Source organism: Amblyraja radiata, unplaced genomic scaffold (genome assembly GCF_010909765.2).
Source record: "Amblyraja radiata isolate CabotCenter1 unplaced genomic scaffold, sAmbRad1.1.pri S43, whole genome shotgun sequence".
In the NCBI taxonomy this organism is placed as follows: Eukaryota; Metazoa; Chordata; class Chondrichthyes; order Rajiformes; family Rajidae; genus Amblyraja; species Amblyraja radiata.
The window spans coordinates 634,157-764,462 of NW_022630150.1; the positions used below are offsets into that span (position 1 = coordinate 634,157).

General features: G+C 47.9%; 2 protein-coding genes across 2 annotated transcripts; both read left to right on the forward strand.

The window, feature by feature from the left end:
• Positions 1-6,685: 6,685 nt before the first annotated feature.
• LOC116969430 lies at positions 6,686-82,023 on the forward strand. Its single transcript, XM_033016315.1, has 29 exons — positions 6,686-6,786; positions 13,761-13,820; positions 16,321-16,432; positions 18,708-18,835; positions 23,841-23,900; positions 24,768-24,879; positions 25,682-25,809; positions 27,049-27,163; positions 30,236-30,354; positions 31,839-32,451; positions 43,404-43,507; positions 45,680-45,806; positions 47,722-47,845; positions 49,817-49,944; positions 51,854-51,934; positions 53,600-53,662; positions 55,374-55,439; positions 56,923-56,991; positions 59,555-59,626; positions 61,061-61,144; positions 63,680-63,778; positions 65,710-65,790; positions 66,903-67,029; positions 71,940-72,064; positions 74,460-74,583; positions 75,684-75,799; positions 76,694-76,814; positions 78,974-79,278; positions 81,310-82,023. Exons 4-29 carry the CDS (start codon positions 18,821-18,823, stop codon positions 81,330-81,332), a joined length of 3,201 nt encoding a protein of 1,066 aa, XP_032872206.1. The 5' UTR covers positions 6,686-6,786; positions 13,761-13,820; positions 16,321-16,432; positions 18,708-18,820; the 3' UTR covers positions 81,333-82,023.
• Positions 82,024-91,320: 9,297 nt separating this feature from the next.
• Positions 91,321-119,856, forward strand: slc12a9 (solute carrier family 12 member 9; the record flags this gene model as incomplete). Its single annotated transcript, XM_033016316.1, has 9 exons — positions 91,321-91,546; positions 106,021-106,155; positions 108,115-108,258; positions 109,759-110,058; positions 111,778-111,885; positions 112,852-112,963; positions 114,522-114,679; positions 118,013-118,095; positions 119,683-119,856. Coding segments are annotated over exons 1-9 (1,428 nt in total), but the record flags the coding sequence as incomplete, so codon positions are not given.
• Positions 119,857-130,306: the final 10,450 nt, after the last annotated feature.

Here is a 130,306-nt window from a genome sequence, read left to right on the forward strand (position 1 = left end):
GCAGAGTGTCTGTGAGCACCACAGAACAAGGGACCCAGCGGGATGATTTTCCTGATGCACACCAGGTAATGTAATGTAAACACGATGATCTTGACTAATGTGGGTTCAAACCCTGCCAGTTTGGGTTATTTGAAGGATGGCACCTTCCACAGTGCTGCCCTCTTGTGACACGCAGTATATAACGTGGTTGGTACTGGAAGAGAGAAGGTGGGAGACAGTGAGAAAGGGAGGGAAGCATGGAATGCCAACGTCCCCGGGTGTTGTACCTCTTGTGAACAGGTTCACCCACTTAGAAGCTGTCGGGACATTTTCTGTCTTCTGTGTAAACCAGCATCTGCAGTTCTTTCCTACCCATTCCTTCTCTGCAAAGATGCTGCATGTCCCACAGTTACTCCAGCATTTTGTGCCTATCGTCTCTAAATGCTGCCCAAAGATACTAGAGGAGCTCTATAGTCTTTGATGCTGCCTGGCCCACTGAGTTACTCCAGCATTTTGTGCCTATCTTCTGTGTAAACCCAACATCTGCATTTCCTTCCTACCCAATCCTTCTCTGCAGAGATGCTGAGTTACTCCAGCATTTTGTGTCTATAATTCTGTGTAAACCAGCATCTGCATTTCCTTCCTACCCAATCCTCTCCAGAGATGCTGCCCAAACATACTAGAGGAGCTCTAGAATCTTTGGTGCTGCCTGTCTGGCTGAGTTACTCCAGCAATTTTGTGTCTATCTCCTCTGTAAACCAGCATATGCAGGTACGCAAATGCCAGCATCTGCAGTTCCTTCTTAACCAGCATATGCAGTTCTTTTCTACAGATTCCTGGTCTCCACAGATGCTGCATGTCTGGCTGAGTTACTCCAGCATTTTGTGTCTATCTTCTGTGTAAACCAGCATCTGCATTTCTTTCCTACCCATTCCTTCTCTCCAGAGATGCTGCCCAAAGATGCTAGAGGAGCTCTATAATCTTTGATGCAGCCTGTCCCACTGAGTTACTCCCGCATTTTGTGTCTATCTTCTGTGTAAACCAGCATATGCAGTTCTTTCCTACCCATTCCTTCTCTGCAGAGATGCTGAGTTACTCCAGCATGTTATCTCCATCTTCTCTGTAAACCAGCATCTGCAGTTCTTTCCTACCCATTCCTTCTCTGCAGAGATGCTGCATATCCCACTGAGTTACTCCAGCATTTTGTGCCTATCGTCTCTGTAAATGCTGCCCAAAGATACTAGAGGAGCTCTATAATCTTTGATGCTGCCTGTCCCACTGAGTTACTCCAGTATTTTGTGTCTATCTTCTGTGTAAACCCAACATCTGCATTTCCTTCCTACCCAATCCTTCTCTGCAGAGATGCTGAGTTACTCCAGCATTTTGTGCCTATTTTCTGTGTAAACCATCATCTGCAGTTCTTTTCTACAGATTCCTTGTCTCCACAGATGCTGCCTGTCCCACTGAGTTACTGCAGCATTTTGTGTCTATAATTCTGTGTAAACCCAGCATCTGCATTTCCTTCCTACCCATTCCTTCTCTCCAGAGATGCTACCCAAATATGCTAGAGGAGCTCTATAATCTTTGATGCTGCCTGTCCCACTGAGTCTATCTTCTGTGTAAACCCGGTATCTGCAGTTCTTTTCTGCATATTCCTCTCTCCAGAGATGCTGCATGTCCCACTGAGTTACTCCAGCATTTTGTGCCTATCGTCTCTAAATGCTGCCCAAAGATACTAGAGGAGCTCTATAATCTCTGACGCTGCCTGTCTGGCTGAGTTACTCCAGCATTTTTGTGTCTATCTTCTGTGTAAATCAGCATCTGCAGTTCCATCTTACCCATTCCTTCTCTGCAGAGATGCTGAGTTACTCCAGCATTTTGTGTCTATCTTCTCTGTAAACCAGCATCTGCAGTTCCTTCCTACCCATTCCTTCTCTCCAGAGATGCTGCCTGTCCCATTGAGTTACTCCAGCATTTTGTGTCTATCTTCAGTGTAAACCAGTATCTGTAGTTCTTTCCTACCCATTCCTTCTCTCCAGAGATGCTGCCTGTCCCACTGAGTTACTCCAGCATTTTGTGTCTATCTTTGGTGTAAACCAGCATCTGCAGTTCCTTCCTACACAATGACATTCTTATTGATGGTTAAGATGAGATGGCATTCTTCATGGGGCGCGGTGATTCTTTAGAATTCCCTGCCTTGGGAAGTTGTGGATACTTAGTTATGTGGTATATTAACTGAGATTGATAGAATTTCGGAAAATATGGAAAGAGCTGACTGGATATTGCAATTGGGCAGGGAATTTGAATTGAGTTTATCAATGACCCATTATTGTTGATTGGCTCAAGAGGTCCACTTCTGACCAAGGAGGAGATGTGTTGGTAAACTGACTGAACTACAGATACTTGCTTTTGCATTGCTGTGTGTTTAATGAAAATGTGTCTATCGTTGTGTAGGCAACCACAAGGCCTATTCTGCGCAGCAGAGTGTCTGTGAGCACCACAGAACAAGGGACCCAGCGGGATGATTTTCCTGATGCACACCAGGTAATGTAATGTAAACACGATGATCTTGACTAATGTGGGTTCAAACCCTGCCAGTTTGGGTTATTTGAAGGATGGCACCTTCCACAGTGCTGCCCTCTTGTGACACGCAGTATATAACGTGGTTGGTACTGGAAGAGAGAAGGTGGGAGACAGTGAGAAAGGGAGGGAAGCATGGAATGCCAACGTACCCGGGTGTTGTACCTCTTGTGAACAGGTTCACCCACTTAGAAGCTGTCGGGACATTTTCTGTCTTCTGTGTAAACCAGCATCTGCAGTTCTTTCCTACCCATTCCTTCTCTGCAGAGATGCTGCATGTCCCACTGAGTTACTCCAGCATTTTGTGCCTATCGTCTCTAAATGCTGCCCAAAGATACTAGAGGAGCTCTATAGTCTTTGATGCTGCCTGGCCCACTGAGTTACTCCAGCATTTTGTGCCTATCTTCTGTGTAAACCCAACATCTGCATTTCCTTCCTACCCAATCCTTCTCTGCAGAGATGCTGAGTTACTCCAGCATTTTGTGTCTATAATTCTGTGTAAACCAGCATCTGCATTTCCTTCCTACCCAATCCTCTCCAGAGATGCTGCCCAAACATACTAGAGGAGCTCTAGAATCTTTGGTGCTGCCTGTCTGGCTGAGTTACTCCAGCATTTTTGTGTCTATCTCCTCTGTAAACCAGCATATGCAGGTACGCAAATGCCAGCATCTGCAGTTCCTCCTTAACCAGCATATGCAGTTCATTTCTACAGATTCCTGGTCTCCACAGATGCTGCATGTCTGGCTGAGTTACTCCAACATTTTGTGTCTATCTTCTGTGTAAACCAGCATCTGCATTTCTTTCCTACCCATTCCTTCTCTGCAGAGATGCTGAGTTACTCCAGCATTTTGTGTCTATCTTCTGTGTAAACCCCGCATCTACAGTTCTTTCCTATCCATTCCTTCTCTCCAGAGATGCTGCCCAAATATGCTAGAGGAGCTCTATAATCTTTGATGCTGCCTGTCTGGCTGAGTTACTCCAGCATTTTGTGTCTATCTTATGTGTAAACCAGCATATGCAGTTCTTTCCTACCCATTCCTTCTCTGCAGAGATGCTGCATGTCCCACTGAGTTACTCCAGCATTTTGTGCCTATCGTCTCTGTAAATGCTGCCCAAAGATACTAGAGGAGCTCTATAATCTTTGATGCTGCCTGTCCCACTGAGTTACTCCAGTATTTTGTGTCTATCTTCTGTGTAAACCCAACATCTGCATTTCCTTCCTACCCAATCCTTCTCTGCAGAGATGCTGAGTTACTCCAGCATTTTGTGCCTATCTTCTGTGTAAACCATCATCTGCAGTTCTTTTCTACAGATTCCTTGTCTCCACAGATGCTGCCTGTCCCACTGAGTTACTCCAGCATGTTGTGTCTATAATTCTGTGTAAACCCAGCATCTGCATTTCCTTCCTACCCATTCCTTCTCTCCAGAGATGCTACCCAAATATGCTAGAGGAGCTCTATAATCTTTGATGCTGCCTGTCCCACTGAGTCTATCTTCTGTGTAAACCCGGTATCTGCAGTTCTTTTCTGCATATTCCTCTCTCCAGAGATGCTGCATGTCCCACTGAGTTACTCCAGCATTTTGTGCCTATCGTCTCTAAATGCTGCCCAAAGATACTAGAGGAGCTCTATAATCTTTGACGCTGCCTGTCTGGCTGAGTTACTCCAGCATTTTTTGTGTCTATCTTCTGTGTAAATCAGCATCTGCAGTTCCATCCTACCCATTCCTTCTCTGCAGAGATGCTGCATGTCCCACTGAGTTACTCCAGCATTTTGTGTCTATCTTCTCTGTAAACCAGCATCTGCAGTTCCTTCCTACCCATTCCTTCTCTCCAGAGATGCTGCCTGTCTGGCTGAGTTACTCCAGCATTTTGTGTCTATCTTCGGTGTAAACCAGTATCTGTAGTTCCTTCCTACCCATTCCTTCTCTCCAGAGATGCTGCCTGTCCCACTGAGTTACTCCAGCATTTTTGTGTCTATCTTTGGTGTAAACCAGCATCTGCAGTTCCTTCCTACACGATGACATTCTTATTGATGGTTAAGATGAGATGGCATTCTTCATGGGGCGCGGTGATTCTTTAGAATTCCCTGCCTTGGGAAGTTGTGGATACTTAGTTATGTGGTATATTAACTGAGATTGATAGAATTTCTGAAAATATGGAAAGAGCTGACTGGATATTGCAATTGGGCAGGGAATTGGAATTGAGTTTATCAATGACCCATTATTGTTGATTGGCTCAAGAGGTCCACTTCTGACCAAGGAGGAGATGTGTTGGTAAACTGACTGAACTACAGATACTTGCTCTTGCATTGCTGTGTGTTTAATGAAAATGTGTCTATCTTTGTGTAGGCAACCACAAGGCCTATTCTGCGCAGCAGAGTGTCTGTGAGCACCACAGAACAAGGGACCCAGCGGGATGATTTTCCTGATGCACACCAGGTAATGTAATGTAAACACGATGATCTTGACTAATGTGGGTTCAAACCCTGCCAGTTTGGGTTATTTGAAAGATGGCACCTTCCACAGTGCTGCCCTCTTGTGACACGCAGTATATAACGTGGTTGGTACTGGAAGAGAGAAGGTGGGAGACAGTGAGAAAGGGAGGGAAGCATGGAATGCCAACGTCCCCGGGTGTTGTACCTCTTGTGAACAGGTTCACCCACTTAGAAGCTGTCGGGACATTTTCTGTCTTCTGTGTAAACCAGCATCTGCAGTTCTTTCCTACCCATTCCTTCTCTGCAGAGATGCTGCATGTCCCACTGAGTTACTCCAGCATTTTGTGCCTATCGTCTCTAAATGCTGCCCAAAGATACTAGAGGAGCTCTATAGTCTTTGATGCTGCCTGGCCCACTGAGTTACTCCAGCATTCTGTGCCTATCTTCTGTGTAAACCCAACATCTGCATTTCCTTCCTACCCAATCCTTCTCTGCAGAGATGCTGAGTTACTCCAGCATTTTGTGTCTATAATTCTGTGTAAACCAGCATCTGCATTTCCTTCCTACCCAATCCTCTCCAGAGATGCTGCCCAAACATACTAGAGGAGCTCTAGAATCTTTGGTGCTGCCTGTCTGGCTGAGTTACTCCAGTATTTTTGTGTCTATCTCCTCTGTAAACCAGCATATGCAGGTACGCAAATGCCAGCATCTGCAGTTCCTTCTTAACCAGCATATGCAGTTCTTTTCTACAGATTCCTGGTCTCCACAGATGCTGCATGTCTGGCTGAGTTACTCCAGCATTTTGTGTCTATCTTCTGTGTAAACCCGGCATCTGCAGTTCTTTCCTATCCATTCCTTCTCTCCACAGATGCTGCCCAAATATGCTAGAGGAGCTCTATAATCTTTGATGCTGCCTGTCTGGCTGAGTTACTCCAGCATTTTGTGTCTATCTTCTGTGTAAATCAGCATCTGCAGTTCCATCCTACCCATTCCTTCTCTGCAGCGATGCTGAGTTACTCCAGCATGTTATGTCCATCTTCTGTGTATACCCAGCATCTGCATTTCCTTCCTACCCATTCCTTCTCTGCAGAGATGCTGCATGTCCCACTGAGTTACTCCAGCATTTTGTGTCTATCTTCTCTGTAAACCAGCATCTGCAGTTCCTTCCTACCCATTCCTTCTCTCCAGAGATGCTGCCTGTCTGGCTGAGTTACTCCAGCATTTTGTGTCTATCTTCGGTGTAAACCAGTATCTGTAGTTCTTTCCTACCCATTCCTTCTCTCCAGTGATGCTGCCTGCCCCACTGAGTTACTCCAGCATTTTTGTGTCTATCTTTGGTGTAAACCAGCATCTGCAGTTCCTTCCTACACGATGACATTCTTATTGATGGTTAAGATGAGATGGCATTCTTCATGGGGCGCGGTGATTCTTTAGAATTCCCTGCCTTGGGAAGTTGTGGATACTTAGTTATGTGGTATATTAACCGAGATTGATAGAATTTCGGAAAATATGGAAAGAGCTGACTGGATATTGCAATTGGGCAGGGAATTTGAATTGAGTTTATCAATGACCCATTATTGTTGATTGGCTCAAGAGGCCCACTTCTGACCAAGGAGGAGATGTGTTGGTAAACTGACTGAACTACAGATACTTGCTCTTGCATTGCTGTGTGTTTAATGAAAATGTGTCTATCTTTGTGTAGACAACCACAAGGCCTATTCTGCGCAGCAGAGTGTCTGTGAGCACCACAGAACAAGGGACCCAGCGGGATGATTTTCCTGATGCACACCAGGTAATGTAATGTAAACACGATGATCTTGACTAATGTGGGTTCAAACCCTGCCAGTTTGGGTTATTTGAAAGATGGCACCTTCCACAGTGCTGCCCTCTTGTGACACGCAGTATATAACGTGGTTGGTACTGGAAGAGAGAAGGTGGGAGACAGTGAGAAAGGGAGGGAAGCATGGAATGCCAACGTCCCCGGGTGTTGTACCTCTTGTGAACAGGTTCACCCACTTAGAAGCTGTCGGGACAGGAGACATGTTTACACTGAGCGGCGGACTGGCTTGCGATGCGAATAGGGCTGTTGAGCCAGAACCAAAAAGGCCTAAGGCAGGCAACGCCATTGTAGTGGGAGACTCCATTGTAAGAGGTATGGACAGGGGTTTCTGCAGCAACAGACGGGATGCGAGGATGGTGTGCTGCCTTCCTGGTGCCAGGATCCAGGATGTCACGGACAGAGTGCAGAAAATCCTCAAGGGCGAAGGTGAACATCCGGAAGTGGTAGTGCATGTCGGCACAAACGATGTCGGAAAGAAGGGGATGAATATTCTGCAGCGTGACTTTAGAGAGCTCGGAAAAATGCTGAAAAGCAGGACCTCCAGGGTTGTTATCTCCGGTTTGCTTCCAGTTCCTCGTGCCGGCGAGAGCAGGAACAGGGAGATACGGGACCTGAACGTGTGGCTGAGGAACTGGTGCACGGGGCAGGGATTTAGATTCTTAGATCACTGGGATCTGTTTTGGGGTAAGGGGGAACTGTACAAAAGGGACGGATTGCATCTTAACAGGTGTGGGACCAGCATTCTGGCAGGCAGGTTTGCCACTGCTACACGGGTGGTTTTAAACTGAATAAGGGGGGTGGGTTGTCGAATGGGATAGTGGAGGATGGAGTTAAAGGGAAAGGGTTTCTTAAATGTGTGAGCGTAGAGACCGAGGGGTGTAAAATGAGGGTAGAAGCAATAGGTAGCAAGGTGAAAAGTAAAAGTGGCAGGCAGACAAAACCAGGGCAAAAAATCAAAAAGGGCCACTTTTCAACATAATTGTATAAGGGGTAAGAGTGTTGTAAAAACAAGCCTGAAGGCTTTGTGTCTCAATGCAAGGAGCATTCGTAATAAGGTGGATGAGTTGAATGTGCAGATAGCTATTAATGACTATGATATAGTTGGGATCACGGAGACATGGCTCCAGGGTGACGAAGCTGGGAGCTGAACATTAAGGGATATTCAATATTCAGGAGGGATAGAGAGAAAGGAAAAGGAGGTGGGGTAGCGTTGCTGATTAGAGAGGAGATTAACGCAATGGAAAGGAAGGACATTAGTTTGGAGGATGTGGAATCGGTATGGGTAGAGCTGCGAAACACTAAGGGGCAGAAAACGCTGGTGGGTGTTGTGTACAGGCCACCTAACAGTAGTAGTGAAGTTGGAGATGGTATCAAACAGGAAATTAGAAATGCGTGCGACAAAGGCAAAACAGTTATAATGGGTGACTTCAATCTACATATAGATTGGGTGAATCAAATTGGCAGGGGTGCTGAGGAAGAGGATTTCTTGGAATGTATGCGGGATAGTTATCTAAATCAACATGTAGAGGAACCAACGAGAGAGCAGGCTATTTTAGACTGGGTATTGAGTAATGAGGAAAGGTTAGTTAGCAGTCTTGTTGTACGTGCCCCCTTGGACAAGAGTGACCATAATATGGTTGAGTTCTTCATTAGGATGGAGAGTGACATTGTTAATTCAGAAACAATGGTTCTGAACTTAAAGAAAGGTAACTTTGAGGGTATGAGACGTGAATTGGCCAAGATTGACTGGCAATTAATTCTAAAAGGGTTGACGGTGGATATGCAATGGAAGACATTTAAAGACTGCATGGATGAACTACAAAAATTGTTCATCCCAGTTTGGCAAAAGAATAAATCAGGGAAGGTAGTGCATCCGTAGATAACAAGGGAAATCAGGGATAGTATCAAAGCGAAGGATGATGCGTACAAATTAGCCAGAAAAAGCAGCATACCGGAGGACTGGGAGAAATTCAGAGACCAGCAGAGGAGGACAAAGGGCTTAATTAGGAAAGGAAAAATAGATTATGAAAGAAAACTGGCAGGGAACATAAAAACTGACTGCAAAAGTTTTTATAGATATGTGAAAAGAAAGAGATTAGTTAAAACAAATGTAGGTCCCTTGCAGTCAGAAACAGGTGAGTTGATCATGGGGAACAAGGATATGGCGGACCAATTGAATAACTACTTTGGTTCCGTCTTCACTAAGGAAGACATAAATAATCTGCCGGAAATAGCAGGGGACCGCGGGTCAAAGGAGTTGGAGGAATTGAGTGAAATCCAGGTTAGCCGGGAAGTGGTGTTGGGTAAATTGAATGGATTAAAGGCCGATAAATCCCGAGGGCCAGATAGGCTGCATCCCAGAGTACTTAAGGAAGTAGCTCCAGAAATAGTGGATGCATTAGTAATAATCTTTCAAAACTCTTTAGATTCTGGAGTAGTTCCTGAGGATTGGCGGGTAGCAAACGTAACCCCACTTTTTAAGAAGGGAGGGAGAGAGAAAACGGGGAATTACAGACCAGTTAGTCTAACATCGGTAGTGGGGAAACTGCTAGAGTCAGTTAGTAAAGATGGGATAGCAGCACATTTGGAAAGTGGTGAAATCATTGGACAAAGTCAGCATGGATTTACAAAAGGTAAATCATGTCTGACGAATCTTATAGAATTTTTCGAGGATGTTTTTAGTAGCGTGGATAGGGGAGAACCAGTGGATGTGGTGTATCTGGACTTCCAGAAGGCTTTCGACAAGGTCCCACATAAGAGATTAGTATACAAACTTAAAGCACACGGCATTGGGGGTTCAGTATTGATGTGGATAGAGAACTGGCTGGCAAACAGGAAGCAAAGAGTAGGAGTAAACGGGTCCTTTTCACAATGGCAGGCAGTGACTAGTGGGGTACCGCAAGGCTCAGTGCTGGGACCCCAGCTATTTACAATATATATTAATGATCTGGATGAGGGAATTGAAGGCAATATCTCCAAGTTTGCGGATGACACTAAGCTGGGGGGCAGTGTTAGCTGTGAGGAGGATGCTAGGAGACTGCAAGGTGACTTGGATAGGCTGGGTGAGTGGGCAAATGTTTGGCAGATGCAGTATAATGTGGATAAATGTGAGGTTATCCATTTTGGTGGCAAAAACAGGAAAGCAGACTATTATCTAAATGGTGGCCGACTAGGAAAAGGGGAGATGCAGCGAGATCTGGGTGTCATGGTACACCAGTCATTGAAAGTAGGCATGCAGGTGCAGCAGGCAGTGAAGAAAGCGAATGGTATGTTAGCTTTCATAGCAAAAGGATTTGAGTATAGGAGCAGGGTGGTTCTACTGCAGTTGTACAGGGTCTTGGTGAGACCACACCTGGAGTATTGCGTACAGTTTTGGTTTCCAAATCTGAGGAAGGACATTATTGCCATAGAGGGAGTGCAGAGAAGGTTCACCAGACTGATTCCTGGGATGTCAGGACTGTCTTATGAAGAAAGACTGGATAGACTTGGTTTATACTCTCTAGAATTTAGGAGATTGAGATGGGATCTTATAGAAACTTACAAAATTCTTAAGGGGTTGGACAGGCTAGATGCAGGAAGATTGCTCCCGATGTTGGGGAAGTCCAGGACAAGGGGTCACAGCTTAAGGATAAGGGGGAAATCCTTTAAAACCGAGATGAGAAGAACTTTTTTCACACAGAGAGTGGTGAATCTCTGGAACTCTCTGCCACAGGGTGTAGTCGAGGCCAGTTCATTGGCTATATTTAAGAGGGAGTTAGATGTGGCCCTTGTGGCTAAGGGGATCAGAGGGTATGGAGAGAAGGCAGGTACGGGATACTGAGTTGGATGATCAGCCATGATCATATTGAATGGCGGTGCAGGCTCGAAGGGCCAAATGGGCTACTCCTGCACCTAATTTCTATGTTTCTATGTATGTTCGTGTTGTAATATACCCGCAGGATTGATTACCAAGCAAAATATGACTGTAAGCCTTGTGATGAAGGCCGAATTCAGTAAAATTGTAAATAGTCCCTAGTGGTGCTGGTGTACGTGGTAATTGCTTGTTGGCGCTGTCATGGTGGGCCGAAAGGCCTGTTTCAGCGCTGTATCTCTAAAGTCCAAAGTTTGGAGTTTAGAGATACGGCGCAGAAACATAGATACATAGAAAATAGGTGCAAGAGTAGGCCATTCGGCCCTTCGAGCCTGCACCGCCATTCAATATGATCATGGCTGATCATCTAACTCAGTATCCCGTACCTGCCTTCTCTCCATACCCCCTGGTCCCTTTAGCCACAAGGGCCACATCTAACTCCCTCTTAAATATAGCCAATGAACTGGCCTCAACTACCTTCTGTGGCAGAGAGTTCCAGAGATTCACCACTATCTGTGTGAAAAATGTTTTTCTCATCTCGGTCTTAAAGGATTTCCCCCTTATCCTTAAGCTGTGACCCCTTGTCCTGGACTTCCCCAACATCGGGAACAATCTTCCTGCATCTAGCCTGTCCAACCCCATAAGAATTTTGTACGTTTCTATAAGATCCCCTCCTCAATCTCCCAAATTCTAGCGAGTATAAGCCGAGTCTATCCAGTCTTTCTTCATATGAAAGTCCTGACATCCCAGTAATCAGTCTGGTGAACCTTCTCTGGTCGGCCCACCGAGTCTGCGCCGACCAGCGATCACCTCCATACGCTAGCACAATTCTACACACTAGGGTCAACTTACAATTCTTACTGAAGCCAATTAACCTACAAATCTGTGAGACCTTCACGTGTGGGAGGAAACCGGAGCACCCGGAGGAAACCCATGTGGTCTTGGGGAGAACGTACAAACTGCATACAAATTGCACCCAAGGTCAGGTTCGAACCCGAGTCTCCGGTGCTGCAAGGGAGCAACTCTACCATGCCACCCTTAAGTCTTAATGTTTCAAGGGACTTAGTTAAACTTGTACACTGATTATTGGGTGTTAATGTGCAGGTGTATTAGTTGGGAAGGCAAGCAATATTTTGCCATTTATTATTATAAGATTAAAAACATCTTGATGCATTATATAGCAGTGCAATTATGCAAGGGCGTTAATGTGTCAAGAGGAGTTGAGTTTTAAGGCGAGACTGGATAGACTGGGTCTTTTTTACCCTGGAGCAGAGGAGGCTGAGGGGTGATCTTATAGAGGTATATAAAATCAGGAGAGGCATGGATGAAATGAATGGTCGCAGCCTACTCCCCAAGGTAATAGAGTAAAAAAAACAGAGGCCACAGATGCAAGGTGAGAGGGGAAAGATTTAAAGTGAACCCGAGGGGCAATGTTTTTCCACACAGTTTGGTGGTTCTTTGCAATGAGCTGCCAGAGGAAATGGTAGGTACAGTTACAACGTTTAAAAGGCATTTTTGATAGATACATGAATTTAAAGGTTTAGAGTGATATGAGCCAAACATGGGCAGATGCGACTAGGTACGGAGACAAGTTTGGATGCGTCGGGCTATCTGACCTGTTTCCGTGCTGTGTCAATCTGTGACTAGATGGCGTCTACCTATGATGGCTTTAAATAGAAACATAGAAAATAGGTGCAGGAGTAGGCCACTCGGCCCTTCGAGCCTGCACCGTCATTCAATATGATCATGGCTGATCATCCAACTCAATATCCCGTACCTGCCTTCTCTCCATACTCCCTGATCCACTTAGCCACAAGGGCCACATCTAGCTCCCTCTTAAATATAGCCAATGAACTGGCCTCAACTACCTTCTGTGGCAGAGAATTCCACAGATTCTGTGTGAAAAATGTTCTTCTCATCTCGATCCTAAAAGACTTCCCCCTTATCCTTAAACTGTGACCTCTTGTTCTGGACTTCCCCAACATCGGGAACAATCTTCCTGCATCTAGCCTGTCCAACGCCTTAAGAATTTTGTGAGTTTCTATAAGATCCCCCTCAATCTTCTAAATTCTAGCGAGTACAAGCCGAGTCTATCCAGTCTTTCTTCATATGAAAGTCCTGACATCCCAGGAATCAGTCTGGTGAATCTTCTCTGTACTCCCTCTATGGCAAGAATGTCTAATTTACTATAGGCTTTCTGTAATACTGTGCTTAAAACTTCAGTGTAATTAGTTGTCCCCTTAGCTGGTGAATGAGGGGTTGCCTAGATGTTTATCACTGGAGGATAAATTGAACTCTGGGATAAATTGGAGTCGGGGTTCATACTACAGAGCTGTATCTTGTAGTTACCCAATTTCTGTTTGGTTTCAGCCTCAAAATGATCATTAGTGATTAACATAATTCATGATAATACTGTTTTATTACATAGGAAATAGAAACATAGAAAATAGGTGCAGGAGGAGGCCATTCGGCCCTTCGAGCCAGCACCGCCATTCATTGTGATCATGGCTGATCGTCCCCTATCAATAACCCGTGCCTGCCTTCTCCCCATATCCCTTGACTCCACTAGCCCCTAGAGCTCTATCTAACTCTCTCTTAAATCCATCCAGTGACTTGGCCTCCACTGCCCTCTGTGGCAGGGAATTCCATAAATTCACAACTCTCTGGGTGAAAAAGTTTTTTCTCATCTCAGTCTTAAATGACCTCCCCTTTATTCTAAATCTCTCCCAATATTCCCATCAGCTTTCCCAGATTCCACCTCTTATTTACACACTCGGGGCAATTTACGGTGGCCAATTAACCGACCAAACTGAATGACATTGAGGTGAGGCAGGAAACTGGAGCATCCGTGGGGAGGGAGGGTGGAGAAAAAGGAGGGATCCTCACAGCCACAGGGATAAGGTGCAAAATCCATGCAGACAGCACCAGAGGTCACAATTGAACAAGGTTCGCAGGAGCTGCCTGGCAGAGACTACTAGCCTTGTCACTGTGCTGGTGTGGTCAAGTGGGAACATGTGTATAGGGTAACTGCTGTTGCAAGTTGATCATCAAAATAATTTCTCCTTCACTATTCCAGCTTCCAAGGAGACGGCTGCGTCTGAGGTTTGCGAAGAGTCCTCCTCGTGAAGACAGTAAGGTAATGGTGACATCTAACTGATATTTACTGTATCCGCTATTCCAGGTGTTGACCTAAGTATCAGCTAGACCAAGCGTAGGCTCGGCGATCGTTTCGCTGAACACCTCTGCTCAGTCTGCTTTGGCCAGCTTACACTCCAGCGATATGAACATTGACTTCTCCAACTTTAAGTAACCCTTGCTTTTTCTCTCTCTCCATCCCTCCCCTACCCTAGTTCTCCGACTAGTTTCACTGTCTCGTATGCCTCGTTGTCATTTTCCTCTCGGCTAACAAATTCTGTATTTCCTTGATCATCGTCTGCTTTGATCTGTCATTTTCACACCTTACCCTTCCATATTTGTGTCTCCATCTCCCCTGACTCTCAGTCTGAAGAAGGGTCTTGACCCAAAACGTCACCCATTCCTTCTCCCCGGAGATGCAGCCTGTCCCGGCTGAGTTACTCCAGCATTTTGTGTCCATCTTCAGGGAACCTATAAATCCAGTCCCTCAGCTCTCCGCGTTGTGTCCCTCCTGTGATCACGCCTTCCCAAGCTAACAATGGCCCCACCAATGCATCACCCTGCCCGAGGTCATTTGTGGCTGGCCCCGCTTGCTTCTGGTTTTTGTTTCTCGTCTCCTGCTCTTCACCCCCACCCCTTACTTTCAGTCTGAAGAAGGATCCTGACCCAAACCATCACCTATCCTTATTCTCCAGAAATGTTACCTGACCTGCTGAGTTGCTCCAGCACTTTGTGTCTACCTTTAGTATAAAGCAGCGCCTGCAGTTCTTTGTTTCTATAAAAGGTTATCAGGTTAACAGTGTAATTTATTACACCCCAGCAGCTTTACACACAAAAGCAAGCTGTCTGCTGCTGCCAGCTGCTGAAAGACTCATCCATGCCTTCATCTCCTCCCGACTGGACTACTGCAACTCACTTTTCCTTGGCATCAGCTCCACCTACATCAACCGACTCCAACTGGTCCAGAACGCAGCCGCCCGACTCATCACTCACACCAAATCCTGGCATCACATCACTCCAGTCCTCAAACAACTTCACTGGCTTCCCATCTCCCACCGGATCACCTACAAAATGCTGGTCCTCACCTACAAAGCCCTCCACCATCTGGCCCCCCCATATCTCACTGACCTCCTCTCCCCCTACCAACCCTCACGGTCCCTCAGATCCACATCAGCCGGTCTCCTCTCCATCCACAAATCCAACCTCCGCAGTTTTGGGGACAGAGCCTTCTCCAGGGCAGCTCCCAGGCTCTGGAACTCCCTCCCCCAACTGATCCGCAATTCCGTGTCCCTCACCATCTTCCAGTCCCGCCTCGAGACCCATCTCTTCACCTCTGCCTATCCTTAGCCCCACGTCCCCCTCCCTTTTCATCTGTGCTTGAATTGCCTCATATTGTGTTTTGAATTGAATTCTGTCTTTAATTTGTGTACTAGTCATGTCTCTACTATTTATTTCATTCCGCATACATGTTTTTCCTCTACTTGCTAAATTTTTGTAAGGTGTCCTTGAGACTCTTGAAAGGCGCCCATAAATAAAATGTATTATTATTATTATTATTATTATTATGTTTGCTCCTTTGCTCCATTCTGGCTCTCCACCCCAAAAGTCTCATCCCTCCATATTTCCCTACAACATTTTTTGTTTGTGCACTCATCCATTTCACTTTCATTCTCTTTGCCTTCCACCTACATCAAGGGGCAATTTCCTGTAGAAAGTTTACTTCCCACAGGTGAAAACAGCACCCAGAGAGGTCTAGCTATGCTACATTCATTTTAATCGGACCTTGCTTATGCAAAAATCAGTAAAATTCTTGTTGATACCGGCAACTAAAGGGCCTGTCCCACTTTCCCGAGTTAAACCCCTGTCCCACGGTACGAGTTCATTCCAAGAGCTCTCCCCAGTTTGCCCTGATTCGAACTCGGAGATTTACGGCAATGGCCACTCGTCGGTACTCGGGGCTCTCGTGGACATTTTTCATCATGTTGAAAAATCTTCACGAGTCTTCCCATGCTTACCTGCCTTCAGCGCGTCTTCCCGATTACCTGCCGTTAGCGCTAAGAGACGTCTCCGAGCTCTGACGTACCCGCTACGTTCATTCTCCGTGCTTACCACGAGTTAGATTTTTTTTAAACACGGGAGAGCTCTTGGAATGAACTCGTACTGTGGGACAGGGCTATCACTCACGAATTCTCCCGAGTTTTACCCTTGATTCAAACTCGGCGAATGTCCGTAGCAGTCCGTAGATATTTTGTAGCAGCTCATAATGCCAGCCGTAGGTACTCGGGGCATCAGGTAAGTCGGGACGTTTTTTCAGCATGTTGAAAAATGTCCACGAGTAAAAAAAATAGCCCCGAGTACCGACGGCTGGCTATTACCGTAATTCTCTGAGTTTGAATCAAGGGGAAAACTCGGGAGAATTTTGAGTAACTCGGGAAAGTGGGACAGGCCCTTTAGGAGAAATATAAAGTGGTATATCCTGATGCAGTTCGTTTTCTCTTCAGGAGATCCACAAACTTGATGTCAGGAAATCACCACGTCTTGCCAAGCGGCTGAATCCATACTCAACGGTCAGCACCGATTCCGATTGGCAGGAACGCAGTGGAACTAAGACAGGTAAGAGAATCCAATGAGAAACTCTTTCAACCTCGAGCTTGATGATGCAATTCCATCGAAATCCTAATCTCGCCCTCAAAACATTGCTCATTTGGATCCCTATTGTACAACGCTTTGTCTATAATCACTGTGGCTCTGATACAAGCTACATTTCCATTCTAAAGATCAAGCAGCAGGGTGGCACAGCAGTAGAGTTGCTGCCTCACAGCGCCAGAGACCCGGGTTCGATCCGGACTGCGGGTGCTGTCTGTACGGAGTTTGTACCTTCTCCCCGTGACCGGGTGGATTCTCTCAGGTTGCTCATGATTTCCTCACACACTCCAAAGACGTACAGGTTCGCAGGTTAATTGGCTTTGGTAAAGAATTGTAAATTCTGTCTAGTGTGTAGGATGTTGTTAGTGTACGGGGATCGCTGGTTGGCGCTCACTCGATGGGCCTGTTTCCGCGTTATATTTAAAACAAGAAAACTGAAACTAAAAGACAATCAAACGACTGCCACCCTAGCCTTTAGTTTATCTATGGAGCCCAAATGTTTTGATGGTGAACCTGTAAGCTGCAGTATTGTAGGGTTTGGTTAACTTGCAGCAATAATGCAGCTTTATAGATGCGCATTGTTATAGTGGTTCAGCACTTCTGACACCATGTAAATGAGACATTACACACGTGTAACTTTCTAATAGTCTTTAATAAGGATTACAGAGTTAAACGATACATGAGTAGTCACTGACTCCAGTCTGCTACTGTACTGCGCAGAAGGAGAAGCAGGCGTTATTATAAATGATACCTAAGGCAGGGTTAGTAGTGCTGAGGTAGCTATATGATTGGTTGCATGCATAAACCATCTACAAGCGGCATCTCAGCAGTAGAATTATGCGAGGCGACAAGGTGCATCAGTACTTTAAAAAAGAAATGGTGTCAGGATCTGGTAAGGGGGGATGAAAAATACGAAGTTGGTTTATCCCTTTTGCGCGGTTTTCATAATAGAGCTTTTGTTTCTTTTTCTTTCTTTCTTTTCTATGGTCTATTTCTTAACTTTTTTTTTCTAACTATTGGGGTTTTTTTAATTTTATTTATTTTATTGATCACTCTTTTACACTAACACAACTCTCTCTCACTTTCTCTTCTTTCTTTATTTCTATCTTTCCTTCAAGCTTAAAAAATGAAGGGGTACAATAAATGTAATAAGATATATGTGGCTTGTACTACTGTAATCTACTGTACTTCTAATAAATAAAAATATATATTTTTAAAAGAATTAAGCAAGGCGTAAAACATCCAAGTTCATCTGACCTATTAACGCAATGGAAAACTTGCTCGTTAATGAATGTGGTGATTTAAAAGAAAAGCAAAGTTCACATGACTTGTATTTCCAGTCATTCACAGCGGTTACATTGTGCATCGCTCTTTAAAAATCTAAAGTATTACAACAGCACAGGCAATTGAGAACCTATAATGATCACAAACATATTTTGCTTGGGCAGCTTACAACCCAGCGGTTACACTATTGATTTCTCTATCTGCAAGTAACCCCTCCCCCCCCCCCCCTCCACCCTAGTCGCCGTACTAGTTTCACAGTCGTCCTGTTGAGTTTCATTGTCTGTATAACTCGTTGCCACCTACCCACAGCCAACAATGGACCATTGTGGGCTCCACCTTTCCTTAATCATCTTTACTTTTTTGCGGCACATCTTTCATTAATTTGTTCTATATCTCTCTATATCACCGTCTATATCTCTCCATTCCCTGTTCCCTGACTCTCAGTCTGAAGAAGGGTCTCGACCCAAAACATCACCTATTCCTTCTCTCCAGAGATGCTGCCTGACTCGCTGAGTTACTCCAGCATTTTACGCCTATCTTCAGCGCTTGATATAAATTAGTTCAATAACAGAGGTTTTAATCACTGCAGCTATAATAACCGTACAAGGTCATAAGTGATAGGCGCAGAACTAGGCCATCCTGCCCATCAAGTCTACACTGCCATTCTGATTTATGGCTGATTTATCTCTCCCTCCTAATCCCATTCTCCTGCCTTCTTCCCATAACCCCTGACACCTGAACTAATCAGGAGTTTATCCACCTCTGCCTCAAAAATATCCATTGACGGCCTCCACAGCCTTCTGTGGTAAAGAATGCCACAGATTCACCACCCTCTGACTAAAGAAATTCCTCCTCATCTTCCTAAAGGAACGTCCTTTAATTCAGCTTTGTGTGTTTGGACTTTCTCCTTCTTTGGCTGGGTGACTACTGTGTGACGGTGTTCTTGTTTATTTTGAAGAGGTGCAGGTGGATGAGAGCTGTGAGCCAGCAGTGGTTAAACAGAATGACACACAAAGTCCAAAGAACAAAGAGGAGACGGGGACAAACAAAGTTAATGAAGAAAACCTGGAAATGGTGATGGATGAGGTAACCTGAATAGGTCGGGAATGTGCGAAATAGCTCCTCAAGCCAGCTCTCCATCAATAAGAGCATGGTTGATCCAACCTTAACTTCAGATTACTTTCATTCTGTACACTGCAAGGGCCAGGAAGCGAGCGGGTAAGATCATCTCTGACCCCTCTCACCCTGGCCACAAACTCTTTGAAGTACTTCCCTCTGAGAGGCGATTCCAGACAATCAAAGCCGCCACAGCCACACATAAAAACAGCTTCTTCCCACGAACAGTTGCTCTACTCAACAGCCAAAAGTCTGTAGCCTCTTTTTACTCTGATCCTTTATTTTCATATGTTTCAATTATTTAAATATTTGCAGTCTTGCAACTCCTTCTGCAGTTGTACAGAGCCATAGTGAGACTACACCTGGAGTATTGTCTGCAGTTTTGGTCCCCTAATTTGAGGAAGGACATTCTTGCTATTGAGGGAGTGCAGCGTTCACCAGGTTAATTCCCGGGATGGCGGGATTGTCATATGCTGAGAGAATGGAGCGGCTGGGCTTGTACACTTTGGAGTTTAGAAGGATGAGAGGGGATCTTATTGAAACATATAAGATTGTTAAGGGATTGGACACGCTAGAGGCAGGAAACATGTTCCCGATGTTGGGGGAGTCCAGAACCAGGAGCCACACACAGTTTAAGAATAAGGGGTAAGCCATTTAGAACGGAGACGAGGAAACACTTTTTCTCACAGAGTTGTGAGTGTGAAAATCGCTGCCTTGGTGGAGGCCGGTTTTCTGGATACTTTCAAGAGAGAGCTGGATAGGGCTCTTAAAGATAGCGGAGTCAGGGGATATGGGGAGAAGGCAGGAACGGGGTACTGATTGGGGATGATCACAGTGAATGGTGGTGCTGGCTCGAAGGGCCGAATGGCCTACTCCTGCACCTATTGTCTATTGCAGTCCCTAATTCAAGATTCAAAGGCAACGTGCTCGCTATCTTCATTCTATTGAATTAATTGAACAAACTTTATCAGGTCAACTTCGTACTCCTTTCCAGTCTTGGTCCCTTTTATTTAGTGAAAATTATTTTTAAAATGTCCAATTTAACACTCCATTAAAGCTAGCAAAAGTATAAGGAATGGTAGAATAAATACTGCTTTAATTTTAGAAAAGCTGAGTATTAAAGATGAGATGAATAATGTAAGTCTTTCCCTTTGGTTATTCGTTTCTCTCTGACATCTGGGTGGCAAGACCAACAATTATCGCTCTAATTGCCCTTGAGAAAGTAGTGGTAAGCCATCACCTTAAGAGGGAGTAAGTGTGCCAGTAATGGTGCAATCGTTAAACCGGTTCTCCACTTTGTACTCTGGTAATTTAACCTCTGAGTCCCCTGAGACATTGCAAAGGGATCTCAGAGAGAGATACGGATCCACTTTTGTGCTATAATGTGAACATCATAATAGATGCACTCAGCCAGAGCAGCGGATTATAAATCTGCTGAAGACCACTTAGAGCTCTGCATTTCTGCAAACCTTGCTTTCAGAGAAGGCATAGGGGATTTAAAATTTGTTCATCGAGTGTCGGTTGTTTTTAAATATGGAGAGTGATGAATTGAAGTTAGATAGACTCAGATTTGAACTGAATATGTCAAACAGACCATCTGGTTATTCCCTAGAGAATGATAATTGCTTGAAATTACCTGCTGGTAAACTGGCAGGACAAAGGATAAATTGGGGAGTTGCAGGCGCAGATGTATTTTTGGTGGTGTCAATTGAAATATGAGATGAGGCAGCTTCTCTGGTTCTTTGCTGACATAATGAGTTGAGTACCTCCCTGTCTGTCTAGTTTGATCCCTCTTCTCTCCTTGGAGGGAGGGTTACCTTCTGTTAAGATCTAGCTCAGAACCACCAGATATCCTCTGGTGTCTAAAAGTCTGCTCAGCTGTAAGGTTAAAGCCTAAAGGGCCTCTCCCACTTTCACGACCTCTGCCGAGTTTGCCCTTGACTCATACTCGCAGCATGGTCGTAGGAGGTCGTAGGTAGGTCGTACGAAGTTCCCTATTATCTCCTTTCTAAACGTATGTCCGTTCTTTCCGAAGCTGTGACCTCTAGTCCTAGACTCTCCCATTACTAAAGAGCAGTAAAACCAAGGCTGTCGAGTCGGAGTCGGAGCAATATTGGTGCTGTCGGAGTCTGTAAAAAAGTCCCGACTTCGACCTCAACATAATTTTCACAGACCATGGAAATCGGAAAAAATCTTCCTTTTTAAACATACCGCATACCATATTTCCACCCGCGAGAATGAGAAATCACACTGGTGCTGCCATCTGGTGGCAGAACGACGAGAAACAAAGCATAAACAAACGCCAACGGAGAGACTGTTCTCCGCACTGAAAAAATATCAGATTTAAGGGCTTCAATGAAAGAGGATCTAGCAGAAACAATTCTGTTCCCAGGGATAAGCTATTAATAAATTTTAGGTATGAACTTTTGTAGCAAACATAACTACCTATGCATTTAGTTTTCATTTCTACTAGACCAAGTGCTGCTCCCCCAAAGCACCCGTAGCACGCACGGGAGGCGTGGTCCTCCAACTCAACCCGTTGCCCAAGCTAAGATTCGAGCACTCCTCAGCAACGATCATTGCTCGTGAGCCTCCCCCCAGCACTGGAGTTGAAAAAAAAATATCAATCCCCAATTGCAATACCAATTGACCCTCCCCCTCCTGTCCTGCCAGGAGCTATGATGGCAACATTGTTGCAAATGTCGGGTGCACTTGCTGTGAGATGCCATTGAGCTGAAAAGTTCAGAGTTGCTGCCAGTGTTTCTGTCTTTCAACTTTATATCAAAGTGTGTTGGAAGCTCTGAGGGATGAGGTTTTGGGTATCTGAGGAAAGTTAAAACCATTTTAAATTCAAAGTATTTTTAAACATTTTCATTAATAACTCTAGAAATAAAGCATGATTTTTTCAGATCAGGCGATTTTGGACTGCACGGAAAAAATCTCTGCCGGAATATGTAAAAATTTTACTGTTAGCGTTTAGCATAATTAATTATGTTTATTTTCAAGAAAAAACAATAAAAAAGCCACAACAGCATAGCTACAACCATTAGACTCAAAACTTTAAGGACATTGGTTTAAAAGGTGGCCTGATGATTCATGTAGTTCTTTTGAAGTGCCAGCTTGTGTAATGTCATCATAGCAGATTTAGAATTATTATACCTACGGGTCGGAGTCGGATACACAAGAAATCAGAGTCAGAGTCGGGTGTTCAGGGCAAAGATCCTAGAGGAGCAAGATAGACCACTCCTCTGAAATCCAATGGACTGACGTGTAGTACGTAACGGAACGTCACGGCCGCCATTTGTTTATGCCAAACGCAGTATCTTTGGTAGCGGGGACGGACTTCATAGTTATACAATCTGCTCTTACATCAGGTCGCAGGGAAAAGCAAAGATACTAGAGGCTCCTCCAGTATCTTTGGGGGAAGAGGACGTTTCCTCCACTCCTGAGTTGATCCAGGACTGATTCTCGGTCCCCCCGATACCAGGTGAAGGCGGCCGGCGGGAGAGCCTCAAGCGTCTGCCCACGGTCGGCGCTCCCGAGGCAGCGGGCAATGCTCCTCTAGTATCTTTGGTGTAATCCGTTCCAAAGATTGATCCGCACTATCATCTTTGGTGTAATCAGTGTTGTAGGGAACAGTGTTTTATATAGCATCGATCACTTCACATATTTAGTTCATATTATTGTAAATTTTATTAATATTATTGTAAATTGCAGCCCAATAAAATGGCGTCATCAATCACTCATGTCATACTATGCCTTTTTCGCAGAGTGGCGCATCTTGCTCTGCTCTATAATCTTTGGTTCAGGGTATCGACCACAGCCCTGGGCAAAACTGTAAGGAAATAGACAAGAGACCTGCTTAACGCAACTTTTTCTGTCTCATTCATGACCTTGGTCTGATGGGGGGTTTTTGTGAGTCGGGGGTTTGGGGTGGGGGAACTTTGTTGAGGGTGGGGGAGAAGGTGGGTTCCACGTTGTTGTCATAATCTGCTGGCTCCATGGTTCAGTGATACCTCTAAAATAGTCTCTGGCTGAATGACCAGCTGACACTCCCTGCCAAGGAATACCTGACTGGCAGGCTGCTGTGGGCCTTCCAGTATCATAGAATCATACTGCATTGAAATTGTTCTCTAACCCACGAAGCCTGTGCCAACGACCAAGCACCCCCTGATAGAGTTATGGAGTCTTACAGCATGGAAACGGGCCCTTTGGCCTAACTGCCCACACCGGCCAACATGTCCCATCTACACTAGTCCCACCTGCTTGCATTTGGCCCACATCCCTCTAAACCTGTCCTTTCCATGTACCTGTCGAAGTGTTTCTCAAACATTGCGACTGTACCTGCCTCAACTACCTCCACCGGCAGCTCGCTCCGTACACCCACCACCAGTGGTCATTAGTGATCAAAATAATTCATGATAATACTGTTTAAGAAGGAACTGCAGATGCTGGAAAATCGAAGGTACACAAAAATGCTGGAGAAACTCAGCGGGTGCAGCAGCATCTATGGAGCGAAGGAAATAGGCAACGTTTCCTTCGCTCCATAGATGCTGCTGCACCCGCTGCGTTTCTCCAGCATTTTTTGTGTACCTTCATGATAATACTGTTTTATTCTCCCGATATTCCCATCAGCTTCCCAGATTCCACCTCTTATTTACACACTCGGGGCAATTTATGGTGGCCAATTAACCTACCAAACTGAATGACATTGAGATGAGGCAGGAAACTGGAGCATCCGTGGGGAGGGAGGGTGGAGATAAAGGAGGGATCCTCACAGCCACAGGGATAATATGCAAAATCCACACAGACAGCACCGGAGACCACAATTGAACAAGGTTTGCAGGAGCTGCCTGGCAGAGATCTACTAGCCTTGCCGCTGTGCTGGTGTGGTCAAGTGGGAAAATGTGGATAGGGATAGGGTAACTGCTGTTGCAAGTTGATCATCAAAATAATTTCTCCTTCACTATTCCAGCTTCCAAGGAGACGGCTGCGTCAGAGGTTTGCGAAGAGTCCTCCTCGTGTAGACAGTAAGGTAATGGTGACATCTAACCTTTATCTACTGTATCCACTATTCCAGGTGTGTCAAGTCAAGTCAAGGCACATTTATTTCTATAGCACATTTAAAAAAACAACTCGTTGGCCAAAGTGCTTTACATTTGTTATAAGAATAGTATAAACAAACAAACTACATACATATATACATATAGCCCAGCGCTCAGTGGACGTCAGGAAAGGCTTGGGAGTATAGATAAGATTTTAGTCTTGACTTAAAGGAGTTGATGGAGGGGGCAGTTCTGATGGGAAGGGGGATGCTGTTCCACAGTCTCGGAGCTGCAACCGCAAAGGCACGGTCGCCCCTAAGCTTATGCCTAGACCGCGGGATATTCAGCAGCCCCAAGTCGGCCGATCTGAGGGACCTTCAGGTGGTGTGGTGGGTGAGAAGACTTTTAATGTAGGAGGGGGCAAGCCCATTGAGGGCTTTGTAGACATAGAGGAGGGTCTTGAAATGTATACGGAACCGCACAGGGAGCGAGTGGAGAGAGGCCAGGATCGGGGTGATGTGGTCCCTTTTTCGGCTAGACCAAGCACAGGCTCGGCGATCGTTTCGCTGAACACCTCTGCTCAGTTTGCCTAGGCCTACACAATCTCTCGGTTGCCAAACACTTTAATTCCCCTTCCCATTCCCACACTGACCTTTCTGTCCTGGACCTCCTCCACTGTCAGAGTGAGGCCCAGCGCAAATTGGAGGAACAGCCCCTCACAGCACCCGGAGAGGTCTAGCTATGCTACATTCAATTTAATCAGAGCTTGCTCATGCAAAAATTAGCAACATTCTTGTTGATACCGGCAACTTGGGAAATATAGTGGTATATATTGATGCAGTTTGTTTTCTCTTCAGGCGATCCAGAAACCTGATGTCAGGAAATCACTACGTCTTGCCAAGCTGCTGAATCCATACTCGACAGACAGCACTGATTCCGATTGGCAGGGACGCAGTGGCACTGAGCCAGGTAAGAGAATCCGATGAGAAACTCTTTCAACCTGTAGCTTGATGATGCAATTCCATCGAAATCCTAATCTCACCTTCAATACATTGCTCATTTGGATCCCTAGCTTGCAAAGCTTCGTCTATAATCACTGTGGCTCTGATACAAGCTACATTTCCATTCTGGAGATCAAGCCGCAGGGTGGCACAGCAGTAGAGTTGCTGCCTCACAGCGCCAGAGACCCGGGTTCGATCCTGACTGCGGGTGCTGTCTGTACAGAGTTTGTACGTTCTCCCCGTGACCGGGTGGGTTTTGTCCAGTTGCTCAGTGTGTGTATGTATGTGTGTGTGTGTGTGTATGTGTATATATATATGTGTGTGTGTGTATATATGTGTGTGTATATATGTGTATATGTGTGTGTATATATGTATGAATGTGTGTGTATATATATATTATATGTATTATATATATATATATATACACACACATATATATGTGTGTGTATATATATATGTGTGTGTATATATATATGTGTGTATATATATATATATATGTGTGTGTGTGTGTGTGTGTATATATATATACACACACACACACACATATATATATATATGTGTGTGTGTGTGTGTGTGTATATACATATGTATGTATATACATTGCTTGTTGGGAATCGGATGTAATCTGTTTTATGAACAAAGAAGATTTGCATCAGTACTGATGTTTATATTTTTAATTCTGCATTAGCTGAGGTAGCTTTGTGTGTTTGGACTCTCTCTTTGTTTGGCTGGGTGACTACTGTGTGACGGTGTTCTTGTTTATTTTGAAGAGGTGCAGGTGGATGAGAGCTGTGAGCCAGCAGTGGTTAAACAGAATGACACACAAAGTCCAAAGAACAAAGAGGAGACGGAGACAAACAAAGTTACTGAAGAAAACCTGGAAATGGTGATGGATGAGGTAACCTGAATAGGTCGGGAATGTGCGAAATACTGTGCATCATGTTTGGGACAAAGACCCATCATTTATTTATTTGCCTCTGCTCCACAATTTGAGATTTGTAATAGGAAAAAATCACATGTGATTCTCAGATTTTAATAAAAGCCATTTTTATACATTTTGATTTCACCATGTAGAAATTACAGCAGTGTTTATACATAGTCCCCCCCATTTCAGGGCACCATAATGTTTGGGACACAGCAATGTCATGTAAATGAAAGTAGTCGTGTTTAGTATTTTGTTGCATATCCTTTGCATGCAATGACTGCTTGAGGTCTGCGATCCATGGACATCACCAGTATCGTCTCTGGTGATGCTCTGCCAGGCCTGTATTGCAGCCATCTTTAGCTTATGCTTGTTTTGGCGGCCCGTTTCCATACTGTATCTTTGAACTGAACTGTGCTCCCCTATTTCAGTGTTTATCTAATCTATGGAGAACACACTCAACCAGGTGTAGCGGGCATTTGGCTTTATTTTCTGTATCATTAATTGTGGCGTTTGCCTTTAAATTTTAGTCTGTCCGTAATTGCGTAGATGGCTGCAATACAGGCCCGGCAGAGCATCACCAGAGAAGATGGCGATTGCTCGAGCACATTCGTTATTTAAATTGTGGGCAATTCTTGTACCCATGCAGTGGCCATTGGATGTTGGGGAAGAAACTGATCAGCAGATTCAGGACTTCTACATTCACAGATATGCATAGAAATTCTAGACTCGTCGGGGAATTTTTTTTGCCAGTTGTGCGCTGAGCTGCAGTAATTTCTCCGCAAAATCCACACCATTAAGGGCCTGTCCCACTTACGCGACCTTTACAGGCGACTGCCGGCACCGTGATAGGTCGCCGAAATTTTCAACATGTTGAACATTTAGCGGCTACCAGAAAGACACTACGACTCTTTGGAGACCTCTCACGACCATAGGACACCTCTCACGACCATACAGGCTGTGAGAGGTCTCCTATGGTCGTGAGAGGTCACCCGCCACATGTCGCCTGTATGGTCGAGAGATGTCTCCAAAGAGACATAGCGTCTTTCTGGTCGCCGCTGACTTTTCAACACGTTGAAAATTTCTGCGACCTATCATGGGTGCCAGCAGTCGCCTGTAACGGTCGCGTAAGTGGGACAGGCCCTTAACATTTGTAATACAAAAAGTGTTCAATTATGTTGAAGTAACTGTACAGTATACTTTGTTCCATTTCAGGGTGACGTTTCACGGCAATCACCGCGTGTCACTGACAGTGGCCCTGTGCCTGAGTGCGAGTCTTGGTCAGCAAACGCCACCTACAACAACGAGCTGGACAGTGAAAGTAACGCGGGTAAAGCAAATCTCCTAGAATTCTAGTAAAGTGCAGTTCTGTCCATTCACAAACCCATAGATTTTTCCATTGACAAATTCAGTGAAAGGCTACGTTAAGATACTGAACAGCTATTAAGATCAAGACTGATTTGACTAAGTGTTCCCAACAACCCTGGAAACTTTAAAATCAAAAATATGTCTCTCTTTGCAATAAAAATATATACGTCTCTGCCTGTGTTGCTGGGTGTCTTCTCTGGTGATGCTCTGCCAGGCCTGTATTGCAGCCATCTTTAGCTTATGCTTGTTTTGGGAGCTAGTCCCCCTCAGTTTTCTCTTCAGCATATAAAAGGCATGCTCAATTGGGTTCAGATCGGGCGGTTGACATGGCCACTCAAGAATTGACCATTTTTTAGCTTTGAAAAACTCCTATGTTGCTTTAGCAGTATGTTTGGGATCATTGTCTTGCTGTAGAATGAATCACCGGCCAATGAGTATTGAGGCATTTGTTAGAACTTGAGCAGATAGGATGTGTCTTTAGAATTCATTCTGCTACTACCATCAGCAGTAGTATTATCAATGAAGATAAGTGAGCCAGTACCTTCATACATGCCCAGGCTATAACACCCTCACCACCGTGTTTCACAGATGAGGTGGTATGCTTTGGATCTTGGGTAGTTCCTTCTCTCCTCCATACTTTGCTCTTGCCATCACTCTGATACAAGTTAATCTTTGTCTCATCTGTCCACAAGACCTTTTTCCACAACTGTGGTTGCTCTTTTAAGTACTTCTTGGCAAACTAACCTGGCGATCCTATTTTTGTGGCTAACCAGTGGTTTGCATCTTGCAGTGTAGCTTCTGTATTTCTGTTCATGAAGTCTTCTGCGGACAGTGGTCATTGACAAATCCACACCTGACTCCTGAAGAGTGTTTCTGATCTGTCGGACTGGTGTTTGGGGATTTTTCTTTATTATAGAGAGAATTCTTGTCATCAGTTGTGGAGGTCTTCCTTGGCCTGCCAGTCCCTTTGCGATTAGTAAGCTCACCAGTGTTCTCTTTCTTCTTAATGATGTTCCAAACAGTTGACTTTGGTAAGCCTAAGGTTTGGCTGATGTCTCTAACAGTTTTATTCTTGGTTCTCAGTCTCATAATGGCTTCTTTGTCTTTCATTGGCACAACTTTGGTCCTCGTGTTGATAAACAGCAATAAAAGTTTCCAATTGTGGTGGAAAGACTGGAGGAAAGACGAGGTGCTGAGAGTTCTCTTATACCTGCATTAAGGAGGCAATTAAACACACCTGAGCAATTACAAACACCTGTGAAGCCATGTGTCCCAAACATTATGGTGCCCTGAAATGGGGGGACTATGTATAAACACAGCTGTAATTTCTACATGGTGAAACCAAAATTTATAGAAATGGCCTTTAATAAAATCTGACAATGTGCACTTTAACCACGGGATTTTTTTTATTACAAATCTCAAATTGTGGAGTACAGAGGCAAATAAATACATAATAATAATAATAATAAATTTTATTTATGGGCGCCTTTCAAGAGTCTCAAGGACACCTTACAAAAATTTAGCAAGTAGAGGAAAAACATGTAAGCGGAATGAAATAAATAGTAGAGACATGACTAGTACACAAATTAAAAGACAGAATTCAATTCAAAACACAATATGAGGCAATTCAAGCACAGATGAAAAGGGAGGGGGACGTGGGGCTAAGGATAGGCAGAGGTGAAGAGATGGGTCTTGAGGCGGGACTGGAAAATGGTGAGGGACACGGAATTGCGGATCAGTTGGGGGAGGGAGTTCCAGAGCCTGGGAGCTGCCCTGGAGAAGGCTCTGTCCCCAAAACTGCGGAGGTTGGACTTGTGGATGGAGAGGAGACCGGCTGATGTGGATCTGAGGGACCGTGAGGGTTGGTAGGGGGAGAGGAGGTCAGTGAGATATGGGGGGGCCAGATGGTGGAGGGCTTTGTAGGTGAGGACCAGGATTTTGTAGGTGATCCGGTGGGAGATGGGAAGCCAGTGAAGTTGTTTGAGGACTGGAGTGATGTGATGCCAGGATTTGATGTGGGTGATGAGTCGGGCGGCTGCGTTCTGGACCAGTTGGAGTCGGTTGATGTAGGTGGAGCTGATGCCAAGGAGAAGTGAGTTGCAGTAGTCCAGTCGGGAGGAGATGAAGGCATGGATGAGTCTTTCAGCAGCGGGAGGTGCTGGGACTTTATGATGGGTCTTTATCGCAAATGTTATGGAGGACACTGTATAATAATTGTTCAATTAATAAATTAAACAATGATAAAGATCCAACAATACACCTCTGACACACTAATTAGATCCCTTTCATGTCTCTAAAGCTCTAGATAAAGAATTAACAATTAACAAAGAAGTATACAATGAACTCTTTAAGGACGAAGCCATGTCCCAAAAGAGGTAAACACAAAATGCTGGAGTAACTCAGCGGGCAAGGCAGCTTCTCTGGAGAGTAGGAATGGGCGACATTTCGGGTCGAGACCCTTCTTCAGACAGATGTCAAGGGAGGTGGCAGGACAAAGATAGAATGTAGTCGGAGACAGTAAGACTAGTGGGAGAACTGGGAAGGGGATGGAGAGAGAAAGCAAGAGCAATCTGAAGTTAGAGAAGTCAACGTTCATACCGCTGGGGTGTAAACTACCCAAGCGAAATATCAGGTGCTGTTCCTCCAATTTGTGTGCTAGGCCTTACTCTGACAATGGAGGAGGCCAGAACAGAACAGAAAGGTCAGATTGGGAATGGGAGGGGGAGTTGAAGTGGGAGATCACCGGGAGATCAGGTTGGTTAATGCAGTGGAGGTGTTCAGTAAAACAATTGCCGAGCCTGCGCTTGGTCTCATCAAAGGTATGTCCAAAAAGCTTGCGCCACACGCAATGCTCTCGTAATTTTGTCTGGATTAAAGAAGGTGCCAGACCATTAGTTGTGGGTAAATGTGTGGTAGATCTATATTGTGATCTTTAGGACCTGCTGTGGTATTGTGATCTTGCATCAGTTGCGGGTTTGCACTTGCCCACTCAGTGCAAAGGTTTTCACTGACACATTTACCTTTGTCTCAAAAGATGCTGCCACAGGCACAGACTCCAAGACGAGCTTCCCCGAGAAGGAAATCCAGACTGTGATTTGGAAAATCGTCATCGGAGCTGAGGAGCAATTGAAAGCCAAAGCCTCAGAAACAAAAGTGAGACGAATAACATTACCCCAAATCTGTGGTTACTTGCTTGTCTGTTGGACTACTTGCATTTAGACAATTGCTGCGGTGTAAACTGCCCATATGAGTTGCTGCTCCTCCAATTTACGGTGGTCCTCACTCTGGCCATGGAGGAGGCCCAGGACAGAAAGGTCGGATTGGGAATGGGAGGGGGAGTTGAAGTGCTGAGCCACTGGGAGATCAGGTTGATTATTGCGAACCGAGCGGAGGTGTTGGGCGAAGCGATCGCCAAGCTAGCTCATCAAGCTAATTTACTGACCCCATCCAACTCCTCCACCAGGTAATGAGTAGTTCAAAGAAATTGTGTGGTCACCTATGTTTAATCAATAATGTTTTATTATTAATGTTTTATGTGTCGTTCCTGACTGTCATTGTATGTCGTTGTCACTTGTGGGTGGAGCACCAAGGCAAATCCCTTGTATGTGAATACTTGGCCATTATTCATTCATTGATTAGTACTGGGATCTTCCTTTCAAGCAAAAGCTTGCTATATTCTAAAGAGGAGCTGGTGATTACTCCCCCCCCCACCCTTCTGTTCTGTCCATTGCCAAGGATTAGGAACCTTAGATATTTGGGAATTTGATGCTATACATAAATTGGAGAAATACGTTCAATTAAAAATAAATTGCAATGAATTTAGACTTTTACTGATAGAGCGTGGAATCGGGCCCTTCGGCCCTCCGATACCGCACCGACCAGCATTCATCCTGTACACCAACACTATCATACACACCAGGCACAATTTTTACCAAAGCCAATTAACATGCAAACCTGTACGTCTTTGGAATATGGGAGGAAACCAGAGTGCCCGGAGGACTCTCACGGGGAGAACGTAAAACTCTGTACAGACCAAAGATCCTATAGCGGAGCAAGATGGACCACTCCTGCTATCTGCAATGGGCTGACGTGTAGTACGCAACGGAACGGAATGTGGGCCTTTTTTTCATCCATTTCCGTAACCGGACGCGACCCGACCCGCAGTGTAATCAACGTTGCGGGGGAACAGTTTGTGTTGATAAATAAAAATTCTGAAAATGAGGAGAAGATTTTTCCCAAATAACTTTTATTTTTACGAGGATGTTTCCGTAACCGGCTTCCGTCTCCGCACTAGTATCCTATGGGATCTTTGGTGCGGAGACGGAAGCCGGTTATGGAAATGGGGCCGAATATTAACCATGAAGCTGCCCATGACCGCACTATGTCTTTTTCGTCGAGTGGACCTTCTTGCTCGCTATAGGATCTTTGGTACAGACAGCACCCGAAGTCAGGATCGAACCCAGGTCTTTGGCGCTGTGAGGCGGCAACAGAGTTGATGTTTTTTTTTCCCTCCTCTCTGTTCTGTCAATCACCAAGGATTAGGTACCTGTGAGTTGGGAGTTTGGTGCTGTACATTAAATTCGAAAAAGTTGCTGCAATTGAAAATAATTTCCAACGAATTGTGACTTCTATTTTAGTTGCTGCGAGATGCCTCCCCCAGGAAGACTGGGCCTGCCGATTCCCCCAGGGTGACTGGGCCTGCAGCCTCCCCCAGGAAGACTGGGCCTGCCGATTCCCCCAGGGTGACTGGGCCTGCCGATTCCCCCAGGGCGACTGGGCCTGCAGCCTCCCCCAGGAAGACTGGGCCTGCCGATTCCCCCAGGGTGCATGGATCTGCCGATTCCCCCAGGGTGACTGGGCCTGCAGCCTCCCCCAGGAAGACTGGGCCTGCCGATTCCCCCAGGGTGACTGGGCCTGCAGCCTCCCCCAGGAAGACTGGGCCTGCCGATTCCCCCAGGGTGCATGGATCTGCCGAAGACCCCAGCGTGACTGGGCCTGCCGATTCCCCCAGGGTGACTGGGCCTGCAGCCTCCCCCAGGAAGACTGGGCCTGCCGATTCCCCCAGGAAGACTGGGCCTGCCGATTCCCCCAGGGTGCATGGATCTGCCAATTCCCCCAGGGTGACTGGGCCTGCGGCCTCCCCCAGGGCAACTGGGACCACAGCCGCCAACAGGAAGTCCCTGGATACTGTTGGCAAAGGAACATCTCTAATCAAAACTTGGAATTTCAGGAGTAAAAATCATAAATCGGGTAAGGACTGAAGGTTTTCAATATCACAATTGTAACTTGCTGAACATTTTCAGTTTGCTCGCCTTTCTCTCCCAAGCCTCTTCTACTCCTGCACCTATTTTCTGAAGGAGGGTCTCGACCCGAAACGTCACCCATTCCTTCTCTCCAGAGATGCTGCCTGTCCCGCTGAGTTACTCCAGTATTTTGTGTCCATCTTCAATTTAAACCAGCATCTGCAGTTCCTTTCGACCTACAGTATTTTAGACAATAGACAATAGGTGCTGGAGTAGGCCATTCGGCCCTTCGAGCCAGCACCGCCATTCAATGTGATCATGGCTGATCATCCACAATCAGTACCCCGTTCCTGCCTTCTCCCCATATCCCCTATCTTTAAGAGCCCTATCTAGCTCTCTCTTGAAAGTATCCAGAGAACCGGCCTCCACCGCCCTCTGAGGCAGAGAATTCTGTGGTCTTACAACTCTGTGTGAAAAAGTGTTCCCTCATCTCCGTTCTAAATGGCTTACCCCTTATTCTTAAACTGTGGCCCCTGGTTCTGGACTCCCCCAACATCGGGAACATGTTTCACGCCTCTAGCGTGTCCAAACCCTTAATTTCAATGATCCCCTCTTATCCTTCTAAACTCCAGAGTGTACAAGCCCAGCCCCTCCATTCTCTCACATATGACAGTCCTGCCATTCCTGGAATTAACCTTGTAAACCTACGCTGCACTCCCTCAATAGCAAGGATGTCGTTCCTCAAATTAGGGGACCAAAACTGCACACAATACTCCAGGTGTGGTCTCACTAGGGCCCTGTACAACTGCAGAAGGACCTCTTTGCTCCTATACTCAACTCCTCTTGTTATGAAGGCCAACGTGCTATGTTTCTATGTTTAAGAAGGAACTGCAGATGCTGGAAAATCGAAGGTAGACAAAAATGCTGGAAAAACTAAACGGGTGAAGGGTCTGAAGAAGGATTTCGACCCGAAACGTTGCCTATTTCCTTCGTTCCATAGATGCTGCCTCACCCGATGAGTTTCTCCAGCATTTTTGTCTACCTGCTATGTTTCTTTGCCTATGTTTCTAATCAGAGATGGACACACTGATATGTTCTGTATTCATGCCTTCGATATTCTGTTGTGCTGAAGCAAAGCAAGAATTTCATTGTCCTATCTGGGACACATGACGATAGAATCTTGAATCCCTTGAATCTTGAAGAGGAAGAAATTAGTCACAGGTATAAACCATCTGGTTCGCCAAGCATGTTCTTTTATTCAATAAGCTGATGGCTGTCATTTCGTCCTTCCCTGGTAAGCTTTTGCCCCTTATGCATTATCAAGAATTTATCGCCCTCTCAAAAAATATTGGAAGACTGCTTCTGCAGCCTTGAGCAACAAGTAGATACTTTTTTAAAGGTGAGACCAAAAGGATAATGTTTTACCTGGCTGAGGAATCTAGAACCAAAGATCTCATGATAAAATCTCTTCACGCAGACCATGGTGAATCTTTGGAGTTCTCTACCCGATACGCCCCTGGAGACTATCAGTTCATTCAAGACAGAGGGAGAATTCTGGATCTTATGGGAATTGAGAGATAGGAACTGCAAAGGAAATTTGAGGTGTTATTGATCAGTGGAGGAGGCTCTCAAGGTCCCATGGCCTCTTCAGTTCATATTTCGCATGTTCTTATAGTAACAGTGAAGTTAAAAACTCAAAGGTACACAAAAAAGCTGGAGAAACTCAGCGGGTGCAGCAGCATCTATGGAGCGAAGGAAATAGGCAACGTTTCTGGCCGAAACCCTTCTTCAGACTGATGGGTGGTGGGGGGGGCGGGGAGAAGAAAGGAAAGAGGAGGAGGAGGAGCCCGAAGGCTGGGGGATGGGAGGGGACAGCAGGAGCGCTGAGGAAGGGGAGGAGACAGCAAGGACTAACAAAATTCGGAGAATTCAATGTTCATGCCCCCAGGATGCAGACTCCCCAAGCGGAATATGAGGTGCTGTTCCTCCAATTTCCGGTGTTGCTCGCTCTGGCCATGGAGGCGACCCAGGACAGAGAGGTCGGATACGGAGTGGGAGGGGGAGTTGAAGTGCTGAGCCACCGGGAGGTCAGGTTGGTTGATAAGTTAAATAAGTTAAAAACTCATTTGGCCCATTTAAAAAAAAAAAAAAAAATTTACAAACTCACGAATAAAGGGAAAGAAAAACAAAAAGTTGGGGAAAGATCTTTGGAATTCCCCAGCCCTTACATCGGTGGATGTTCATTCATAAAATATATTTAAGACAGATAATAGGTTTCTGTGCATCTGCCGAAGATTCAGTTCCATACCCCATAAATCGTAATCTTCTTCTGAGCACCAGTCTTCCAACGGAGGGACTGGCATGGAAGTTTACTCCTTGACTATCAGTATCCCATATGTAACTGTCCTACTTGAGTTGAAGTACCTGCCAATCTTTACTTACTTACTGCCTATGATGCCTCCTGGCATGTAGGGCAGCAACGGAGGTCCTACAGTAGTGTAGATTCCTTCAGTTGCTGTTTCCGTAACATATTTGTTTTACGAGACAGGGTTTGTTGGCCCTGTGCTCAACCTCCAACCTGGAGGACCAGTGGATCACTGTTTGTCTTTGACCTGTCCAGCATGGGAGACCCTAACATGAGGCAAATCTCCCGCTGGTATAGCTCTAGGGGTCACTGAGACACACAAGCTCCCGGACCACAACTAGGTTGCAATCCAACGGGGAGGCCAATCTTTCTGAAGCCAATTCATTTGGCCCACTGTCTTGACATGCTTCTGTCTCCGTTCTTATGTTAAAAGCAAGATCTGTCATCCCATTTGCCCTCTGCCCCACCCTCCAGGCTTCGATACCCCCTTACTTACCCCGCTTGACCGTCCTTCCTTCATTGGAAGGCTACCTGAAGGGGGAGAGAGTGAAGGAAGATTGTTCCCGATGTTGGGGAAGCCCAGAACAAGGGGTCACAATTTAAGGATAAGACGGAAGTCTTTTAGGATCGAGATGAGAAAATCATTTTTTACACAGAGTGGTGAATCTGTGGAGGCCAGTTCTTTGGCTATATTTAAGAGGGAGTTAAATGTGGCCCTTGTGGCTAAAGGGATCAGGGGGTATGGAGAGAAGGCAGGGATGGGATACTGAGTTGGATGATCAGCCATGATCATATCGAATGGCGGTGCAGGCTGGAAGGGCCGAATGGTCTACTCCTCCACCTATTTTCTATGTTTCTATGAATGGCATTGATGAGACTATCAGGAGCCGCCACTGCCGCGCGTTTGAGGCAGCAGAGGTAATGTAACGGCCTCCAGGCGCTGTGGCCAGTTCAATGTGCTGTTGGCGAGGGCTGTGAGGTCTACCTCTCCACCAGGGGGCGGAGGACAGTGCAGTCGAAAATGCCATGCTGCCGTGCTGTTTGCTGGTCTGCTCCACACACGCAGGCTGCTGATGAACGCAGCCCCCAGCCATGCACGTTGGCGTTGAACCGGCCGACCCCTGTACTGAGCCGCTTCAAGGCAATAGACAATAGGTGCAGGAGTAGGCCATTCGGCCCTTTGAGCCAGCACTGCCCTCCGACCCCCTGGTGGTGGGGTGGATCTCACGGCCCTCGACGACAGCACATTGAACTGGCCACTGCGCCTGGAGGGCGTTACATAACCTCTGCTGCCTATTTGTCTATTGTCTATTGACATACTAGGTCAACGTTCTGCCCCATCCCGGTAGAGTGAGAGAAGTAAAGAACGGAGTAAAAGTGCGGTGCCTGGTGTAAATTTATGATCGCCCCTTCGTAACCCCATTTGGCTCGAACCTAAATGTTTGTTTTAAAATGCAAAAAAAAAAAAAAAAAAAATCCCTTTTGTCGGAGCGAATGCTGACTGCCTGATGAGAAGTGACAAGTGGCAGCGTTGCATGCAACGCAGGATCAACTGGGTCTTAGTGTCGCAAGGTTTATTGCGGCGCCGATTGGCCCAGGAACTGGGTGCGGCCCGGGTCCCTGGAGCGTGAAATCGGTGGACGTAGCCTGCAGGCTGAGCAAAGATTTGGCCAGAAAAATTGGGCAAGCATGCAGCGAGATAACGAGTCATCGGTGGGAGTCTGAATGCACATTGAGGTGCGTTTCTTCGTCTGTGTGGTCTAAAGCTAAGATTTTCAGAGAGTCCCTTCGGCGGAACCCCGTCGCAGAGATCTTCCAACGGGTTCCGCTTCAAGACTGCGTCAACTAGACAAAGGATTAGAAATCTGTGGCATCTGGACATCTGCGTGCAAAATAAGAGTCGGGAAAACAGGAAGGGAAGGCGGAGGCAATGGAGAGCGAGTGCTGTGCGGAGATGCTTCCTGCACCCGAAAGCCACGGGGACAGAACACATGTGGAAGGTTCTGGATATCTGCCCCCGGGCTCCAAACAGGGTGAGATTACTGATGTTTTTGTTAAGAAGCCAAAGAATGTGGAGGAGGAGAAGCCAATTTTGCGTAGCAATGGTAATAATGGGGAGAGCTGCGAGTTGAGCGGAACAACAGGAAATCGGGAACGCATGGGTGAATGCGCACAGGATGCTGGAGAAGTTGGGACGATCTCCAGCAACGTGGCACCGCCCACTAAACCCGATGATTCCAGACCGTCTGGAAGCGAAGGGCTTCTTGAGATGGAATCTACAGGCAATGGGGTAACTGTAGCAGCACAGGTGGCAAAGACAAACATGCCCGAGCCGTGTACATCCAAGCGTGAAGCGGATGGGCCAACTGACCTTGGTCCGCACGTCCTCGAGGCGGAGACACCACAAACAAACGTGCTTGAATCCGTCATCTCCGAGCCTGATCTGGCCATCTCGCAGCTCGGAGCCAAAGAGTCAAACCTTCTGGAGTCGGCAGCCTCCGTGCCTGAAGGTGAGAGGAAATCCCATCCCGAGAGCAAGCCAAAAGGCGGAGGGACAGACCAGCCAGGGTCAGTGATCTTTGCGGCTGATGGCGAAGAATTAAACTGCACGGGGGTGCCCATTTGTGGGCCTGAAGCTGGACGTTCAAACCTTCCTGAGTCGATCATCTCCAAGACTGAAGCTGAAAGGAAACCTCAGCATGGATTGCCCGTCTCCAAGCCTGAAGAGGAAGGGGCAAACCACGCAGGGTGTATTGGCCCGAGGCTTGAAGCTGCAGAATTAGACTGTCCCAGGTCAATGTTCCCTGAGCTTGACGATAGAGGGTCATTTCATTCAGAGAGGGCCACCTCTGGACCTGAGGATGTTAAATTGATAATTCCTCCACCAGAGGAGACCGATCCTGAAGATGACAAGCAAACCCCTTGGAAATCAGCAGTGTTCAAACTTGAAGATGAAGATACAAACTCACCTGGGTCCTTCATCTCTGGGGATGATGCTAAGTTGCCAATCGGTGTGTCTGAAGCTGGAAGTTCGGCCGTTCCTGGGTCGACGATGTCTAAAAATAAACCCAATCTATCTTTGAAGTTGCAGCTGCGACAAGAGCAGAACTCAGTAAGTGTGGAGAATCCTAGTACGTCCCAACAGGAATCTGAATGTCGACGTGCAGAGGCTTCTGGCGTAGAACATTTCAACGCTGGGGGAGGTTCACTCAATTTGCCTTTGGACGAGCCGGATAATTGTGAATTTAAAAATAGGGGAATTGACTTCCGGTCGAAGGAGAATCTCTCCCGCGATGCTAAAACAGCCAGCGATATAAATATCACTGAAGACTCGGTGGCACTGGAAGCAGCAGAATGCATGGAAGAGCAGGTGAGCAATTCGGTCAATTGTTACAAAGCTCTGCCTGCCCCTGAAGTCGATGGAGACACCTTGTTAACAGTTGAAGAATCTTCCCCAGCGACTGGGACCCGGGCAGATATTTCAGACGTTGCCACAGTTGCAGTGGAACCGCCAGTCGGTTCTGAGTCAAAGGTTCAAGATCCAAAAGGTGCCTTTAAGGTGCAGGACTTGCAGGAAGAACAGACTGCCGACATCAACCAAGGTGGCACTCCACCCTCCACTCTAACAGGCTCAGAAACCCAAGAGGAGCTGATGCCCTCGGTGACAAACAAGCTGCGGAAGAGGAGGAGGAGCAGGAGGAGGAAGAGGAGATCCTTCAGCGCTCCACGGACAGACTACGCATTGGGGCAAGTTGATGTCTCAGCAGCCAGGTGTCTCCAGCCGGACGAGAGCACCGTTCCATTGTCGCACGTCACTGGAGGGATGTGTTCCGCTGGGCTCGGGTCGAAAGGGTTTAGGAGCGAAGAGCCACAAGTTGATCGAATGGACGTTTCCAATTCGGAGATGATGGGTGCACGAGTGGGCTGGGATGAACCCAGAGTATGTGCTGAAAGTAAGCATGTTTTCTATACCAAATCAGTTTTTAGTTTGTTATTCATTTTCAGGCAAGTCATTATACCAATGTTAAGGTAGACAAAAATGCTGGAGAAACTCAGCGGGTGAGGCAGCATCTATGGATGCTGCCTCACCCGCTGAGTTTCGCCAGCATTTTTGTCTACCTTCGATTTTGCAGCATCTGCAGTTCCTTCTTAAACAGACCAATGTTAAGGATCAGCTTAGTTTTAATTTAGTTTATACCGAGGTACAGTGAGATGCTTGATTTTGTCTGCAACCCAGTCAGTGCAAAGACTATACATAATAATAATGGATGGGATTTATATAGCGCCTTTCTAATACTCAAGGCGCTTTACATCGCATTATTCATTCACTCCTCAGTCACACTCGGTGGTGGTAAGTTACTTCTGTAGCCACAGCTGCCCTGGGGCAGACTGACGGAAGCGTGGCTGCCAATCTGCGCCTACGGCCCCTCCGACCACCACCAATCACTCACATACATTCACACACAGGCAAAGGTGGGTGATTATACATGATTATAATCGAGCCGTGTACAGATACAGGATAAAGGGTATAACGTTTAGTGCAAGCTAAAGTCCAATCAAAGATATCTCAAAGGTCTTCAATGAGGTAGATGGGAGGTCAGAACTGGTCTCTAGCTGGTGAGAGGACGGTTCAGTTGCCTGTTGCCTGTTGACAATAAATTTGTATTGTATTGTAAAAAAAAAACTTGGGAAGAAAATGTCCCTGAATCTGGAGGTAGGTGTTTTCATACTTCTGTACCTCTTGCCTGATGGGAGAGGGGAGAAGGGAGAAGGTGTAACTGCTCCTTGATTATGCTGGTGGCCTTGCTGAGGCAACGCCAAGTGTAGATGGAGTCAATGGATGGAAGGTTAGTTTACATCCAGTGCTGGATGGAGCTGTTCCCAAACCATGCTGGGATGCATCCCAATAAAATGCTTTCAACGGCACATCTGTAGCAGTTGGTGAGGGTCGTTGGGGACTTGCCAAATTTCCTAAGCCTTCTAAGGAAGTAGAAGTGTTTGTGTGCATTCTTGCCCATTGCTTCGATGTGGCTAGAATATTGCTGGCACTAAGAACAACTTCAGGAGTAGGTCAGATAGACCCTTCATATAGAATCTTCTATGCAATTCACTGCGACCATTTAATGGATGGATTTAAGAGAGAGTTAGATAGAGCTCTAGGGGCTAGTGGAGTCAAGGGATATGGGGAGAAGGCAGGCACGGGTTATTGATACGGGGCGATCAGCCATGATCACAATGAATGGCGGTGCTGGCTCAAAGGGCCAAATGGCCTCCTCCTGCACCTATTTTCTATGTTTCTATCTTTCTATTGCTGATCCTCTGCGGGACAGGCAGCATCTCTGGAGAGAAGGATTGGGTGAAGTTTTTTCGGGTCGAGACCCTTCTTCAGACACGACCCGAAACATCACCCATTCCTTCTCTCCAGAGATGCTGCCTGTCCCGCTGAGTTACTCCAGCTTGTGTGTATCTTCGGTTTAAACCAGCATCTGCAGTTCCTTCTTACACATTGCCGATCCTCTGCCGTTTCCACTCGCACCTAATTCCTATATCGATTGATTCTCATTGCAGAAATCTATTACGTTCAGTCTTACGATAGATAGCAACTGACCATCCAAGCCCTCTGGGGTAAAGAATTCCAAAGAGTCGCAGATTCCTGTGGGAAAAAAAAATCAGTTGAGTAACAGTCTCAAAGGCCAGCCTCTCATACAGATACTACGATCTGGGCTCTTCTGCCAGAGAAGCCAGTCTCCCAGTATCCTGTGGTACACAAAAATGCTGGAGAAACTCAGCGGGTGCAGCAGCATCTATGGAGCGAAGGAAATAGGCAACGTTTCGAGCCGAAACCCTTCTTCAGACTGATGGGGGGGGGTGGGGGGGGGGGTGGGGGGGGGGGGGGGGGGGGGGCGGGAGAAGAAAGGAAAAAGGAGGAGGAGGCCGGGGGATGGGAGGAGACAGCATGAGGGCTGAGGAAGGGGAGGAGACAGCAAGGACTAACAAAATTGGGAGAATTCAATGTTCATGCCCCCAGGATGCAGACTCCCCAAGGTGCTGCTCCTCCAATTTCCGGTGTTGCTCGCTCTGGCCATGGAGGAGACCCAGGACAGAGGCATCTGCAGTTCCTTCTTAATCTCCCAGTATCCTGTGCTGTATTGTTCTTCATGGCTTTGGTGAGACCACCCCTGGAGAAATGTACACAGAAACTACTTACTGCCTATTATGCCACCTGGCATGTAGGGCAGCAACAAAGGTCCTCCACTCCTGTCTGTTCTGGGCTAGCTTCTGGACACTACCCCAGGTCAGCTCCATTGTTTTCATTTCCTCCTCTACAGTTTGATGGCAGGTGGCTTTGGGTCTCCCTCTTTCCCTTTTCCCTTCAGGGCTATTCTTGTGATGCTGTCTGGTTCTCTTCTCAGTACGTGGCCAATCCAGTTCCAGCGCCTTCTCATGAAGATGTTGTCCATGCTCTCTTGTCTTCCATTCCGCTTTCATCATTGATGTTCACCCTAGCATCTGTCGATAGCCCTGGAAGTCCATCAGCCCCCAGTAGTGTTAATTCCTTCAGTTGCTGTTTCCGTAACATATTTGTTTCACGAGACAGGGTTGTTAGCCCTGTGCTCAACCTCCAACCTGAAGGATGTACACAGAAAGTGCTGGGATAGGCGACTCAGCGGGTCAGGCAGCATCTCTGGAGAATGTGGATAGGTGACGTTTCGACTACAGTATAATAACTGGGAAAAGATTAATATTAAGATTTTGGAAATACAATACAATACCATTTATTGTCATTTGAGCCTCAGTGAGGCTCAAACGAAATTCCGTTTCCACAGCCATACAAACAAAGACAATTTCCTACAGACATACACACAATTTAATTCACACAAACATCCATCACAGTGAACCCACTGTGATGGAAGGCAAAGTCTTTTCTCTCCCCTGTTCTCCATGTCTCTCCCGATGTCCAAGCTCCAGGCGGGCGATGCTAAGTCCCACGGCCATTTTAGGCCGTGCCGGGCGATTTACGGCCCCGCTCCCGGTCTAAAAGTCACAATGTTGGAGCCCCCGGCGGGCGCTGGAATGTCCCACGGCCATGAAGCCGCGCCGAGCGATGTACGTCCCCGCTCCGGCTCGTTCCAACCCCGCGACACGGGCTGGAGAAGTCGCGTTGCGGGAGCTCCGGGAAGCGGTCTCTCCCCCTGGACCCGCGAGCTCCCAATGTCCCAGTCCACCGGACCTGCGGCTGTGTTGCTGGAGCCTCCGAACCCCAGGAGTCGAGTCACAACAGCGAGTCACCACCGCTCCCCACGCTCCGAGGCCGGCCAGCCCCACGATGGTGAGTAGTCCGCAGCTCCGCAGTCTCCCGAGCCCCCGGGTCGTTCAGGTTGGAGGCCGCTCCACGGTGCTAGGCCCCAACGACAACGGGGACCCGACAGGGAAAAGGTCAGGTCTCCCGGACAGGGAAGAGAAAGGCCCTATAACCCCCACAATTAAAACGTAGATTGTGGAAATGTCGGAGACCCTACATCTAGAAAGAATTAGACTTGTCTTAATGGACAAACAAGAACTTTTTGTTAAAATATGGGCTCCATTCATTAACTATTTGAAGGGATAGATTGAGATTGGCCCGGCACGAAAACCCAACTGAAGTTTGAACTCGGGATTAGATGAAAAGTTATACTTTATAATCTACAAATTTATCTCCAATGACGTATTATAAGTAATTCATTCCACCTTTTCTCTTTTTTGGTATTTGTAATTCTTTTTTTCTCTCCCTCTCTCTCTCTTTCTATCTACATAAATAAACACTAGAAGCAGAATTAATCGACAATTGAAAATTTTAATAATGTATGATTGATGTATATGAAAAGGTTTTTTTACTATAATATGTAACTATACTTTACCATAATATGTTTGCTTCCAATAAAAATAAATTAAAAAAAGAAGGAAAAAAAAGAATCCTCCTTCAGACTAGTTTGTAGGGGGGTCGTACAGTTGGAAGGGAGAATGGGCAGGACAAAGGTTGAATTCAAAGGTTGAAGGATGGTTTTAAATAGGTAGGTTGTTAGACAAAGGCCAGAGGTGATTTTGCCCTTGCATTCGCTACCCTAATCTAAGGACAACAGGTGACTCTGTTTAAAGGCTAGCTATCCTCCTTAGTACCAAAAAACGTGAGTTATTTGTCGTATCAGATGCCGAGCTGGTCACAGATATCTCTGAGAAGGCAAAGGTTTATCTTAGTGACCTTGTGGGTAGCCTCGTGATTTAACGGTCCTTCTAAGTTAGCCTAAGCATCTTTCCAAAACATCGAATTGCTTTCCAAAGCAAGGCTTGACATGTAGCGAAGGGAGGAACTGCAGATGCTGGTTTACCCCAAAGACAAACACACAATGCTGGAGTAACTCAGCGGGACAGGCAGCATCTCTGGAGAGAAGGAATGGGTGACGTTTCAGGTCGAGACTCTTCTTCACATAGTGCTTGCTGTTAATTTGGATGACAAGCATGCTGTTAGCTGACAACTCAATTTCAGCTGACACTCTCACACAGTCAGTTTAACCCTTGCATTGCTCAAGTTTAATAATAATGTATTTTGCATCCAGATGATGCACTATCAAACGTTAACGATGAAAATGAGGCAGAACCTCTGACTGCAAGTGTAGGAGACTTGGAGGGAATGGAACTGAAAATGCAGACAATTGAGAAGGTAGGTGATATGATTAAATCGGTGGACACTCCCAATTTCTCCAGCGATCGATATCTCCCTCTATCTATTTATTTACCCCCCTTTTAGGTGCACTTTCACAAGCAATCAGGGACAGAGGGCCTTATCGTGAGAAGAGTTGAGACTACCTGGGTTAGTGGCTTGAGACCAGCAAGTTAGCCCCATGGTCCTGCCGCTGTGACCTTAATAGTGAAGGCTTGATTGTGGTGGGAGGTGCTGGTAGCAAAGATCCCACTTGGCGACTCAGTGGCAGAGGCAGCGGTAGAGATCCTGCCTTAAGGGCCTGTCCCACTTGAGTGTCATTTGCGCGCAAAGAATTTGTACATCCCAAAATCCTGGGGCGCCGCGCGCGACCGCGCATCACTGCCTACGTCACCATGCTTTCATATGAAGAAAGATTCAGGACTTTCATGTGAAGAAAGACTGGATAGACTCGGCTTGTACTCGCTAGAATTTAGAAGATTGAGGGGGGATCTTATAGAAACGTGCAAAATTCTTAAGGGGTTGGACAGGCTAGATGCAGGAAGATTGTTCCCGATGTTGGGGAAGTCCAGAACTAGGGGTCACAGTTTAAGGATAAGGGGGAAATCTTTTAGGACCGAGATGAGAAAAACATTTTTCACACAGAGTGGTGAATCTGTGGAATTCTCTGCCACAGAAGGTATAGTAGTTGAGGCCAGTTCATTGGCTATATTTAAGAGGGAGTTAGATGTGGCCCTTGTGGCTAAAGGGATCAGGGGGTATGGAGAGAAGGCAGGTATGGGATACTGAGTTGGATGATCAGCCATGATCATATTGAACAGGCTCGAAGGGCCGAATGGCCTACTCCTGCACCTATTTTCTATGTTTCTATGCGCGTAATGTGCACGTGCGGGCGTCTTGACGAGCCCTTTAAAGTGCCAGAGGCCCCGGTTCGTTCCTGACTACGAGTGCTTGTCTGTACAGAGTTTGCACGTTCTCCACGTTACCTGTGTGGGTTTTCTCTGGGATCTCCGGTTTCCTCCCACACTCCAAAGACATACAGGTTTGTAGATTATTTGCCTTGATATAATTGTAATTTGTCCCTAGTGAGTTTAGGTTAGCGTTAGTGAGCGGGGATTGCTGGTTGGCGTGGACTCCGTGGGCTGAAGGGCCTGTTTCCGCGCTGTATATCTAAACTTAACTAAACTTCCTCTAAATTCCAGAGGCCTCATTGTCATCTGGCCTGCTAGTCAGGTACCACTGGAGAGCCTCATCAAAGGAAAAGAGATCTCTGATTTCACCCCACCCTTGCTCTCCATCTTTCTAGCATATTTTCCCCCTATTTTTATCCCTTCCTCCATTAGACAATACATACAAGAGTAGGCCATTCGGCCCTTCGAGCCAGCACCGCGATTTAATGTGATCATGGCTGATCATCCCCAATCACAGTACCCCAGTTCCTTCTCCCCATATGCCCTGACTCCGCTATCTTTAAGAGCCCTACCTAACTCTCTCTTGAAAGTATCCAGAGAACCGACCTCCACCGCCCTCTGAGGCAGCGAATTCCGCAGACTCACAACTCTCCGTGAGAAAAAGTTTCCTTGTCTCCGTTCTAAATGGCTTACCCCTTATTCCTAAATCGATGATCAATGGACTCGGTGGGCCAAAGGACTGTTATGCTATATCTTTCAATCAATGAATCAAACCATCCCAATATAAAACTCGATGAAGTAACAATTTGGTAGGCCGAAGGGCCTGTTTCCATGTTGTATTTCTAAACTAGTCAAGTCAAGTTTATTCGTCACATACACATACGAGATGTGCAGTGAAATGAAAAGTGGCAATGCTTGCCGATTGTGCAAAAAAAACTGCAAAACAGACTGAAACAGAATCACATATTCATATATTACATATTTAAACTAAACACTATTTGGAACCATTCCCCGCCAAGATAGACACAAAACGACGGAGTAACTCAGTAGGACAGACAGCATCTCTGGAAAGAAGGAATGGGTGACGTTTTGGGTCGAGACCCTTCTTCAGTGAGAGCCAGGGGAGAGGGAAACTAGAGATATGGCAGGGTAAGGTGTGAAAAAGACAAATGACCAAGAAAATGTAGAATGGTTCATTGTTGGAAGTGTTGGTGAAACTAAGCCTATTTTTCTCATGAGTTCCCTTTCGTCTGTGTTCAAGGCTGAGGTAAAGGAGGAAGATAAGGTCATCGAAGAAGCAAATGAGCAGGCGACCGAAATTCCAGTAGAGCTGAGCGGAGAAACAAAAGAGAATCACGTGAGAAAACACAAGGAGATAACCAAATCAGGTAATGAAGCTAAGGTACACAAAATTGCTGGGGAAACTCAGCGGGTGCAGCAGCATCTCAGATGCTGCTGCACCCGCTGAGTTTCCCCAGCAATTTTGTGTACCTTCGATATTCCAGCATCTGCAGTTCCCTTTTGAACAGGTAATGAAGCTATATCTTTTCCTGGACCTCAGAACTTTGCTAAAGCCCCTGTCCCACTTTCATGACCTAATTGGCCACCTCTGCCGAGTTTGCCCTTGACTCGTACTCACAGCGTGGTCGTAGGAGGTCTTCGTAACTCGTCCTCGTGCTCGTGAGTGGTCTCCGCGTACTCGTGGCCTCAAGTAGGTCGCGGCGTTTTTTCCAGCCTGATAAAAAATGTCCATGAGTTTTAAAAAAAAGGTCGGCATGGAAAAGATTGATACATTTTACTCGTAGGTAGGTCGTGATGGTAGTCGTAGATCGGTAACTGACCCGACAAAAAAATGCAAACATGACATAATTTTATCATGTAATCATTTTCCACTCGTAGCTAGTCGTAGTTGGTCTTAGGTGTGGAAGACTGAGGCCGTAGACATTGTCGTGGGAGGTCCTAGACATAGTCATGGGAGGTTGTAGACATAGTCGTGGGTGGTCGTAGACATAGTCGTAGGAGGTCGTAGACATAAGGAGGTCATCGGAGGTCTTCTACTTCGGCGAGTCAACACGACCTTGACATTTTTTTTCAACTCCTCAAGGGTCCTCTAAACTGTGGATTAGGTCGTCCAAGTGGGACAAGCCCTTTATCCTTCACTCTAGCAAATTATTTTGCGGTGGTAACATTCGTGTAACACACATGTATGTTATCTTTCAGAGGTGCGGAGAAATTGTCAGCAATTGTGGTCTAATTTTGTGAACTTGCACTTCTTACAGCTCTGAAAACTCAGCCCAGAGTCATAGAGTCATGCACCACATGTACAGGCCCTTCGGCCAACTTGTCTATGCCTGAGTAAAAAATATTGCCCCTCCGGTCCCTATTAAATCTTTCCCCTCTGACTTGAAACATGTGGCCTCTAGTTTCCACTACCTTGGGCAAAAAGACTATGTATTCACCGCTCTGTTCCTCTTGTGATTTTTATATACCTCTCACATCATCCCTCACCCTCCTGCGCTCCTGTGCTAAAGCCATAGCCTTGTTTGAGCTAACAATTTCTGCAGCGGGGGAAGGGGAAGGCACTCTGAATATTATTTTCAATGAATCTGGGATGCTGCTCACAAATTGGCCCCTCCCCCTCCCACTCCCTCCCCCCTCTCACCCCTCTTTCTTTTTGTCTCTCTATCTCTGTCTCTATCTCTGTCTCTGTCTCTGTCTCTTTCTCCGTCTCTTTCTCTCTCTTTCTCTCTCTTTCTCTCTCTGTCTCTCTCTGTCTCTCTCTGTCTCTCTCTGTCTCTCTCTGTCTCTCTCTGTCTCTCGCTGTCTCTCGCTGTCTCTCGCTGTCTCTCGCTGTCTCTCGCTGTCTCTCGCTGTCTCTCTCTGTCTCTCTCTGTCTCTCTCTGTCTCTCTCTGTCTCGCTGTCTGTCTCTGTCTGTCTCTGTCTGTCTCTGTCTGTCTCTGTCTGTCTCTGTCTGTCTCTGTCTGTCTCTGTCTGTCTCTCTCTGTCTCTGTCTGTCTCTCTCTGTCTCTGTCTCTCTCTGTCTCTGTCTCTCTCTGTCTCTGTCTGTCTGTCTCTTTCTCTGTCTCTCTCTCTTTCTCTCTCTCTTTCTCCCTCTCTCTTTCTCCCTCTCTCTCTTTCTCCCTCTCTCTCTCTCTCTCTCTCTCTCTCTCTCTTCTCTCATTTTCTTTCCCTCTATTTCTCTCTCTCTCTAACTCTCCCTTTCTCGCTCTCTCCCTTTCTCTCCGCAGTGTTTGGGCTTTCCGTTGAGTATGGTGTTTGTTGTTGCATTCTTTCTCAAATAGGGCATCACCTGATTGTGAGTAACCTGGATTCCTCAAAGAGCTTTGGTGAGCTGCAAATTGCCATCATCAGCTTCTTCGTGCGGAAAAGATTGTCGGTCACTTCAATTGGGATCATGAAATCCAGGTAGATAAAGCCCCATGTTCTGCTTGTTCCTTCTGTGTCCTTCAACAGCCAGAGCAAGTCATGATTTTTTTTAAAGCCACCAAGTGTTGGAGTAACTCAGCGAGTCAAGCAGCATCTCGGGAGACCATGGATTGGTGACGTTACAAGTTGGGACCCTTCTGGTTTTGCCCATCCCGCTATGGTGCAGCTCAAAGAGGAAAGTATACAAAGGCTATTAAGTGTCATCTGACACCTTGCCCGCTGTTAACATTTCAAGTGGCTATCCCAAATGGATTGAACAGAGGTCAGTTAAGTTTTGGATCAGGACCCCTAGAGACATAGAATGATACAGCGTGGAAACAGGCCCTTCGGCCCAACTTGCCCACATCGGCCTACATGTCCCAGCTGCACTAGTCCCACCTGCCCGCGTTATCCCTCCAAACCAAGGACTGTTTCTTAAAAGTTGTGATAGTCCCAGCCTCAACTACCTCCTCTGGCAGCTCCATACACCCACCACCCTTTGTGTGAAAAAGTTACCCCTCAGATCACCCCTCATCCTCCTGCGCTCCAAGGAATAGAGCATCGGCCTATTCAACCTCTCCCTATAGCTCAGACCTTCTAGTCCTGGCAACGTCCTTGTAAATCTTCTCTGCGCCCTTCTTCAAACTGATCGATGGGGTGGGGTGGGGGGGGGGGGGAGAAAAGAATAAAGGAGGGCAGGACAAAGCCTGAAGAAGGGTCCTGACCCATCCATCTCCTCCAGAGCTGACCGGCTGAGTTACTCCAGCACTGTGTGTCTTTTTTGTAATGCAGCATCTGCAGTTCATTCATCCTGCAAGTAGATTTCCTTACCCGAGGATTACTTGTGACCTGGTTGCATTGAATTGGAAAAAACAGCTGATTTCCACAACTTGTCACGGTGGCGTTGAATTCTCAATCCCGTGGTTTGCAGCTCCAACACTCAACAGCTCTGCTTTATACAATTCTTCCCAAGGCCCTGCCGAAATAGATCAAACAACATTTGACATGGAGTTTCACACAAAAATGTTTTGGTGGCCAAATGTATAATTGAGGGTAGGTTTGAAGGAGTGTTGTGGAGAGTTTTCTTTTAATTTATTCATTATCGCTGAGCGATAGCGACAGTTGCTTGAATTTGTGCAAGGAACTGCTGATGCGGGAATCTTGAGCAGAACACACAATGCCAGAGTAACTTAGTGGGTCAGGCAGCATTTATGGAAGGAATGGAGAGGTGACGTCCAGATCGGGACCCTTCTTCAGGCTGATTCAATGAATGAACAACATGCTAGATTCTCGCTAGAATTTAGAAGATTGAGGGGGGATCTTATAGAAACTTACAAAATTCTTAAGGGGTTGGACAGGCTAGATGCAGGAAGATTGTTCCCGATGTTGGGGAAGTCCAGAACAAGTTTAAGGATAAGGGGGAAATCTTTTAACACCGAGATGAGAAAATCATTTTTCACACAGACAGCGGTGAATCTGTGGAATTCTCTGCCACAGAAGGTAGTTGAGGCCACAGTTCATTGGCTATATTTAAGAGGGAGTTAGATGTGGCCCTTGTGGCTAAAGGGATCAGGGGGTATGGAGAGAAGGCAGGGATGGGATACTGAGTTGGATGATCAGCCATGATCATATTGAATGGCGGTGCAGGCTCGAAGGGCCGAATGGCCTACTCTTGCACCTATTGTCTATGTTTCTATGCCAGAGTAACTTAGTGGGTCAGGCAGCATTTATGGAAGGAATGGACAGGTGGCGTTCAGGTTGGGATCCTTCTTCAGGCTGATTCAATGAATGAACAACATGCATATCACCTCCTATATTATTACATTGTTGAGTGTTTAATGTGGAACAGTGTACGCTATCTCTTAATTATCCATCTTGATGCTAGGAATACAGTAACAATAAACATTATAGTCAGCTCCCATGTATCTAACTGCTATTTTTTTTGTTTGTTGCCTTTCACCATACCTTTAGAAAACGTGGCCGCGTAACATTTCTCACCAAAGACGATCTAAACCAAGCGTTGCGGAATAATGGCGAGGAATTGTTGGGCCACGCCTTGCGGTTGCATCGACCAGAGAAGATTCAGGGACCTTTGACAAGTATGTTGGCTAAATTAATCTTTTTTGACAGCCACAGTTAACATGTAGTTCAAGTTTATAGTTCACCACCTCCAGTTTAAATTCCATTTGGAATATAGTTCACCACCTCCAGTTCAAATTCCATTTGGAATATAGTTCAGCACCTCCAGTTTAAATTCCATTTGGAATATAGTTCAGCACCTCCAGTTTAAATTCCATTTGGAATATAGTTCACCACCTCCAGTTTAAATTCCATTTGGAATATAGTTCACCACCTCCAGTTTAAATTCCATTTGGAATATTTTGGAGGACCAAGAAACCAAGAAGACAAGAAGAAAGTTCAAGTGAGTTTATTGTCATGTGTCCCTGATAGGACAATGAAATTCTCGCTTTGCTTCAGCACACAGAACATAGTAGGCATTGACTACAAAAGAGATCAGTGTGTCCATATACTATGATATAAATATATACACACGCATTAATAAATAAAATGATAAAGTGCAAATAACAGATAATTGGCTATTAATAATCAAAGTTTTGTCCGAGCCAGGTTTAATAGCCTGATGGCTTTGGGGAAGTAGCTATTCCTGAACCTGGTTGTTGTAGTCTTCAGGCTCCTGTACCTTCTACCTACTTAGGGAGATGAGTGTGTGGCCAGGATGTTGTGGGTCTTTGATGATACTGCCAGCCTTTTTGAGGCAGCGAATGCGATAAATCCCCTCGATGGAAGCGACTGCGATAAATCCCCTCGAAGAATAGTTTACTTCTTCATTAGTTTCAGTCAGAGATTCCCTCTAACAGCTACTACTTTCCCACAAGCCTATCCATCGTATTGCTTCATCTCCTCTTCAGCCTTCCCTGTCTTCATAGTTTGATAACTTTACCCACCTATTTTCTGCTTTCTGTTGTATATCCCATGCTGCTTGGGAAAATCAACACTACATTACATTAAATGGATAGAACACAAAGTGCTGGAGTAACTCAGCGGGTCAGGCAGCATCTCTGGAGGACAGGACACATGTTCCCAATGTTGGGGGAGTCCAGAACCAGGGGCCACACACAGTTTAAGAATAAGGGGTAAGCCATTTAGAAAGGAGAAACACTTTTTCACACAGAGAGTTGTGAGTGTGGAATTCCCTGCCTCAGAGGGCGGTGGAGGCCGGTTCTCTGGACACTCTCAAGAGAGAGCTAGATAGGGCTCTTAAAGATAGCGGAGTCAGGGGATATGGGGAGAAGGCAGGAACGGGGTACTGTTTGGGGATGATCAGCCATGATCACATTGAATGACGGTGCTGGCTTGAAGGGCCGAATGGCCTCCTTCTGCACCTATTGTTTATTGACATGCATGGGCATCAAATAAAGGATTTATTTTAGGCTGAATCCAGTAACCGCCAATGTTAAAATGATTATCGGATAACTCCCTTGTCAACCAATTGTGATAAGCACGCTACCTACCGTACGTAGCTGATACAGTATATATCACAAAAAAAACCATAACTATCCTCCACTCACTGCATTTCCTTGGTGAAAATGCCTTGAATTTATTGGTTTAGTTTCGAGATACAGCACTGAAACAGGCCCTTCGGCCCACTGAGTCCGTGCTGGCCAGCGATCCCCGCACACTAACACTTGGGGACAATTTACCATCACACCAAGCCAATTAACCTACAAACCTGCACGTCTTTGGAGTGTGGGAGGAAACTGAAGATCTCGGAGAAAACACACGCAGGTCACAGGGAGAACGTACAGACAAGCACCCGTAGTCGGGATGGAACCTGGGGCTTTGGTGCTGTGAGGCAGCAGCTCTACCCGCTGCGCCTCCGTGCCGTAGAGGTTGCAATCTTCATCGAGCCTCACTCCATCGTGGGCCGATTGAGTGTTCTCCAAAGTATTCTTGTTACGTTCTAATTTGTCTCTTTGTGCTTAAAAGCTGCCCCTGGGAAGAAACAAATGCCAATGGAATTGGACCAAGGCTCCGCGATTCGGACAAAGAAGAAAAGACATAAGTCGTGTATGTAGCTGCTTTCTTGATTCTTGTTTTAAGTGCCTGGAGGAACCCATGTGGTCACGGGGAGAACATGCAAACTCTGTACAGACTGCACCCGTAGTCAGGATCGAACCTGGGTCTCTGCCGCTGTAATGCCCCTGTCCCACTTAGGAAACCTGAACGGAAACCTCTGGAGACTTTGCGCCCCACCCAAGGTTTCCATGCTGTTCACGGCGGTTCCTGGAGGTTTTTGTCAGTCTCCCTACCTGCTTCCACTACCTGCAACCTCCGGCAACCACCTGCAACCTCCGGGAACCGCACGGAAACCTTGGTCTCCAGAGGTTTTCGTTCAGGTTTCCTAAGTGGGACAGGGGCATTAGTGGGACAGGGGCATGAGGCAGCAACTCTACCATTGCACCACTGCACTGATCTCTGTCACAATATGCTGCGGCTAGGGATTAAATTTCCAGAAGAAAATTGATTGAGTTGTGGATAATGGGGAAGATTGTCAAAGGATACAGCAGGGTATAGAAACATAGAAAATAGGTGCAGGAGGAGGCCATTCGGCCCTTCGAGCCAGCACCGCCATTCATTGTGATCATGGCTGATCGTCCCCAATCAATAACCCGTGCCTGCCTTCTCCCCATATCCCTTGACTCCACTAGCCCCTAGAGCTCTATCTAACTCTCTCTTAAATCCATCCAGTGATTTGGCCTCCACTGCCCTCTGTGGCAGGGAATTCCATAAATTCACAACTCTCTGGGTGAAAAAGTTTTTTCTCACCTCAGTCTTAAATGGCCTCCCCTTTATTCTAAGACTGTGTGTGGCCCCTGGTTCTGGACTCGCCCAACATTGGGAGCATTTTTCCTGCATCTAGCTTGTCCAGCCCTTTTATAATTTGATATGTTTCTATAAGACCCCCCTCATCCGTCTAAGCTCCAGTGAATACAAGCTTGGTCTTGTCAATCTTTCCTCATATGACAGTCCCGCCACGTCTCCCGTGGGGGCTACGGGTAGGGAACGGCTGCGTTGGTGGAGCAGACCCAACGGGTCTGCACTTGGTCTAGTTAAGTATAAAAATAGAAGCCAAGTTGCAACTGTATTTCTGCAAAGGAATGGGTGATGCTTCGGGTCGGAGTCTGGAGAAAGATCTCGACCCGAAACCTCATCCATTCCTTCTCTCAAGAGATGCTGCCTGTCCCGCTGAGTTATGGGCCTGTCCCACTGACGCGACTTTGTCGGCGACTTCCGGCACCCGTCATAGGTCGTTGCAGGTCGCCGAAAATTTTCATCATGTTAAAAATCCAAGGACGACCAGAAAGACGCTACGACTCTTTGGACGTCTGAGGAGACAACTCACAACCATATAGACGACACCCCGGTGACATGTCGCGGGGTGAAGCCTGTACGGTCGTGAGTAGTCGCCCAAAGAGTCGTACCTTGTTCTGGTCGCCGCTGGATTTTCAACACGTTGAAAATTTTCGGTGACCTGCAACGACCTCTGACCGTTGCCGAAAAAGTCGCATAAGTGGGACAGGCACATTACTCCAGCATTTTGTCAACATCACTCATTTATCCGTGGTGTCTTGCTGTAAAGCTCTTTATGTCATTGGACTAAAACGTGTGTAAATGAATGAAAAGCTTTCTTTCACGCAAAGTGTTCAGCTCTTTATTTTTATTTTTCAAAAGCAGTTTTATTTAACACGAGCAGGAGGTGTTCAGCATGTCTCATAAAGAAGAGAATCTCACGAGGTACGCTTTCAAAAACTTTTCCTGTTACGTTGTTGTGTTTCTCTAGCCAGCTTCAGCGTGCTCTTTCTGGTTTACTTGAAGGCAAACGTCTATTCAGCTTGTAAACCACAGGCCCACATCAGGCATAGGTTTAAGGTGAAGGGGAAAAGATTCAATGGGAATCTGAGGGGTAACTTTTTTCACACAAAGGGTGGTGGGTGTATGGAACAAGCTGCCAGAGGAGGTAGTTGAGGCTGGGACCATCCCAACGTTTAAGGAACAGTTAGACAGGTACATGGATAGAACGGGTTTGGAGGGATGTGGACCAAACAGACATAGAAAATAGGTGCAGGAGGAGGCCATTCAGCCCTTCGAGCCAGCACCGCCATTCATTGTGATCATGGCTGATGGTCCCCTATCAATAACCCGTGCCTGCCTTCTCCCCATATCATAGAAACATAGAAAATAGGTGCAGGAGTAGGCTATTCGGCCCTTTGAGCCTGCACCGCCATTCAATATGATCATGGCTGATCATCCAACTCAGTATCCCGTACCTGCCTTCTCTCCATACCCCCTGATCCCTTTAGCCACAAGGGCCACATCTAACTGCCTCTTAAGTATAGCCAATGAACTGGCCTCAACTACCTTCTGTGGCAGGGAGTTCCAGAGATTCACCACTCTGTGTGAAAAATGTTTTTCTCATCTCGGTCCTAAAGGATTTCCCCTTTACCCTTAAACTGTGACCCCTTGTCCTGGACTTCCCCCAACATCGGGAACAATCTTCCTGCATCTAGCCTGTCCAACCCCTTAAGGTTAACAGTTAGACAGGTACATGGATAGGACGGGTTTAGAGGGATGTGGACCAAACAGAGAAACATAGACATAGAAAATAGGTGCAGGAGGAGGCCATTCGGCCCTTTGAGCCAGCACCGCCATTCATTGTGATCATGGCTGATCGTCCACAATCAATAACCCGTGCCTGCCTTCTCCCCATATCTCTTGACTCCACTAGCCCCTAATCAAGGTCTAACCAAACGCGGGCAGGTGGGACTATTGCAGCTGGGACATGCTGGCCGGTGTGGGCAAGTTGGGCCGAAGGGCCTGTTTCCACACAGTATCACTCTATGACGGAGGTGACATGGTGGTTCATATTAACTGATCCAAGTTGAAGTGAACCTCTGAATTTTTCACCATAGAAGGAAGGTCTGATCCCGATGTAGAGTTAAACAGGAGAGAGGTTCACTGGCTCGATTCTTGTATACTGCTACGTTGCTTGTTGATGATGGTAGATAAAGCATTGGTAAAAGTGGGAGGTTGATGGGGGAAAAAAAATCCTTCAATGGATTACCGCTAGAGGCAGGAAACATGTTCCCGATGTTGCGGGAGTCCAGAACCAGGGACCACACTTTAAGAATAATGGGTAAGCCATTTAGAACGGAGACGAGGAAACACTTTTTAACACACAGAGAATTGCGTGTGTGTGTGGAATTCTCTGCCTCGTTCTCTGGATACTTTCAATAGAGAGCTAGATAGGGCTCTTAAAGATAGCGGAGTCAGGAGATATGGGGAGAAGGCAGGAACGGGGTACTGATTGGGGATGATCAGCCACGACCACATTGAATGGCGGTGCTGGCTCGAATGGCCAAATGGCCTACTCCTGCTACTATTGTCTATAATGGATGTCCTCCTAACGCTTACTCACACGGTTATTTTCATTTTTGTTTCCCGGAAGTGGCTGCAACTAAGAAAAGCAGGAAGATTTCTGCATCTCCAATCACGACGAAAACAATGACACAAGGTAATGTCACAAATTGTACTCTGGCATCTTCAGAAGAGTCGGTCACTGTGCGGTTAGACGAGAGGCCTTGTCGTGTTTGATCTGAGGGCTGATGTCAGTTATAGTCCCCGATATGTGATCTGTATAAACTCACTTATATAGGCAATTCTTTAGGCCTGTGGTCTCTACGCCGGAGCTCCCCTCCATGGTCTCTCTCTCCCCCCTGGTCTCGCGCGCCAGAGCTCCCCCCCCCCCCCCCCCCCCCCATGTGGACGATGCCAACAATCGATCCACCCGTTCACACCAGTTCTACGTTGTCGAACTTTCTCATCCACTCCCTACACACCAGGGGCAATTTACAGAGGGCCGATTAACCTACAAACCTTAACTTCCAACCCCGCTCGTCTTTGGTATGTTGGGGGAAACCGGGGAGAATGTGCAAACTCCACACAGACAGCACCCGAGGTCAGGATCGAACCGGGTCTGGGGTGCTGTGAGGAAAAAGCTCGAACAGCTGCACCACTGTGCAGCTCAAATGCCTTGTCTTCAAGCCCATTGGTCAAATAGGGCCTACCATAGTGTGATTCCTTAAGGGCCTGTCCCACTTTCACGAGGTAATTCACAAATTATCCCGGGTTTTCCCCTTGATTCAAACTCCCAGAATGTTCGTAATGAGTCCGTAGGAGTTCGTTGATATATCGTAGCGGCTCGTTATGCTAGCCATAGGTACTCGTGGCATGAGGTAAGTCGGGACGGTTTTTTTCCAGCCCGATAAAAAATGTCCACGAGTTAAAAAAAAATGGTCAGGATGAAAGAAATTGCAACTTTTTACTCGTAAGGAGGGCATCGAAATAGCCGTGGGAATTCGTAGACATACTCGTAGGAGTTCGTGAACATAGTCGTGGACAGGGGCGGAAAACCCGGGGGGGCCAGAGGGGACACGTCCACCCCATGTTTTGAGAGGGGGGGACATCCCCCCCAAGTCTTTGTGATCCCGATTTTAAAATCGCCGTTTTTAGCGCTGGATTGAGCCTCCGAAGCCTCGAGCGTGTGTGTGAGCGTGCGCATGCGCGCGTGGCCGCCAAAAAATTGTGTCCCTCGTCCCCTCCATGTTTTGATAGTGAGTTCCGTTCTTGGTCGTGGAAGGTCATAGTAGTTCGTAGATTGCCACAATCTTGATTTTTTTTTTTTAAGTTCCTTTAAACTTGGCAGAGGTTTTGAATTAAGTCGTGGAAGTTGGACAGGCCCTTTATTCAGCCTCTTGTGCCAGTTGTTGTGTCGACCCAAAACGTCGCCTATTTCCTTCGCTCCATAGATGCTGCCTCACCCGATGAGTTTCTCCAGTTTGTCTGCACTCCTGAAGAATAGTACTTTCTTGTGTGATGATCAGGAGAAGTAGGACCAGGTCCAGTTAGAAATCTTGGTAGGAGGCATGGAGGTGGGGACTGACTTAGCAGGTGGAAATCACACTGGGTCTCGTTCATCAAACTCTTTCATTCTTCAGGAGAGAAAAGAGAAGAGGAAAGATCCCCTGTTCCTCCGTCTCAGCAGAAGAAAAGAAAACTGGACGAAGGTAAGTGGATAAGACCTACCTTTGCAGCCTGCTTTTCCTTAGTCCTGTCTCCACTATTCATGGCTCCCTGGCACTTGTTCAGAAGATGTGGGAGCTGTTAGCACGCTCAGTATTAAATCTGCAGATGTTTTAAATCTAGAGAGTGAAGTCTCACCGGCCAGAGAGTGGTCTCATTAGAGACTCCAGGACTATTTTTAATCAGACTTTACTGGAGTTTATCTTGCACTAAATGTTGTTCCCTTTGTAGACAACAGGTGCAGGAGTAGGCCATTCGTCCCTTCGAGCCAGCACCGCCATTCAACGTGATCATGGCTGATCATGGATTTTATCCTGTATGTGTACACTGGACGACTTGATTGCAGTCACGTATAGTCTTTCCGCTGACTGGATAGCACGCAACGAAAAACCTTTTCACTGTACCTCAGCACACGTGGCAATAAACTAAGCTAAATTGAATTCCTTTGCTCCATAGATGCTGCCTCACCCGCTGAGTTTCCAGCATTTTTGTCTAGACGTTTTTGACATAGAAAATAGGTGCAGGAGGAGGCCAATCGGCCCTTCGAGCCAGCACCGCCATTCATTGTGATGATGGCTGATCGTCCCCTATCAATAACCCATGCCTGCCTTCTCCCCATATCCCTTGACTCCACTAGCCCCTAGAGCTCTATCTAACTCTCTCTAAAATCCATCCAGTGACTTGGCCTCCACTGCCCTCTGTGGCAGGGAATTCCATAAATTCACAACTCTCTGGGTGAAAACTTTTTTTTTCTCGCCTCATTCTTAAATTGACTCCCCTTTATTCTAAGACTGTGTGGCCCCTGGTTCTGGACTCACCCAACATTGGGAACATTTTTCCTGCATCTAGCTTGTCCAGTCCTTTTATAATTTTATATGTTTCTATAAGAATGCCCCCTCATCCTTCTAAACCCCAGTGAATACAAGCCTAGTCTTTTCAATCTTTCCTCATATGACAGTCCCGCCATCCCAGGGATCAATCTCGTGAACCTAAGCTGCACTGCCTCAATCACAATTGACAATAGACAATAGGTGCAGAAGTCGGCTAGTCGGCCCTTGGAGCATTTTTGTCTATCTTTGATTTTTCCAGCATGTGCAGTTCTTTCTTAAACATTCATTCATTCAAGTTGGGATGTTATATTGCAGTTGTACAAGACGTTGGTGAGGCCGCATTTGGAGTATTGCGTTCAGTATTGGTCACCCTGCTATCGGAAGGATGTTGTTAAACTGGATAGTGGATGGTGCTGAAGGCTTTTCAATCAAGTGTGATTTTCCTGGAAATTGTGTCAAAAGATGAAGAACAGCAAAGTGGAGAGTGGCTGGGTGGGAGGGGTGTGCCGGGACAGTTTCATGCACACCGGAGAAGCAAAACATTCCGGCTCCCGGATATTGGAAATAAACACAATGCAGAGAATAACACTTAGTTTCCTACTTAATTTCCTTGAGCAACTTCCTAAGGGCCAATAAAAAGCAAACCACATTGGTATGGGTTTAAAGTCGCATTGGCTGAAAGAAGAAAGGCAGAAGGTTTTTCTTTCTTTCCTCCCCTTCCTCAGCCCTCGGGCTGTCTCCTCCTCCTTTTTCTTTTCCTCTCCCCGCAACCCCCCATCAGTCTGAAGAAGGGTTTCGGCCCGAAACGTTGCCTATTTCCTTCGTTCCATAGATGCTGCTGCACCCGCTGAATTTCTCCAGTATTTTTGTCTGCCTTTTCTTTCTAAAGTATTGTTGTTCACAACAATTTTTCATCCCGCTCTTTATTAATTATTTTTAATTCCAGATTTCATTAATTAACTGACGGTGGACAAAAATGCTGGAGAAACTCAGCGGGTGAGGCAGCATCTATGGAGCGAAGGAATAGGTGACGTTTCGGGTCTCGACCCGAAACGTCACCTATTCCTTCGCTCCATAGATGCTGCCTCACTCGCTGAGTTTCTCCAGCATTTTTGTCTATCTTCAGAGGCATGATCTGGAAAAGAGTTTAAGTTCCATCATGAAAATCAACATCATTTGCTGTACATTTGAAGCAAAACACAAAAGTGCTGGTAACACTCAGCTGGTACGTCAGAAAAGAAAACAAACGTGACATGTTCGGTCAAAGATCCTACAGAAATTAAAGTTAAGGGCCTGTCCCACTTGGCGACTGCCGGCGTCATATCAGGGTCGCCAAAAGATTTTGAACATTTCAAAATCCAGCAGCGACAAAAAAAATGTTGCGACACTTGGAAAAACACCGCGCGCCAATACGACATCACACCGCGTCACGCCGTAAATATTTTCGATGACCTGATACGTCAGTCAATGATAAACAGTCGTGGTTAGTGTACTCGAAAGAGATGGTTAAAATCAACCAGTGGGGCGAGGTGATGGGGAGAAAAAACGATAGTTTGTGGGGAGAAGGCAATTAACATTGTGTTGGTACGAAGGACCCAGGGGCTATACGGAGGGCAGAGGGCGTAGAAGAAGCAGCAGGGACTAATGCAAAGGCTAACGCGTTTAAGTTGCCCACAATCCGCTTTGATCACAAAACGCACTTTTTTTTGTCCCGCAGAAGTGCTTTTAGATGAGAGAAAGGACAAAGCAGCTGGGCTTGCGAAGAAAAAGAAGAAAAAAATGGAAAAAGGTAAATAAGGGTAGCATCACACTTGCTCCATACCTGACGGGCACCGGATTCTCTGGCTACCTGTACTGTCTTTCACAGCAGAGGACACTGATTGACTGGATGTAACTCCCTATAACATCTTCAAAATGAGTGTTTTTCATAAAAATAGGCTTCTAACTGGCATGCACAGTGCCATCTGCTATAGTACTCTTTCTGTGACGTCTAGATATTACGATTTACATTTTAGTTTAGTTTAGAGATACAGCACAGGAACAGGCCCTTCAGCTCACCGAGTCTGTGCCGACCAGCGATCCTCTGCACGAACACTTTCCTACACATACTAGTGACACTTCACAATTTTACCATGCCAATTAACATACAAGCTTGTACGTCTTTGGGGTGTGGGAAGAAACTGGAGCACCCGAATAAAACCCACGCAGGTCACGGGTGGGGGAAACATGCAAACTCCATACAGACAGCACCCGTAGTCAGATTCAAACCAGGGTCTCCGGTGAGACCACACCTGGAGTATTGCGTACAGTTTTGGTCTCCTAATCTGAGAAAAGACATTCTTGCCATAGAGGGAGTACAGAGAAGGTTCACCAGACTGATTCCTGGGATGGCAGGACTTTCATATGAAGAAAGACTGGATAGACTCGGCTTGTACTCGCTAGAATTCAGGGGGGATCTTATAGAAACTTACAAAATTCTTAAGGGGTTGGACAGGCTAGATGCAGGAAGATTGTTCCCGATGTTGGGGAAGTCCAGAACAAGGGGTCACAGTTTAAGGATAAGGGGGAAGTCTTTTAGGACCGAGATGAGAAAAACATTTTTCTTTTCACACAGAGTGGTGAATCTGTGGAATTCTCTGCCACAGAAGGTAGTTGAGGCCAGTTCATTGGCTATATTTAAGAGGGAGTTAGATGTGGCCCTTGTGGCTAAAGAGATCAGGGGGTATGGAGAGAAGGCAGGTACAGGATACTGAGTTGGATGATCATATTGAATGGCGGTACAGGCTCGAAGGGCCGAATGGCCTACTCCTGCACCTATTTTCTATGTCTCTGGTGCTGTAAGGCAGCAATTCTACTCCTGCGCCAATGTGCTGCCCCTTTTGTAGAGAAGCTTACACAAAAATGCTGGAGAAACTCAGCGGGTGCAGCCGCATCTATGGAGTTGAGGCCAGTTCATTGGCTATATTTAAGAGGGAGTTAGATGTGGCCCTTGTGCATCTATGGACCCAGCAGCATCTATGGAGCGAAGGAAATGGGTAACGTTTCGGGCCGAAACCCTTCTTCAGAGAAGCTTGCTTTTATTCACATTTCCAACTTCAGAGCTTGCAGTTAGTGTGGCACAAGTGAGTGAGTTTGAAGGGTAGTTTGAATGACTGAAGGCCTGCAAATGTACAACTAGTTGTTGAATAATGTCACTAAACCCTGTGGTGCTCCTCCCCTAAAGCTGCATTGAAGGAGGAAAGAGAAGAAGAGAAAGAGGACGCTGTCCCTCCACCAAAGAAGAAAAAGAAGAAACATCAGGAGAAAGGTGAGTGAGGCCATTCAAAACACCTAGACTGTGGAACAGTATCCCTCTCCTCATCTGAACTGCCCCCTCCATCGACTTCTTTAAATCGAGGCTCAAAACCTATTTCTACTCCCTCGCGTTTTTGAGGCCCTCTGTAAACAGTTTATGTATGTATTGTTAGGACTGTGTACCATTGTATGTAGCACATTAGTATCTGCACTGATGTCCAGCACTTTGGTCAACGTGAGTTGTTTTTAAGTGTGCTATACAAATAAAATTGACTGACTGACTGATCTTGTAAATCTGTGTGTCCATTCAGTCTATACAGTCTGAAGATGGGACACAACCCGAAACATCACCCAAACCCAAACCGGGGGCTTTGACTTTGACTTTGACTCTGACATCGGGGGGGAGAGTGCAGTGGAGAGAGAAGTTTTTTTGGCCTTCCATCACAGCAATGTGATGGATGTTTATGTAAATTATGTTGTGTCTTGGGTCTATTTGTTTGTAATGTATGGCTGCAGAAACGGCATTTCGTTTGGACCTCAAGGGGTCCAAATGACAAGACTCTGACATCGGGGGGGAGAGTGCAGTGGAGAGAAAAGTTTTTTGGCCTTCCATCACAGCAATGTGATGGATGTTTATGTAAATTATGTTGTGTCTTGGGTCTATTTGTTTGTAATGTATGGCTGCAGAAACGGCATTTCGTTTGGACCTCAAGGGGTCCAAATGACAATAAATTGAATTGAATTGAATTGAAAAAAAAAAGAATTGAATCTCCAGAGAAGGCCCCTCCCCCGGACATCAGTCTTGAAGAAGGGTCTCGACCCGAAAAGTAGCCCATTCCTTCTCTCCATGGATGCTGTCTCACCTGCTGTGTTTCTCCAGCATCTTGTGTCTACCTTTTTCTCCGGAGATGTTGCCTGACTCGCTGAGTCTCTCCAGCATTTTGTGCCTACCTTTTTCACCAGAGATGCTGCCTGACCCGCTGAGTTTCTCCAGCATTTTGCGTCTACCTTTTTTCACCAGAGATGCTGCCTGACCCGCTGAGTTCCTCCAGCATATTGTGTCTACCTTTTTCACCAGAGATGCTGCCTGACCCGCTGAGTTCCTCCAGCACTTTGTGTCTATCCGTTCATTGAGCAAGGACTTTGTTGGGGGGAAACCCATGGTGTCACAGGGAGAGCGGACAAACTCTGTACAGACAGCACCCGTAGTCGGGATCGAGCCCGGTCGGGGGCGCTGGTTAGGCAGCGATTCTACCGCTGCGGCACCGGGCTGACCAGTTATTCCCTTGAAAGCTATTATTGAATCTTCCATGCCCATTTCAAGCAGTTTTCCAAACAATAACACTTCCTATTCTTAAAGGCCTGTCCCACTTACGCGACCTTTACAGGCGACTGCCGGCACCCATGATAGGTCATAGAACCATAGAACATAGGTACAGGAGTAGGCCATTCAGCTCTTCGAGCCTGCACCGCCATTCAATATGATCATGGCTGATCATCCAACTCAGTATCCTGTACCTGCCTTCTCTTCTGATCCCTTTAGCCACAAGGGCCACATCTAACTCCCTCTTAAATATAGCCAATGAACTGTGGCCTCAACTACCTTCTGTGGCAGAGAATGCCACAGATTCACCACTCTCTGTGTGAAAAGAAAAATGTTTTTCTCATCTCGGTCCTAAAAGACTTCCCCCTTATCCTTAAACTGTGACCCCTTGTTCTGGACTTCCCCAACATAGGGAACAATCTTCCTGCATCTAGCCTGTCCAACCCCTTAAGAATTTTGTAAGTTTCTATAAGATCCCCCCCTCAATCTTCTAAATTCTAGCGAGTACAAGCCGAGTCTATCCAGTCTTTCTTCATATGAAAGTCCTGACATCCCAGGAATCAGTCTGGTGAACCTTCTCTATGGCAAGAATGTCTTTCCTCAGGTCGTCGAAGTTTTCAACATGTTGAAAATTCAGCGGCGACCTGAAATACGCTACAACTCTTTGGAGACCTCTCACGACCATAGGGGACCTCTCGCAACCATAGGAGACCTCTCGCAACCATAGGGGACCTCTCGCAACCATAGGAGACCTCTCACGACCACAGGGGACCTCTCGCAACCATAGGAGACCTCTCGCAACCATAGGAGACCTCTCACGACCGTACAGCCTGTATGGTTGTGAGAGGTCTCGTATGGTCGTGAGAGATCTCCAAAGAGCCGTAGCATCTTTGTGGTCGCCGCTGAATTTTCAACATGTTGAAAATTTCGGCGATCTATCACGGTTGCCGACAGTCGCCTGTAAAGGGCGCGTAAGTGGGACCGGCCCTTTACTCTTTCCTTTGCCAAACAACTTTTAAGAATGGGAGAACATCCAATCTATTTCCGAAATAGAAGCTTGGAACTATGATTTGAATCCCTTCGAAGACTAATAATCTTTCCTATGATCTATGGCTTCTCAACTTGAAGCGAAAGAGGGAAATGTGGCAGAGCATACTTGCCTGAGCGAGCCGTGTGTCTCAATATGAACGGCCAGTTTGCTGAGTAATGTCACTCGCCCTCTAGGTTCTTCTGCCGAAGATCTTTTCAACGAAGAAAGGGAAGAAGTGAAAACGGCCGCTGCCTTGCCACCAATGAAGAAAAAGAAGAACATTCTGGAGAATGGTGAGTAGATGAGGCCTTTCAAAGAATGGTTGAGTTCGAAAGACTATCTTCAGAGGCATGTTTAAGAAAGAACTGCAGATGCTGGAAAAATCGAAGGTAGACAAAAATGCTGGAGAAACTCAGCGGGTGAGGCGGCATCTATGGAGCGAAGGAATAGGTGACGTTTCGGGTCTCGACCCGAAACGTCACCTATTCCTTCGCTCCATAGATGCTGCCTCACCCGCTGAGTTTCTCCAGCATTTTTGTCTATCTTCAGAGTCATGATCTGGAAAGAGTTTAAATTCCATCATGAAAATCGACATTAAAATGTGCAGTTTCCATACATTTGAAGTAAAACACAAAAGTGCTGGTAACACTCAGCTGGTACGTCAGGATCTGCAGAGATGCTGCCTGTCCCGCTGTGTTACTCCAGCTTTTTGCGGCGATCTTCGGTTGAAACCAGCATCTGCAGTTCCTTCCTGCACATTTGGTTAACCACCATCATAACCGGTTGGAGCACCTGGGGAAAACCTATGCAGTCTCAGGAAAAAGGTGCAAACTCCACGCAGTTAGTACCTGGTTCGAACCTGGGTCACATGAGGCAGCAGCACCATCTGATGAGCCACCTGGCCTGCCTGGCGTTAGCTTTCTTTAAAATGAAATCTTAGAAAGTTAAAAGAAACGGCTGGAGCAACCCATTCTAGGAGCTGAATTAGGCCATTCAGCCCATCAAGTAGTAATAATAATAATACATTTTATTTTTGGGCGCCTTTCATAGTTGAGGCCAGTTCAGGAATCTCAAGGACACCTTACAGAGATTAACAGGAATAAAAAACATAATCAGAATAAAATAAATAATAAAGACATCACAGAAACACAAATTAAAAACAGAATTCAGTCCAAAAACAAAAAATCAAAAACACAATGTGAAGAGAGAGCAGCGGCAGCTAAAGCATGCCAGCGTCCACTCTCCCTTCACGGCAGCCATCTTGGACAAAGACTAACAGGATTACTTACAGACAAAAAAAATCATCCCCCCACAATGGATACCACTGTGGGAGAAGGAACAATGTCCAGTCCCCAACCCCAAGTTCACCCCAAAGTCAGGCCTATTGAGGCCACCGCAATTGCCTCTACGGAGGCCCGATGTTCCTGGCCGTTCTCACCGGGTGATCTTGCTCCGGCGTCAGGAGAGTCCTCTCAGCGGCTGGGCCACCTGGAACGGCCGCCTCCTAGCCGGAGACCACGGCTTCCGAAGCCGACAAGGCCGCGCCAGCCTGGAGCTCCCAGGCTCCCGATGTTGAAATCGGCGCCGCCCGCTCCGCTCCGCAGACCCGCAGCCCGGAGGTGTCGAACACGGCGGACACAGCTCACCGGAGCTCCAGCGCGGCGACCCAGGCAAGGCATCGCCCGCTCTACTCCGCCATTTAATCATGGCTAAATCTATCTCTCCCTCTCAACCTCATTCTCCTGCCTTCCTCCCCACAACCCCTGACACCCGTACTAATCGAGAATCTGGCAGCATCTGTGGACAGAATGCAGATGACAGACCCTGAAGTGGGTTCCTAACCCGAACTGAGTTCCTCCTGCCTTTAAATATACCCGCTGACTTGGCCTCCACAGCCTTCTGTGGCAAAGAATTCCACAGATTCACCACCCTCTTACCTTGTTCGTCACCAAGTGCTGTTTGTGACCCAAGCAGTTTTAAATGAAGGGGGGGAGAGGGCTGTGAGGTGGTTGCAAGACATTTGCATTGTTATTGAACCAAACAATACGAGTAAAGAAAATGAGTTGATAATCTCTTAAAATTGAAATTGTGTTTGATCTTTGCTCCATGATATGTTTTATAGCCAAATAATCTGGCAGCTGTGGGGTCCTAGTGCCCCTCTCTGCCAGTCTCGGTCTGGTTATGTCCACTATCACTAAAATATTTATTTTCCCCTTCTGGAAAGTTGCTGTAAACGGGGAAAGAGAAGCGGTGGAAGACCGTGTTGAACTGCGAAAGCCGGAGATAAAGAAACACCAAAATAAAAGTATGTAAATTTGATTGGCATTATTTATTTTAATTAAAGTGGGTGTGGGGACTGAGTGATCACATTACTCTCATTGATCAGGGTGAACTTCCTTATACATCAACCACGTTTAATGACGTGGAAGCCTTGAGGGCTCATTTAGAAAAGACTTGGATTTCGGAAGGTATTGCTCTGTATGTGGAAACAAAGAACTGCAGATGCTGGTTTACAACAACAAAAATGACACCACAAAGTGGGTGACGCTTTACAGCGCTTGCAGCGCCGGAGGCCTGGGTTCGATCCCGACTACGGGTGCTGTCTGTACGGAGTTTGTACGTTCCCCCCACGTCGGTTTCCTCCGAGATCTTCGGTTTCCTCCCACACTCCAAAGACCTGCAGGAAGATTGTTCCCGATGTTGGGGAAGTCCAGAACAAGGGGTCACACAGTTTAAGGATAAGGGGGAGGAGGTCTTTTAGGACCGAGATGAGGAAATCATTTTTTACAGAGAGTGGTGAATCTGTGGAATTCTCTGCCACAGAAGATAGTTGAGGCCACACAGTTCATTGGCTATATTTAAGAGGGAGTTAGATGTGGCCTTTGTGGCTAAAGGGACCAGGGGGTATGGAGAGAAGGCAGGTACAGGATACTGAGTTGGATGATCAGCCATGATCGTATTGAATGGCGGTGCAGGCTTGAAGGGCCAAATGGCCTACTCCTGCACCTATTTTCTATGTTTGCAGGTTAACTGGCTTGGTAATGTTGTAAATTGTCCCTGGTGTGTGTAGGATAATGTGAATGTGCAGGATCGCTGGTCGCTGCAGACTTGCTGAGCCGAAGGGCCTGTCTGCGGAATTCTCTGCCTCAGAGGGCAGTGGAGGCCGGTTCTCTTGATGCTTTCAAGAGAGAGCTAGATAGAGCTCTTAAAAATAGCTGAGTCAGGGGATATGGGGAGAAGGCAGGAACGGGGTACTGATTGGGGATGATCAGCCATGATCATATTGAATGGCGGTGCTGGCTCGAAGGGCCGAATGGCCTCCTCCTGCACCTATTGTCTACGTTTCTAAGTAATTGATATATATGTTTGAAATTAGAATGGTTCAGTGAAACTAATTTGCTGTTTTGTTCTCCACAGCTTCCTGGTGTCTCCTTCTGCAGAAAATTGGATTTCAGGCAAAAAAATCAAAGATGAAGGCAGCCATTGGAAATTTTCTAAATGGAAGTTCACTGAGCTACAAGAAGATTGTGCTCTACCCTTCCAGGTGAGTGTTGGAGTTTGTGTCTCAGTGGGCTGCTACTAAACAAAGTGGTGTAGAAACTCAATTGAAGTGAATTCCCCCCCTGTCTTTTAAATTATCTTTGGTGAGGTTTTAATCCCCAATTAGTAAATAAAGTTTGCATTTATGGCCTTGCTGTGCCAAAATGGTTCCAGCCAATGAAATACATGATGAATGAATGAATAAGTTTATGTTATTGGCCAAGTATTCACATACAAGGAATTTGCCTTGGTGCTCCGCCCACAACATGACATACAGTGACAGTTACGAATGACACATAAAACACTAAACATGATCAGGCAACTGAGCCATCTTACCTACAACCAGAGAGCAGTCCCGAGCTGGCAGTTTCATCAAAGACCCACACCATCCTGGCCACGCACTCATCTCCCCGCTACCTTCAGGTAGAAGGTACAGGAGCCTGAAGACTGCAACAACCAGGTTCAGGAATAGCTACTTCCCCACAGCCATCAGGCTAGTAAACCTGGCTCGGACAAAACTCTGATTATTAATAACCCATTATCTGTTATTTGCACTTTATCAGTTTATTTATTCATGTGTGTATTCATGTGTGTATATATTTATATTATGGTATATGGACACACTGATCTGTTTTGTATTCAATGCCTACTATGTTCTGTGTGCTGAAGCAAAGCAAAAATTTAATTGTCCTATCAGGGACACATGACAATAAACTCACTTGAACTTGAACACTTGAGCTACTATTCACCTCATTGGAGACCCTCGGACTTTCATTAATTTGACATTACTGGACTTTATCTTGCACTAAACGTTATTCCCTTTATCGTGTATCTGTACACTGCGGATGGCTTGATAGTAATCATATTGTCTTTCCGCTGACTGGTTTGCACACAACAATACTTTTCGCTGGTACCTCGGTACAAGCGACAATAAACTAAACTAAACTAAGCTGGATGCAATATTCTAATGTTGGAAATACGGCAGCCAAATTCACATACCACAAGGAACCCAAGACAGTAATTTGATAATGACTAGACAATCTCTTCTTTATAGTGATGTTGAATGGAGGCCCAGAACCATGAGTTCCCTTGCCGATTACCAGAAAGTTAACACCCCTCCCCCAGACAACGCCACCCTTCCTGACGAGCTAAACAATTTCTATGCTCGCTTTGACCGTGATAACAAAACCCCAGCCATCAAAATTGCTCCACCCCCAAATGAACAACCCCTCAGTCTCTCCACCTCTGCTGTACAAGATGCACTGAGCAAGGTGAATGAGCGCAAAGCTGCCGGCCCCGATGGCATCCCTGGCCGGGTGCTTAAGGCATGTGCTGGACAACTATCCCAAGTCTTCACCGACATTTTCAATCTGTCACTGGCCCAGGGTGTTGTCCCCACTTGCCTCAAGACATCAACCATCGTGCCAGTGCCCAAACAGTCAGCCACAGGGAGCCTCAACGATTTCCGCCCAGTGGCACTCACCCCTGTCATTGCTAAGTGCTTTGAGCGGCTGATCTTGGCTCACCTCAAAGCCAGCCTCCCCCCCACACTGGACCCCCATCAGTTTGCCTACCGGGCCAACAGGTCTACAGAGGATGCCATAGCGGCGGCCCTACACTCTGCCCTGACCCACCTGGACAACAACAACTCCTACATCAGGTTGCTGTTCATTGATTTCAGCTCCGCTTTCAACACTGTCATCCCCGCCAGCTTGATCACCAAACTCAGCGGGCTTGGCATCTCCACCTCCCTCTGCAACTGGACACTGGATTTCCTCACCAACAGACCACAGTCTGTTAGGGTCAACAACCTCAACTCCACCACTATAACACTGAACACCGGCGTGCCACAGGGCTGTGTGCTCAGCCCTCTCCTCTACTCCCTCTTCACCCACGACTGCATCCCTAAGTACGGATCCAACGCCATCATTAAGTTCGCTGACGACACCACGGTGGTAGGACTGATCAGTGACAACGATGAGTCAGCCTACCGAGAGGAGGTCCAGCACCTGACAACCTGGTGTGCCAATAATAACCTCGTCCTCAACTCCAAGAAGACGAAGGAACTTATTGTCGACTTCAGGAAGGTCAGAGGGGGCAGACATACCCCCATCCACATAAACGGGACTGAGGTGGAGCGCGTCTCCAGCTACAAATTCCTCGGGGTACACATCTCGGAGGATTTGTCCTGGTCCCTCAACACCTCCAAGCTGGTCAAAAAGGCACAGCAACGCCTTTACTTCCTGAGGAGGCTCAAGAAAGCCCACCTGTCCCCCCAGATCCTGACCAACTTCTACAGGTGTACCATCGAGAGCATCCTGACCGCCTGCTTCACGGTATGGTACAGCAGCTGCACTGTTGCGGACAGGAAGGCACTACAACGGGTGGTGAAAACCGCGCAGCACATCATCGGCGCCCCGCTCCCTGCCATGGATGCCCTCCACCGAAAACGGTGTCTGAAACGAGCTGGGAAGATCATTAAAGACCCCTCCCACCCCAATCATGGACTGTTTGCCCTCCTCCCATCAGGGAGGCGGTACAGGAGCCTCAGGTCTCGTACCAGTAGGATGAGGAACAGCTTCTACAATCATACCATCGCATTGCTGAACTCGGAGTCCCGCCGATAGATTCCTCCGGTCCCTCCGTCCCCATTGTTTAATTATTTTGCATTTTCTATTGTTCTGTATCCTCTTTTAAAAAAAATTTCTATATTGCACTACTACGGACTGACGCAAAACTGCATTTCGTTGTACCCATACTCAGTATTTGTGCAATGACATTAAAGTTGAATTGAATTGAATTGAATTGAATTGAGTTGTGTCCTCGGCTCTTCTCCACGATAGTGTGTTGTAAAATGGATTGCAGGAGCCTTAAGGGCCTGCCCCACTTGGGCGTCATTTGCGCGTCATTTGTGAATCCCAAAATCCTGGGGCGCCGCGCGCGACTGCGTGTCACTGCCTACGTCACCACGGAACATGTGCGCGTGTAATGCACGCCCTGCGCGCGTAATGCACGCCATGGGCGCATCACGTGCTCGTCACGACACGTGCGTCGTGACGGGTAAATGATATCACGTAAATTACGTGCAAATGACGCCCAAGTGGCCCAAAAGGCCCTTAAGAAATCATATGATTTTATGCCTCATTCATATGAAAAAGCTACCTTTATAACTACTAAACCAGGTTCGCTTCTTAATAAACAGACACCACACAAACTGTTTGGTAGACCAGTTCAAAACTTTACTTATTATCGGCCGATGGAAGGGAGGGAGAACTCCAGTCAAGTGACCATTACAGACACTTGACCGTCCTCCGTCCACCTCTCTGAACAACAGAATTACATTGCATTAAATAGGGTTTTTTGTCCCCTTAGCACATTCCACAGACATTAGTCATGTCAAGGTACAGGAAAAGGTTTCCACAGAATGCATCACATCAAAGGCCTTTTGTTTACATGTTACAAGATAACATTGGCCATTTGGTTTACGACATTTTATCTTTCTACTTCCCTGGTTCCTCTCTCGTCCTTCATAAACATTGGCCATTTGGATAATGCCATTTTATCTTCACAGAGATCACCCTAGCTCTTTCGCTGCTTCCTCGCTGTCATTTGGTCCCTCATAAACATTGGCCATTTGGTTTATGGCATCTTACTTCAAAGATGTGACTAGCTGTTTCTTTCTCTGTCACTTCCTCACTTGGGAGACAATGTTATAGGATTTATTATCTCACACACCCGCAACCTGAGGCAAGCCTAATTTGAGACTAAATATAAGCTGTAAGCTAGCCCAGAAGCCAATTTAATATCTTCTTATATTTTAACTAAAATTCAGCTTCATCACATATTCCCCGCATTGAAGTATTACCCAAAATATTTCTGCCATGAAAAATGTGTAGGAAGGGATTGGCCTCTGAGCTGACATAGATTCAGCGGGCCAAATTACCTCATTTAGTTTAGTTGAAAGATACAACGCGGAAACAGGCCTTTCGGCCCACTGAGTCCTCAACGACCAGCAATCCCCATACTATCCTACGCTAGGAACAATTTTTACATTTATACCAAGCTAATGAACCTACATTAATTAACTCTATGTCTTTGGAGTGTGGGAGGAAACCAAAGTTCTCTGAGAAAACCCAGGCAGGTCAAGGGGAGAACCTACAAACTCCGTAAAGACAAGCACCCACTGTCAGAATCGAACCTGGGTCTCTGGTGCTGTGAGTGCTGTAAAGGCAGCAACTCTTCCTCCGTGCCACTACCCCACCCGCCTCCCATATCAAAGGAATTAAGCAATTTCTCAAGTGGAACTCTCAAGTGAAACTTCGAGATGAAGATACTACTTATAGAAGGTAGACAAAAATGCTGGAGAAACTCAGCGGGTGAGGCAGTATCTGTGGAGCAAAGGAATAGGTGACGTTTCGGGTCGAAAGTGCAGTGAAATGAATTTGCCAGCAGCAGTACAATAAAAAAAAGAACAATAAAATTTTAACACAAACATCCACCACAGCATTCATCACTGTGGTGGAAGGCACAAAAATTGGCCAGTCCTCCTCCATTCTCCCCCATGGTCGGGACCTCAACCTTCCGCAGTCGCCGCTGCGGGCGTCCAGATGTTCAGACAAGGTAAGTCCTGAATCGGTGCCTCCCCACCGGAGATCGCGGCTTCAAGATGGTGTAGGCCGCAGGCCGGCGGTGGAAGATCTAAAGTCCCCACCGCGCCGCAGTTAGAAGCACCGCAGACCGCAGGGCAGGCAGTCGGAGCTCCTCTCCAGGGATCCCCGGCGGGGAACCCCGCTCTGGATGGTAAGTCCCTGCGGTAGTGGGATTTAGATGGTTTGAATGATGGAGAAGGCTTAAAGCGTCGGCCCACATGGCCATTTTTGATGCTTCTCTCATGGACCTGTGTATCTCTTTCAGGTGCTCCGCCTACGTTGAGCTGTGCTGTAAAGAGGATCTGAACAAGGCATTCGAACTGGACGCACGCAAAATCTTTGGGCAAGCAGTGAAGCTGAACAAAGTGGAGAAGCTAGGAACACTGAAGGGTAATTACCGATATCCATAGATTGATTTTTAAGTGCTTTGCTCAGGGCGTCACCTCTTCCTGGAACCGGGTCCACACAATAAAACAATGCTCAAGATGTTTAAGAAGGAACTGCAGATGCTGGAAAATCGATGGTGGACAAAAATGCTGGAGAAACTCACCCGCTGAATATCTCCAGCATTTTTGTCTACCATAAAACAATGCTCGGTCTGTTTGAATCACTTTGAAAAATGTAGTTGTTACCATTGAATACTCTTCATTACTATTCTTCTGTATTAAAATGATTGCTGCCACCCCTTTTCCATTTGCCATGCCCTTGCCCATCACAGACTTAGTTCCTGATTAGATCAGAGCTCTCTGGATCAAAAAGCATTCATTCATAAGTGATAGGAGCAGAATTAGGCCATTTGGCCCATCATGTCCACTCCGCCATTCAATCTTGTCAGATCTACCTCTCCCTCCTGACTCCCATACTAAGCAAAAATCTGCCTTAAAAATATCAATTGACTTGTGGCCTCCACAGCCGTCTGTGGCAAAAAATTCCACAGATTCACCACCCTCTGACTAAAAAAACACCTCCTTGTCTCCTTCCTAAAGGAACGTTCTTTCATTCTGAGGCTATGACCTCTGGTCCTAGACTCTCCCACTAGCATTCCTAGTGTCTTGGCCGATCTGTACTGTGCTCCATTTTCCAGCTATTATTCATTGTCTCATGTTTAAGAAGGAACTGCAGATGCTGGAAAATCGAAGGTAGACAAAAATGCTGGAGAAACTCAGCGGGTGCAGCAGCATCTGTGGAGCGAAGGAAATGGGCGACGTTTCAGGTCGAGACCCTTCTTCAGACTTTACCCAACAAAAACTCTTATCTGTCTTCAACTTGGAAGCCTTGTGAGGAATGGTTCCTTTGGCCATCCCGCCATCAATCCTTTATTCCCATCTCTATGCAGCCTGGTGTACCAATAATAACCTCGTCCTCAACACAAAGAAGACGAAGGAAATCATCGTTGACTTCAGGAAGACCAGAGGTGGCAGACATACCCCCATCCACATAAACGGGACTGAGGTGGAGCGCGTCTCCACCTACAAATTCCTCGGGGTACACATCTCGGAGGATCTGTCCTGGTCCCTCAATACCACCAACTGATCAAAAAGGCGCAACAGCGCCTTTACTTTCTGAGGAGGCTTAAGAAAGCCCACCTGTCCCCCCCAGATCCTGTCCAACTTCTACCGCTGTACCATCGAAAGCATCCTGACCACCTGCTTCACGGTATGGTACAGCAGCTGCACCGCAGCTGACAGGAAGGCACTGCAACGGGTGGTGAAAACCGCTCAGCACATCATCGGTGCCCCGCTCCCTGTCATGGATGCCCTCCACCGCAAACGGTGTCTGAGACGGGCCGGGAAAATCATCAAGGACCCCTCTCACCCTAACCATGGACTATTTGCCCTCCTCCCATCAGGGAGGCGGTAGGTCTCGCACAAGCAGGCTGAGGAACAGCTTTTTCAATAACACCATTACACTAGAGTCCCGTCGCTAGCTATCTTTTATACTCTCCCATTTGTATACATTTATGTGCCTATGTACCAGTTTAATTCATCCACAGTGCACACATTGTTTAACCAGTATTTTTATTTTTATTTCTACTATCTTGCACTATGACCAGACGCTAAACTGCATTTCGTTGTACCTGTACTTGTATTTGTGCAATAACAATAAAGTTGAATTGAATTGAATGTAGAGTCCGCATAGACGGCACAAGGCTGGGATTGAACCCGGGTCTTGCTGGCTCAAAACTAGCTGAGCCACTATGCCACCTGCTATAGCTTGGCTACGAGGAGAAGCTGGGTAGGCTAGGCTTGGAGCAGTGCAGGGAGGAACTGCAGATGATGGTTTAAACCAAAGATCGGCACAAAAAGGTGGAGTAACTCAGCGGGACAGGCAGCATCTCTGGAGAGAAGGAATGGGTCGAAAAACGTGATCTGGTGACCCAAAATGTCACCCATTCCTTCTCTCCAGAGATGCTGCCTGTCCCGCTGAGTTACTCCAGCATTTTATGCCCCTGTCCCACTTAGGAAGCCTGAACGGAAACCTCTGGAGACTTTGCGCCCCACCCAAGGTTTCCGTGCGGTTCCCGGAGGTTTTTGTCAGTCTCCCTACCTGCTTCCACTGCCTGCAACCTCCGGCAACCACCTGCAACCTCTGGGAACCTCACGGAAACCTTGGGTGGGGCGCAAAGTCTCCAGAGGTTTCCGTTCAGGTTTCCTAAATGGGACAGGGACATTACTTGGAGGAAACATGTCTCTAAGTTTGTATCTCCTACACCCCCTCTCACCCCACTGCTGTCAGGCATTCAAGCAGATTTGCGGTCTGCAGCTTAAGTTTACTTGCATTTCAGAAGGTGATTGCAGGACGCTCTGCATTAAAAGTCTTCCAAGTGAAGTCTCTGCCAAGAACCTGAAAAAACAGTTGGAGCAAGTTGCCGGTATTTGGATACAGGAGAATCAGAAAAACAGCAAGAGGTACGTCATCCACAAATTATCATCTGCTATGCCCTGTCCGAAATATCGGCTTTTTCAAGCAACTGTATGTCCTACTGTACGTCATTGTTTGAGGTGCAAAAGATCCGGGTTTGATCCTGACCACGGGTGCTGTCTGTACGGAGTTTGTATGTTCTCCCCGTGACCTGCGTGGGTTTTAGCGCCTGTTTCCTCCCACGTCCAGGTTTGTAGGTTAATTGGCGTGGTATAAATGTAAATTGTCACTAGTGTGTGTAGGATAGTGTTAATGTGCGGAGATCGCCGGTTGGCGTGGGCCAAAGGGCCTCTTTCCGCACCGTATCAGTGAACGAAACTAAACACAGGCACAGCGATAGCTTTCATTAATAAACCATGCAATGGGAATTTGATCATATGCACACAGAGAGATGCAACCCCACCTTCTCGACTCTGGAAAAACAAAGTCGTTTACCGTTTCCCCGTTTTGACAAAGGGAATCAGATCTTACACATTGACTGTTTCTCCTTCCACAGATGCTGCCCGATCCGCTGAGTGTTTCCTTTAACATATTCTCCTTTAAGTTCAGATTTCTGGCATGCTTCAATAATTTTCAAAATAGAATTAGCTTTGGACATGAATTGGCACGGCCGTCATTTGCGCCTCATTTACGCGTCATATGTAAAATAGGTCAACGCATTGTTACGCGCGACGTCGCGCGCAAATCACGTGTCATCGTGCCGTCTGGTGCGCGTGACGTCATTAGAAGACCCTGCGCGCGCGGCGACGCATGGTTACGCACGGTGACTTAACCATGCGCCTACACGTGAGACGTCGGGACGCCAGCGTGCGTACGTGATGCGTCACGCAGGTGGCGTGCAAGGATTTCGTGCAGCATGAAATCCTGGAGCGCCGCCCGATACCGCGCGCAACTCCACACTCCGCGCCTCTCCACACGCCCGTCCCACGCTACCCGTGCCTCACAACGCGACGACCACATTTTTGGAGGTCGCGTAAATGGCGCGTACATGACGGCCAAGTGGGACAGGCCCTTAAGGGAATGAGACTGATGGGGATGCTCAACACAGAGTTGTGGGCTGTCGATAATTCTCTTTTATTTTGGTCAGGTCTGCCTTAGTTGCGTTTAAGACCGGTGAAGATGCGGATGATGCCCTCAGTAAATGTGAAATTGAATGCAAGGGAAATCCAATTCGATTGCAACCTGTGCATCAGAAGAACAAAGGTAAGTCTGTATTTAACTGTGCAGTTCATAGCATAATTATTGATGAGATACTTTACTGATTTATTGATGAGAGGGCGGCACTGTGGTGCAGCGGGTAGAGTTGCTGCCTCACAGTGCTTGCAGCGCCAGAGACCTCGTGTTCGATCCCGACTACGGGTGCTGTCTGTACAGAGTTTGTCCGTTCTCCCCGTGACCTGCTTGGGCTTTCTCGGAGATCTTCGGTTTCCTCCCGCACTCCAAAGACGTGCAGGTTTGTATACTTGGTATAAGTGTCAATTGTCCCTAGTGTGTGTAGGGTAGTGTTAATGCAAGGGGATCGCTGGTCAGCACGGACCCGGGTGGGCCAAAGGGCCTGTTTCCGCACTGTAGACTAGACTAGATAAACACAAAAAGCTCGGGTAACTCAGCGGGCCAGGCAGCATCCCTGGAGAAAAGCAATAGGTGACTTTTCAGGTCAAGACCCTTCTTCAGTCTGAAGAAAAGTCTCGACCCGAAACATCACCTATTCCTTTTCTCCAGAGATGCTGCCTGACCTGCTGAGTTACCCGAGCTTTTTGTGTCTATCTTCAGTCAGCAGAAAGACAATACATGATTACAATCGATCCATTTACAGTGCACAGATACATGATAAAGGAATAACGTTTAGTACATGGTAAAGCCAGCAAAGTCCGATCAAGGATAATCCGAGGGTCACCAAAGAGGTAGATAGAAGTTTGGGACTGCTCTTTGGTTGTGGTAGGATGGTTTAGTTGTCTCAGTTGTCAAAATGCAGTAAATATTATGATTATTGGAGCAGAATTAGGCCATTCGGCCCATCACATCTACCCGCCATTCAAACATTGCCGATCTATCTTCCCCGCTCAACCCCAATTTTTTTTTCCGCTCTCTCTTCAGAGAAAAAGAAGATTCTTAAAGTGACAAATCTTTGTCCGTTGAGCAAGACCTTTCTAAAATCTCTGTTCACCGATGCTGAGAATGTCCGGATTGTTAAAGAAAATGTTGGCCAGTCACAAGGGTGAGTAAACTGTGTAGACACAGTGGTAACATCTTGCATTTGTGTAGTGCTCAGACAGGGCAAAACTTCCCTTCTACTTCATAGCAGTGAGACGGGAACAAATTAAACATACCCCAAAATTCATTCTTTAATTATGAGTTAATAACAGCAAAAAAACTAATACTTAAATTTTGGAAAAATGCTACTATACCAGCGGTTAAAATGTGGATCAGTAATATGTTGGACCCAGCACACCTGGAAGAAATGAGACTCCTCCTAATAGACAAACCAGACCAATTCTTAACGAGTTGGTCTCCATTTATTGATTTCTTGGATTCATGTGGTGCAACAGTATCGTAAAAATTAAAGGTTTCAGGTCTGGGTGAAAGATAACAATAATAATAATAAATTTTATTTATGGGCGCCTTTCAAGAGTCTCAAGGACACCTTACAAAAATTTAGCAAGTAGAGGAAAAACATGTATGCGGAATGAAATAAATAGTAGAGACATGACTAGGCAAGGCAAGGCAACTTTATTTATATAGCACATTTCATACACGAGGCAGACTCAAAGTGCTTCACATAAAGACATGTCATACAATAAATGAAATAATAAAATGAAATAAAATAGAAGAACTAAAAGAAAAGAAAAGCAAAATTAAAAATGCATTATAAAAAGTGCAAAAGTTAAAAGTGCAATGTAGTTAAGATTTAGCTGAAAGCTAAAGTAAACATAAAAGTTTTCAGTCTTGTTTTAAAAGTGGTCAAAGTTGAGGCAAGTCTTAAATCTTCAGGAAGTTTATTCCAGCTATTTGTTGCATAGTAACTAAATCCTGCTTTCCCATGTTTTGTATTTACTCTGGGAATCACTAGCAGATTGTGTAGTAGTGACTAGTACACTTCATTGGCTATATTTAAGAGGGAGTTAGATGTGGCCCTTGTGGCTAAAGGGATCAGGGGGTATGGAGAGAAGGCAGGTACAGGATACTGAGTTGGATGCTCAGCCATGATCATATTGAATGGCGGTGCAGGCTCGAAGGGCCGAATGGCCTACTCCTGCACCTATTTTCTATGTTTCTACACAAATTAAAGACAGAATTCAATTCAAAACACAATATGAGGCATTTCAAGCACAGATGAAAAGGGAGGGGGACGTGGGGCTAAGGATAGGCAGAGGTGAAGAGATGGGTCTTGAGGCGGGACTGGAAGATGGTGAGGGACACGGAATTGCGGATCAGTTGGGGGAGGGAGTTCCAGAGCCTGGGAGCTGCCCTGGAGAAGGCTCTGTCCCCAAAACTGCGGAGGTTGGACTTGTGGATGGAAAGATGATCAAGAATATAAAAAATCATCACCTTGCGGCGATTTGATAATCTCCCTCCTGCTTTCTTTTCTTGCTTATTTCTTTTCCTCACTCTCTTTTTCATCCTTTTTATTCACACACATTAGACTTTCCTCTATTCTTTACTATCTCTTTCTTTCTTATATCTCTCCTTAAATGAAGTTGTACAGAGAATGTATTATGTTAACATAATTGTGGGAACCTGTAAAAAGGTATTGTACTTCTAATAAAATAAAATTTAATTAAAAAAAAAAAAAAAAGCAGTGAGATAATGGGATGGGCAAATGAAAGCTTGCCACAAAGCTGGTTTTTATTTAAAGCTTATCTTCAAAGAAAGAGAAGAGCCGGAGGTATAGGGAGAGAATTCCAAAACTTGGGAATTCCAAAATGGTGGGCCGCAGGGCCTGTTTCTGTGTTGTATTTCTGAAGTGTCAAACAATATGCAAGCCCATTGTGGAAAGTGCAGGCCGCAGGGACTCATAGAAAATAGAAACGTAGACAATAGGTGCAGGAGGTGGCCATTCGGCCCTTCGAGCCTGCACCGCCATTCATTGTGATCACTCATTAAACATTTCTAACAAAGAACTGGCACGTACATACTGGGCCAAATGGCCTTCCCCTCTGCTGAGTTATTCTACAAGTGAAGCCAGAGAAGTTGAAAGTCCAGACGGTAGAGTTGGCGCCAGAGACCCGGGTTCGATCCCGACTGCGGGTGCTGTCTGTACGGAGTTTGTACGTTCTCCCTGTGAGGAGTCAAAGTTTTCAAATTGGATTTGTATGTGGCTGTTATGCTTTCTGTTCCTCGTTCTGTCCCTTATAACATTCGGTGTTTAAATTGCAGGATTGCTTACGTAGAATACAGGACAGCCAAGCAGGCCAAGGTGGCTCTCAAACAGTTCCAAGGCAAGGGGGTTCAGGGCCAGGCGATTCGAATTGCCTCTCCACCAGAGGGAGAAGAGAGGCCAGGGAAGAGACTGCTTCGAGAGGTAAAGAAAAAGAGGCATGAAAGGAAAAATGCTGACACGAAAAAGAAAGGGAGCCCAGGAAGGCGACTCCACGAAAAGAAGAAAAAGAGTAAAAGATGCAAGAGTGATCTATCGCGTACGTACCTGCGGGATTACGTGGCCTCGTGCTTGTTTATTAAATGTGATTTAAGCAGTCGGTGCTGCCTTGCACTTACTAGAAATTGTACAACAGTTGTGTACGTTCATGACGAATATTGACACTAAATGCTGGAGTAACTCAGCGAGGCATGCAGCATCTTTGGAGAGAAGGAATGGGTGACGTTTCGAATGCTGCCCACCCCCGCTGAGTTACTGTAGCGTTTTGTGTCCATCTTCGATTTAAACCAGCATCTGCAGTTCCTTCCGACACGTGTACGTTCATAAGTTTGAGGAGCAGAATTACGGCATTTGGCTCATCAAGTCAACTCCGCCATTCTATCATGGCTGATCTATCTCTCTGCCTCAACCCCATTACATAGAAACATAGAAAATAGGTGCAGGAGTAGGCCATTCGGCCCTTCGAGCCTGCACCGCCATTCAATGTGATCATGGCTGATCATCCAACTCAGTATTCTGTACCTGCCTTCTCTCCATACCCCCTGATCCCTTTAGCCACAAGGGCCACATCTAACTCCCTCTTAAATATAGCCAATGAACTGGCCTCAACTACCTTATGTGGCAGAGAGTTCCAGAGATTCACCACTCTGTGTGAAAAATGTTTTTCTCATCTCAGTCCTAAAAGATTTCCCCTTTATCCTTAAACTGTGACCCCTTGTCCTGGACTTCCCCAACATCGGGAACAATCTTCCTGCATCTAGCCTGTCCAACCGCTTAAGAATTTTGTAAGTTTCTATAAGATCCCCCGTCAATCTTCTAAATTCTAGCGAGTACAAGCCGAGTCTATCCAGTCTTTCTTCATATGAAAGTCCTGACACCCCAGGAATCAGTCTGGTGAGCCTTCTCTATGGCAAGAATGTCTTTCCTCAGATTTGGAGACCAAAACTGTACGCAATACTCCAGGTGTGGTCCTCACCAAGACCCTGTACAACTGCAGTAGAACCTCCCTGCTCCTATACTCAAATCCTTTTGCTATGAATGCTAACATACCATTCGCTTTCTTCACTGCCTGCTGCACCTGCATGCCTACTTTCAATGACTGGTGTACCGTGACACCCAGGTCTCGTTGCATCTTCCCTTTTCCTAATCGGCCACCATTCAGATAATAGCCCATTCTCCTGCCTTCTCCACATTACCCAGGTCACCCACACTAATCAAGAATCTATCACTGCCTATCACAATCTATCACAAGGCAAATGGAGGCATGATTATTAACCTGTTCGGGTAGTCTCGAGCTAGGAGTCACGCACTCAAAATGAAGGGTCAGCTTCTTATGACTGAGATGATGATAAATCTCTTTTTTAATCCTGATGGAATTCGCTCTCTAAGATGGCAGTCTCTGCTGCCTCAATCGCTCTGCTTATAAATAGATGTTGGGCTGAGTGCAGGAACGTGATGTTCAATTAAAAGATCAGCCATGATCCCGATGACTGACAGAACACATATAAGGGGCCGAATAGCCTTTTGCTACTGTTACAGTCTCGAAATTTGAGGAAGGACATTCTTGCTATTGAGGGAGCACAGCGTAGATTCACCAGGTTAATTCCCGGGATGGCGGGACTGTCATATGTTGAAAGAATGGAGCGGCTGAGCTTGTACACTCTGGAATTTAGAAAGATGAGAGGGGATCTTATTGAAACATTAATAAGGGATTGGACACACTAGAGGCAAGAAACATGTTCCCGATGTTGGGGGAGTCCGGAACCAGGGGTCACAGTTTAAGATTAAGGGGTAAGCCATTTAGAACGGAGACGAGGAAACACTTTTTCTCACAGGGAGTTGTGAGTCTGTGGAATTCTCTGCCTGAGAGGGTGGTGGAGGCCGGTTCTCTGGATACTCTGAAGAGAGAGTTAGATAGGGCTCTTAAAGATAGCGGAGTCAGGGAATATGGGGAGAAGGCAGGAACGGGGTACTGATTGTAGATGATCAGCTATGATCACATTGAATGGCGGTGCTGGCTCGAAGGGCCGAATGGCCTACTCCTGCACCTATTGTCTATTGTGAATCATCGGTGCTCTCTCCACTTAAAACTAATTTGCTCCCTCTATCGTTCCAGGTGCGTCTAAAATATGCCCATGATGGAAGGAAGATAGAAGAAAACTATAATCAATGGTCAAATTACAATTCTGTGGTCCCGAATCTGTGACATTTTGTGTTTTGGCAGCTGGAATTCCCCCCTCCCCCCGGCTACCCTGATATTTTTGATATTCAATTGAAATCCAAAATGAAAATTCTTCTGAATCTGATATCATGTTATTACATTCCCGTGTTTTTAATACATCAATGGATGTATGGCATGCCCAAGTTTTTAAATCTGTGTTGTGTCCTAAACTGCCTTATTTGCAGCTTGTCCTCCAGTTATGAAAGGATGTGTGTTCTTGGAAAATATTTTCACTGAAATTTCATAATTTTAAATGGCTGGGAGCAAAATGTACTATGGCATTTTAAATGCAGTGAATCCCTGGTGTCGGGAGAGCGTAACGCTATTAATTAGAGGAAATGGCTTCTTAAATCAGCATTATGGTGAGAATTTGTAAATTGAGTATTCCCTGTGCTGGAGGAACTCAGCGGGTTAGGTGGTATCAGTGGAGGGACATGGGCAAATGACTTCAGTCCTGAACCAAAACTCCCACCCTCACCAGATTCTGCCTGAGCCACTAAGTTCTTCCAGCAGGTACAGGGTTTCGGCCCGAAACGTTGCCTATTTCCTTCGCTCCATAGATGCTGCTGCACCCGCTGAGTTTCTCCAGCATTTTTGTCTACCTTCGATTTTCCAGCATCTGCAGTTCCTTCTTGAACAAGTTCTTCCAGCACTTGAGTAGGCACAAAATGCTGGAGAAACACAGCGGGTGAGGTAGCGTCTATGGAGAGAAGGAATTGGCAACGTTTCGGGTCGAGGCCCTTCAGTCTGGGTCTCGACCCGACTCCTTCTCTCCATAGATGCTGCCTCAGCCGCTGAGTTTCTCCAGCATTTTGTGTCTACCTTTGATTTTACCAGCATCTGCAGTTCCGTCTTACACATTTCTTCCCGCACTTTGTTTGGTTCAAGATTTCAGCGTCTCCAGTTTCTTGAGACTCTTGAGAGGATTTTTATTGCAGATGAGGGCAGTGTAAGCTCATGCATTGTCACTAGGGTGACAGGGTCGTTGATGTGTTGAGATCACGTGTACAAAAATGCTGAAGAATAGCGGGAAATTTCAACGATTATGTGACAATTTTCAAACTGGAGGCAGTTATCAAGGTGAATTTGTCTGGATCTACTGAGGGGAAATCTATTTTCGCTCATGCTCGCTGTTAAGCAGCACCATGGAGACTAGGAGACGACACACAACCATACAGGCTTCACCCTGTACGGTCGTGAGTAGTCTCCTCAGTCGCCCAAAGAGTTGTGGCGTCTTGTGGATTTTCAACATGTTGAAAATTTTCGACAACCCATGACGGGTGCCGGCAGTTGCCGTGAGTGGGACAAGCCCTTGACTGGGAGAATTAGGTAGAAGTGTGGGGTGGCTTTGAGCTTTGTAAGGAAATATGAATTTGGGAAGAATATTGACACAGTTTTATTGAGACAGAAGTAGAATTTTTAAAAAGGATTTAAATGTAAATGTATTTTTGTATGTTTGACTTGACCACGTTGTCTGGGTTTTTGAAACCAAAATCAATGTTCTCAAAAGAAAAAAACACATTAGAAACTGGCTTCATTAAAACGTTGATGTGTGTTGTCTTTTTTTTAAATTATTACTTTCAGAAAGTCCACCGGGTAGATAGTTGTAGTGGGCCCCCCTCAGTCAGTGAAGGAAGCAAATGGCATGTTGGCCTTTATAACAAGAGGAGTCGAGTATAGGAGCAAAGAGGTCCTTCTGCAGTTGTACAGAGCCCTAGTGAGACCACACCTGGAGTATTGTGTGCAGTTTTGGTCACCTAATTTGGGGAAGGACGTTCTCGCTATTGAGGGAGTGCAGCGTAGGTTTACAAGGTTAATTCCCGGGATGGTGGGAATGTCATATGCTGAGAGAATGGACCGGCTGGGCTTGTATACTCTGGAATTTAGAAAGATGAGAGGGGATGTTATTGAAACATATAAAATTATTAAGGGATTGGACATGCTGGAGGCAGGAAACATGTTCCCGATGCTGGGGGAGTCCAGAATCAGGGGCCACACAGTTTAAGAATAAGGGGTAAGTCCTTTAGAAGGGAGATGAGAAAAAACTTTTTCACACAGAGTTGTGAGTCTGTGGAATTCTCTGCCTCAGAGGCCAAGTCTCTGGATGCTTTCAAGAGAGAGTTAGATAGAGCTCTTAAAGATAGCAGAGACAGGGGATATGGGGAGAAGGCAGGAATGGGGGGGGTACTGATTGGGGATGATCAGTCATGATCACATTGAATGGCGGTGCTGGCTCGAATGGCCTATTCCTGCACCTATTGTCTATTGTCATGACTGACCATGGGGATGCATGCTGGCCGGATGCAAGCCTGGGCGATGCCATATGGAGGACAGGCTGTTGCCCATGCAGCACGTCCCCCTCTCCATGTCGCTGATCGATCCAAAGGAACAGCAGGGCCGTTGCAGTTTGGCACCAGCGCTGTCGCAGGAGCTGCCAGAGCGAGGTTGTAGACAACGACGAACTGCCTTAGGGGCTCCGACTCCGGATTTTCTTGAGGTTTACTCCTGGAGCCTTTTCCATGACTGGATATGGCCACAAGGCAGTGGAGGTTTTAAATCAGAGTTCTCCCTCTCCTAGATGGACTGCCTTCCCAGGCTGACGAGCCCCTTCTGCCCGAGACTGGTGGGAGCGGGAGCGTCTATCGGGACGACAGATGGCACAATGGGCTAAGTGTTCGGCTGGCAACCAGGAAGGTAGCCGGTTCGAATCCCGCTTGGAGTGCATACTGTCGTGTCCCTGGGCAAGACACTTCACCCACCTTTGCCTGTGTGTGAATGTGTGTGAGTGATTGGTGGTGGTCGGAGGGGCCGTAGGCGCAGATTGGCAGCCACGCTTCCGTCAGTCTGCCCCAGGGCAGCTGTGGCTACAGAAGTAGCTTACCACCACCGAGTGTGACTGAGGAGTGAATGAATAATGCGATGTAAAGCGCCTTGAGTATTAGAAAGGCGCTATATAAATCCCATCCATTATTATTATTATTATCTTCCCGTGCAGGTCTACAGCACCTGCTCACTGCCCAGGTAGTGTCGGTAACTTTTGCATTGTATTACTTTTGGAGGAACACAAGAGTAGACAAACTGACTGGAGCAAGGGTTGACGAATCCCTGGATATAACGGCCTCGTTCTAAAAGAAGCGAATGCAGATGTAGTGGATGCATTGTCATCATCTTCCTAAATTCTGGAAATGACCCAGCGGATTAGAAAGGACCAAGCCTTGCAGCAATATCCAAGAAAAGGCCAGTTGCCCCGATATCATTAATCGGAAAAATATTTGAATCCATCATTAAGGTAGTGTTAACATGGTATGGTACTCGAAGCGTAACATAATGAGATCAATTTTGTTCATAAATGATAGGAGCAGAATTGGGCCATTCGGCCCATCAAGCCAATCCCGCCCCTCTCTCCCTCCCCCTCTGTCTCTCTCCGTCCCTTCTCTCTCTGTCTCTCGCTCTCTGTCTCTCTGTCAATTCAATTTCAATTTTAAAAACTATTGGCATGATAAAATACATGGTTATATTGCCAAAGTATAAAACATGACATACATATTTAAAATGCATAAGTATAAATACAAGTATACAGTGCATGGATAGATGTCTCTCTCTGTCTCTGTCTGTCTCTCTCTCTCTCTCTCTCCCTCTGCAGGATTCTTTTTAAATCACTTTGTTCACTTTTGTTGCTAAGTTAAAACCACACTAAAGACTACGTTACATTGTTTCAAATAGAATATTGCTTAAGTATCAAAGGAAACATTGGCCTAGTGCAGGGAAAATGCCACTGCTCTTTGAAACAATGGTGTTTGATTATTGCAGAGAGGTTGCATAGAAACAATCCGGTTGCTCTTTTGCAAGGCGCCTTTTATTTCAGTTTGTCAATTTCCAAAAGTAATTTTTAAACTGTCCTCTCTTTCCCAATCCAAATTATGTTGTAAACAACTCGTCCCCGCGTAATACGAATGGTGTCCCCTCAATTCAACAGACCACTAGGATGTAGAGAGACGCGTTTTTGCATTTTGTAATTGTTCATTATTGGTCTTTTTAAGTATTTATTGCTCTCAGGTATTGTCCACGTTGTATTTTCTGTCTGCGTTCGTTTTGAATGTGTGGGTTTGTTGGTTGGGGGCTTCTGGACATCTGAATTTCCCTGGGGATCAATTTATTATTATTATTAAAATCTCTCTCTGTGTGTGTCTCTCTGTCTCTCCCTGTGTCTCTCTCTCTGTCTCTCTCTCTCTGTGTGTCTCTCTCTCTCTCTGTGTCTCTCTCTCTGTCTCCCTGTGTCTCTCTCTGTTTCTCTCTCTGTCTCTCTCTCTCTCTCTCTCTCTCTCTCTGTCTCTCTCTCTCTGTCTCTTTCTCTCTGTGTCTCTCTCTCTCCCTCCCCCCCCCCACTCTTTCACACACACTTTCACTCTCTTGCACACTCACACTATTTCACTGTCACACACACTCACTCTTTTACTCTCTCGCACACACTTTCTCACTCTTGCACACACTCACCCATTCACTCACACTCCCTATCTTTCACACACTCTTACTCACGCTTTTGCTCTCTCGCACACTCTCACTGCCGCGCACACACACTCTCACTGCCACACATACACACACACACACACTCACTGCCACACACACACACTCACTGACACGCACACACACACTCTCTCACTGCCACACACACACACACAATCTCACTGCCACACACACACACACACACTCTCACTGCCACACACACACACACTCACTGCCACACACACACACACACTCTCACTGCCACACACACACACTCTCACTGCCACACATACACACTCTCACTGCCACACACATACACACACACTCTCACTGCCACACACACACTCTCACTGCCACACACACACACACACACACTCTCACTGCCACACACACACTCTCACTGCCACATACACACACACTCTCACTGCCACACACACACACACACTCTCACTGCCACACACATACACACACACACTCTCACTGCCACACACACACACTGCCACACACACTCACTGCCACACACACACACACTCTCACTGCCACACACACACACACTCTCACTGCCCCACACATACACACACACTCTCACTGCCCCACACATACACACACACTCTCACTGCCACACACACACACACACTCTCACTGCCACACACATACATACACACACACACACTCTCACTGCCACACACACACACACAAACTGCCACACACTCTCACTGCCACACACATACACACACACACACTCTCACTGCCACACACACACACACACTCTCACTGCCACACACACACATAGAAACATAGAAACATAGAAAGTAGGTGCGAGAGTAGACCACCAGGTCCGTCGAGCCCGCACCGCCATTCGCTCATGGCTGAACACTAAACAGACACACTTACCCACAAACAGTAGACACAAGACACAGAACACAAGACACTACCCTCCCCTTTATACCGCTATCACCCCTCTCCACCCCAAAAACCTCGTGATCTCCTGGGGGAGGCAAAAAAACGGATAAAAACCCAGGTCCAATTCGGGAAAAAAATCCGGGAAATTCCTCTCCGACCCCAATCTAGGCGATCGACACTTGTCCAGGAGATCACTCGGGTCTTACTATACTAACCATACCTAGGTCCATATCCCTGCCCTCTCCCCGTAGCCCCTTATCCCCTTGGCAGCTAAAAAACCATCTATTTTAGTCTTAAATATATTTAAAGTTTCTGCTTCCACTGCTCCCTGGGGCAGTGAATTCCATAAATTAACCACCCTCTGGGTGAAGAAGTTCTTCCTCATCTCAGTTTTAAAAGAGCCCCCCCTTATTCTGCAACTATGTCCCCTAGTTCTAGTTTCCCCGATCATTGGGAACATCCTCGGTGCATCCACCCGATCAAGGCCCCTCACGATCTTATATGTTTCAATGAGATCGCCTCTCATTCTTCTAAACTCCAAAGAGTAGAGTTCCAGCCTACTTAACCTTTCCTCATATGTCAATCCCCTCATTGCAGGAATTAATCTTGTAAACCTTCGCTGCACTGCCTCCAGGGCTAGTACATCCTTTCTTAAGTATGGACCCCAGAACTGTACACAGTATTCCAAATGTGGTCTCACTAATACTGTGTACAGCTGCAGCAAGACCTCCGTGTTTTTATACTCAATCCCCCTAGCAATAAAGGCCAAAACTCCATTGGCCTTCCTGATTGCTTGCTGCACCTGCATACTAACTTTTAGTGATTCATGTACTAATACCCCTAGATTCCTTTGCGTTGCATTACAACGCAGCTCCTCCTCATTTAGAAAATAACTTGCCCTATCATTTTTTTTCCCAAAGTGAATGACTTCACATTTATTAGTATTAAACTTCATCTGCCAAGTTGTTGCCCACTCACCTAGCTTATCTATATCCTTTTGCAGACTCTTCCTATTCTCCTCATCCCCTACTTTTCCTCCCATTTTTGTACCGTCCGCAAATTTTGATATATTACACTTGGTTCCCTCCTCCAAATCATTTATATAAATTGTGAACAACTGGGGTCCCAGCACCGACCCTTGCGGAACCCCGCTAGTTACCGGTTGCCATCCCGAGTATGAACCATTTATCCCCACTCTCTGCTTCCTATTTGTTAGCCAATCCTCTACCCATGCTAATATATTACCCCCAATTCCATAATTTTTTATTTTTAGCAATAGTCTCTTATGTGGCACCTTGTCAAAAGCCTTTTGGAAGTCCAAGTATACCACATCCACCGGTTCCCCTTTATCCACCCGGGTTGTTACTTCCTCAAAGAATTCGAGCAAATTCGTTAAACAGGACTTCCCCTTCACAAAACCATGCTGGTTCTGTCCGATGAAGTCATGTTTATCCAAGTGCCCCGTTAGTGTTTCTTTAATAATTGTCTCTAACATTTTACCCACCACCGATGTTAGACTAACCGGTCTATAATTACCCGCTTTCTGTTTACTTCCTTTTTTAAATATAGGTGTTACATTGGCCATTTTCACACACACTCTCACTGCCACACACATACATACACACACACACTCTCACTGCCACACACACACACACACACTGCCACACACTCACACACACACTGCCACACTCTCACTGCCACACACATACACACACACACTCTCACTGCCACACACACACACACACACTCTCACTGCCACACACACACACACACACTCTCACTGCCACACACACACACTCTTTCCCCCCAAAGATCCTATAGCGAGCAAGATGGTCCATTCGACGAAAAAGACGTAGTACGGTCATGGGCAGATTCACGGGTGATTTTCGGCCCCATTTCCGTAACCGGCTTCCGTCTCCGCACCAAAGATCCCGTAGCGGAGCAAAGATACTAGTGCGGAGACGGAAGCCGGTTACGGAAACATCCTCATAAAAATAAAAGTTCTTTGGTAAAAATCTTCTCATTTTCAGAATTATAATTTATTAACACAAACTGTTCCCCCGCAACGTTGATTACACTGCGAGTCGGGTGGGGTCCGGTTACTGAAATGGATGAAAAAAAGGCCCACATTCCGCTGCGTTGCGTACTACACGTCAGCCCATTGCATTTAGCAGGAGTTGTCTATCTTGCTCCGCTATAGGATCTTTGCTCTCACCCACACTCTCTCTCTCTCTCTCTCTCTCTCTCTCTCCCTTTGTCTCTGGCTCGTGAAAATAACTCTGTGGTGACGTTCTGAGCCACCACTCCCAGTCCAGATGTCCCTTGTAAAACATAATTCTGCAATGCACCTTTGATCTTTTTTTAAAATCACATTGAAGGCACTATACAACTGCGAATGGCTTACTGCTGCACCTATTGACTATTGTCTATCATGGTCTCCCCCCCCCCCCACCCCCTCCACCCCCTCCTCAGGGAAGGGGAGACTGTGACTCTTCTTTCAACCAACATCACCCAATGTAGAAACAGAACTGCAGATGCTGGGTTAGACCAATGATAAACACAAAGTGCTGGAGTAACTCAAAGACTCAGGCAGCATCTCTGGAGAAAGAGGGTTACCTGGCCCACTGATTTACTCCGGCACTTTGTGTTTTGCTCCTGATTATGTTTTGAATCCGTGGATCAGAAGGAAGAGGAGTTAAGGGCGGATGGTGTCACCTTCTTCGTGGATTGTCACCTTGTCGTGGTGGAGAAGCTTGTGTGGACCTGAGATCCTGAGAGCAATGCCGTCTGGAGCCACGCTCCTGGTAGGGCCACCCATGGCGGTAAGTTCGAGGGGGAGGTCTCAATAGACAATAGGTGCAGGAGTAGAGGTCATTTGGCCCTTAGATCCAGCACCGCCATTTAATGTGATCATGGCTGATCATCCACAATCAGTACCCCGTTCCTGCCTCCTCCCCATATCCCCTGACTCTGCTATCTTTAAGAGCCCTATCTAGCTCTCTCTTAAAAGTATCCAGAGAACCGGCCTCCACCTGAGGCAGAGAATTCCATAGACTCAAACTCTTTGTGTGAAAAAGTGTTTCCTCGTCTCCGTTCTAAATGGCTTACCCCTTATTCTTAAACCACTAGCCCCTAGAGCTCTATCTAACTCTCTCTTAAATCCATCCAGTGACTTGGCCTCCACTGCCCTCTGTGGCAGGGAATTCCACAAATTCATAACTCTCTGGGTGAAATAGTTTTTTTCACACCTCAGTCTTAAATGACCTCCCCTTTATTCTAAGACTGTGGTTTTCCCCCTGGTTCTGGACTCGCCCCACATTGGGAACATTTTTCCTGCATCCAGCTTGTCCAGTCCTTTTATAATTTTATATGTTTCTATATATAGATCGGAGGAGGTCGTCTTCACTCTCCACTATTCGGTGTCCAATTTCCCCAAAATTAGTGGTAGCTAGTCTTCAACAGAGTTGTAGGAGGTGGAAGGAGGTCTTCAACATGACATTTTCTCAAACTCTCCTAAGCTCATCAAAACTCGCCAATTAGGTCGCCCATGTGGGACAGCCCCTTAAGGCAAGCAAGAGGAGGCAGAAATTTTGTTGGGGGTTCCAAGCCAACGCAATGAAGGCCTTCCACTGCCATAAAAACCTTGTCCCCTGCACTCTATATACCAACCAATATACAGGGCTGCACTAACCAGGGACCTAACGCATGATCGATAACTTGCTGGAAGCTTAATTGACATTATTTATTATGTATTCGTTTTCCCCTCCCATTTAAGATAAAGGAGTGTTTTGTTTTTTAAATGGGGCGGGGTGTGGAATTGGAGGGGGGGGGGGGAGAGTTCTCACAGCCCTGGGGAGCAGTGAAAATCAAATATATTATGGAATGGAATGCTATTTAATGTCATTCAAACCTAGGTTTGAACGAAATTAGTTTTTTTACATTACAAAAAAACCCTAGACACACACACTTAACAGGGTTTACATGTGAGTCCCCAACACCTCCTCACTGTGATGGAAGGCAAAGCCTTTATCTCTTCTTAAATGCTCATTCCAACGGCAGCAGGGAATTCCTACATTGGAGAAAAAGCCGGTGAACGCACAACTCGGGGAGAGGAGGAGGAGGAGAGAGGGGGGGGGGGGGGGGGGGGGGGAGGAGAAAACAGCCACGGGGCCAACCCAGCGCAGGGTGAAGAGTCACATGAGCCAGTGTCTGATGATGCTTAAAATTGCAGATAGATGCTTGCGGATGTTGAGGTTTGCAAGGAGGAGGTGGAGGGAGAAACAGAAACATGTCTCTGTAGCAGCGGCGTCGCTAACAACTCATTGTATCAATTTGCAGCGCCTTTGAAACTGACAAGTGAAATTGACACACACACAGAGGCAACACATTTTTTAAAAGTACAATAATTTGTTTTTCTTCCAACCCCCCTCTCTCTCTCTCTCTTGTTATTTTTTTTTGTTTAAACTGAAGCAGACGGTCTCCCACCCCCCTCTCCCTCTCCCTCCCTCCACCATGTCCAGCGAGACTTCTCCCCTCCTCAACTACCGCCTCTACAACGTGGCCGGCGGGGGCTTCGCCGAGAGCTGCACCGCTCCAGCCAACGAGGAGGTCTCCATCTGCACCAGCGGCTCGCAGCCCGACGACAGCCGAAAGCTTTCGACTTTCTTCGGGGTGGTGGTCCCCACTGTACTTTCCATGTTCAGCATAGTCGTCTTCATGCGAGTCGGTAAGCCCGTGTTTTATTTACAATGTATTTAATGCAATATCCCCTCCAAGAATCACCCTTCTGAACTGAACACAATTCACCCTTTAAGGCAGATATCAAGCCACTTAAATTTAAAGTAAGCGTTTTTTTTATTTTTTTAATGTCATCGTCGAATTGTCCTGCATTTTATGTGGACGTTGCTTGCAAGAATTGCATCGAGAACGCGAGATTATGTATCGCCCCGTGACCCCACTTCATCTCTCGACCTACATCGGTTGGGTTTTGAAGATGTCATCTGACAACTTGGTAGGTCGCTTACTTTTTAAGCAGCAACTACTCTGTAGCTGAAGTTGGAGTTGGTTCTGGAGTTGGAGCTGGTTCTGGAAACCAAAAGGATTTGAGTATAGGAGCAGGGAGGTTCCACTGCAGTTGTACAGGGTCTTGGTGAGACCACACCTGGGGTATTGTGTACAGTTTTGGTCTTCTAATCTGAGGAAAGACATTCTTGCCATAGAGGGAGTACAGAGAAGGTTCACCAGACTGATTCCTGGGATGTCAGGACTTTCATATGAAGAAAGACTGGATAGACTCGGCTTGTACTCGCTAGAATTTAGAAGATTGAGGGGGGGATCTTATAGAAACTTACAAAATTCTTAAGGGGTTGGACAGGCTAGACGCAGGAAGATTGTTCCCGATGTTGGGGAAGTCCAGGACAAGGGGTCACAGCTTAAGGATAGAGGGGAAATCCTTTAGGACCGAGATGAGAAAAACATTTTTCACACAGAGAGTGGTGAATCTGTGGAATTCTCTGCCACAGAAGGTAGTTGAGGCCACAGTTCATTGGCTATATTTAAGAGGGAGTTAGATGTGGCCCTTGTGGCTAAAGGGATCAGGGGGTATGGAGAGAAGGCAGGTACAGGATACTGAGTTGGATGATCAGCCATGATCATATTGAATGGCGGTGCAGGCTCGAAGGGCCGAATGGCCTCTACTCCTGCACCTATTTTCTATGTTTCTATGGAACTGGAGTTGGTTCTGGAATTGCACAAGGGTAATGCTTCATATCCCATTAAAACCGTTGGATTTCTTGATTAGTGCGGGGGTTATGGGGTGAAGACAGGAGAATGGGTTTGGGTGGGTACATGGATTTAGAGGGATATATGAATTATGTGCCGGATATGAATCCGTTTATTCTGTCTTATTCATGGTCAGCCCAGACATTGTGTCAGCACTTCAACTCCCCCTCCCATTCCCAATCCAACCTTTCTGTCCTGGGCCTCCTCCATGGCCAGAGTGAGTCCCACCGCAAATTGGAGGAGCAGCACCTCATATTCCGCTTGGGCAGTCTGCACCCCAGCGGTATGAACATTGACTTCTCTAATTTCAGGTAGTCCTTGCTTTCTCCTCCCCTTCCCAGCTCTCCCTTGGTTTCTTGGCCCTCCAAAATATTCCAAATTGAATTTAAACTGGAGGTGGTACCTCATGGTGGTACCCCATCTCCCCCACACCTCTCCCCTCCCCCACCCCTCTCTCCTCCCCCTCTCCATCTCCCTCTCCTCATCCCTCTCCCTCTCTTCCCCCTCCTCCTCCCACCCCATCCCTCTCTCCCCCACCCCCTTCCCTCTCTCCCTCTGCCCCCTTCCCCTACCCCTCTGTCCCTTTTCCACCTCTCCCCCTACCCCTCCCTCCCCACTCTCCACTTCTCTCCCACTTACCCCTCTCCCTCTCTCTCCCCCTCCCTCCCCTCTCACCCCCCACCCCTTCCCCTACCCCTCTGTCCCTCTTTCACCACTCCCCCTACCTCTCTACCCCTCCCTCCCTACCCACTCTTCCCCTTCTCTCCCCCCCTCTCCCTCCCACTCTCCCTCCCCCCTCCCCTCCCTCCACACTCTTCCCCCTCCCTCCCCTACCCCATCCCTCCCCCACCCCTCTCTCCCCATCCCTCTCTCCCCCCCTCTCTCCTCACCCATCTCCCTCACCCTGCCTGCAGTCATACACAATAATAATAAATATCAAAACACAAACCCTCAGCCCTCTGTCTCCACCTCTTCCTCCCTTCTCCCCCCCCCCCTCACCCCCACCCTCACATCAGTCTGAAGGAGGGTCTCGACCCAAAACGTTACCTATTTCCTTCGCTCCATAGACGCTGCCTCACCCGCTGAGTTTCTCCAGCATTTTTGTGTGCCATCGATTTTCCAGCATCTGCAGTTCCTTCTTAAACACCTCATTGAAATTGTTGGGGGAGTCCAGAACCTTATCTTCCTATCTTGCCAGTTCCCTGTTTTCATTAAAATCCAATAGCTTTTTTTACAAAATTCCAGAAAATGCAGTTAAAAAAAAAGAACCGAGTGCTGGAGGAACTCTGCAGTGGGGAAATGGGCAGATTATATGTTGGGTCATTTGAAGAAGATTCCAGAATATTTTCTTTACTCCAAATTCCATCATCTGCAGCCTCTCTTGTCTCCGGAGAATCCAGGCCTGGTTTGCAGGTCTTGCAAATCGACCTATTCCCCTCCAAGCTTTATCCTGCCCCCGATAGACGCAGAACGGGACAGGCAGCATCTCTGGAGCGAAAGAACGGGTGACGTTTCAGGTCGAGACCTCAGAAGAGGGGTGGGACAAATCCTGGCAAGTCAGTGGTAAAGGATATCCTCTCATCCTTCTAAACTCCATAGTGACAAGCCCAGCCGCTCCATTCTCTCAGCGGGTCAGGCAACATCTCTGGAGGAGAAAGAAGGGTCCCGTCCTGAAATGTCGGCTGACCAATTCTCTCTACAGATGCTGCCTGACCTGCTGTGTTCCTCCAGCACTAATTTGTTCAATATTCCAGCATCTGCAACCTCTTACCATCTTTAGAAGGATGAGAGGGTATCTTATTGAAACATATAAGATCAATAAGGGTTTGGACACGCTAGAGGCAGGAAACATGTTCCCGATGTTGGGGGAAGTCCAGAACCAGGGGCCACACACAGTTTAAGAATAAGGGGTACGCCATTTAGAACGGAGACGAGGAAACACTTTTTCTCACAGAGCGTGGTGAGTCTGTGGAATTCTCTGCCTCAGAGGGCGGTGGAGGCCGGTTCTCTGGATGCTTTCAAGAGAGAGCTAGATAGGGCTCTTAAAGATAGTGGAGTCAGGGGAGAAGGCAGGAACGGGGTACTGATTGGGGATGATCAGCCGTGACACCATTGAATGGCGGTGCTGGCTCGACTTGCGTCCCAGCAAGCAGCCACCGCCCACGGATCGGCCATCTTAGTAACCACCCTGCAGGGGTTGGGGGACTCTAGTGCGTGGAGGGACTGGGCTCTGGTGGGGGTGAGTCCAGGCCGGGCTCCTCCAGCGTCTCACAAGGTTCAAGGCCTGTGCCTGCGCTGCACCTCTTTCTCCTTCTGCGAGCATTTCATTCTCCGCCTGATGGATTTTTAGGCCGCGGTGGTTCATTAGGCCTTTCCGTGCCATCAACTGTCTCTCCAGTAGTCAACGCAAAAGTGTAGCTCGAGTGATGATAATTCACCAAGACGTCAGGGTGGCTCAGCGGGTAGAGCCGCTGCCTCGCCGCGCCAGAGACCCCGGGTTCGATCCTGACTGCGGGGTGCTGCCCGTGCGGAGTTTGCACGTTCTCCTGAGTGGGGATTTCTCCGGTTTCCTCCCACATTAGGTCAGTAAATCGGCTTCTGTAAATTGTCCCTAATGTGCAAGTTAACATATAACCTCTATAACAATCACAGCACGGAAACAGGCCATCTCGGCCCTTCTAGTCCGTGCCGAACACGTATTCTCCCCTAGTCCCATCTATCTGCACTCAGACCATAACCCTCCATTCCTTTCCCGTCCATATACCTATCCAATTTATTTTTAACTGAATAAAATCGAACCTGCCTCCACCACTTCCACTGGAAGCTCATTCCACACAGCTACCACTCTCTGAGTAAAGAAGTTCCCCAAGTTAGTGCGCGGGGTTAGAACGCTGGTGGGCGCGGACTCTGTGGGCCGAAGCTGTTTCTCGAAACTTAGAAACCATCCAAAGTTTTATTAAAGAATTGGGGGTTATCAAAATTAGGTGCATAAATATTTATCATAGTAAGTTGGGTGGAATAAATTTCTCCCGAAACTATAACATATCTTCCCTCTTAATCTGATATAGTATTCTTTAATTTGAATGGTATGCCTTTTCGGATTATAATAATAGCTGTAGAAGTAATTCTACAGCTATTATTCTACAGAGGCCAGAACTCTGAACAAACTAGGTTCTATAATGACCAACCCCACTCACCCACTCCATGCCCTGAAGGTGATCAAGAGCAGCATCTTCAGTCAGAGGCTGATTGCACCAATGTGCAAAACTGAGAGACATAGGAAGTCCTGTTTACCAGCTGCTATAAGGTTATATAATGCGCATAAATAACTGCACTTTTTTTTAAATTAATTGTATTTTAACTTGTATTTTAACTTGTATTTTAACTTGTTAAGTATGGAAGCCATTTGAGGAAATGTGTGGTGTTATGTCTGTCTTGAAGCTGTCGTGGCACTGTAATTTCCTGTAAAGGATTATTAAAGGTATAATCAATCAATCCAATGATGAAGTAAATAAACTTAGAAACTAAACGTACAGGAGTCGGCTGTACAGCACAGAACCTGGCCCTTCAGCCCATCAAATCCATGCAGGTCATCAAACAAGTCATTCGCATTCATCCCATTTTTTTGCTCTTCAACTTTTCATCAACTTTTTCCCCCTCGCTACTTCCCACCTGTTTCTGGGCATGGTCCGCTTGATATCACGACATGATGTCATCTTACAGTCATTGTTGCCATATCCCCGAGCTATGTGAGTTTTGAATGCTAAATGAAACGTATTTCCATAGCTCTCGTTATAACATTTCCGAAGGCCTGCTCAGAAAATAGGGTGTATTCAAAGAGTCGTCATAGTTTTGGAGAATGTAAATGTTGACTCTGCACAGTTTAGTGGTACGGGCCTTGCTTCAGATCAGTAAGGAACTCTTGCCACGAGGCAGTGTATCATTAAGGGCCTGTCCCACTTACGCGACCTGTACAGGAGACTGGTGGCACCCGTCATAGCCCGCAGAAATATTCAACATGTTGAAAATCCAGCGGGGACCAGATAGAAGCTACGATTCTTTTGAGACCTCTCACGACCATACAGACATACAGAGGCCGGTTCTCTGGATACTTTCAAGAGAGAGCTAGATAGGGCTCTTAAAGATAGCGGAGTCAGGGGATACATAGAAACATAGAAACATAGACAATAGGTGCAGGAGTAGAGGCCATTCGGCCCTTCGAGCCTGCACCGCCATTCAATCTGATCATCCAACTCAGTATCCTGTACCTGCCTTCTCTCCATACCCCCTGATCCCTTTAGCCACAAGGGCCACATCTAACTCCCTCTTAAATATAGCCAATGAACTGTGTGGCCTCAACTACCTTCTGTGGCAGAGAATTCCACAGATTCACCACTCTCTGTGTGAAAAATGATTTTCTCATCTCGGTCCTAAAAGATTTCCCCCTTATCCTTAAACTGTGTGTGTGTGGCCGCTTGTTCTGGACTTCCCCAACATCGGGAATAATCTTCCTGCATCTAGCCTGTCCAACCCCTTAAGAATTTTGTATGTTTCTATAAGATCCCCCCCTCATGATATGGGGAGAACGCAGGAACGGGGTACTGATTGGGGATGATCAGTGAATGGCGGTGCTGGCTCGAAGGGCCGAATGGCCCACTCCTGCACCTATTGTCTATTGATTCAGCCCGCAACCACTCGACTAAGTCGTTCAGTGATAGCTCTGTGCTACAGGAGGTGTGTGTGTGTGTGTGTGTGTGTGTGTGTGTGTGTACGTGTGTGTGTCCTGTATGTGTGTGTGTGTGTGTGGCCTGTGTGTGTGTGTGATGCCTGTGTGTGTGTGTGTGATGCCTGTATATGTGTGTGTGTGTGTGTGTGTGATGCCTGTATATATGTGTGTGTGTGATGCCTGTATGTGTGTGTGTGTCCTGTATATGTGTGTGTGTGTGTGTGTGTGTGTGGCCTGTGTGTGTGTGTGTGTGTGTGTGTGATGCCTGTATATATATATGTGTGTGTGTGTGTGTGTGTGATGCCTTTATATATATGTCTGTCTCTCTCGCTGGGCTCTCTCTGCGATGAGTTGGCAGACCTGTTCGTGAACTGTTCTCCCCCCCCCCCCCCACCCCCACCACCCGGTGAGATAATGAATCCTGGCTAAACCACAAACTTCCTTGCCAAGCCAGTTTGCCATGTTGAGGAGAGAATCTACTTGAGTGATGATAATTCACCAAGACATCATGGCCTCAGGGTGGCACAGCGGGTAGAGCCGCTGCCTCTCCGCGCCAGAGACCCGGGTTCGATCCTGACTGCGGGGTGCTGCCTGTGCGGAGTTTGCACGTTCTCCTGCGTGGGGTTTTCTCCCACATTCCAAAGACGTGCAGGTTTGTAGGTCAGTCAATTGACTTCTACAAATTATCCCTAATATGTAAGTTAGACAATAGACAATAGGTGCAGGAGCAGGCCATTCAGTCCCTCGAGCCAGCGCCGCCATTCAATGTGATCATGGCTGATCATCCCCAATCAGTAACCCCGTTCCTGCCTTCTCCCCATATCAATAGACAATAGACAATAGATGCAGGAGTAGGCCATTCGGCCCTTTGAGCCAGCACCACCATTCAATGTGATCATGGCTGATTATCCCCAATCTGTACCCCGTTCCTGCCTTCTCCCCTGACTCCGCTATCTATAAGAGACCTATCTAGCTCTCTCTTGAAAGCATCCAGAGAACCGGCCTCCACCGCCCTCTGAGGCAGAGAATTCCACAGACTCACAACTCTCCGTTCGAAATGGCTTACCCATTATTCTTAAACTATGTGTGGCCCCTGATTCTGGACTCCCCCAACATCGGGAACATGTTTCCTGCCTCTCGCGTGTCCAAGCCCTTAACAATCTTATATGTTTCAATGAGATGCCCTCTCATCCTTCTAAACTCCATAGTGTACAAGCCCAGCCGCTCCATTCTCTCAGCATATGACAGTCCCGCCATCCCGGGAATTAACCTTGTAAACCTACGCTGCACTCCCTCAATAGCAAGAATGTCCTTCCTCAAATTAGGGGACCAAAACTGCACACAATACTCCAGGTGTGGTCTCACTAGGGCTCTGTACAACTGCAGAAGGACCTCTTTGCTCCTATATGCTCTTCGGACTCTGTGGGCCAAAGCTGTATCTCAAAGCTTAAAAACTAAACGTACACGAGTCTGTTGTACAGCACAGAAACTGGCCCTTCGGCCCTTCAAATCCATGCAGGTCATAAAAAGTATCGATTATTTTCCATGGCGACTTTTTTTTTAAACTAGCGGGCATTTTTCAGCATGTTGGAAAAAAACTCCGCGACCTAGCTGAGGCCTCGAGTACGCGGAGACCACTCTCGAGCATGAAGGAGAATTACAAAGACCTCCTAGGACCTCGTGTCGACCGTGCTGCGAGTATGAGTCGAGGGCAAACTCTTCTAAACTCGCCAATTAGGTCTCCGCAGTGGGACAGCCCCTATATACTCAGTAAGTAATACTCCAGGTGAGACCACACCTGGAGTATTGCGTACAGTTTTGGTCTCCTAATCTGAGGAAAGACATTCTTGCCATGGAGGGAGTACAGAGAAGGTTCACCAGACTGATTCCTGGGATGTCAGGACTTTCATATGAAGAAAGACTGGATAGACTCGGCTTGTACTCGCTAGAATTTAGAAGACTGAGGGGGGATCTTATAGAAACTTACAAAATCCTTAAGGGGTTGGACAGGCTAGATGCAGGAAGATTGTTCCCGATGTTGGGGAAGTCCAGAACAAGGGGTCACACAGTTTAAGGATAAGTGGGAAATCTTTTAGGACCGAGATGAGAAAAACATTTTTCACACAGAGTGGTGAATCTGTGGAATTCTCTGCCACAGAAGGTAGTTGAGGCCGCAGTTCATTGGCTATATTTCCGAGGGAGTTAGATGTGGCCCTTGTGGCTAAAGGGATCAGGGGGTATGGAGAGAAGGCAGGTACAGGATACTGAGTTGGATGATCAGCCATGATCATATTGAATGGCGGTGCAGGCTCGAAGGGCCGAATAGCCTCTACTCCTGCACCTATTTTCTATGTTTCTATGTATACTCAGTGGGACAGGCAGCATCTCTGGAGAGAAGGTATGGGTGACGTCTCTGGTCGAGACCCTTGTTCCAGGAAATGCTTCCCCCTTGCCTAGCACTGAGGCATACAAACATTAACATAAATCGGAAAACAGAAAAACTAGGAGAAACTTGTGGTGGGGGAGGGGCGGAGAGAGAGAGTGTGAGAGAGAGAGAGAGGGAGAGAGAGAGAGAGGGACAGAGGGAAAGCAAGGGTTACTTGGAGTTGGAGAAATCAATATTCCTACTGCATAGGAAGCAACTGCAGATGCTGGTTTAAACCGAAGATAGATGCAAAAAAGCCGGAGTAACTCAGCGGGACAGGCAGCATCTCTGGAGAGAAGGGGTGGGTGGCGTTTCAGGCTGAGGCCCTTAATAATGGAGTCGACCCGAAACGTCTCCTATTCCTTCTCTCCAAAGATGCTGCCAGTCCCGCTGAGTTACTCCAGCTTTGTGTATGTCTACAATATTCATACCGCTGGGTTTGTAAGCTGTCGAAAACCATATTTTTCCTTGAGCATCCTCTGCTTTGATCTGTCCTTTTCACACCCTAGTGCTCTGTGTACTTTTCGGTATCTCTAGTTTCCCCTCCCCCCGACTCGCAGACTGAAGAAAGGTCTCGACCTTAGACTAGACCGATAATGGCTCTGTATATCGCCTGATATTGCACTGTAACCGAGCAGTCCCTCCCGGCACTAATCTGTATCCTTGCTGGTGGTTTGAAGTGACTCATTTATTCGTGGGCATTAATGCTGCCCTGCCCGAGGCGAGAGTCCACGACGAGGGTTTGGCAACTCGCTGTCAATGGCCTCATTGTTGTGGGAGCTCCCGACATGTGATTCAGTCACATTGCTCGCTGGCCCTGTATCAGTGGAGAGGTCACAAGGATAGTTGTGTGTGTGTGAGATGCCTGTGTGTGTGTGTGTGTGTGTGATGCCTGTGTGTGTGTGATGTGTGTGGTGTGTGTGTGTGTGTGTGTGTGTGTGTGTGTGTGTGTGTGTGTGTGTGTGTGTGTGTGTGTGTGTGTGTGTGTGTGTGTGTGTGTGTGTGTGTGTGTGTGTGTGTGTGTGTCCTGTATATGTGTGTGTGTGTGTGAGACGCCTGTATATATATATATATGTGTGTGATGCCTGTATATATGTGTGTGTGTGATGCCTGTATATATGTGTGTGTGTGATGCCTGTATATATATATATGTGTGTGTGATGCCTGTATATATATATATATGTGCGTGTGTATGTGATGCCTGTATATATGTGTGTGTGTGTGAAGCCTGTATATATGTGTGTGTGTGATGCCTGTATATATGTGTGTGTGTGATGCCTGTTTATATGTGTGTGATGCCTGTATATATATATATGTATGTGTGTGTTTGTGTGGGATGCCTATATGTGTGTGTGTGTGATGCCTGTGTGTGTGATGCCTGTATATATATATGTGTGTGTGATGCCTGTATATATGTGTGTGTGTGATGCCTGTGTGTGTGTGTGAGATGCCTGTATGTGTGTGTGTGATGCCTGTATATGTGTGTGTGTGTATGGGTATGTGTGTGATGCCTGTATATGTGTGTGTGTGATGCCTGTATATATATGTGTGTGTGATGCCTGTATATATATGTGCGTGTGTGTATGTGATGCCTGTATATATGTATGTGTGTGTGATGCCTGTATATATGTATGTGTGTGTGATGCCTGTATATATATATGTGTGTGTGATGCCTGTATATGTGTGTGTGTGCGTGTGCATGTTCGTGTTCTGTAGTTGGTGCTGGGATCACAGCAGGGAGACCCAGACTAGCTCGAGCCTCTCCGTGGGGCTGCAGTCAGTTGACTGGGTCGCGCATGGGTTGTCGGTTCGATCCCCGCTCCGTGCTTCGGGAAGGGGGGAGTTGAAGTGCTGAGCCACCGGGAGATCAGGTCGGTTATTGCGAACCGAGTGGAGGTGTTGGGCAAAGCGATCGCCAAGCCTGCGCTTGGTCTCACCGATGTAGAGCAGGTGACACCTAGAGCAGTGATGATGATGCAATAGATGAGGTTGGAGGAGGTGCAGGTGAGCCTCTGCCGCACCTGGAAAGACCGCTTGGGTCCTTGGATGGAGTCGAGGGGAGGGGGGGGGATACCCGAGGTTGATAATAGCTCAAGGCCGCTCTCTGGTTGCAGGAACGATGGATCAGTTACCTGTTCAGCAACATGCAAGGATTTGATTGATTGATTGATAGAATTTATTTGCCACGCAACCAGGGTCGGTGGTATTTTGGGTTGTCAGCAGCGGTACAATAATAAAGAACACACAACCACAATAAAAATGTAACACAAACATCCACCACAGCATTCATCACTGTGGTGGAAGGCACAGAACTTGGCCAGTCCTCCTCCATTTTCCCCCGTGGTCGGGAACTCCACCCTCCGCAGCCGTTGCTGCGGGCGTCCAGATGGTAAGGGACAAAGTCAAAGGCAAGGTAAGTCCAGGACCGGCTCTTCCCCACCGGAGACCGCGGCTTCAGGTTGGTGTAGGCCGCATGCCGGCGGTTGAAGATTTAAGGTTCCCGCCGCGCCGCAGCCAGAAGCACCGCAGACCGCAGGGCCGGCGGTCGAAGCTCCCCTCCAGGGGTGATGTTAAGTCCATGCCGCACCCGCGGTAGAAGTTGGCCGCGGGCCGGCAGTGATGGCTTCCTCTTCCTCTGGGTCCCCCACGAGGGATCCCGGGCTGCAGACGCCACGCCAGCTGGAGCTGTGCAGACCGCGGCTTCAGGCTGCCGGCTGCCCCGGGCCAGCGAAACGGAGCGCTCCCCTCCAGCGAGGGCTCAACAGCTCCACGCCGAGAGTCCACGCTGCACCCGCCGCTGAAGCCCCAGGCGCGTCTCCGGGAAAGGCCGAGCCGATCCTTGCTGTTAGGCCACGGGGGAGGCGACCAAAACGGTTTCCCCCTCACCACCCCCCACACAAAACACACCGAGAAACATCATTTGTGTTCTGTTTTGGGAGATGGGTGAATAAGCCACTTGTGACTGGACTCTTCTCAACAGAGCCTTGTCTTCTAAGGACATTATGCACCCGTGGCCTTGACAACTGCTGCCATGTGCAAGCAAACACAATAATATCTTTACAACCTCCTATAAAGAGGGCTGGGCCCTATTTATGTAATGGCATGGGTGCAGGAACACTGATAAATCAAGAGAGAGTCCAGAGAGTTTTATTGCCATATGTCCCAGATAGGACAATTAAATTCTTGCTTGCTGCAGCACAACAGAATATGTAAACATAATACAGAACAGGAGATAAAAGTTCCGTGCGTCTATAGACCATAGACCAGATATATACACACTAAATATAAACAGATAGGTTGCTGCATGCTGACCGGTTGCATCATGGCTTGGTTCGGCAATTTGAGCGCCCTGGAGAGGAAAAGATTACAAAAAGTAGTAAACACTGCCCAGTCCATCATCGGCTCTGACCTTCCTTCCATCGAGGGGATTTATCCCAGTCGCTGCCTCAAAAAGGCTGGCAGTATCATCAAGGACCCACACCATCCTGGCCACACACTCATCTCCCTGCTACCTTCAGGTAGAAGGTACAGGAGCCTGAAGACTGCAACAACCAGGTTCAGGAATAGCTACTTCCCCACAGCCATCAGGCTATTAAACCTGGCTCGGAACATTAATAGCCCATTATCTGTCATTTGCACTTTATCAGTTTATTTATTCATGTGTGTATATATTTATCTAATGGTATATGGACACACTGATCTGTTCTGTATTCATGCCTACTATGTTCTGTGTGCTGAAGCAAAGCAAGAATGTCATTGTCCTATTGTCAGGGACACATGACAATAAACTCACTTGAATCTTGAATCTAGGCTGTTATAGTTCAGAGATTGTTTGCGTTGAGTTTAACAGCCTGATGGCTGTGGGGAAGTAGCTATTCCTGAACCTGGTTGTTGCAGTCTTCAGGCTCCTGTACCTTCTACCCGATGGTAGCGGGTAGATGAGTGTGTGGCCAGGATGGTGTGGGTCCTTGATGATGCTGCCAGCCTTTTTGAGGCAGCGACTGCGATAGATCCCCTCGATGGTGGGGAGGTCAGAGCCGGTGATGGGCTGAGCAATGTTCACAACTTTCTGCAGCCTTTTCCGCTCCTGGGCGCTCAAGTTGCCGAACCAAGCCACGATTCAACCGGTCAGCATGCTCTCTACTGTGCACCTGTAGGGGTCCGAGAGAAGGAACTGCAGATGCTGGGAAAAAAATCGAAGGTGGACAAAAATGCTGGAGGAACTCGGCTGGTGAGGCAGCATCTATGGAGCGAAGGAAATGGGCGACGTTTCGGGCCGAGACCCTTCTACTGAAGAAGGATCTCGCCCCGAAACGTCACCTGATGGGCCATTCTTAGTCACGTGTGCGACCAAACATAGTGGAAGACTATGAAGAAGGGTTTCGGCCCGAAACGTCACCTATTTCCTTCGCTCCATAGATGCTGCTGCACCCGCTGAGTTTCTCCAGCATTTTTGTGTACCATTGTGGAAGACTTGTCTAATTCTGGAAGCATTCCGGGTATATATAGTTTTTTTGTACTGTATATATATGTGTGTGTGTGTGTGTGTGTATATGATTCTTAAGTTTATCAAGTGAAATGTTTATATCAAAGGTTCAAAGGTTATTTTATTGGTCACACATACACCTAGGTGTAGTGAAATGCTTCTTGCCAATGCAGTACATAAAGAAAGAAAACAGACGTAACAGTAATAAAGAAAGTTAAACATAAAAACATCCCCCCACAATGGTTCCCATTATGAGGGAAGGCACCAAGTCCAGTCCCCATCCCATGTCCACCCATAGTCGGGCCTATTGAGGCCTCCACAGTTGCCTTTACGGAGGCCCGATGTTCCAGGCCGTTCTCGCCGGGTGATGCTTCTCCGGCGTCGGGAGTATCCTCTCAGCGGCTTGGGAACCCTGGAACGGCCGCTTCCCTTACCGGAGGCCGCGGCTTCCGAAGCCAACAAGGCCGCGCCGGTTGGAGCTCCACCACTGGCGATCTCATCGAGAGATCCCAGGCTCCCGATGTGAAGTTCGGCGCCGTCGCCCGCAGCTGGCCGCTCCACAGACCCACAGCTCAGCGATGTTTTTTCTCGGCGGTCTCCAGCTCACCGGAGTTCTTGCGCGGCCACCCGGGCAAGGCATCGCTCCGCGATAGCGCTCCAGCGCTGCGCCGCCGCCGAAGCCGAGGTTCTGGGCGGTCCGCGACAGGAAACGCCGCTCCAGGCCCGCTGCTAGGCCGCGAGGACGGGTCGAAATTGCAGCCCGGAGAAAAGCTGCCTCTCCGACCAGGTAGGGACCCTGAAAAGTAGTTTCCCCCTTCCTCCCCTCCACCCCCCCCCCCCCCACATAAAGAAGACTAGACCTCCAAAAACAAAACACTAAAACTCACTACAAATTAAAAAAAAAAAGAGTGAAAAACTAACAGCTGCACAGGACGGCGCCCCCTTTAGTTTTATATGTCATGTTGACCGTGTTTGTTTAGGGTCAGAGGTCAAGGGGGGGGGGGCTGGTCACGTGTGTGACCTCGCACGGCGGCCTTTTTCTTTCACAACTCCGTCACCATCTCGCAAGCTCTTGCGAAGTTTAAACGAAAGCTAGAACGACCATATCTCTAGCAGACGTGCGTTAGAATTGAATTGAATTGAATTGAATACCTTTATTGTCATTCAGACCTTACGGTCTGAACGAAATTTCCTGCCTGCAGTCATACATACAATCATACAATAATAAACAACAATAAACACAAATTAACATCCACCACAGTGTATCCTCCAAACACCTCCTCACTGTGGTGGAGGCAAAAATCTTAGGGTTACTGTCTCTTCCCTCCTCTTCTCCCTCTGCGCTGAGGCGATTCCCCACCGGCGCGGCCTTGTTGGCTTCGGAAGCCGCAGCCTCCGGTAAGGGAAGCGGCCGTTCCAGGTGTCCCAAGCCGCTGAGAGGATACTCCCGACGCCAGAGCACCATCACCCGGCGAGAACGGCCTGGAACATCGGGCCTCCGTAAAGGCAACTGCGGAGGCCTCAATAGGCCCGACTATGGGTGGACATGGGATGGGGACTGGACTTCGTGCCTTCCCTCATAATGGGAACCATTGTGGGGGGATGTTTTTATGTTTAAATTTATTTATTACTGTTATGGCTGTATTCTTTCTTTATGTGCAGCATTGTCTGTGTGAGAAAATAGCAATGAATAAGATTAATCTCTTACAAGAATTTTTGGATCTCTCTCTCTTCCCCCCCCTCTCCTCCCCCCACATCCACCCCTCTCCCCCCCCCCCGCAGGTTTTGTGATTGGCCAGGCAGGGTTCCTGGAGTCGCTGCTGATGCTGGTGGTCGCCTACGTCATCATCAGTCTGACCGTGTTATCGGTCTGCGCCATCTCTACCAACGGGGCGGTGAGGGGCGGCGGAGCCTACTGTATCCTTTTGCCAAGTGTGGGAAAAGACGTCTCCTCGTCTCCGTTCAAAATGGCCGACCCCTTATTCTTAAACTGTGTGTGTGTGTGTGGCCCCTGGTTCTGGACTCCCCCAACATCGGGAACATGTTTGAGAAGCGAGGAGATTTCATGTTTTATCATCGTTCCTTACAATGCCGTGTCCGACAGCGATCGCAACTTCTCCTGGAGTGTGGACGGCCGTGGGCTCGCTAGGAGCTCATCCGCCCTTTGACAGGTCTTGTTTTTGGTCCTGCTGGGGGTCCACAGCCCCCTCCTCACCTGGTGAACCAGGTGGGGGAGACGGTTTAGTCGCCGATTATCCGACCATGGAGCTGGTAGCACGGGATTACATGGTACCCGTGGCTGGGATGAACTCCCCCCCCCCCCCCCCTTCCCCCTCCCCCTCCCTCCACCCCCCCCCACCCCCCCACCCCCCCCCGACCTTACCTAACCAGTTGCTTCCTGCACCCTATCCTGTCCATCTAGACCAGGGGAACCTGCGGCCTTAAACGGCCTGTCCCACTTACACGACCTAATTCACGACCTCTGCCGAGTTTGCCCTTGACTCATACTCGCAGTATGGTCGTCACGAGGTCGTAGGTAGGCCGTGATGCTGGTCGTAGGTACTCGTGGCATCAAGTAGGCCGGGGCGTTTTTTCTAGCCTGATGAAAAATGTCCACGAGTTTTTAAAAAAAGGCCGAGAATTCGGTCGTGAAAGTGGGACAGGCTGCATGCGGCCTTCTAGGCCATAAAGTGCGGCCTTTTGAATGGATCCAAATTTTGTAGAACAAATCCTTTTATTTTTATTAATATGTTTTTGTTTGTCTTTTATTATTTTAATTTTAATCTTAAAACAAATGTATTTAAAATACCAAAGAGTAAAAAAAGATTCAACAAAATAATCCTATATCTAATTGAATTTTCTTGGATGCGGCCTTATTAGATTAGAGCAAACTAAGTTAAAGCATCCTTCCACAATGAAGAGGTTCCCCACCCCTGCTCTAGGGCTAAGGCTCCGGAGGTTTGAGGCGACTCTGTCACCCATTCACCATCTCAATCTCTCGTTAAGTCGGCAAGAACCAGAGATCCTATAGCCGAACAAGTAGACCACTCCTGCTAAATGCAATGGGCTGACGTGTAGTACGCAACGGAGCGGAACGTGGGCCTTTTTTTCATCCATTTTAGTAACCCGACTCGACCAGACTCGCAGTGTAATCAACGTTGCGGGGGAACAGTTTGTGTTGATAAATTAAAATTCTGAAAATGAGAAGATTTTTCCCAAAGGACTTTTATTTTTACGAGGATGTTTCCGTAACCGGCTTCCGTCTCCGCGCTAGTACCCTACGGGATCTTTGGTGCGGAGACGGAAGCCGGTTACGGAAATGGGGCCGAAAATTACCCGTGAATCTGCCCATGACCGTACTACGTCTTTTTCGTCGAGTGGTCTATCTTGCTCGCTATAGGATCTTTGGTAAGAGCTGTTTGGAGGGATGCGGGCCAAACTTGCGGGGCAAGTGCGACTGGCGTTCCCGCTGAGTTAAGGGCCTGTCCCATTTGACGATTTAAAAAAAAAAAAAAAAAATTATTTTATTTTAAAAACTTTTTTTTTTATTGCCGATTGACTGGCGTATCAGGGACACCGAAAAATACGCGGCGTGACGACGTGTGACTCGGTGGTGATGGCTGACGCGTATGATGACCTATGACTCGGTGAAGCAGCGCGATCACGTATTGGTGCGCGCCGTTTTTCCAAGTACCGCAACATATTGTTTGCCGCCACTGGATTTTGAAAAGTTCAAAACCTTTTGGCGACACGGATAAATCGCCGAAAAAATCGCCAAGTGGGACTGGCCCTTTACTCCAGCATTTTGTGTCTACCCTCCGCGCCGTTGGTTGGTCGGTTTCCGCTCTTGTTTTCCTTAACGCTCGACTTTCCCAGTTATGATTAGCCGGACGTTAGGCCCAGAGTTCGGCGGGAGTATCGGGCTGATGTTCTTCCTCGCCAACGTCTGCTCCTGTGCCGTTTACATCCTGGGATTGGTGGAAGCTGTCCTGGATGTGTTCGGAGAGCTCCCAAACGCAGGTGAGTCCGCTCCTGTGGCGTGGAAAGATTTGCGTCTCCCCGCTGTTTGAACGTGAGGAAAAAGGACCACGTAGACAATAGACAATAGGTGCAGGAGTAGAGGCCATTCGGCCCTTCAAGCCAGCACCGCCATTCAATATGATCATGGCTGATCATCCCTAATCAGTACCCCGTTCCTGCCTTCTCCCCATATCCCCTGACTCCGCTATCTTTAAGAGCCTTATCTAGCTCTCTCTTGTCCATACCAGGGGCCACGCAGTTTAAGAATAAGGGGCGAACCATTTAGAACGGAGACGAGGAAACACTTTTTCTCACAGAGAGTTGTGAGTCTGTGGAATTCTCTGCCGCAGAGGGCAGTGGATGCCGGTTCTCTGGATGCTTTCAAGAGAGAGCTAGATAGGGCTCTTAAAGATAGCGGAGTCAGGGGATATGGGGAGAAGGCAGGAGCGGGGTACTGATTGTGGATGATCAGCCATGATCACATTGAATGGCGGTGCTGGCTCGAAGGGCCGAATGGCCTACTCCTTTGTCTATTTCCCTTTCCTCCTCCTACAAATAGAAACATAGAAAATAGGTGCAGGAGTAGAGGCCATTCGGCCCTTCGCGCCTGCACCGCCATTCAATATGATCATGGCTGATCATCCAACTCAGTATCCTGTACCTGCCTTCTCTCCATACCCCCTGATCCCTTTAGCCACAAGGGCCACATCTAACTCCCTCTTAAATATAGCCAATGAACTGTGGCCTCAACTACCTTCTGTGGCAGAGAATTCCACAGATTCACCACTCTCTGTATGAATTTTTTTTTTCTCATCTCGGTCCTAAAATATTTCCCTCTTATCCTTAAACTGTGTGACCCCTTGTTCTGGACTTCCCCAACATCGGGAACAATCTTCCTGCATCTAGCCTGTCCAACCCCTTAAGAATTTTGTAAGTTTCTATAAGATAATAATAATAATGGATGGGATTTATATAGCGCCTTTCTAATACTCAAGGCGCTTTACATCGCATTATTCATTCACTCCTCAGTCACACTCGGTGGTGGTAAGCTACTTCTGTAGCCACAGCTGCCCTGGGGCAGACTGGCGGAAGCGTGGCTGCCAATCTGCGCCTACGGCCCCTCCGACCACCACCAATCACTCACACACATTCACACACATTCACACATTCACACACAGGCAAAGGTGGGTGAAGTGTCTTGCCCAAGGACACAACGACAGTATGCACTCCAAGCGGGATTCGAACCGGCTACCTTCCGGTTGCCAGCCGAACACTTAGCCCATTGTGCCATCTGTCGGCCCTCAATCCCCCCTCAATCTTCTAAATTCCAGCGAGTACAAGCCGAGTCTATCCAGTCTTTCTTCATATGAAAGTCCTGCCATCCCAGGAATCAGTCTGGTGAACCTTCTCTGTACTCGCTCTATGGCAAGAATGTCTTTCCTCAGATTAGGATGAGTTGTTCTCTCTGCTTTCCCCCTGTTATACTATTACCTCTCGCAGCAGAACCGGGGCACAGAGGCGTCCACGTTCTCCCGCAGAGCTACTTGTACGATGTCCTGTACGCATCTGCCATCCTGCTGCTCTGCCTGCTGGTTTGCCTGGTCGGAGCTCAGATCTACGCCAAGACCAGCTTCCTCATCTTCCTGATGGTCCACGTGGTCCTCATCACCATCTTCGTCAGCTTCTTCGCCGTCGCCCCCAAGACCATCTGGATCGTCAAGCAGTCGGGTAACACCAGCCATACCATCCTCACCAACTACACAGGATTCAACCTGGCCACGCTGAAACGCAACTTCATGGGTGAGTGTACAACCTTCTCCAGATCCGCGGCCCGTAAACTCCAGCGGTAATGTTGGTCGTGTTCGTTCTAGAATATTGCCTGGGTTTCAGCAACTATGTGTGTGAGTGATTGGTGGTGGTCGGAGGGGCCGTAGGCGCAGATTGGCAGCCACGCTTCCGTCAGTCTGCCCCAGGGCAGCTGTGGCTACAGAAGTAGCTTACCACCACCGAGTGTGACTGAGGAGTGAATGAATAATGCGATGTAAAGCGCCTTGAGTATTAGAAAGGCGCTATATAAATCCCATCCATTATTATTATTATTAAGTTACAGCGAAAGGTTGAACAAGTTAGGTCTTTATTCTTTGGAGCGCAGAAGGTTAAGGGGGGACTTGATCAAGGTCTTTAAAATGATGAGAGGGATTGACGTGGATAAGCTTTTCCCATTGAGAGTAGGGAAGATTCAAACAAGAGGACATGATTTGGGAATTAAGGGTCAGAAGTTTAGGGGTAACTTCTTTACTCAGAGAGTGGTAGCTGTGTGGAATGAGCTTCCAGTGGAAGTGGTGGAGGCAGGTTCGATTTTATCATTTAAAAATAAATTGGATAGGTATATGGACGGGAAAGGAATGGAGGGTTATGGTCTGAGTGCAGGTAGATGGGACTAGGTGAGAGTCAGGGTTCGACACGGTCTAGAAGGGCCGAGATGGCCTGTTTCCGTGCTGAAATTGTTATAGAAACATAGAAAATAGGTGCAGGAGTAGGCCATTCGGCCCTGCGAGCCTGCACCGCCATTCGATATGATCATGGCTGAGTATATGGTTATATGTTCGTGAACTGGGCGCGATATCCAGTCCTGGGATTCGCGAGCTGACCTGGGCACTACAGCCAGTCATAGAAACAGAAAATAGGTGCAGGAGGAGACCATTCGGCCCTTCGAGCCAGCACCGCCATTCACTCTGATCATGGCAGATCGTCCCCAATCAATAACCCGTTCCTGCCTTCTCCCCATATCCCTTGATTCCACTACCCCCTAGAACTCTATCTAACTCTCTCTTAAATCCATCCAGTGATTTGGCCTCCGTGGTAGGGAATTCCACAAATTCACAACTCTCTGGGTGAAAAAGTTTTTTCTCACCTCAGTCTTAAATGGCCTCCCCTTTATTCTAAGTCTGTGTGTGTGGCCCCCTGGTTCCGGACTCTGCCCTATCCAGCTCTCTCTTGAAAGTATCCAGAGAACCTGCCTCCACCGCCCTCTGAGGCAGAGAATTCCACAGACTCACCACTCTCTGTGAGAAAAAGTGTTTCCTCGTCTCCGTTCTAAATGGCTTAAACCCCTTATTCTTAAACTGTGTGTGTGGCCCCTGGTTCTGGACTCCCCCAACATCGGGAACATGTTTGTTTCCTGCCTCTAGCGTGTCCAAGCCCTTAACAATCTTATATGTTTCAATGAGGCCCCTGGTTCTGGACTCCCCCAACATCGGGAACATGTTTCCTGCCTCTAGCGTGTCCAAACCCTTAACAATCTTATATGTTTCAATGCGATACCCTCTCATCCTTCTAAACTCCAGAGTGTACAAGCCCAGCCGCTGAATTCTCTCAGCATATGACAGTCCCGCCATCCCGGGAATTAGCCTGGTGAACCTACGCTGGGTTCCCTCAATAGCAAGAATGTCCTTCCTCGAATTAGGCATAAACGAGTAAATGAAGGCCCTTTCGACTAACGTTTGTTTTGCCTTGCAGACGATTACTCCGTGGATTACACCACTGGCTCCGTCATGACGTTTGCCACGGTGTTTGCGGTGATGTTTAACGGCTGTACCGGCATCATGGCCGGATCCAACATGTCAGGTAAACAACCACCTGCCTATAGTTCGAAGGTAGACAAAAATGCTGGAGAAACTCAGCGGGTGAGGAGCGAAGGAAATAGGCGACGTTTCGGGTCGAGACCCTTCTTGAGACTAATGTGGGGGTGGGGGGGAAAGAAGAAAGGAAGAGGTGGAGCCAGTGGGCTGTGGGAGAGCTGGGAAGGGGAGGAGAAAGCAGGGACTACCTGAAATTGGAGAAGTGTGTGTGAATGTGTGTGAGTGATTGGTGGTGGTCGGAGGGGCCGTAGGCGCAGATTGGCAGCCACGCTTCCGTCAGTCTGCCCCAGGGCAGCTGTGGCTACAGAAGTAGCTTACCACCACCGAGTGTGACTGAGGAGTGAATGAATAATGCAATGTAAAGCGCCTTGAGTATTAGAAAGGCGCTATATAAATCCCATCCATTATTATTATTATTATTATTATACCGCTGGGGTGTAAACTAGCCAAGCGGAATATGAGGTGCTGCTCCTCCAATTTGCGGTGGGACTCACTCTGGCCATGGAGGAGGCCCAGGACAGAAAGGTCGGATTGGGATTGGGAGTAATGGGTCAGTCATTTAAGAACGGAGACGAGGAAACACTTTTTTCACCCTGAGAGTTGTGAATCTGTGGAATTCTCTGCCTCGGAGGGCGGTGGAGGCCGGTTCTCTGGATGCTTCTTTCAAGAGAGAGTTAGACGGAGCTCTTAAAGATAGCGGAGTCAGGGGATATGGGGAGAAGGCAGGAACGGGGTACTGATTGTGGATGATCAGCCATGATCGCAGTGCATGGCGGTGCTGGCTCGAAGGGCCGAATGGCCCACTCCTGCACCTATTGTCTATTGTCTATCATATTGAATGGCGGTGCTGGCTCGAAGGGCCGAATGGCCTACTCCTGTACCTATTGTCCATTGTCTATTGAGTCACTGTGTCTCTGGCCTTTGGGCGACCTCTTGCTGTTCTGTTTCGCAGGCGATCTGAAGAATCCCAGCTATGCCATTCCTAAAGGGACCATCATTGCGGTGATATACACCTTGCTGGTGTACCTGCTCCTCTTCCTCATGGTCAGCTTCACCTGCGACAGGTAAGATGCGCCGCCATTTTGAGGAGCGGTTTTTGGGCGTGCGAGGTGGGGGTGGGGGAGGTGCCCAGGAATGAGAAGAGGGGAAACCCAAGCACTCTCTCTCCTCCCCTCTCCCTCCGGGCAAGAGCTTTGGAAGTTTGAAAACCCGTGCATCCAGATTATTGTTGCATGTACCGAGGTGCAGTGAAAAAGCTTTTTGTTGCGGAAAAATTGCCAAGTGGGACAGACCCTCGTGGCTTGAATGTAGCAGTACCCATATGTTGGATAGAGCTCTAGGGGCTAGTGGAGTCAAGGGATACGGGGAGAAGCAGGCACGGGTTATTGATAGGGGACGATCAGCCATGATCACAATAAATGGCGGTGCTGGCTCGAAGGGCCGAATGGCCTCCTCCTGCACCTATTGTCTATGTTTCTAGTAAAATTATTGCCTTAACTGTGGCCTTAACAGTGGAATAATTGGAAAGAATTTGTAGTATTAGGTCACAGGATGTGAACTTAATGGCAGGGCCAGTATTTGCTGTCCATCCTAGGTTTATCGACCTGTTTAGTTTGCTACATAGATAGACACAAAATGCTGGACTGGGCTTGTACACTCTGGAGTTTAGAAGGATGAGAGGGTATCTTATTGAAACATATAAGATTATTAAGGGTTTGGACACGCTAGAGGCAGGAAACATGTTCCTGATGTTGGGGGAGTCCAGAATCGGGGGCCACACACAGTTTAAGAACAAGGGGTAAGCCATTTGGAACGGAGACGAGGAAACCCTTTTTCTCACAGAGAGTTGTGAGTCTGTGGAATTCTCTGCCTCAGAGGCCGGTTCTCTGGATACTTTCAAAAGAGAGCTAGATAGGGCTCTGAAAGATAGCAGAGTCGGGGGATATGGGGAGAAGGCAGGAACGGGGTACTGATTGGGGATGATCAGCCGTGATCACATTGAATGGCGGTGCTGGCTCGAAGGGCTGAATGGCCTCTACTCCTGCGTCTATTGTCTATCCAGTCAGCGAGAAGGCTACACATGATTACTAGTGTACAGATAAAGGGTTTAAATCCTTTTCTCCCAGAGAGTTCGAAATGTGTGGAATTCTCTGCCACAAAAGGCAGTGGAGGCCAATTCACTGCAACGGTCAAGGGCCTGTCGCAGGTGGCGATTTTTTTCAGCGACTGCCGGCATCATTAACTGATGTATCGGGTCACCGAAAAATTTGCGGTATTTTTTGCCGCTGGATTTTGAAATGTTTTAAATCTTTTGGCAACAACTATATGACGTCGGCAGTCTCCGAAAAAATCGGCAAGTGGGACAGGCCCTTTAGATTTAGCTCTTCGGGCTAAAGCAATTTGAGGGGGAAAAGCAGGAACGGGGAACTGATTTTGGATGATCAGCCATGATCGTCTTGAATGGCGGTGCTGGCTCGAAGGGCCGAATGGCCTACTCCTGCGTCTGTGTTCCTGTGTTCTATGTTTCCCTGCTAATGCCGCCCGTTTGCACGCTCTGCGCTCTCTGTGACTTTTCACCAGCGCATTCTGAAACGTGTTTGAGAAAAGTCCGTCTCTGTCCAGGGTCCTTCTCCAAGAAGATTACGGCTTCTTCCGGCAGATCAATATCTGGCCGCCGTTCGTGGTCATCGGGGTGTACGGGGCTTCGCTCTCCGCCTCCATGAGCACTCTGATCGGAGCGTCGCGGATCCTACACGCCCTGGCTTGGGACGACCTGTTTGGTGAGCCAACTCCCTGTCCATCGAGTCTCGAGACGTGTTCGAATGAATGAATGAATGAATGAATGAATACGTTTATTGTCATTGCACAATACTGTGCAACGAAATTCCATTACATCTCCTCCGGTTAAAAAAAAAATACAAACACGACAACCATTGACACATATGTACACTTATTAGTAAAAATAAATAGGTATTTTAAAAGAATTTAAAAGAATTTAAAAGAATTTGGCGGCATTTCTTAGAATTACATTTTCCTCCCCCAGCATTCTCTGTTGGAATTTAGCTCTTTTATCGCACATGGGTAGAAACTATTCTTTAGTCTACCGGTGCGAGCCTTCAGAGTCCTGAATCGCCTCCCAGAGGGTAGCAGAGTGAAAAGGTGGTTGGCAGGGTGGGATGTGTCCTGCTTGATATTTGTGGCCCGGCGCAAGCATCGGGCCCTATATATGTCATCCAAGGAGGGCAGTTGGGCGTTTGTAATGTTCTGCGCAGTTTTTATAATTCCCTGCAGCGCCCTCCTCTCAGCCACAGTACAGCTAGCAAACCACACCAGGATTCCATAGGAGAGGATACTCTCCACGGCGCATCGGTAGAAGGACAACAGCAGCGGCTGTGAGACGTTTGCTCTCCGCAGAGACCTCAGGAAATACAGCCGCTGATGTGACTTCTTCACGAGAGTGACGGTGTTCATTTGCCATTTAAGGTCCTGGGAGATGTTTATTCCCAGGAACTTAAAGCCAGTGACTCTCTCCACCATGTCTCCTTTGATGTATAAAGGAGCAGGTTCCTCTCTCCTGCCGGCATCATATCAAGTGTCGGGAGCAGAATTAAGGGCCTGTCGTACTTGGCGATTTTTTTTCAGCGACTGCCGACATCGTTGACGTATCAGGTCACCGAAAAAATACGTGGCGCGATGACATATTGACATTATTTTTGCCGCCGATGGAATTTGAAACGTTCAAAATCTTTTGGCGACATTGATATGATGCCGGCAGTCGCCGAAAAAAATCGGCAAGTGCGACAGGCCCTTTAGGCCAGTCAGCCCATCAAGTCTACTCCGCCATTCAATCATGGCTGATCTATCTCTCCCTCCTAACCCCATTCTCCTGCCTTCTCCCCAGAACCCCCAACACCCGCACTAATCAAGAATCTATCTATCTCTGCCTTAAAAATATCATAGAAACATAGAAAATAGGTGCAGGAGTAGGCCATTCGGTCCTTCGAGCCTGCACCGCCATTCAATATGATCATGGCTGATCATCCAACTCGGTATCCTGTACCTGCCTTCTCTCCATACCCCCTGATCCCTTTAGCCACAAGGGCCACATCTAACTCCCTCTTAAATATAGCCAATGAACTGTGGCCTCAACTACCTTCTGTGGCAGAGAATTTCACAGATTCACCACTCTCTGTGTGTGAAAAAAAATGTTTTTCTCATTTCCGTCCTAAAAGACTTCCATCTTATCCTTAAACTGTGTGGCCCCTTGTTCTGGACTTCCCCAACATCGGGAACAATCTTCCTGCATCTAGCCTGTCCAACCCCTTAAGGATTTTGTAAGTTTCTATAAGATCCCCCCTCAATCTTCTAAATTCTAGCGAGTACAAGCCGAGTCTATCCAGTCTTTCTTCATATGAAAGTCCTGACATCCCAGGAATCAGTCTGGTGAACCTTCTCTGCGGTCCCTCTATGGCAAGAATGTCTTTCCTCAGATTAGGAGACCAAAACTGTACGCAATACTCCAGGTGTGGTCTCACCAAGACCCTGTACAACTGCAGTAGAACCTCCCTGCTCCTATACTCAAATCCTTTTGCTATGAATGCTAACATACCATTGGCTTTCTTCACTGCCTGCTGCACCTGCATTCCTACTTTCAATGACTGGTGTACCATGACACCCAGGTCTCGTTGCATCTCCCCTTTTCCTAATCGGTCACCATTCAGATAATAGTCTGCTTTCCTGTTTTTGACACCAAAGTGGATAACCTCACACTTATCCACATTATACTGCTATTTACGAAGAAGATTTAAAGGGATTGACCGAACGTGTTTGCACTTCATTGGGGTGACCTGCAGAAATGTTACCATCGTTCGTGACCTTTTGTGAATAGTATATTTCAACTCTATACTAAACTGTAGCTGCCTTGGATTTGCTCAGCAATTTCATTCACTTCCTTTCCCAAATCCTTTAAGAATTTTTTTTTTCTTTACAAAAAGAAATGTATTAAATTATTTACAATAATACATTTTTTCAAAACTAACTTTGGTCAGAGGGCAGTGAATCTGGAATTCATTGCCGCAGAAGGCTGTGGAGGCTGTCGGTAGATATTTAGTTTAGAGGTACAGCGCGGAAACAGGCCCTTCGGCCCACCGGGTCCGCGCCGACCAGCGATCCCCGCACACTAACACTATCCTACACCCACTAGGGACAATTTTTACATTTACACCAAGCCAATTAATCTACAAACCCCACACGTCTTTGGAGTGTGGGAGGAAACCGAAGATCCCGGAGAAAACCCACGGGGAGAACGTGCAAACTCCGTACAGACAGCGCCCGCAGTCGGGATCGAACCCGGGTCTCCGGCGCTGCATTCGCTGTCAGGCATCAAATCTACCGCTGCGCCACCGTGACCCACCAAGGCAGAGATAGATAGATTGTTGATTAGTGCGGGTGTCAGGGGTTATGGGGAGAAGGCAGGAGAATGGGGTTAGGAGGGAGAGATAGATCAGCCATGATTGAATGGCAGAGTAGTCTAAACCATATAACCATATAACAACTACAGCACGGAAACAGGCCATCTCGACCCTTCAAGTCCGTGCCGAACACTTATTCTCCCCTAGTCCCATCTACCTGCACTCAGACCATAACCCTCCATTCCTTTCCCGTCCATATACCTATCCAATTTATTTTTTAATGATAAAATCGAACCTGCCTCCACCACTTCCACTGGAAGCCCATTCCACACAGCTACCACTCTCTGAGTAAAGACGTTCCCCCTCATGTTACCCCTAAACCTTTGTCCCTTAATTCACAAATCATGTCCTCTTGTTTGAATCTTCCCTACTCTCAATGGAAAAAGCTTATCCACGTCAATCCCACTCATCATTTTAAAGACCTCTATCAAGTCCCCCCTGAACCTTCTGCGCTCCAAAGAATAAAGACCTAACTTGTTCAACCTTTCTCTGTAACTTAGGTGCTGAGACCCAGGCAACATTCTAGTAAATCTCCTCTGGGCCGAATGGCTTAATTTTACTCTTATCTCGGTTATAACCTTATGAGTGTGAGACGCCAAGAAAGTTGGGATAAGCTGAATAACTTCCCTGCTTTCCACGTAGGTGTATTGCTGTCCCCAGCCAAGAGAACGTCCAAGACAGGTAACCCCTGGGTGGCAGTCCTCTACACCTGGCTCTTGGTTCAGGTGAGTCTGGAGTGTAAGACTCTTTTTTTTTTTTTTTTTTTTCCGTAATAGGAGCAGAATTAGGCCATTCGGCCCATCGAGTCCACTCTGCCATTCAATCAAGGCTGATCTATCTCTCCCTTCCAACCCCATTCTCCTGCCTTCTCCCCATCACCTCAGACACCCGCACTAATCGGGAATCTATCTATCTCTGCCTTAAAAATATCATAGAAACATAGAAGTTAGACAAAAATGCTGGAGAAACTCAGCGGGTGAAGCAGCATCTATGGAGCGAAGGAAATAGGCAACGTTTCAGGCCGAAACGATCAGCGTGAAGAAGGGTTTCGGCCCGAAACGTCACCTATTTCCTTCGCTCCATAGATGCTGCTGCACCCGCTGAGTTTTTCCAGAATTTTTGTCTACCTTCGATTTTTTTTCCAGCATCTGCAGTTCTTTCTTAAACACAGAAACATAGACAATAGGTGCAGGAGTAGGCCTCTTCGGCCCTTCGAGCCAGCACCGCCATTCAATGTGATCATGGCTGATCATCCCCAATCAGTACCCCGTTCCTGCCTTCTCCCCATATCCCCTGACTCCACTATCTTTAAGAGCCCTATCTAGCTCTCTCTTGAAAGCATCCAGAGAACCGGCCTCCACCGCCCTCTGAGGCAGAGAATTCCACAGACTCGCAACTCTCTGTGTGAAAAAGTGTTTCCTCGTCTCCTTTCGAAAGGGTGTGTGTGGCCCCTGGTTCTAGACTCGCCCAATATTGGGAACATTTTTCCCTGCATCTAGCTTGTCCAGTCCTTTTATAATTCTATATGTTTCTATAAGATCCCCCCACCCTCATCCTTCTAAACTCCAGTGAATACAAGCCTAGTCTTTTCAATCTTTCCTCATATGACAGTCCCGCCATCCCAGGGATCAATCTGGTGAGCCTACACTGCACTGCCTCAATCACAAGGATGTCACAGAAACATAGAAAATAGGTGCAGGAGTAGAGGCCATTCGGCCCTTCGAGTCCGCACCGCCATTCAATATGATCATGGCTGCTCATCCAACTCAGTATCCTGTACCTGCCTTCTCTCCATACCCCCTGATCCCTTTAGCCACAAGGGCCACATCTAACTCCCTCTTAAATATAGCCAATGAACTGTGTGGCCTCAACTACCTTCTGTGGCAGAGAATTCCACAGATTCACCACTCTCTGTGTAAAAAATGATTTTCTCATCTCGGTCCTAAAAGACTTCCCCCTTATCCTTAAACTGTGAACCCCTTGTTCTGGACTTCCCCAACATCGGGAACAATCTTCCTGCATCTAGCCTGTCCAACCCCTTAAGAATTTTGTACGTTTCTATAAGATCCCCCCTCAATCTTCTAAATTCTAGCGTGTACAAGCCGAGTCTATCCAGCCTTTCTTCATATGAAAGTCCTGCCATCCCAGGAATCAGTCTGGTGAACCTTCTCTGTGCTCCCTCTGTGGCGAGAATGTCTTTCCTCAGATTAGGAGACCAAAACTGTACACAATAATGTCCTTCCACGCGTGACAACAAACTGAACTGGGATTCCCACCTCCGCAAATCCTTGGCTTTTTTTTTTCTCTTCCAGTTCGTGCTGTTTGCAGGGAAGCTGAACACCATCGCTGGGATCGTCACGATCTTCTTCCTCATGGCCTACGCTGCTGTGGACCTCGCTTGCTTATCTCTGGAGTGGGCCTCTGCCCCCAACTTCAGGTACTTACTTATTCATGTATTTGTCAAAGAAATGCTAAACGAATTGCACTCTGCTTGGTTCAGTTCAGAGATACAGCGCGGAAACAGGCCCTTCGGCCCACCAGGTCCGCGCCGACCAGCGATCCCCGCACGCTAACACTATCCCCTCTACACACTCACACACGCGCTCTCTCACACACGCTCACACACACACGCTCTCACACACGCTCTCACACACGCTCTCACACACACGCTCTCACACACATGCTCACACACACACGCTCACACTCACTCTCACACACACGCTCTCACACACACGCTCTCACACACACGCTCTCACACACACGCTCATACACTCACACACACGCTCTCACACACACGCTCTCACACACTCTCACACACGCTCTCACACACGCTCACACACGCTCACACACGCACGCTCTCACACACGCTCTCACACACACGCTCTCACACACACGCTCTCACACACACGCTCACACACACGCTCACACACACGCTCACACACACACTCTCTCACACACACGCTCACACACACGCTCACACACACGCTCTCACACACTCTCACACACACGCTCTCACACACGCTCTCACACACGCTCACACACACGCTCTCACACACACTCTCACACACACGCTCACACTCACGCTCTCACACACGCTCTCACACGCTCTCACACACACGCTCACACACACGCTCACACACACGCTCACACTCACGCTCTCACACACACTCTCACACACTCTCACACACACGCTCTCACACACACGCTCTCTCACACACGCTCTCTCACACACGCTCTCACACACACGCTCTCACACACGCTCACACACACACGCTCTCACACACACGCTCACACTCACGCTCTCACACACACTCTCACACACACGCTCTCACACACACGCTCTCACACACACACGCTCTCACACACACACGCTCTCACACTCACACTCACGCTCACACACGCGCTCTCACACACGCGCTCACACACACGCGCTCTCACACACGCTCACACACACGCTCTCACACACGCTCACACACACGCTCTCACACACGCTCACACACACGCGCTCTCACACACACGCTCTCACACACACACACACACACACACTCTCACACTCACGCTCTCACACTCACGCTCTCACACACACGCTCTCACACACTCACACACACGCTCACACACACGCGCTCACACACACGCGCTCACACACGCTCTCACACACTCTCACACACGCTCACACACACGCTCACACACACGCTCACACACACACGCTCTCACACACGCGCTCACACACACGCGCTCTCACACACGCTCTCACACACGCGCTCTCACACTCTCACACACACGCTCACACACACGCTCACACACACACGCTCTCACACACACGCTCTCACACACACACTCGCACACGCGCTCTCACACACGCGCTCTCACACACACGCTCTCACACACACGCTCACACACACGCTCTCACACGCTCTCACACACACGCTCTCACACACACGCTCTCACACACACGCTCACACACACGCTCTCACACACGCGCTCACACACACGCTCTCACACACACGCTCACACACACACGCTCTCACACACACGCTCTCACACACTCTCACACACACGCTCTCACACACACGCTCTCACACACACGCTCACACACACACTCTCACACACACACTCTCACACACACGCTCACACACACGCGCTCTCACACACACACTCTCACACACACGCTCACACACACGCTCTCACACACTCTCACACACACGCTCTCACACACTCACACACACGCTCTCACACACGCTCACACACACACTCTCACACACACACTCACACACACGCTCTCACACACGCTCACACACACACTCTCACACACACACTCTCACACACACGCTCACACACACACACTCTCACACACACGCTCACACACACGCGCTCACACACACACGCTCACACACACACGCTCTCACACACGCTCTCACACACACGCTCTCACACACTCTCACACACACGCTCTCACACGCACGCTCTCACACACACGCTCACACACACGCGCTCTCACACACACGCTCTCACACACACCGTCTCTCACACACGCTCTCACACACGCGCTCTCACACTCACGCTCTCACACACACGCTCACACACACACGCTCTCACACACACGCTCTCACACACACGCTCACACACACACGCTCACACACTCTCACACTCACGCTCTCACACACACGCTCTCACACACTCTCACACACACGCTCACACACACACGCTCACACACACGCGCTCTCACACACACGCTCTCACACACTCTCACACACACGCTCACACACACGCGCTCACACACACGCGCTCACACACACGCTCACACACGCTCTCACACACGCTCACACACACGCTCACACACACGTTCACACACACGCTCTCACACACTCTCACACACACGCTCACACACACGCTCACACACACACGCTCTCACACACGCTCACACACACGCGCTCTCACACACGCTCTCACACACTCTCACACACACGCTCACACACACGCTCACACACACACGCTCTCACACACGCTCTCACACACACGCGCTCACACACACGCTCACACACGCTCACACACACGCTCACACACACGCTCACACACACACGCTCTCACACACGCTCTCACACACTCTCACACACACGCTCTCACACACACGCTCTCACACGCTCTCACACACACCGTCTCTCACACGCGCTCTCACACACGCGCTCTCACACACGCTCTCACACACGCTCTCTCACACGCGCTCACACACACATGCTCTCACACACACGCTCACACACACATGCTCTCACACACACGCTCACACACACATGCTCTCACACACACGCTCTCACACACACGCTCTCACACACACGCGCTCACACACACGCTCACACACACACGCTCACACACACGCTCTCACACACTCTCACACACACGCTCTCACACACGCTCACACACACGCGCTCACACACACACGCTCACACACACGCTCTCACACTCACGCTCTCACACACTCTCACACACACGCTCTCACACACGCTCTCACACACGCTCTCACACACACGCTCTCACACACACGCTCTCACACGCTCTCACACACACCGTCTCTCACACACGCTCTCTCACACACGCTCTCACACTCACGCTCTCACACACACGCTCTCACACACGCTCACACACACACGCGCTCACACACACACGCTCACACACACACGCTCTCACACACACGCTCTCACACACGCGCTCACACACACGCGCTCACACACACGCTCACACACACGCTCTCACACACGCTCTCTCACACACGCTCACACACGCTCACACACGCTCACACACACGCTCTCACACACGCTCTCTCACACACGCTCTCTCACACACGCTCACACACGCTCACACACACGCTCACACTCTCACACACACGCTCTCACACACGCTCTCTCACACACGCTCACACACACGCTCACACTCTCACACACACGCTCTCACACACACACGCTCACACACACGCTCTCACACACACGCTCACACACACGCTCTCTCACACACGCTCTCTCACACACGCTCTCTCACACACGCTCTCTCACACACGCTCACACACACACGCTCACACACACACGCTCACACACACGCTCTCACACACGCACACACGCGCTCACACACGCGCTCACACACACGCTCACACACACACGCTCACACACACGCTCTCACACACGCACGCTCTCACACGCTCTCACACACGCATGCTCTCACACGCTCTCACACACACGCTCTCACACACGGTCTCTCACACACGGTCTCTCACACACGCTCTCACACACACGCTCTCACACACACGCTCACACGCTCTCACACGCGCTCACGCACACGCTCACACACACACGCTCTCTCACACACGCTCTCACACACGCTCTCACACGCTCTCTCACACACGCTCACACACACACGCTCTCACACACACACGCTCTCACACACACGCTCTCACACACACGCTCTCACACACACGTTCTCACACACGCTCACACACACACGCTCTCACACACACGCTCACACACACACGCTCTCACACACGCTCACACACACGCTCTCACACACGCGCGCTCACACACGCGCTCACACACACTCTCACACACACGCTCACACACACGCTCACACACACACACGCTCTCACACACTCTCACACACACGCTCACACACACGCGCTCACACACACGCTCACACACACACGCTCTCACACACCCGCTCTCACACACTCTCACACACACGCTCTCACACACACGCTCTCACACACACGCTCACACACACGCTCACACACACGCTCTCACACACGCTCTCACACACACGCTCTCACACACACGCTCACACACACACGCTCACACACACGCTCTCACACACACGCTCTCACACACACGCTCACACACACGCGCTCTCACACACGCGCTCTCACACACACGCTCTCACACACGCTCTCACACACGCTCACACACACGCTCTCACACACACGCTCTCACACACACACGCTCTCACACACACACGCTCTCACACTCACTCACGCTCTCACACACGCGCTCTCACACACGCGCTCACACACACGCGCTCTCACACACGCTCACACACACGCTCTCACACACGCTCACACACACGCTCTCACACACGCTCACACACACGCGCTCTCACACACACGCTCTCACACACACGCTCTCACACGCTCTCACACACACCGTCTCTCACACACGCTCTCACACACGCGCTCTCACACTCACGCTCTCACACACACGCTCACACACACTCTCACACTCACGCTCTCACACTCACGCTCTCACACACACGCTCTCACACACTCACACACACGCTCACACACACGCGCTCACACACACGCGCTCACACACACGCGCTCACACACGCTCTCACACACTCTCACACACACGCTCACACACACGCTCACACACACACGCTCTCACACACGCTCTCACACGCGCTCACACACACGCGCTCTCACACACGCTCTCACACACGCGCTCTCACACACTCTCACACACACGCTCACACACACGCTCACACACACACGCTCTCACACACACACTCACACACGCGCTCTCACACACGCGCTCTCACACACGCTCTCACACACGCGCTCACACACACGCTCACACACACGCTCTCACACACACGCTCTCACACACTCTCACACACACGCTCTCACACACACGCTCTCACACACACGCTCACACACACGCTCTCACACACACGCTCTCACACACTCTCACACACACGCTCTCACACACGCTCTCACACACACGCTCTCACACACACGCTCTCACACACACGCTCACACACACGCTCTCACACACACGCTCTCACACACTCTCACACACACGCTCTCACACACGCTCACACACACGCGCTCACACACACGCGCTCACACACACACGCTCTCACACACGCTCTCACACACACGCTCACACACACGCTCTCACACACTCTCACACACACGCTCACACACGCTCACACACACGCGCTCTCACACACACGCTCTCACACACACGCTCTCACACGCTCTCACACACACCGTCTCTCACACACGCTCTCACACACACGCTCACACACACACGCTCACACACACACGCGCTCACACACACGCTCACACACACACGCTCACACACTCTCACACTCACGCTCTCACACACACGCTCTCACACACTCTCACACACACGCTCACACACACACGCTCACACACGCGCTCTCACACACACGCTCTCACACACTCTCACACACACGCTCACACACACGCGCTCACACACACGCGCTCACACACACGCTCACACACGCTCTCACACACGCTCACACACACGCTCACACACACGCTCTCACACACTCTCACACACACGCTCACACACACGCTCACACACACACGCTCTCACACACGTTCTCACACACACGCGCTCACACACACGCTCACACACGCTCTCACACACGCTCACACACACGCTCACACACACGCTCACACACACACGCTCTCACACACGCTCTCACACACTCTCACACACACGCTCTCACACGCGCTCTCACACGCTCTCACACACACCGTCTCTCACACGCGCTCTCACACACGCGCTCTCACACACGCTCTCACACACGCGCTCACACACACGCTCACACACACATGCTCTCACACACACGCTCTCACACACACGCTCTCACACACACGCGCTCACACACACGCTCACACACACACGCTCACACACACGCTCTCACACACTCTCACACACACGCTCTCACACACGCTCACACACACGCTCTCACACTCACGCTCTCACACACTCTCACACACACGCTCTCACACACACGCTCTCACACACACGCTCTCACACACGCGCTCACACACGCTCTCACACGCTCTCACACACACCGTCTCTCACACACGCTCTCTCACACACGCTCTCACACTCACGCTCTCACACACACGCTCTCACACACGCGCTCACACACACGCGCTCACACACACGCTCACACACACGCTCTCACACACGCTCTCTCACACACGCTCACACACGCTCACACACACACTCTCACACACACGCTCTCACACACGCTCTCTCACACACGCTCTCTCACACACGCTCACACACGCTCACACACACGCTCACACTCTCACACACACGCTCTCACACACACACGCTCACACACACGCTCTCACACACACGCTCACACACACGCTCTCTCACACACGCTCTCTCACACACGCTCTCTCACACACGCTCTCTCACACGCTCACACACACACGCTCACACACACACGCTCACACACACGCTCTCACACACGCACACACGCGCTCACACACGCGCTCACACACACGCTCACACACACACGCTCACACACACGCTCTCACACACGCACGCTCTCACACGCTCTCACACACGCACGCTCTCACACGCTCTCACACACACGCTCTCACACACGGTCTCTCACACACGGTCTCTCACACACGCTCTCACACACACGCTCTCACACACACGCTCACACACACGCTCACACGCTCTCACACGCGCTCACGCACACGCTCACACACACACGCTCTCACACACACGCTCTCACACACACGCTCTCACACACACGCTCACACGCTCTCACACGCGCTCACGCACACGCTCACACACACACGCTCTCTCACACACGCTCTCACACACGCTCTCACACACGCTCACACACACGCTCACACACACGCTCACACACACGCTCACACACACACGCTCACACACACACGCTCTCACACACACGCTCTCACACACGCGCTCACACACACACGCTCTCACACACGCGCTCTCACACGCTCTCACACACACGCTCTCACACTCACGCTCTCACACACACGCTCTCACACGCTCTCACACACACCGTCTCTCACACACGCTCTCTCACACACGCTCTCACACGCTCTCACACACGCTCTCTCACACACGCTCTCACACACACGCTCTCACACGCTCTCACACTCACGCTCTCACACACACGCTCTCACACGCTCTCACACACACCGTCTCTCACACACACGCTCTCACACACGCTCTCACACGCTCACACACACACGCTCTCACACACACGTTCTCACACACACGCTCTCACACACACGCTCTCACACGCTCTCACACGCGCTCACGCACACGCTCACACACACACGCTCTCACACACACGCTCTCACACACGCTCTCACACACACGCTCTCACACACACGCTCACACACACGCTCTCTCACACACGCTCTCACACACGCTCACACACACGCGCTCTCTCACACGCGCTCACGCACACGCTCTCTCACACACGCTCTCACACACGCTCACACACACACGCTCTCACACACACGCTCACACACACGCGCTCTCACACACGCGCTCTCACACACTCTCACACACACGCTCACACACACACGCTCTCACACACACGCTCTCACACACACGCTCACACACACGCGCTCTCACACACACGCTCTCACACACGCTCACACACACGCTCTCACACACACGCTCTCACACACACACGCTCTCACACACACACGCTCTCACACTCACACTCACGCTCTCACACACGCGCTCTCACACACGCGCTCACACACACGCGCTCTCACACACACGCTCTCACACACGCTCACACACACGCTCTCACACACGCTCACACACACGCGCTCTCACACACACGCTCTCACACACACGCTCTCACACGCTCTCACACACACCGTCTCTCACACACGCTCTCACACACGCGCTCTCACACTCACGCTCTCACACACACGCTCACACACACTCTCACACTCACGCTCTCACACTCACGCTCTCACACACACGCTCTCACACACTCACACACACGCTCACACACACGCGCTCACACACACGCGCTCACACACGCTCTCACACACTCTCACACACACACTCACACACGCGCTCTCACACACGCGCTCTCACACACGCTCTCACACACGCGCTCACACACACGCTCACACACACACGCTCTCACACACACGCTCTCACACACTCTCACACACACGCTCTCACACACACGCTCTCACACACACGCTCACACACACGCTCACACACACGCTCTCACACACGCGCTCACACACACGCTCTCACACACACGCTCACACACACACGCTCACACACACACGCTCTCACACACTCTCACACACACGCTCTCACACACACGCTCTCACACACACGCTCACACACACACTCTCACACACACGCTCACACACACGCTCTCACACACTCTCACACACACGCTCTCACACACTCTCACACACACGCTCTCACACACGCTCACACACACGCGCTCACACACACACGCTCACACACACGCTCTCACACACTCTCACACACACGCTCACACACACGCGCTCTCACACACACGCTCTCACACACACGCTCTCACACGCTCTCACACACACCGTCTCTCACACACGCTCTCACACACGCGCTCTCACACTCACGCTCTCACACACACGCTCACACACACACGCTCTCACACACTCTCACACACACGCTCACACACACACGCTCACACACACGCGCTCTCACACACACGCTCACACACACACGCTCTCACACACGCTCACACACACACGCTCTCACACACACGCTCACACACACACGCTCACACACACGCTCACACACACGCTCACACACACACGCTCTCACACACGCTCACACACACACGCTCTCACACACACGCTCTCACACACACCGTCTCTCACACGCGCTCTCACACACGCGCTCTCACACACGCTCTCACACACGCGCTCACACACACGCTCACACACACATGCTCTCACACACACGCTCTCACACACACGCGCTCACACACACACGCTCACACACACGCTCTCACACACTCTCACACACACGCTCTCACACACGCTCACACACACGCGCTCACACACACACGCTCACACACACGCTCTCACACTCACGCTCTCACACACTCTCACACACACGCTCTCACACACACGCTCTCACACACACGCTCTCACACACACGCTCACACACGCTCTCACACGCTCTCACACACACCGTCTCTCACACACGCTCTCACACACGCTCTCACACTCACGCTCTCACACACACGCTCTCACACACGCGCTCACACACACGCGCTCACACACGCGCTCACACACACGCTCACACACACGCTCACACACACACGCTCACACACGCTCTCACACACACACTCTCACACACACACGCTCTCACACACGCTCTCACATACGCTCACGCTCACACGCGCTCACACACACGCTCACACACACGCTCTCACACACGCACACACGCGCTCACACACGCTCTCACACACGCTCTCACACACGCTCTCACACACGCACGCTCTCACACGCTCTCTCACACACGGTCTCTCACACACGGTCTCTCACACACGCTCTCACACACACGCTCTCACACACACGCTCACACACACGCTCACACGCTCTCACACACGCTCACACACACGCTCTCACACACACGCTCTCACACGCTCTCACACACACCGTCTCACACACACGCTCTCACACACGCGCTCTCACACGCTCTCACACGCTCTCACACACGCTCTCACACACGCTCTCACACACGCTCTCACACACGCGCTCTCACACGCTCTCACACACGCTCTCACACACGCTCTCACACACGCGCTCTCACACGCGCTCTCACACGCTCTCACACACGCGCTCTCACACGCTCTCACACACGCTCTCACACACGCTCTCACACACGCTCTCACACACGCTCTCACACACGCTCTCACACACGCGCTCTCACACACGCGCTCACACACACGCTCTCACACACACGCTCTCACACACACGCTCACACACACGCTCACACACACGCTCTCACACACACGCTCACACGCTCTCACACGCGCTCACGCACACGCTCACACACACACGCTCTCTCACACACGCTCTCACACACGCTCACACACACGCTC

Coding starts and splice junctions, on each gene's coding strand:
- LOC116969430 (XM_033016315.1), top strand. Junction 61,145..63,679: donor GAAGAAACATCAGGAGAAAG/GTGAGTGAGGCC, acceptor CTCGCCCTCTAG/GTTCTTCTGCCGAAGATCTT. Junction 65,791..66,902: donor AAAGAAACACCAAAATAAAA/GTATGTAAATTT, acceptor TGTTCTCCACAG/CTTCCTGGTGTCTCCTTCTG.